Genomic DNA, 141,630 nt, shown 5'->3' with positions numbered 1-141,630 from the left:
TGCTTTCTTTTCTTTTTTAATGTTCAAAATAAACTTTCAAATCAAAATCAATCAAATGAATTAAACTTCCCGTCATGACTGGGCTGCATTTCTGTCAGCAGAGTCATTTTTTTCCAGATTCAACCCTGAACTTACCCTGCTCCGGAGCAGTGATCTACCCCGATAAGAACTGAACCGGCTTCGTGAGACCGAAAACCCAGGGTTAACCCTGAAGTTACCTCGCTAAGACATTAATCCTTCTTCGTGATACAGGCCGGCAAGCTCTAGACCACTGTAAAAGACCAACAAACAACGAAACTGGTTGTTTTTTGAGTCATTGTGTTTCCAGCAGCTTTTTAGGTACCAAACTTGGGTGTTTTTTAAGGGACCTGTGTCTGTATTTGTTTCAGCTTTTCGTCCTGAATGTCTGTGTTTTTATGGACCTGTCACCGTTTTCCTGCCACTTTTTCCTCCCAAACATGAGTGTTTTTTAATGAACCATCAAGGTGTTTCCAGCAGCTTTTTAGGCACCAAATGTCTGTTTTCAGGGACCTGTTGCTATTTTTCTTCCAGCTTTTTGACCCTCAAATGCGGGTGTTTTTAAAGACCTGTCATGGTTTTCCTGCTTTGTCCCTCAAACATGGATGTTTTTTAATGAATCATCGACGTGTTTCCAGCAGCTTTTTCGGCAGTAAATGTTGGTGTTTTTCAGGGACAAGTCACTGTTTTTCCTGCGGCTTTTTGTCCCCAAATGTAGGTGTTTTTTAGGACATGTCACTGTTTTATTGCCGCTTTCAAGGCACTAAAAATGTTGAGGTTTTTCAGGGACCTGTCCCTTTTTTTCACTTTTTTGTCCCTAAATGTGGGTGTTTTCAAGGACCTGTCACCATTTTTCTGCCACTTTCCCCCCTAAACATGGGTGTTTTTACTGAATCATCACTGTGTTTCCAGAGGCTTTGTAGGCACCAAATGTTGGTGTTTTTTAGTGACCCATCGCTGTTTATCCTTGTGGGGATAGTGCCACAAAAAGTGGAGGATATTTTTGTGTTTCCAGCCAGTATTCTACCAACAAAGCTGGATATTTTGTGCCAAAATATAATCTTTTCCTAATCATTACCACGTGGGTTTTGTGCCTAAACCTAACCATGTTTACCACAGAGATGCTGAAACATAAACAAACGTAAAGTTTTAACACATTGCATACTGTTGTCTGAAGAAAGATACAATGCAAGCATTTATTCTGGTGACTGGTTTGAAGACAAATACACTAACAAACGTGGATTACAAGTGATTTTAACTGTGCTGAAGTGCACCACATCAGCCAAGACCTAAGTGAAAACTACAATTACCTATTCAGGGTTTTTGCATTTCAATTTTAAGACTTCTTACAACCTTTGTTGTACCACATAATTCAATTTAATAGCCGTCAAAGCAAAAGTTCAATTAGAAAATCAACAGGGACAATGTGGCCCATAATAATTCATTATTACATCATGTTTTCTCAGTACTTTCCAGCAATATATAACAATAACCTCTAATGATAAAATTCTATATCTTCTAATAACATGCAAATGTAATGTATCTGTGGTTTGCAGAAATTTATAATGCCAACATTTTTACTGGCGACTAGGTCGAGTTTCTGACCGCTACTGATGCTATGGAGTAATGTTTTTACAAGAAGGTCATGCATGAAGATGCATGCCTCTGCTGCTTCCTTCATCCATAGTTGTTAGTGGTAACATATAGAAAGTAAATGTGGATGTAAACAATGCAGGGTTTATAATATAATAAAATAGACTTTGCTAATGATATATGAGGAACATAATAAATTCAAGACATTTGTTAGACCCCCAAGATACTCAGTCCAAATGTAAACATAACTTGATAATACCCCTTTGGGTGCACAATAAACTAACCATGATTTATGAACATTTCAAAAGTCTGACATCTCTTGCCAAGACAATGAAAACCAGTTTAACTGATTTTCTTTGGCATGCACAAAACATGATTGAGGAAAATAATGAAAATGGAGATATCTGTTTTTGCAAACAAACACTTGTTTTTTTACAAAAACACTCCTCATGGCAGTCATGGTTCAAAGACACCAATGTTGACCTTATTGGTTCCAACTCATGCTTAATGTCACTATTGATTAACCTAATGATCATTTTTTGATCAATTGTTTGACATTAAAAATGTCAGCCAATGTGATCGGTACAAATTTAAGGTGACAAATGCAGCACAGTGCCACATTTAAAGGTTTAGTGTGTAAGATTTAGGGGGATTTAGTGGCATGTAGCAGGGAGGATTGCAGATAGCAACTAGCAGAATCTTTTTCAGGAAGTATACTGGGAGCTGTATTATCAGCAGAGGCCTCTTCTTCTCCAAAACAAATGGACCAGGTGAGTAAAACCACTAAGAACACTGAAGAAAGCAGTTTCACATCACAAATCAGTGAGCACGTTTACATGCGGACAATAATCAGATAACTGGGAATAATCAGGTAATGGTAATAATCCAATCTGACGTGTTTACATGCACTTCAATAATCTGATAATCAGAAAAACCTAGTTTACATGATTCAGTCCTTCAGTTGGATTTCTCCCCAAGTACGTGACATAAAACTCAAACTTCTGTTACAGTAGTTACTCATATCCTTGAAAAACCTCAAAAAGCACGCAAGTCATATATTTGCAAAATAAAGCACTCATCATGCTGACAGCTTATATTCTTACAGTACTGTTTGTTTTTATCATTAACAAATACATGTGAGAGCATTCTAGTGTGTAGTTTATCAATGTGGAGCCAATTTTACATACTTTGGGTAGATTCAGAGTTAAAGTACTGCAAAGTGCAATATACAAGTGTATTGTATATAAACTTGTCACACAAAGTGCATAACATATAAGTAAGATAAAATAAAAGTGACAATTTAAACACTGAGAATATAAAAATATATTATTTTATGTAAAATCTTTATCTGAAAGGAAACAAAAGCTGTCAGATTAACGTAGTGGAGTAGAAAGTACAATATTTCCCTCTAAAATGTAGTGGAGTGGGAGTATAAAATAGCAAAACCCGAAAGAAACCAGATTAAAGGGTATACATGCACCGAATAATCTGACTATTGGGGAAAAAGCTAGGTGTGTTTATCTGATTTCTCATAATCAGATAATGGCTTTTATCTGATAAAGCCTATCGGATTATGCTGTTTACATGACCACTTGAATAATCAGGTAACTCCAGAAATTAGATAATGATCAGTTTATTAGTGTGCATGTAAATGCGCTCAATGTTCCTCCTATGCTGTGCGGCAGCTTGCCCACCATATGCTACAGTATAGCGTGCTCACCTTTTTTCTCTGATAACTTAAAATCCAAATGTTCAGGTGGTTTTGCCCGGAAGCCGAATTGTCTGCAGATTGGATAAAACACTGAATAAAGCAGTCACACATCACAAATCAGAGTTTCTCCTGCGCTCCTCATTGAAGATAGGTTTTTAACTATGGCAGCCGATGCAAAAACGCAAAGATACAAATGGCCCTATCTGAAGCCAGTGTTTGGTTTGTCTTTTCTGGGCTACTGTAGAAACATGGCAGTGAATATGGTGGACTCCATCTGCTCCCTTTGTAGATATAAATGTCTCATTCTAAGGTAACAAAAACACAACAATTATTATTTTAATGTGATTATACACTAAAGAAAACATACTTACTATGTTATGTTCCATTTCTGCTAATATATCCCCCTCAGTCCTACACACTACACCTTTAAGAGCCATAAAATGTGAAATTAATTGATCATCAAAACAGTTGCAGATTGTATTTCTGTTGAGTGACTAATCATTTCCACCCCAGTCATTAGTAGTGAAAAAGACTTTATTATTCCAACCCAGCTGCCAAACAAGAATCAATGGCGAACTCCTTCTGTCTACAATACCTGCATGTGGCAACTGTATGCTTAAAGTTTGAGTTTGACAGATGGTTTTTTAATAATGAAAAGGTCTGTGATGTGACGCGTGTTAATCGTGAGGTGTGAAATGAGATGTTCTGTGAAACCGTCCATTATGGATGTAAAGATAGTGGGCTGCACTGTTCGCTGTCACTTATCAGGAAAGCATTACCATGAGTTCAAATAAAAGGACCAATTATGACGTTTTTCTGGCGAGGGGCAGCCAGATAAAATAATAGGCCATGTCGTACTTATTATGCAGGTGATGCAGTGAAAAGCATGCATGTATTGTACACACTCACACAATGTTTCTCCCCTGCTCTCTCATGTCTCCATTTCCTTTCCTTTGATTTCAAATGTAACCTTGCCAACGGATGCACTCTTGCACCTCAGTGAGACATTAATTATTAATTAAACAAAATGAGTTAATTTAATGAAATTTGCTTTATAAAAAATGTAGCAGTGTTCATGAAAACTTGAGTGCAGGGCACATCTCCCTGAACTTTTGTCTCTCAAGGGACTATCCTCTCATTATTTCATTTATGTATTTGACATATAGCCAACAATCAGGTTTGTACAATATCATACAATTAATCTTTAATATTGTACTCTTTTTATGATCATGAGGAGTAAATTTATTGCAACAAATGAGTAGAAAATGAAGAAGCGAAAATCGGTGCCTGGAATTGGGCCAGAAGGCTCCCGACCTCGTCCTCTTCTTCTTCTTCAACTCGTCCACTCTGTGTCAGTTTAGTATCTTAGGTTCGACTGGCTGGTATTCAGAGAGACACTGGAGACCAATAGAATCTGGTGCAATCGAGTTTAATGTGTTCACAAGCTTCAACACATACAACTCATGAGTCAGGCTCCGGAGCAAGACTGAAGTTTCACTTTCTGCGCTCTCCCTTTTATGCTGGTGAAGATTCGAGAGAATCTCCACCATTTTCCTTTAGTCCTTCCTACCTGCGTTCGAACCTATTGGTGGCAGGTCTTTTCCTTTTTAGCCCTTTTTCATCTGGTTCAAATCTATTGGTGGCAGGCCCCTTGGGCCCTTGTCCAAACATGACCTAATGGTGTAATCCCTTGGCCTGGAAATCCCCAAATTCTCCCACCATTAGGTTCGAGCCTGGTTTCACTTTATTTTTTAAAAACATATGAAACCTAGGGACTTTCTCTATACAATCCCCTGTGCTTTCATGCAATGTGAACTTTAGAGTGTGTCATGCAATACAAACGTTAGAGTGTGTGTGTGTTATTATTAGACAGTACATGGTGTGGTATATGTGTGCTCTTCAATATGTGAATACATAACTTTGTGTTATAAATACATAGGCTTGTATAAAGGTGTTTTGTCACACATAGATGCATAACAAACAGTTTTATAGGAACTTATACATAATACATTGTTATATGAATTTTACTCTTAATCAACTTATGCAGTATAACACCTTTACCTGATTAAGGATTAAATCTTACACTACAAAAACCAGGGCTCGATATGGATATTTCACACTTTCTAGAGTCTGGAACATTTAAGAAGTTCTGACATAATGTCAGTAATTCAACAAAAGGCTGGTTGTTCTGATGTTCTTCAACGAAAATGACCAAAACATTTCATTTTTGAACTTTGATGACGTTTTGTTTTGAGCTTGAGTCAAAAGTCAGCCTGAGGGAAAAGAATATATAATGGAGGTCTAATCAAATCAAATCAAATCAAATCAAATCACTGATTCGTGTTGGTTAAGTTATCTCAGGACACAGTGCATCACTGAAAGCGCCACAGCAACAAAAGTAATCCAGAATTTAGAAAACATTTAATAGCTTTGTGACACGATACATATATCAAGTAGAAAACCCTCTGTTGATGAGAAAAAAGACGTTTGTGTGTGATGAGGAAACCCGTCAGCGTGACGTTTGTTGACATTCAAAGCAAATCATCAAAGCTCCAACCTCACAGTGTGACACCCAACCTCATTTCACCTCTAAACCTCACTTTTTTTTAAGCTCCTTCCACAAAGCGAAACCCTGACAATTCACAAATAAACTGAATCTCACCATTTCCTTTCTTTGAAACTCAAATATGGATTCATGGACACACACAAACAAATCATGCAGGAAAACATGAAGTGAAACAAGCAAATATTTTATGATCAGCTGCAGCCAGCTTGGTGCCACATTGAAGCTTGACACTGTCAGTGCTGGTGAAGCTATTTCAATCAGGAGAGACTCATTCTGAATGAAAATCATATTTATTTACATGTGTGCATAAGTTTGACAAATGTAAATAGTATTTAGGCGATTAGACACCATTGTGATGTCATCTTACTATATAATGACGAAAACTGTCTGTGTGTGTCTGTTCCATGTTTTTCTCCTCACTGACTTGGTCAATCCATGTGAAATTTGGCACAGTGGTAGAGGGTCATGGGAGGATGCGAATGAAGCAATATTACATCAATTGGCCAAAGGGGGGCGCTATAGCAACCGATTTAAATTGCAAACTTTGAATGGGCATATCTCATGCCCCGTATGTCGTAGAGACATGAAACTTTGCACAGAGATGCCTCTCCTCATGAGGAACACATTTGCCCCAAGAACCCATAACTTCCGGTCATATAGATTTTCCGCCATTTTGAATTTTTTGAAAGTCACTTAAAATTGATCTCTTCCTAGGAAGTTTGAGCGATCTGCATGAAACTCGGTGAACATAATCTAGGGACCAATATCTAAAGTTCCCTCTTGGCAAAAGTTGGAAAACTTACTAAAACTGAGCTTCTATAAGGCAATGAATATTGCGGAGGGCGTGGCTCATCACATAAAGGTGTATAACATCTCAAGTGTTTCACCAATCACCACGCAACTTTGTAGGCATATCTGAGGGGACCCCTCCATTATTGACCCCATCAAACAAAATGGGGGCGCTAGAGAGCTAATTTCTTATCTAGGCCTAACCGCCATATCAATTTGGTAGATAGATATGTAGAACAGGACGCCTCAAGGTGACTGGAGAAATTTAACTCTAATTGGCAACTGGGTGGCGCTATAACAACAGAAAAATGCTTACAAATGGCTAAAATGCTACTGATCGCTGTGGCTCCCCCTGTGGCCGAATGTCTTTTTTTTTTCCTAATTTTTGGTATGACTAAGTCATGGTATGGTATGCTGTACATAATCACGGAAACTGTCAGTCAGTCATTCTGTCTGTCCCACGTTTTTCTACTCACTGACGTGGTCAATCTATGTGAAACTGCACATAGGCATTGAGGATTGGCATAGGTAGAAGATGACAAAGCTACCAATGGGTATGGACTAATATTTAAAGTATAACTTTGCTGTTTTTCAACATTAACTTCACATATCAAAATTTGGTTTATAGTGTGACATAAAACAACATGTTTTTATAGGGCTCTCTGTGTCTCTGCGGGCTACTTCAAAATCTGCCATTCTGCCTCAAACCGGTGATGTCAGCGCTGCTCGGAAGAGCTTCAATCTATTCCGGCTTGTACTTTTCACCTTTGAGTATTCATTTCTTGTCTCACATTGCAAACTAGTTGTGTGGTCACCAAAATGGCATCATTTATTCTGAGTGTAGAGGATGTTATGTACAGGGCACCCAGTAGCTCAGCGAGTAGAGCAGAAATCCCATGAACAAAGGCGATTTCCATGCTGCAGCAGCTGCAGGGTTGATTCCACCCCACAGCCCTTTGCTGCATTTCCTCCCCTCTCTGTTATTTAAACTGTCCTGTTAATAAAAGGCAAAAAAACAAAAGAACAAATCTTAAAAAAGAGGATGTTATGGACGAGAATATTTTTTACAGCGACCCCACCTGAAGAAATGCAGCAGAAAGTGTTTGAGGCTGCAGCTGAGCCGTACAAGAGGGGACAGCCAGTGGGGGACCATCCAGAATCTGAGCTGCTGAGAGCCAACAGTGAGTTGTTGGATGCTGTCACCAACTACAAACCGTCATCTGCTGAAAGACGGTGGGAAAAACAGTGTGCAGAGCCAGAGTTTAGCATTTTGAAGCCATGGACTAACCAACCATGATGGTTTTAGTGAGTTTTATTCTGTTTCTATTGAGTTTAAATGAAGTGCTTGAATACATCGGCAATCGCCGGTTGTTGGGCCAAATGTGGCTTGTTGGAAAATCACTGGAGACCTTGTTTAGGATTGCCAAGATAAACTGAAACAAAAACAGCAGGGCTGAGAAGGCAGATGATCAGTTGGTGAGTATTTTTGTCACCTAATACTATGTTTTAGCCAACAAAGTAATAGCTTTTGGCGAGGACGGTGATACAAAGTTTTCCGGCACTACACAATAAGGCATGTTTGTTGTTGATAACACTATTGCATTTATGTTGTTTTTTTCTGGTGTTCTAGTTGAACTGTTGAGTAACTTATTTCAGGCTCCTTTATTTTTTATAAACAAATCCGCTTTTGAGACTCTCACCTGCACCTGCAGGGCAGGTTTGAAGACTATTTGGGGGTTAAGCATCATGTCGGTAGGGTGCAATGCATCCTAATGCACAGAGGCACTTCAATAACGGCTGTGCAAGAAAGACAACTCAGAAAAACTCAGCCTCTCTGTCAATGCAGCACGCACTGAGAAAAATTGACTGCTTTCACCAGTCAATCAACAGTGATTGGGTTTTCACTTAAAATGCGTTGAATTTCTCCTTAAAGGACGATGATAAAGCCATAGTAGAATAGGGAACCCCCTGTGGAGTCTATACACTGGTGATGGTAGTGGTAGTGATGAGATATAGAGGATCTTAAGAATCTGGATCTGAAGAAGGGTGGGCTTTTGATTGGCTTGTTCTGGGCTCTGGATACTGTGCCCTGGAGGTGAATTGGGTGGGGGAAGGCACAGCAACTTGCCTATAATGACAGCTGACTGCAGCAGAGAGGAGACCAGATTTAAAGTTTGACAGGAGCAATACTATTGGCTGATAGAGACTGTGGCAAAGTTTGATTGGTTACCTGGAAAAGTGAACGTCCAAAATCAGCCTTTTGGATGAAGCGGCAGGGGTGAGAAGCATCAGGAGAGAGAATTGCGAATGAATGAAGCATAAAGAAAGTCTGCCTGATTGAAGCTGCACTGAGCTTCATAACAACACAGCTGAAATCAAACTGATGCAGCCATCAAGCCCTCAGTCATCAGACTGGTGTCATTTTACTGGAAGCTGCAGAGATGATGCACCATGTTACTGGTTGGTGAAAGGGAAAGTGCATCAGTTACTGAGGAAGACTTGTTGCATTTTGTTGCACAATGTTATGTGTAATGTCAAAGGATGAGATAAATGAAGGGTACATTTCATGCATTGGTTGACTGACTGCTTGATTTGCACATTGGATGACTGATTAACTGACTTACAGGCTGATTGGATGACTGATTGATTTGTTGACAGACTGAGGGTTTGACTGATGGCTGACTAAAAGGTTAATTGAAAAGACATTCAACCTCTGGGGCTAAAAAATGAATCCAATAGACAAAGCACATTCAACTCCCGCCCCCTCCAGACGGAAAAACAATTCATTGCTTTCCACTGACTATGTATTGCTTGAAGTTGCCTCCTTGTCATTTATGTCTGCTAGCAAACAACACAAAAATGCTTAAAGGCTGCTTTGTTGGATGCACTGCCTAACATGGTAAAGAATCCACAACTACGTTTCTACAGGCTGTAGAACTGAAACACTGACCTTTTCAGCAATAAGTTGTGAGGCATCAGCAGGAACATAATGGGAAACTGGGATCCTGACACTCTGTGTGCAGCATTTGCTCATTTGGCCAGACAAACTGTAGCGTGGTACAACCACCCTGATGACGTAAGCTTATCATTCTGTTTCGCTCTCTGTAAGTCTGGCCCTGCTGCCGACCCAAACACTTTCAGTGGGTGGAAGTACTCACCTTGACAGGCAAACTCCTTCACCAATGAAGTCAGCTGATAAATCAAGCTTCTGCCAAATCCAGTTGGAAGAATGGCAAATACCATCTTTTCTTCTGAGAAACTTGTGACTGCAAACTCTTGCTCTTGTTTAATTGTTGTTAATTGTGGGGCAGCAGTAGTTTAGTGCATGGGGACTTGGGTTGGAACTGGAGGGTCACCAGCTCAAGCCCCCATCCAGACCAAATATGGAGTATGGACTGGTAGCTGAAGAGGTGGCAGGCTGCCTTTTGATCAAGGCACTGAACCCCCTGCCTGAGGTGCCGGTCAAAGACAGACCCCTTGCTTTGACGTCTCTCCATTTAATCAGTGCTGGGAGTAACGCGTTACAAAAGTAACGCAATTACAGTAATGTATTACTATTTGCTGTAACGCAGTAATAGAACTCATTACTAATACATTTTCGGTAATATTTTACCCATTACAATCTAAGTAACGCGCGTTACAACGCATTTTAACCCGATTAGCTGTTGTTTTTTTAAGAATTCACCAACACCGCGACTCGCGAGACATCCCGACAACAGAAAAAAAGCCGCGAGTAAGAGCGACATCCCGACAACAGAAAAAAAGCCGCGAGTAAGAGCTATTTCCTGTTGCTGAAATTCGCTGAGGCTGAGATGACAACAGACACGACGCTGGACTCTACATTTGCGCGATGGACATTTGCCCATTATTTTCAGTTCCTCAGAGAGAAGGAGAAAAACACAATTGTAAAATGCAATCTGTGTGCGACACCGAGGGAACTCTCGACGTCAAAAAATAGCACGAGTAACTTAAAGAAACACCTGGACCGGTGCCACGCTAACACTAAGCTGAGAGAGAGATGCACCTGCGGAGAAGAGAAAGAAAAAAGAGGACGAGCATACGGGACAGACAAAGCAACAAAAGTTAAGTTTCTCTCGGTCTGCCATGGTTCTTGAAGCCAGAGAAGTGAGGAGACTGGTGGCAGAATATATTGTGGAAGACATGCACTCCCTATCAACGGCAGAATCGCCAGTGTTCAGAAAGCTTGTCAGCAAAATCCCTGTGAACACCAGCAATGACAAGGTAAGCTAACGTTGTTATAGGGTTAGGGTTTTATTGATTAGCAGTTGTAGGCTATGTTTAAATTACATGTTAATTTTTGTTGGACTGAAATGACTGAGCCATGTTCCTTGAGGTCTAGTCCTCCAAAAGCACTTTTTGATTTTTCATAAAGCAGAAGTTATGTCCATTCAGTGCATGGCATCTATGTGCTGTTTGAATTAAAAGAGAATAAAACAATAGAAACTAAAAGAAAAAGAGATTGTGTGTTTGTCATATCATAAGACTATAGGTTATGTTATAGTGGGCTCTAGCTCTATTTTGTTTCATATGAATAGGCCAAGACTTTAAATATTTGCAGCATCTCTATCATAACTTACAGACTTTGATCCTTTGTCTGCTTGTATGATTCTAACAGTCATTGTTACTTATTGTATTGCGCCATGAGCCTTTACTGTGCCTATTATATTAAATTGTTAGTAGCTTTAGGGGCCTACACAGTCATTATGTTACATCACCCTCCACTGAATGTAAATAATCAGCTACAACAATCTGCATTTTAGCATTTTAAATGCTTAGTCATATGTTTCTGCGGCTATTTTGTTGAAAGTAACTCAAAAGCAATGCAAAAGTAGTGTAACACATTACAATTCAGAGATAGTAATATTGTAATGTAACTAATTACTTTCAAATGACAGTAACTAATAATATATAATGTATTATATTTTGGATGTAACTTGCCCAACACTGCATTTAATACATGTATAGGTCCTGTTTGTGCATGTGTGTGTATTTAGGGCCTGTGTGTATATGACAACAGAGTAAAAAAATTGAATTCTCCTCCTGGGAGAGTAGAGTAGAGAGTAAGTATTTCTTCTTCTTCTTCTTCTTCTTCTTCTTCTTCTTCTTCTTCTTCTTCTTCTTCTAGGGTGACCATATTTTGATTTCCAAAAAAGAGGACACTCGGCCAGCCATGACATAGCCTACTTAAATGATACTCGCAGTTTACTCAAAGATGCCTTATAATTTTAATATATTTAAAATTTATACGTATGGATAGAAAATTCAGTTATATTACAAAATAATATCTCTCAAAGACAGAAATTCAGATAGGCCCCAATAGGGGACACATACACACACTAGAGCGTGGCGATCCGAGCCCGACGGTACCCGACGGGTCGGGCCGGGTTTGGTCAAAAATGTAGCTATAAATTGTATTCGGGCTCGGGTCGGATTCGGTCAGCTTTCAGTGAAAATGTAGTGTAAAAATAAATAAAATCCTATTGTCTGTCCTGTTTATTGCTTGGGCACTGTTATTTACGTGACAACACCTGAACATAACACACACAGACACACATTGGCTGTTTGTTTCTACCTCTCCCCTCGCTGGAAGTCTCGGACCTCCAGCCGCCCGCCTCCGCCTTGATTAAACGCTGAAAATAAAATAAAAGAGGGAGACAGGTTTTTCCTATTTTATCTTATTTTGTTTTATTTCTCCCTCTCCTCTCGCTAGAAGCGTCGGACCTCCCGCCTCCCGCTCCCGTCTCAAACACGGAGGTCTCCCTCTCCGCAGCTGAGCACCCACGGCGCACGCCCGGCCTGTTAAATAGCCTGTAACCACTGTGTGACACAAACTCAGTGCTTTGGTCATTAAATAATGTCGGGCTCGGTTCGGGTTCGGACAGAAATATGCGGCCCGTGCCGCACTCTAACACACACACACACAAACACATGGAAAACCGGACATTATCATCAGTTTATAAAAACCCCCCAGACGCCCCGGACGGGACGTGAAAAGTGGACATGTCCGGGCAAAAGAGGACGTTTGGTCAGCCTATCTTCTTCTAATTGACCGTATTTCTGCAAGAACTTCACCTAATGCTGCCTTTACTAATGTTAGAGTTAGTGCTTGTTGCTTCAGGAGCCGTAATTACTGTTCTGCAAGCTACAGCCTGTATTTGACCTCATCAACTACAATGCAGTCCCTGACTAGCTGCTTACATTGTCAACTACAGTGCAGATCCCTGATTGTCCTTGACTGGCCTTGACTGGAAAGTGTTTGAAGCAGCACAGAGTACAGACTAAAACAGAGTGCAGAATGTTGAGCTCACGTCATCAGGATGATCTTACGAGGATAGACAAACTGTAGTGGGTGAAGCTAATTTAGCTATGTAGGCTAATATAGTAATGGAATTCATTGTGCTCTGTCTTTATTTGGAAGTACTAAAAACTGTAGTTCTTTAAATGGCCACTTGAAGCTGGCTTGGAAAGTGAGTCAATCCCTGTAAACCCCTAAGTTAAAATGCAGCCTGGTACAAAAAAAGGTTTTGGTCTCTATAGCTAATTTTCCCCGTCGTGACAACTGTAAAGGGGGTAAATTTTTATATAATCCACCCATCTAAATATTATTAAGGGTTGAAATTACGCATGATAAGAGTGTGGTCACTTTGAGCAATAGGCTATCTGTGGATAGGGTCCCTGGCTCTCAGGCAGATCCAACCTTCGCTCCTCCACATCTCCACCCTCTTGTCCAAATATGGTCACCTCTGGCTCCAAAAATCCAAGATGGCGATGGCCAAAACAGGAGTCCACAAACCAATGGGTGATGTCACGGTGGCTATTATTTTTATACAGACTATGATGACATTGCATTACACTCATATAGCTGACGCTTTTATCCAAAGCTATTTGTGGTGCTCTCTCTGGTCAAACCACTGGAGGGAGCTGCAGAAAGTGGCAGGACCAAGTAGGAAAACACTGTCAACTGGGGATTGTTGTTGAAAACAGGTAAATCAGCAATCAAGGTGCCTGACTCTAAGGAGGGAGAGGATTCACTCCAGAACTTACTGGTTAAATTGTTAATTTACTGACTCATTAAATGGTTAACTGACTGACAAATTAAATGGCTGACTGATTTACTGCTAAATTAACCCACTGACTGGTTGACAGATTAATTAGTTGACTGACTTGTTCACTGACAGTTAAAGTGGTTGACATTCGGGGGGGTCAACATATGTAACAGACCTTAGAGTCTCGTCTATTCCATCACAATTAGGTACGTTTGAGAATTCAGCTAAACTTTCAAATATACAGCAGACACATAAAAGCTCTCACACTGATTATAGCATCATATACCACCAAGTGTCGCGGGTATGTTAAGAACCCAATAGCAGCGCCACAAACAGAAGGACAGTTTGTAGTCTTAAATGAAACCACTTCTTAAATGAAACCACTTCAACACACAGAACAAACAGGCAGGTGAAACAGGATGCAAGATTAAAAAGCCTGAGGCTTCCGGGGCATAGGTTTGGTCCAGGAGGAGAGTCTCAGGTGTCCGCTGGAAGCACACAAACAGCAAACACTTTAGTAATGTGCAGCAATACTGTCTGGAGCCAGTAGCCAGAACCAGCGAGGAGTCGAGAAACCAGCGGTGATGATGAGTGGATCCTGTGGCACACACACAAAGGCAGAATGTGCAGCCATGTGGTGAGGTAATCCAAAGCACAGGAATTCACAGGTAGCAGGTAAACTCACAATATAGAGCTGACTGGCAGTCCGTGCACTCAGCCACAGGGAACATGCAAACAGAGACCAGGAACGTGAAAGTGGAGCTCTTGGTTGGAGACAGAAGGCTGAGTGGTTTACCGGGGAGCAGGTGAAGTCAGAGACAGGTAAGGTCAGGAATGAAAAAGCAGTCTGGGAAGACATGCTGGAAAGCCTTACATTGAATGACAAAGAACAATCAGGCAATGAGATCCTGTAAAGCAGGAGTCTTTATACTGGCAGGAGGTAATGATCCACAGGTGAGAACAGTTGGCTTGATGAGGTGGATGTGGTGGACCGGCAGGGCAGGAGATGTGTGGACAGGTGATAGACTGGCAAGTAGGTGTGGTGGAGAGGCGGGATGAGTGGAAATTTCCTGAGTTAACTGAGAGAGTGGCATGTGTGGCAGGTCAGAAGTACACACTGTGACAACAACAATCTGTGGGACTTCTCAAAAGGCTCTGGCTTAGAGGCCCCATAAGCCAATGGGTCCCTGGGCCCGGATCTAGTAGGCCCAATCAGTAATGAACTCATGCCTTTAGGCCTCAAGGATACAAACTATGTTTTGGTGAGTCAAAAAAATCCATAAGGTACTTTTTACCTATGACACTGAAATGAAACATAACTTTCCCATCTTCTGAGCCAATTTTCTATTAACAAGTGTGTATTACTTTGTACAAACATACCAATTCATTTACTTCCTGAGAGGGGGTTTGATGTTTACTTCCTGCTCTTTTGGCCCCAGGCCTCAAACAAAGACAAAAACACAACAAAATTGATTTACTGATTTTTTTTTAATTTTTTTTATTTTAAAAACAGAAATGGACTTGGTCTTGTTTTCAGTGCCATGGAGCGCAAAGGAGATGTAATGCAAACAGCATAGATGGAGATAAAAACGGGACTGCAGCCACGGGGGGCTCATCTGACATTTCTAGGTGAATTGGGGACACAATGATGTGAATTCATTAAATCTGATCTCCTGAATCACTTATCATATTTTACCTCAACATGTGGTCGAGCACGTCAAAGTAGTTCTGATGGCTGAAGGTTGTGAAATGGATTCAAACCTCTGCAACTTTCTGACAGATTTGAGCAAATTGCTTACAATACAGTAGATATACGGATGTATAATGGAGATATTGCATTTTTCTAAGATTCTACACATTCTGAATCATGTAGAAGTGCACACAATGTGGTGCAGAGTGATGATAATGTTTTTATTTTGCTATTTAGTGTGACACTAATTTGTCAGTTAATAGTTCCGATTAATTCCAGTGACATTTAGACATTTTGCCAATAATGGTCATTAGCAGTAGGAGCCGTGCCATTAAGGTGTATCGACTTCAGCTGAGAGACGGAGTTAGACAGGAAAGAGGCGAGGGGGCAACAAGTACGAGAACAAAAAAACACAGATTGCAGGATTCCCGATGGAGACTGAATAGAGGCCAACATGGCAACATGGGAGGGTGGCCTTGACAGTATTTGTCCATTCACCCCAGGTGTTAGTGTCTATTGTAAAAGCATATAATCTTAGTCTTTGCAAAGTGTTAATGGAGGTGAAAGGTGAAGACGGCCATGTGCCATAATGAGAGGGCTGCACTAGCCTTCTGAAAAGGTGTTGGCAGCTTGTCGTTTTCTATGGAATGTGGGAGCCATACATATTCTTGTTATTTGCCCTTTGGCATAAGTTACAGTGTGAAAGAGCTGCTTTATTTCACCGAACTAAAAATGACATGTTTAATAAATGTGTGTGTGGAGGAGAAAAAGAATGAGATGTGAGAAAAGAAAGTTATGTTGATTTACTGTAGTGTTCATAACTTTCAAATCAAAGCCTTAATATGCAACTTTTTCACATTAATAATATCCATATGTAGACTTTGTTATTAGACTGTCGTAGTAGTGCCACCAAAGGGGGGGCAGAGGGGACTAAGGCCACCCTGATACAATAGCTGCCCCCACCCACACTAAAATAATTGAAAATAATTGGAGGCCTCTGTGTGGTGTTTCTAAACTTGAGAAGGCCTGTTCTCAATAAATGTTTTGTTTCTTACAATATATGTACTCCTTCAAGCTGTGTATTTGTCTTATTAAGGAAAAGGACAACAAGCCTATCTGAATAATCATGTTACCACCACACTACTGAGAAATGTAGTTAGGCCAGTAACATTGCTACTTGTAGTGATGCTACTGACCAACACTGGTCAAACGCATTGTGTCTTTATGAGATACAGTTTTGTTTTCACAGAAAATGCACAGTTTCTGCTTGTTAAATGCAAACAGTCTCTTTCAAATCAAACTTCAAATCAAACATAGTTAAAAACTTTTAATTTATTGGGTTTATGCAACAAAACGGTTGGTTTATGGTTTACTACTAACGTCAAGTAATATACATCATATTACATACATCACGTGACATGAACTTTCCTAGCGTAGCATGCTACACGTATTAGCACACTACATTGTTATTTGAATAATTAAAATTGACTTTTGGTTGTACACATGAAACAAATAGCAAGCCCCCGGGTGAAAGTCCAAGGTTATCTTTATACTACGGTAGTTGCTAAGAGCATCATCATTTTGTCTCAAACATAGGGCCCTATTTAGATGGTCTAAAGCGGACGGCGGAGGGCGCATAATCCATGTTGCAAGTGTCATTGCTATTTAGTTGCTATTATGTCATTTTCACGCCCTGCGCCCTCGTCGTCTAACTAGCAAATGAACTTGCGCTTCTCTGGGTGTGTTGGTCTAAAAATGAGGAGTGGTCAGGCGCAGTCATGGCGCGTTGCTAGTTAGATGACGTAAAAAGCAAATGCGCCAATGACCTACAAAAACCTGGTCTAAAGTCAACAGCGCAGTATTTCGCTGTTAAACAAGTTAATAATATGCATCTCTAGGCGGTGCACAACGCACGTGCACTCTGCTCAGACACACGGAGCAGCCACACATATGCAGAACATAACAAATAAAAATATGATTACAATGTGAAAGGTTATTATTGTGCACATTAAAATATTTATCAGAAACACGTCTTAACGGTCAGTCATTAATTAGAATGATCTAATCACAGTAATAATGGTCATCATAATCCGGGAGGTCCAAGCTCGCAGTGTCCGAATATACGGAACTGCGAGCAGACCTCCACGGGCTGATGATGCATAGCCTGCAAAATGAACTTGTCTTTCCCAATTGAATTGTGATCATTTTGGCATGTAAATCACACTGATTGGCTTATTGAATGATACGCACAAAACACACCCATGACTAATTCACAGAGTAAGTCCAACCCTTTTAGACTCTCCGCCATGGCGCACAGTCTGAAAACGCGCTGTCTAACTAGCAAGTGACTGGGACACGCCCATGCGCTGCACGCCTGGCGCTTTGCGTTTTAGACCATCTAAATAGGGCCCATTGACTGTATATAAAGATGGACGACATCTCCACTTCCTCCCATTGTACAAAAATGAAGCTAAAATAACCTGGATACAGCTGCTGTCATCTTGCACTGATTATGTCATTTGGAGCCAAAGTCTGTGCAGTAGCGACCTTCGCAGGCGTCGAGTACCCGCCCATACGCCTGCTCAACCAATCATGAGCAACACCATTGATTGCGAGCAAACCGATTACCACGCACAGCTGTCAATCATATGTAAAATCTCCTTTTTATGGCATCAAATAACTACTGAAAACTAAATGAACACTTGAATATATAGTAGCATGACAAACACTACCTAAAATGACAGAAACCAAGTTTGGAAAAAAAATTAACGTGTACTTTGAGTTTTTAGATTGCTCATGTCCCACCTGCTAACATGGAGGGGGCAGGGTTTGTGACCTATAGTGCAGCCAGACACCAGGGGGCAGTTGAGATGTTTTGGCTTCACTTCTCCAACCAGTGAAGGCAAATCATCTGTCGTGAGCTGTCGTGTTGTACATTTTTGTTATACAGGTATGGTCTCAAACCACCACTAACAGTGCATCTGTATCTGACCCCAAGTGCCACTGACCAAGCGTTGGTATTTGACGAGTTGGGAGTGAGGCCAGGTTGCAGTACGTGATTCCCTAACGCTCATAATTAGGAAGTTTTCAACTAGCCTATATATTAAAGGGCCAGTGTGTAATATTTGGCATGGTTTATTGTCAAATCTGAATCTGAATCTGAATATTCTACCCATTAATATGTTTATATTAGTGTATAATCGCTATAAAATAAAATTCGTTTGGTTTTCATAGCCTTATAATTATGCTTTTACATATATATATATATATATATATATANAATGAACCAATGAAGACAGCGGAAGGAAGGAAGAAGGAGGAGGAAACAGCAGAGAGTGTTAGTAGTTCGTCGATAGAGAGTAGTGAAAAGTTTTTTTAGTTATAAAGTTTGCGAATGGACCACACTTACCATGCAACAGGAGAGAATGAACCCGAACCGTCATCTGCGAGGAAAATAAGACGCAACTTCACTCCTTGCGATGCACTCTCTGCGGCGCTTTTCCTCCTGATGATATATCTCCCCAACGATGGTAGCAGTAGCACCGAATCCCATTCTGTGCATTCACCCTCTCTTCTCGCCCACTCAGCATCAAACACATGGAGTTCCTCATCTGTATGCTCCGGCTCAAACAGGTATGGCTCTGGGTCTGTGTCCGCTACAAGAAACTCTTCAAAATCGCGTTCAAAGTCGTCCATTGCAGCTACTATAGTCCGGAGATATTGCTAGGCTAAATAAACAACTGAGCTCTGTTTACCGGCTACGCTGTCAGTCAGTGTGCGGGCTGGAGAGTGGTGGAGCAGGGAGGGGAGGGGGTCCCCACTCAGTATGGTAAAAGAGTATATGTGTAAAGTTATGAAGTGTGTCTGTTACGCTAGAAGAGTCAGAGTTTGGGACGGAGTCTTTTACCCCCTGGAGTGTTACTGGAGTTTTTGGAGTGCTCAAATAAACTGTCCTTTTTCCTGAACGCTCTTCTGGTCTCCTGCTTGTGAGGGATTCATTACAATATCGTAACATGGTTTAGATTTCTAAATAAATATTCACCTCGTCACTAGATAGACCTACTCCTGAAAAACTCGTGCGCAAGGCTTTTTGTCCCTACGAGGCCACCGTCATTTACCTGACGGGAGGGGTGAGTGAGTGAGCCCTGCAATCTAGAATTTGACCACTGATGTCACTGTTTTCAACCCATTTTACACACTAGCCCTTTAATACAGCATAGCGGATTTCCTGAAATTCAGTTATGGCTTTCGGTTTCGATGTGCCACGGGGTGGCCCCATCTCGCCACACCTATGATCAGTTTCACGGGCGTAATTTAAGCTTGTTACATACTTAGTGTCTTTTCAAAATAAACTTCTGTTTTCACAGGACATGTACAGTTACTGCTTTTTAGAGTCTTTTTTTCAAAAGAGATATTGATATTGATGTTTATTGTCCCTTAGGATTATTTTTCCCCTGCACTGTACAAACAGCAAATACACAACACAGTAACAACATGGACAATGACACACAGTAACATAGAGGACAGAATAACTGTAGCAACACGGACAGGAGAGCACACTCAGGCCTGTTTTGTGAGGCCAATTATTTAAGGCAGCTATGGCTATGAGCTTCAGAGTCTTCCCAAAGAGGGCCCCTCTGCACCTCAGTGCTTGGTACCTGCACCTGTAGGGGAGGGGGGTGAGATGGTGATTGAGTTGGTGTGTGATGTCCTGTCCTGTTGAGGTCGCAATGCGTGCAATATTCCCGATGTTAAACTCTGTGAGGTTAGGTGTGGGGAGACCAATTATCCTGGCAGCACTGTTAGTTATTTGTGTGAGTTTGCCTCTGTTAGCAACCGATAACATGTTAAAAAAGCAGGTGGAACATTACAGCAGGACGGGCTGAATGATGCTCAGGTACAACAATAGGAGGAGATGAGGGGCAACATAGAGTCATTAAAGGGATAGTGCACCCAAAATGAAAATTCAGCCAATATCTACTCACTCATATGCCGAGGGAGGCTCTGGTGAACTTTTAGGGGCCGTTTATATGACAACGATTTCAGTAAAAACGGAAAAGTCTGTCCTTTGCATTTTAAAAAACTTCTGCATTTATATGACGACGTTATTGAAACGATCTCCGTTCACACGGAGCCACAAAATCTACTGGAAACGCTGTAGTATGCACGCCAGGCCAATGGGTGGCAGTGTAAATTTGCAAAGCAACACCACGGCATGACGCCACACGCCTGCGCTGAAGCGCCTTCCTCTCCAACGCCGTGATTACAAACCAAAACAAAGGAGAGGTGTGTCCAACAACAGGAGAGGTGTGTCCTTAAAGGTGCCGGTCGCCACAAGACACAATGGCGAAAGCATCCACAGATAACTTTGTCTGGATGGACGACAAGGTGGAGTTGCTACAGTAACAGATCTACACTTCACTTCAAATCAACAGGGTGAGCAGCACATACAGAGCTCGGCATTGTTGTTGTGACGGTCGGCATGCCTAGTGACTGGAACTGTAATGCGCATGTGCGAAAAGTCTCCATTTTCAGAGGAACTGCATATTGCATGTTTACATGACAACAGAGACGCTGCTGTTTCCAAAACGTTGCACTCTGGAGCCCGTTTTCAAATCATTGCGTTTTCAGGCACCCAAAACGCCACTGTCGTGTAAACGATCGGCCAAAACACAACTTAATATTACTGTTTTCAGTTGAAATCGTTGTCGTATAAACAGGGCCTTAGAGTCCTCACATCACTTGCGGAGATCCAAGGGGTGAGGGGGTAGCAACAAAACTCAACCTAATGGAGGCTTACGATGCCCCAGATTCAAACGTCCAAAAACACATAACTGAAACCACAACATGTCTCCATACTGCTCGTCCGTAGTGATCCAAGTGTCCTGAAGCCCCAACATAAAAAGTTGTTTGGCAAAACGTCATTTGAACTCTGTTTTTAGCCTCATTGTAGCCTGTAGCTCTAACACCTCTCTGTAGGCTACTCCGCGCTCATGTGTGCGTGCTTGTGCAAGACAGTGCTACATGAGCACCATGTGTGTTCACGTGCTTTCGCTGGTCTCGCGCGCACACGTGAGCACAGTGCACAGAGAGGCAGTTATTAGGTGGAGTTGTGTTGCTACAGTACTGAGCTGTGGCAGCAGAGCGTGTGCCATCCTATAAGTAAACCTACAGCACCTTGTATTTTTGTTTATTTCCTCGAGCAACAAACGTATGTTTAGAAAAAAAGATGATGGTTTGGCTCAACATTCACACTGGAAGCAAACAGTGGGCTACAGGGTGAAAGTCCGGGGTTTGTTGGACCCATCTGCCTTCCCTCCCACCCACTTTATAGGGACTTTGCAGCTCCTTATATCACGTTGTTACTGGCAGTGTTTCAAATTGAGGCTGTCCACCCGGCAGTGTATCAAATCTATGTGAAAGGTGCCCTTTTGCGTCAGTGTCTGACACCGAAAGCCTTGACAAAGTGACGGTATTTAACGAGTTGGAAATGAGAACGGGCTGTCAATTCATGTAACATTTTCTCAGTTTTTGGATTCACCAGAGGCATGCAAGAAAAACAATGTTTTTTTCCATTCAGCAAAACATGGGGTAACTGATATACAAAAGTAATTCACAGGATGAAGTATTCCTTTAAGTACAGTTTATAAATAGATACACTTAATCACATTCCACCACTGCCTGGCGCCAAGAGATAATGTGTAAGTAAATGGAATACAGTGTGTTAGGTTATAGTTACATTAATGGCAGACAGCAGGAAGAACCGAAAAACCTTAACTGAATATGCCACAGACCTAATTAGAATCACACAGTGTTTGTACTGCAGATGTTGTGTTATTTTTCACCATCTGCTCCTCCTGCTTCTGCTGCTGCTGTGTGTCTTCATGGATGCTGATCACCTCAGCCTGGGGCAAGATGTCATCTTGAGCTATTCAAGATGATTGACAAGTGTTGTGGCAGGAAGGCGGAATTAACAATACTTCCTGCCTCGAGGCGAAAAAGGCTGATTTGATCAATCAGTGGACATGGGTGGAAAAAACTGACTATGACCAATCTTTACTTTATTACTTCTTTTCTTCTTCAACCCCAAAGCTGTGTTGAGTCAGATGTTCTTGCCACAAAATGACCAAAACCATTTATTAGTCTCATGGGGTTGTAGGCTGGCTCCAGTCAACTTTGCAGGGATGTGATTTTTCCTGATTAATCTCGATTTCCCAATTTTCTGACCTGAAAATGTGAGCCATGTGAATCATGTGCAAATACATACTAATGGGGGGGGGGGGATAATATCCAATTAATCATATTTCCACATGTATTCCGTATCTACTCTGTGTTAAGACCTTATTTTCACATTTTGAAAAACAGACCTAGCTAACATTTGCATGTGGGGCTCATATGGGTAGTAAATGGACTGAAAAATGGCTCCTATATGGGATTGTTAACGGGTTCCATATTGATCCCATGCCAGTTGCCGACATGGGTGGGTTTACCCAAGTGAGCCCCAGATAAGGTGCCCAGGTGGCCCTAGCCCAGGTGAGCAATTGGCACAGGGTCAATATGGATTCGTGGACAATACCATATTGGGCCCATTTTGCAGCCCATCTTGTGCCCACATTGGCCCCACTTACAAATGTTGGTGGGGGAGGTAGTTGTGTGTGTGCTTGACTGAAAAAATGCCCTTATTATTTGCATATCCAATATCACTTATAAATCCCTAGTGCTCAAATAGAAATAATTATCGAACAAAATGATTTCATTGGCACTTTAATGTGTTTACCAAACCTCCACCCATCTGAAAAAACTTTCTCTTACACTTCACTGATTTGGTCCCCGACACCAAATGTGAGGGGTCATCCTGTTGACACTGCGGCCGTCTAAAGACAGTGCAGCCGTGCATTGTTACATCCTTGAATCACATCAATACAAGGGTGTGTTTACATGCATTGAAATGGGTTGGTTATTCCCAGCTGTCTGTAGTAACCCAATTTAAAAAAAACAAAAAAAAAAAAACAAGAAACCTCAAAGACTGGCGAGAAAAGAAATTTGATTCCAACCCTGCTGCATGTCAATACATGTTTTCAAAGTAATCAGATTAATTTGGTGCATGTAAACACACTCCCTGCCCTAACCTGATTTCTCCCATTAACCAGAGGCTTATACTACAAAGCCAGATCAACTTACCCAGGATATTTTCTCGTTATCTGGTTTGACTAACCCTAACATAGGCCGCCTGGATAACAGTACTACGGAGCTGGTTATCAACCAGTTCAGTCAACTCTGGGTTGAGGCGGGGGTGTTAATTGCGAGCAACATCATCAGAACCATGAATGAAGGAGGCTGCTTCATATGTGATGATGAGGTATAGCAAAAGTGTCTGTGACTACAAGAAAGTAAAATGTGAGATGTAAAATGTGAGATGTATACGACAATCTGTAATCTTAAAACGGAAAATAAAGAAACACTGAAAACACTATTGAAAAATTCACCATCATCTGAGACTTAGATTATGCGCAGGTATCGCTGAGCTATGGGCCTATGTGACATTAGTATCGAGTATTTTTTGCTGTTTAGTTGGATGATGATAATACTACTCTGAATATGTCACAAAAAAACACTTTAAAGTGAGACCACACTGTTTCTGCTGCAGAAGTAAAGGGTGGAAAAGTAGTTAAAAATAAAAGCAATTTTAGGTTCAACGGAAATCAGGATTCTCCTCACTAATGTTCTGGGCAACATCTATTTTTTATTTTTGTGGAAGGAAGTTTATAAGCTTTTGGCCTCTGGGTGGGCATTCTCCACGGTTGCAGTTAAGTAACATCTGAGGACCGGCATCACTACAAAATCCTCTGTGAACTTCTGTCGTGACAGAGGCACAGCATGGCGCTGTACTGCCCACAGGTATAGGGCCTCATTCACAAACAGCCTGTACGCACAAATCTGTCGTGCATAGAAAAGTTTTAAAAGAAATTCATCAAAAGTATTTTCTGACCTGAATTTTTTTTATACTCTGCAAACAAATTTAGAAATGCCTCAAACCATGCGTACACACGAGCACGGAGCACAGAGAGGCAGTCAGAGCTACAAGCTACAGTGAGGCTAAAAACAGAGTTCAAATGACGTTTTTCGAAACAGCTTTTTATGTTGGGGCTTCAGGACACTTGGATCACTACGGATGGGCATGCTGGAGATATTTTGTGGTTTCAGTTTTGTGTTCTTGGACGTTAGTCTGGGGCGCCTTCAGCCATTAGGTGTGCTGGCCGCTCCCCCCGCCGATCTCCGCAAGGGATGTGAGGACTCTAAAACTTCACCAGGGCCTCCGTCAGCATATGGGTGAGTAGATAATGGCTGAATTTTCATTTTTGGGTGCACTATCCCTTTAAGAGAAAAATGTATTATCACACAATCCAAATACTGGAGAGAGTCTGCTTGGAAAGTGAATAAGAGATATTTTCTATTTCTGAATGAATGTGAGAAATGTTACCCATATGTGGAGAGCTAACAGCTAACTATACTCACCCTTTTTTCCTCTGCCCAGTGTCTCCACCTTTTTGGGACAAGGGTCAGACAGCAATCCAATTCTTATTTGATTTAAAAGAGCCCTTACAGATAGAAAACCTACTTGAAATTAAATTATGTGAACAGACACAACAGAACGTAGTGAACCTTTTTCACATACTGTGTGTGTCAGCCATGAAGCAAGTGTGGAGGACATGAAAAAATTCAATCATGCCCTAACTTAATGCATGGATAACAACAATAGAACAGAGAATGGAGAAATGGAGAAATTAACTTCCACAGTTAGAGACCAATTTGAGAAATGGAACAAATTATATGCCAACAGCAGCAACACAAAATGACATACTGTTTTGGACAGGTATGAATTACCGTCCCTCATCCCCACCACCACCCTCACCACCACTACCCACACCCAGCCACACACACACACACACACACACACACACACACACACACACACACTTTTTTTCCTTTTTGTTTTTTTCTCCATTTAATTTTAACTATTATTGTTGTTGGGTTTGCTATTAATAATAATAATAATACGATGTATTTGATATAGCACCTTTCACAGAAATGAAATTTACATTGTGCTTCTCAAAATACAATCAAGCCATCAAGCCAAACAATAAAACATGCAATCAATAAAAACAAAGCAACAAAAAGAAAGTGAAACATAGAGCAAATACAAGCTACTGGGGACCCCCACAAAGCACACACCAGGGAACAAGCACAAGACAATTTGAAAAGAAGGGTCCTCAGTTGTTTTTTAAAAGTCTGAGGAGACCGCAGACCGTCAACCTAATGGAAGAGAGTTCCTTTGTGTTGGAGCCACGACTTCAAGGGCACCATCACCTTTTGTCTTGAGCCTGGAGTGGGGCACAGCGAGTAGGTCCTGAAGACCTAAGGGACCTGCTGATAATATATGGATGGAGGAGAGGACTTTGTATTCTGATGCCTGACCGTGGAGGGCTCTATATGTAAGAATAAGTATCTTGAAGTGAATCCTAAACCTGATGGGAAGCCAGGGTAAAGAAACTAAAATGGGAGTGATGTGGGTTGACCTGTTGGACCTAGTTAACAGTCTAGCAGCAGCAATGAGAGTGATTACAAATGTTGTATTTTTGCCCAGTTTCTGATGAGGTGGACATGATAGCCCTTAATACACATAACGTTATTCATCCCTACAACAGTCAATACTTTTTCCCTAACCTGATACGAAGTGTGCGCTGCACATGTGAGTATTTAAATGATCGCCTCCGTCCAGTCCTTTCGTCTTATCGCATAACCATAGTTGTCTTTGTTTTTGTTGACGGGCAGTGCTGGCTGGTATGAGATAAAATGTAAGTTTTGAGCCATAACTCCTTCTATTCTGGCTCCCAATGAAACTACAAGACAACATTTTAAGACTCCTATGTAGCCTACAGCCCTGTGGTGGCAAATTGTGTTTTGCCTCCAGTGAATACAATGACGTCATTGCGACATCAGCCCTAAAAGGGTCTATGAGTGGGTACTGTATTGCTAAATGCCCTATTTTGGCAGAAAACAACTGAAATACATTGTTAGTAAACATTTTACTGATAAGTGAAATTTGTCATCAGTGAACTTTTGGCCGATATGTTCAGTATCAATATTTTTGTGACTTGCCACATAGGTTAATTTGCAACATTTCCTCTCTATGTTAATAGAAGATGTAATTTGCTCAGCATTACATTCCCCTCAAACACTGTCTATAAACATATCCACAAACAGTCAAATAACCACATCTACATACATGGTTATCAGGGGAAGGGATGAAAACTGCAATCTGAAAAGTTACTCAGGCACCAGAGCGAGAGTATATTTGTATAAAATAGAAAACTCAAGTAAAGTACAAGTACTTCAAATTTGTAATAGCCTACTTGAGTAAATGTAATCAGTTACATTCCTGCACACTAAATGCTGTGTTATGTCACAGACAGGAGAGGGTACAGCTTGCACTAGCTGTCTTGTGATGGCAAATGACCAAACTCAGAGCTCTGACAGAGCCTCTGACTTTAGCACATTACCCCGCAGTTAAAATCATATTATCTCCATTTATTATGTGCTATTGGACCAATCAAACTAAATGGAACCAAAGTGCAGCTGCTTGACTTTCATGTTTGTTTCCATATTAAAACACATTGAGATAAATAATGGAAAATCCAACAATCAAAATATATCCAAGGCACTTCCTTAGGGTATGGATTGTATCATCTCACTCACACGCTCCCAGCATCAATCTGAGGATGACCAAAGGCATTTTTCATCAAAGAGATCAAAGTGAAATGCTCTTGGTTTTCCATCTGAATGATTTTCTTGCTGTCAAGCCAATAAATTGATGATTGAACAGGAAAGCAAAGGAAGGGTATAGAGGAGAAAAGAGAGTAAGACGGAGACAAGAGTAAATAACCTTCAATCAAAAGGTTTTTTTTAAAACTAATTCTCCTTGAAGAAGATGAGTGAAATTAACAGAGGGAGATGAAAGGCGGTTGTGTTTATTTGTGCTTTCTTGTGCTCTGTCTCAGGTTCATTCGCTCACTCTGCCAGGGGACTTGCTTGGCCGAGAGTGAGTGGCTGAGTTGGGAAAAGCATCAGTATCCATTTATCCACACCATTACACACATCACCCACTAGCACACAGAGTTCGCTCTCCAATCTCCAGTCCACAAAATGACACTTTGACCTCTGGCAAGTGCTGGCATGTGATTACAGGAGACCAGAAGAGGAAACAGGAAGAGCTGCAGTCCAGTGTTGTTGGGGTGATACGTATTGACTTTAACCCAGTTACTAGAATGAAAGCTGGCATTTTATGTTTCTGCAAATCAAAGACATGTAACATTTGTACAATAGCAACATATGTTGAAACATTATATTTCAACAACACTGCTGTTAATATGCGGCTATGTTTAGACACAAAACTATTTGGTTAGGAAAAAGGGTTAGGAAAAGATAATTTTTTGGCATCAAGAGCTCAATTTTGGAACCATAATCATGGCTGGAAATAGTGCTGCTGACTTGCTAAAACACAACATGTTTTGTTGTTCGTTGGTCTTGAACAGGCGACACGGTGGTGTGCACCTCACAGCAAGAGGGTTACTGGTTCGATCCCGGATGTGGGAGCCCCTCTGTATGGAGTTTGCATACTATGGCTTCCTCCCACAGTCCAAAGGCATGCAGATTGGGGATAGGTTGATTGGTGACTCTAAATTGTCTGTGAATGGTTTTCTGTCGCCACATGTCAGCCCTGTGATAGTCTGGTGACCTGTCCAGGGTGTACCCTGCCTCTCGCCCAATGTCAGCTGGGATAGGCTCCAGCCCCCCGGCAACCCTCAAGAGGATAAGTGATTAGAAGATGGATGGTCTTGACAGTCGTCACCATCCCCTTCAGATGAAAGTCATTAAGTGAGAACTACATGAAAATGAGAACTACATCACTTTGGAAACGTTGATTTGATAGGTATGAAATGTACAAATGTTGCATGAAATGTACAAATGTGACTGGGCTGGTGACAAAGACAAACAGTGATGGATACTTCAGTTTCCAAGCAAAGCTATCAGAGAGACAGGTAGAAGTGTACTTGGCGTGGCATCTGGAAGGAAAGGAGATAAGGAGACCTGGTGGTGGAATGAGGAAGTACAGGAGTGTATACAGAGAAAAGAGGTTAGCTAAAAAGGAGACACTGAGAGGACTGAAGAGAGTAGACAGGAGTACAGGGAGATTCAACATAAGGTGAAAGTAGAGGTGGCAAAGGCCAAACAAAGGGCGCACAATGACTTGTATGACGGGTTGGACAGTAAGGAGGGAGAGATTGATTTATACAGGTTGGCGAGGCAGAGAGATAGAGATGGGAAGGACATGCAGCAGATTAGGGTGATTGAGAATATAAATGGAAATGTATTGACAGGTGCCACAAGTGTGATGGGAAGATGGAAAGAGTACTTTGAAGAGTTGATGAATGACGAAAATGAGAGAAAAAAACAAGTAGAAGAGGTGACCTTTGTGGAGCAGGAAGTAGCAGAGGCGTATTGCGGCCGTGTTGCCTGCTCTCTCCGGTTTTGCGCCAGGCTCGGCTCCTTTCAAAGACTCCTTGCGAAGCACTCCTCCGGGGTTTTTTCGGACCTAATTGTATTGCAGAGTTTTGCACAGCAGCAACCGGATCTTTGCTCTCAAACCGCAAAAAAATGTGATGGCACAACAGTCTCCTTCAGTACATTATTCTAAGCTTTCTTTTGATTTTCACATTGGCTAGTCATCCTGTTTAATTTGTCTTCTGATTAAATCGGAACCGTTGAAACAAGTTGTAGGAAGCCTCTGCAAGTAATTGGTTGCTGGCAGACACTGCAATAAAATGGTTAATCAGCAGTGCCGTGCACTGTAGAGCCGATGCGCTGCTGGTTCTGCCGGCCTGAATAGAATATAATGTCTACTGTTGTGTACAGCATTTATAGACTGAGCTGAGTAGTGATGCGCGGGTCGACCTGTAACCCGCGGGACCCGCAAATGGACCTGCGGGTCAGGCAGCAGTGATCATCTGTTAAACCGGTCTGTAAATGATATTTTGACATTATTCTTATAATCATTAGGCTATTACTGTCATGGCATCCGAAGGTACTGATGCGCAGGTGACAGTCCGCGGCCATTTTCAAAACACACATGTGTCACGCACTCCAAAAGAAACTTGTTGAAAGTTTAAACAATAATTTATTGTACAAAATGGGGGAAACAAACGTTGACAAAAACGGTTCCATAATTCATATTAAATTCAAAAGATAACGAAAAAACAGCTACAAGTTAGAGGGAATAGTGATAAAGTGGTAAAACTTGATCCACAGCATCAGACGGATGTGCTCAAGCCTGCCGTGCACAAGCTCCATTGGTAGGCGATACTATATTTTCACATTTTTAACAATACAATTTAAAAGTTTTGATTTTTATTGACAACAACAAAAAGACTACATTTAGCACCAAAAAATATGTAAAAAAAAAAAAAAATTAAAAAAATTAAAAAAAGTAAATAAAAAAACGAATATCGAATACCAAATTTTCATAACGAATACCTACCCATAGAAACGAATATTCGAATATCCGAATATTTGGGTACAGCCCTAATGGAGAGTGTGGAAAAGGGGTGAAGAAACGTGTGCAAGCAGGTTGGAGCAGGGGGAGGAAAGTGTCAGGTTTGATATGTGTGATAGAAGAGTACCAGCGAGACTAAAAGGAAAGGTGTACAAGACGGTGGTGAGACCAGCAATGTTGTTTGGTTTAGAGACAGTGACACTGAGGAAAAGACAGGAGGCAGAGCTGGAGGTAGCAGAGATGAAGATGCTGGGGTTCTCTTTGGGAGTGACGAGGATGGATAGGATCAGGAATGAGTACATCAGAGGGACAGCTAATGTTAGATGTTTTGGAGATAAAGTCAGAGAGGCCAGACTGTGATGGTTTGGACATGTTCAGAGGAGGGATAGTGAATATATCGGTAGAAGGATGCTGAGGTTGGAACTGCCAGGCAAGAGGCCTAGAGGAAGACCAAAGAGGAGATTTATGGATGCAGTGAAAGAGGACACAAAGCCAGTTGGTGTGAGAGAAGAGGATGCAGAGGATAGAGTAAGATGGAGGCAGATGATTTGTTTCGGTGACCCATAAAGGGAACTGCCGAAAGAAGAAGAAGTAGAAGAAGAAGAATACCAAGCTAAGTCAAACAATTTTGTATCATTATTCAGGCCGCCATCAGAACAACTTATGAAAATCCCAAAAATTACAGTTATGAATTCTTGCCATTTAAATCTGCTTTCAAATTTAAATTAACTTCAATATGGATCAAACATGGTTGTAATGCAGAATTTAAGCTTTATACATCAATCAATCAATCAATCAGTCAGTCAGTCATTCAGTTTTATTTATAAAGCTCAATATCACAAATCACAATTTGCCTCAGGGCTTTACAGCATACCATGCCCAATGGTTAGGTGTTTTCAGATGCAGCGAGAAAGTAATTGTTGCTTACTTTCCACATTTGAGTCTTTTTCTTTGGCTGAATTGATGTTCAATCCTTTAAAGGGATAGTTTGATTTTTTTTTTTTAATTGGGGTTGTATCAGGTACTTATCCATAGTCAGTGTATTACATACAGTCGATGGCCATCAGCACGCTCCCAGTCTGGAGAAGCAGACAGGAGTACCGCCACAGACATAAAACAATGATCTGCTGTGGAGGGTAGCAGCAGCAAAATGTATTCTGGCCACCTACAAAATATCACTATCAGTTTAAGTGTATGCTGTGTTTAGAATATTTTCACCGCTTTACTTTCTGACAGAGATCTGAAGTCATTATCTATGCTCTCTTGAAAGCACCAGACTCCACTGTAGTGCTGCACGATTAATCTAATCGCAATCGCGATGTCAGGCTGTGCGATTACATGACCGCATAAAAGGCTGCGATTTGCGATTTAATGTAGGCTAAATAAATGTTAACGTGTGTGCCTGTGAACGTGACTGCCTCTCCTGTAGTGTGTGGAGTTCGTTGACAACACGCCCACAAGCTATCCTAGTGCGTGCAGCCGATGTGCAGCAGTGACCAACACAGACGCTGAAGAAGAGCATGAGCTCGATCATGAACAGCCTGAGTTGGTGGCAAAAAAACGTCTGTTACATGGTGATATGGTTTGGATTCAGGTACGGCGATGTTGAACAGAAAGACGTGTTGTGTAAGTGTAAAAGTTAAAGTCACCACGTCCCGCGGCAACACGACCAATCTATAACAACACTTGAGACAACACAGCACAGGGAAGAGTAGGAAGAGTGCATGTGAGAGAAAGCCGAGCAGTTTAACGTTAAAGACAATGAGACAACTGAAAGCCGCCAGAGCCTCATAAAACAACATCCAAGCACAGTTACGCAAACATTTGTAAGTGTCACAGGGAAATCATGGACTCCATAACAAATGAAAAATTGAGCAATTTTGCTCGGGTTCGGCCCACTTGACATGCTGCTGTGTTGTGCTATGGCGTGCTGGAATTTGTCATTTACGTGACAACGCCTGAACGCAACACAGGCTCGCTCCGCTGTGTGTACAGTTCCATGCTGCGCTGCTGTGTGAGCAGCGTGTTTGACTGTGCTCAGTCTGTTGATGGTCATTGACACACTGTCTGTCCATAACAATAACTATGTCAGGTCAGTGCCCCCCTAATATAATGTAGGGGAAACACTGAATCAAGCAAAAGACTCATGATACTATTTATTTATTATATTTTATTGTAATTATATTGTAATCGCAATCGCAAATCGCGATATTGTCCACCATAATCGCAATCGCACATTTTTATCAAATCGTGCAGCACTACTCCATTGACAAAAACAGTGATTTTACCTTGCAGAACACAGGACTGTGAGAACTACCGCAGCCTCAATCCGTGATTGTGTCTGTGTTATTGTGTGACTATTGTGTTTTCAAGTCAAGTCAATAAATATTTGATAAATAACACAGTATAACTAAGTGATCAAGGCAGCGGTAGACCAGAAACTCCTGGTGATTTTGAAGAGAGTGCAGATAGTGGTTTCAGTCCCCCGTCTGAAAAGGTTTTCTGACAGCAGAGTAAAGCAGTAAAAATATTCCAAATGTAGCGTACATACCGTTTTTTTGTAAGGGGGCTAAAATATGTTTTGCTGCTGCCTCTGTCTACAGCAGTACACTGCGTAGCTTTCGTGGCGGCACTCCTGCCTGCACCTCCAAACTGAGGGCGCGCAAACTGCCTTCTACTGTAGGTAATACACTGACTATGGATAAATACCTCATACAACCCCACTTCAGAAAGTTTAAACTATAGTAATGATGTGGTATATATGGAAAAAGTTAAAAATCACATCGACTTTTCCGAGCAGAATCTGCAGGCTCTTCATCTCACAGCAAATTAAATTTTAGTAGGGGTTAACATCAGGGTCAGAAATTAATAAGGGCTTGGGGCGTTTTTTTGCCCCAGGCCCTGAAATTAATAATGAGCTGGGGAAATACATTTGGGCCTCTTGTTTTTTTTCTCCAATTTCTCCCTTTTCAGTTTTTTTTTCCGTCTGAGGAGTTGTGATATATTCATGCATGAATATGACCGTTTTTCCCTTGTGGGCCTTCAAAGGTGATCCATAGGGAGTTTGTGATTCTTTCCCCATTCTTCATGGGTGTATGTTTTAACGGAAAACAAGAGAAAACAGATTACTAGATGCTTCAACAATTAAAAAAAAATCTCAGAACTGTAAGTCAAAAAACATGTTATGTTCATACAGTTCGTATCACCCACCCACTGCTGTGAATCAAGCAAAGGACTCTATAGATGGCATGTTTGTGTACAAGTTGAGAAAGGTTGCAGGTGTCTGTGAGGACCTTGTGTGACCGACCATATAGTTTCCATTCCAAAAGACATGCAAAATAATGTATTGTCCCCCAGTATATGCGCTTTACCCACATTAGACCTTGTGGAATAAGCAGGTATTGACAATGGATTCAAGGTTGACGTTCTAACAATCAACGGCCTAATATCGAACAATGTTGACAGCCAACAGAGGTATGTGCTTACCACCTATTTGCACATCAGCTGAACAGTTGAAGTCTTTATATATGCCTGATGTGATGCAAAGATTTACATAATAATAGGACATTTTGCTGATGGAGGCACAGCAGGATCCAAAACATCTTAGTTGAACCTCCTGTACCCCCTTCATGGATGGATATCAAAACACAGAATATTTAAATTAGTCCAGGATTCTTGAAATCTGTTACAGGAAGTATGACCTTTCCAATAGGAACTCTCTTCTTTGTGATTTATTAAGAGAAACTGACAGTATGTGCTCTTGTGTCCACATCATTACACTATAGTTTCCAGCCACTTGTGGCAGCACTGAACATAATGCTACTGTATGTAGTAGATATGTAGAATAATATGTGGAATATATCTGAATAAAAATGAAAGAGCCGTGCTATTCTTATAGATGATAGTTGTAGAAAATGAAGAAAACTGAACCTAGCAGGGGTTCACAGTACAAAGTCCAAAAACAATGTGCAATGTAAAGAGCAAGACATTCTCACTCGGACCTTGCCACATATCGACGCTTGGTCATGGACTTTCCATGTCAACATATGACGTGCAAGGTACCCTGGATGCATTGGTTGTTGGCATGTCAACTTCAGCCTGTTACATGCATTGTCTCTTTTCAAAATACACTTCCGTTATCACAGGATATGTACAGTTTACATACAGTCTCTTTCAAAATAAATGTACTACGTTGGTACAACATCGCAAATGGACATTTTTTCCTTCAACAGCAAATGCAAGTGGTTACGTTTGGCGAACACAATACATGTGATTTAGTTTTAGGCAACAAAAGCATGTGTTTGTGTTTAGAAAAAAACACCAAGGTTTGGCTCTACATTCAAACGGAGAGCAGACACCGGCCTCCCAGGTGAAAGTCGGTGGTTGTTGTTTTTGGCAGTGGCAGCAGCATACAGATGTTAATGGAGGGGTGAGGGTGGGCTCAGTGATGGCACTGTAAAATTGCATCATCACTGTCTGACAAGATGAACTTCTTCAGCTGCCACAGGAAGTACAGTACATCCTGAGACCCTGGGTGATGATGGAGTCCAGGAAGCAGAAGGACTCCACAGATTTGACTGGGGAGTCACACAGGGTGATGGGGTGGATGGTAAATACATTTAGTTTAAAAATCATGTGCATTATGTAGTCATTTGTGTTTTAAAAGTAACTGTGTTAACAGAAACTGCCAGTTGTTGTGGCCTCTGCAGTCATTATGAAGTGTTTGCAGTGGTGTCTCATTTAATACATTCATTCATTTTCCGTAGCCACTTATCCTGTTGGGGGTTGCTGGGGGGCTGGAGCCTATCGCAGCTGACATTGGGTAAGAAGCAGGGTACACCCTGGACAGGAAGCCAGACTATCACAGGGCTGACACATAGAGACTAACAACCATTCACGCTTACATTCACAATTTAGAGTCACCAATTATCCTAACCCTAACCTGCATGTCTTTGGATTGAGACATGCAGGTTAGGGGAAGAGGAAGCTGGGGTACCCAGAGAAAACCAACGCTGACACAAGGAGAACATACAAACTCTGCACAGAAGGGCTCCCTTACCCTGGGTTCAAACCCCTCACCCTGGGTTCGGACCAGGAACCCTCTTGCTGTGAGGCAACAATGCTAACCACTGCAAAACTGTGCCACCTTTGGATTTTGCTTGTAAAACATTGTCTTTCACATCCCTTAAAAGTGTGTTAAAATGAAAACAATATTGTGTTGTGCATTATTGCCTGTTTATTCATGCTTATGGGTTATTAATTTGGCTTAATTACTAATTCATGCACAAGTTTGTGTGTTTTTTTTCACTCTGAGAGTCCACTGCACCCCAGCTGCTAATTGTAGAATAAATCATCTGCCATCTTTTATCCCCCTGTTCTATAAAGTTATGTTAACAGCAGCCTTACATTGATTTATCCTCAATTTTTTCCACTTGATGAGTCACTAGTAAGATTGCCCTTTCCTCAGTTAAGTTCATATATTCAATATAATTTTATGAACACCCAAGTCTTCCCTCTGAATATCAGTGAGCAGATCTGAATTCAGTTGGCCGCACTACGAACCACGTTCACTAAGATTACTCTCAGCAGAAATGGAGCTTTAACTAAGATGTCTCACTTGACCTGACTTCCATATTATCAGAGGATCATTACCGTCAATGTCTTTGAGCTGTGAGTGAATTACGTATCAGCAATCCTGCTGATCACTGACTGGGTCATCCTCGTGTAAATAAGCAAACAAAGGAGAGCATCAGATAAAGGCTTAACGGGGGGATGAATAAAGCTTGAGAGCTCCCTGAGGATGTCGAGGAGGCAGACGATTTCACTCTCCTCTTCCACCTGAAGGAAAGAACAGAACCTGGCAAACAGCATTAGCCAGATGCTCACTCTGCCAATCAATAACACCAAGCCTAAACTTATTTCTCTTTATAACTCAACCACTGCACTCTGAGGTTATTGCAGCAGGGAGAAGTGTCAAGAGACAACGCTCCATAAGTGAAAGGTCACAGGTTTGACCTCTGCAAATCCCAAAGGGCCTACATTATTATTTGTGTTGTGCCGGTTGGTTTCACCTTGAGTTAACAAAGAGTGTTTTTAGTCCTTTAACTGAGTTAACCTACATCTAAGTCGTCACAGGAGAAAACTAAAGTGGGCAACCAGCAAAAACGACACAAGAAATAACAGTTGTTAAAACAGAAGCCTGAACAGATGTGCTCAGCTCAGGAGGCTGTGGTGTGGTAAAGCACTTTTTATTTGTTGAGAAGAGCAGCCCAGTTGCCAGAGGAAAATGTTGGTATTGTACGTTTCTGTAAACCACGGACATGTAACGTGTATACATTTAATTCGTAGCATATGAACATTTCCACAGTGATGTAGTTCAGATTACATGTATACTGTATGAGCTGACTTTGTTTTGGCATTGCAGCACTTCCAAACCAGGGGGGTATTCCATCAAGCAGGCTAAAGGCAAATCCAGGCTTAAATGGCCAAGTCTGGCTAAAAGTCTGGCTAATGTGAGCCAGAGTTCTGTTCCATCAAAGTGGCTAAGATTAGCCTCACATCGGTGAGGCTCTGGTTCTGGCTAAGCCTGATACATTGAGCTAAACTCCGGTTTCTGTTCCATCAAACTGAGCCACAACTCCGTTCCATCAAGGTGGTTAACCTGAATCCCAGCCCAGTAACCATGGTAACTTATGCTGCCGGGCAATCCTGGTCACTTACGCATTAAGCCTGTTGGCAATATTCCGCCACGCCATCTCCCTTGCTTTATTAATTGCTGCAGTATTGCCTTTTTCTTAATCATGTCCTCATAGTCCTCATACACTTCCATAAGGAGCATTTGCTCCGCCGCAGAAAAAGTCTCCGCTCGATCCTTTCCTTTGCTTTTTGACATTTTGCAACATTTTCAGCACTCAACTAGTGTGGCTTGAATTAGCATCAATTGGAGCCAGCTGATTTCACTTGATGGAACGGGTTGGAGCTAGATTGGGAGTTGGCGTTTAGTCAAACTTCAAGATGACACCTTATGCTGCGTTCCAGGCAAGTTTCTGAGCCCTTAAGTCACCACTTCAAGTCACGACTCACAACTTCATAGTGTTCCAGGCAAGTTATGCCAAACTCTCAAAGCAACATGGCGGACTGTGCGGGGTTTATGTTTGTTTATGATCACTTCTGTCACCAAAGGTGCCGGTTCCTTCCTCATTTGAGCGAAACGGAGGAGGAGAAGTGGCGCATAAGGTCACAGATGGTATTATACTTTTTATTTTACGTTATCTGTGTGTTTGGAAACGTATTTTGTATTGATTTATTCTTGCACTGGAAACCAGCTGTTAGAGCGGCTGCCAATAATGCGTTAACATGAGGGTTATTTTTTGTCTATTTCTCACCGTGTATCACCTGCATCAGCACTGCATCCATGGAACTGCCATTGTTGTTTAGAGGAGTAATGTAATTGGTTTAGAGGGCTGTGTGACGTCAGAGAGCGTAACTGGGAGTACATAGATCTGGTACGAGTTCATGGGTGGTAAGTTACGGGTTTGACTGCCGTTCCAGTGCACTTTCACGGGTGGAAGGTTGTAAAAACACGAGTTACGGGTTGCCTGGAACGCGCCATTAGTCTGGATATTCTTAGCTACGTTGATGGAATACCCCCAGATGTTTTTTCGCAAGACATCAGGGCATTTCCAGCCATGATTGTGCCACCAAAACCAGGTATTTTCAGCCAAAACACTGATTTTTTCCAAACCATAACCAAGTGGGGGTATTTCTGTCTAAACATTGCCACAGTGATGTTAACACATAAAGAAATGTAAAGTTCTGTCATGTCAGCTAAATAATGATGTGCAAATGTAACATGTCCGTGGTTTGCAGAAATGCACAATGCCAACATTTATTCTGGCGATTGGGTTTGCCAGAAGCAATGTGAAGATAAACAAAGTTGGAGGTGAAAGTTAGAGGCAAATGTCAGAAAGCAGGCATCATCAAAATACGCAAGCGAAATATGAATATGTGTGGAAATCTGAGGAAACACAGACTCAAAAATCAGACTAACAAGATGCCAGTTTGTGTTGTTTGGACCGTTTGCATTCTGTTTGAACACTGGAACAGGCAGCTTAATCAATCAACATAAAATTAAGTTGAACCTGTTTTGATTTGTTTTTTAAAGTTATGTTTTAGCATTTTGAGTTGAGAATACTTCTCCGGTTCGAGCCTCCTCACTGTGAATGTATGCCACTTTCCTTTGTTTTCTATGCTTGTGGTCTGAATACCTGTTGATTCTGGACAAAACAAGGCAAGACAACAACAAACAAAGACATCATCTTTGATTTTTCATTATTTTATGACTTTTTTTTTTTTTTTTTTTTTAACCAAATGATTATTCAAGCAAGTAACCTGATTAAATGGCGCATGCCGCTCATGCACACTTGAACTGATGACTCTGCGTGGCAAGTAAACCACATATGCCACTGTAAAAAAAAAAAATTGATTAAAACATATATTTCAGATGGCTTTAGTGACTGGACCCAAATGGTTGTGCACTGTCAACACTTAAAAATTAATTTGAATTTTACAACAGCATCTTTGCCACCTGCTGCTGTTTGATGACAAGCTGAAAAAGATTCAGAGTCAGCACTGAACTGTATATGTACTCGAGCTAATAGTGAGCAGCTGAGCAGGCAGGTCATTCAGGAGTGGGACACTCATCAGTGGCAGATAGGGGACAGATGAGAGGGGTTAGATAGGATCAGAGGAAGGAAGACATTTCTGGTATGTGTTGAAATGTCAGTGCTCATATTGCACTGGTCAGCTCTTAAATGCATTTTTTTAATTATTTCAAACATCCTCATTTATCCCTAGGGCTGTATTCAGAAAGCTTCCTAGTTGCTCCTAGTGATGAAAATTTAAGACTAGGTCACTGGAAAGATAAAGTTATTCACAGAGCATCTTAGACCTCAAAAGAGCTCCTAAGGTGAAAAACTGTGAGGAGTAGAGAGGAGGACTTCTAAGAGTTTCGGAAGCAGAGGAGAAAATGGTGGAAAGACAGAGAGAAATATTCTCCAAATGCTGCTTGAGAGTGAGTAAATGAAATGCTACAGATTCGATCGTGCAGGGATAATATTTGCGGTCGATCTCATTAGATATACGCACACATTTCCCACCTAATGCTATAACACCAGAAATAAAATTATCACAGCACAGATATTTAAAAAACTGTAAAAACCCAACAGTGCAGCAGTGATGAGTTGAGTCTGTCTCAACCTTCCTTCAGCAGAGTGATCACACTAACAATGACAACACTTTCACAGTCAGCAGTTCATTTAATTTCCACAAAGGGGCATGTTTCTGACAACCAATCACATCTGCTAAAAAAATTACATCATACCTAGCAACAGGGTCAACCACACCTCCTCACTAAGATAAAAGTTTCTGTCCCTTCCTCGCTCAGAGTTGCTTTGAGAACTTTCCTAAATCACTCCTAAGTTAGGACTAATCACGAAAAGTTTTTAGGCTAAGTTAGGACCTCTCTGAGACTACTCTCAGAATGTTTCTGAATAGGGCTCCAGATTTTTAACGTTACAGTGCTGCAAATTGTGACACAACAAAGTTTGCATTATTGCAATTGAACATAAAGTGTGCAGAAAGGGCTCATTAAAATCCGTGAGAGAGAGCTCGTGTTGTTTGTGATTTCACAATGGGAACATCTTGTTTTCTTAAGCTTTTCTAGAGGAAAACATCAGGGGCCGTATTCACAAACATTCTTAGAAAACTGTCAGAGAGCTCCTAACGTAGCCTAAAATTTTTTAGTGAGGAGACTGAGCTTATAAGTGATTTAGGAAAGTTGTCAGAGTAACTATGAGCAGGAAGGGACAGAAACTTTTGCCTTAGTGAGGAGGTGTGGTTGCTAGGTATGATGCATTTTTTTTTATAACAGATGTGATTGGTTGTCAGAGACATGCCCTTTTGTGAGCCTGCAGGGTGTGGACACCCAGTGGAAATGAAATGAACTGCTGACTGTGAAAGCGTTGTCATTGTTAGTGTGATCACTCTGCTGATGGAAGGTTGAGACAGACCCAACTTAACACTGCTGCTCTGTTGCATTTTTCCAGTTTTTCAAATATCTTAGTGTTGTGATAATTTTATTTCTGGTGTTATAGCGTTATTGCGTTGGGTGTGATATGTGTGTGTATCCCTAATGAAATTAATCACAAATATTATCCCTGCATGACCATTTTCTCCTCTCACTACTCCTTACATATTTTCCATCTTTTAAGGACTAAGATGCTTTGTGAATATGTTTTATCTTTACAAGGACCTAGCCTTAACTTTAAGGGAAAATTCTAAGAAAAACATCACAATTCTAAGTATTTTCTTAGAATTTCATCACTAGGAGCAACTCTTAGCACTAGGAAGCTTTGTGAATACAGTTCCTGAGCTTGGCTAAGACAATAGGAACCAAAGCTAAAAGACAAATAGTTTAGTGGTTGTTACCCTGCCTGGCTGGTCCCTAAAAGACAAATGTAAAGTCATGTCTTAGCGTTTTGCACCGGTAGGTACCATGAAGGTTACCCCATCGCTCACAGTAAATGCATCGCATGCACATACATGCTTCATACCAGGGTGTTTCTGCACTTGTGTGTGTTTTTGTTTTGTTTTTGGGACAACTCTTAATCTATTTTCTTCTTCTTGCACCTCTTTCCTCTTCCTCTGTCTTACTCTCCTCAGGGAGAACACATTTTCCTCTCGGTTTGACACAGTCGATTTCAACCCAGTTCAAGGATGAGTCATTTTCACCCCGTCTCCGTTGGCCTCTCCTTTCTCTTTCTCTGTAAATATTTATAGAAGTATCCAATTACTTCCTTCCTTTGGTCAATCCAATCAGATCAAATGAAATCAAATTTCAGTGCACCGTACTTGTGTCCCACACACAGTCACTGACAGCACTGAAGACAAGGAGACACATCATGAGACAAATTAAAATGGCAGGAGTGACGCTGTTAACATCATGTTGCTGATAAGATTAAAGCGGAGCAGGTGGCAGAAAATCTTAGACACTGTAGCTCTTCTTCCCTGCGAGTCGAGTTTTCTCACACTAACATAACAACATCCTCTATTTCTCAGCTAATTTTAATTTATAAAGCCAAGAACCATACATTTTCCTCAGAGGGTTTTAAGATCTTTACAACAACACTTGCTGTCCTCAGACCAGCAGTGTAATATAATTGTGATTGGCCTGGTGCAAATATTTTTGTCACATACACATGCATGGACACATACAACCACTCCAGAAAATTGCAAAGCAGACCATGGAGAGGATCACTATGCAACTCCCATCCTGAGAACCAGCCTCTGATCGGCGCCACACACTGCAGTGAAAGCATTAAATTTATCAACACCAGTCTAGCAGCTTGCCCTGGACTCAAACCACCACAGCTTGATTTCTTCAGTTACAACTTCAACATCCAATACAGGTTTAGCCAGCCTACACAAACAAATCAACACAAAGGCTGCTTACACAATATGTCAATAAGCAGAGGTGGGGTTCTCAAGTCACATGTTTGACTCAAGTCAGACTTGAGTCATAAATTTAAGGACTTGAGACTTTTATGACTTACACTAATAAAAGACTTGACTTTGACTTGGTATTCATGACTTACGACTTGACTTAGACTTGAGGCAGATGACTCAAAAGGACTTTTTTCATTGAATGTTTGCATTTTCTAGATATTGAGATGTTCTATTTTGTTTTTTAAAATATGATTTGGTGATGTAATGCATGCAAACCTGGTAACCTATTGGACGTGGCAGACGAGTAGAGGCAAAAGCACGAAGCAGCTATCATGGAGGCTAGTCCAAAAATAAAATAGGGTTCAAGCATTATGTCATCTATGATGGTACTACAAAGAGAAGTATGCAAAGTCTGCAACCACCACAACATGCAACTTCATCTGTCACTTCAAAACCCACAAAGAAATTTACTTAAATGTGTATTTTTAGTGAACTTATCAGGTTATTGGCTGGTCAAATGTTAGCTTGAAAGCTAACAGATAATCAGAGTTTTTAATGACTTGTGACTTCCTTTACCTTAGTAAGTCTTGACTTGCTTCATTTTCAACAGAGTAACTTGGGACTTGCTTGAGACTTTAAGGTAAAAGGCCCAGATACACCAAACTGATGTCAGAGAAATAGCGGTAACGAGAACAGACTGTTGCGTCGCCTGTGTCTTGGCCAAAAGGTTGCACATGAACACACCACAAAGACTACAGCAATGACCAACCAGCATGTACATTCTGCGCCAGCATGAGAGGAAATAACTCTCCACACTGGCAGATGGCAGTGGTTTGTAATCGTAAGGGCAAACAGGAAGACCATCATGACACTAGTTAGCCAGATAGCACACTAACAACACAATATGGAGGTAAAAGAACAGAGCACATTTACTGTACGCCACTGAACAATAACACGAACCATCAGAGACATTTTTACTGAAGAGCTCTAATCTTACCTCATGTAACATGTTTTTTTCGATCTCACTCTCTCTTGACTTTAGTCATTTGTTTACTTTCCTCACTTCTGTTTCTCTTCATGCACTGAGCTGAACTGCCAGAGTGATTTCATTCACCGATGGGCTCTGCAGTCTCCACTGCCGATTGCATGATGAATCGGATGAAAAAAGCCGACATGGGCTTACGAGGGCCAGCGGTGTGGGACACACTGCAAAGACTAGGGCAACAGACAGCCTAACATTGAACTACGGCTGATCATCGGTTTGTAAGAGCCTTAACACTCGACACATGCACATGTATGACTTACTCCCACCTCTGCTAATAACCATAGAGCAAATAATTATTAAGAAAAGCAACTCATTACAGGCCTACTCAGTATGATAAATGTATGACGGCACCTGATCACATCATTTATTAAAGCATTTTTAAAATTTTTCATTCATCATCAATTGCACAGCAGCCAGTGTTATCACTGACACAGATTACTATGGGTGTGCATTTTACAAAATGTGAACGGTCACAACAGCATTGCTTTATATATACAGTACATTTTAATCCCTGATCCCACTGTATAACAACATGAAACCTGTACTCACCCATTAGATGTTCATCCTACAAGCTTTGCTCTCAGCAGACAACAATACATAAAAAAGCTATGACTCAAAACCATAAGTGCTGTACACAAGGTGGGAAGGTGGTTTATAAAGCTTTCACAATTCTAAGTAATTTTAGAGGTATCGCAGTAGCAGGTGCAATGGAGGGCCTGCCCACCTATAATAGTAAAGCACCAAAAAAAATCATCCCATGGGCGCCTGACAGCTTCTGGGCTTCAGACCTCAGAAAGAGTGACAGAGATATCTCCTCTGGGAACGAAAGTTTTACCTTCTGTTTGAGATGAGGCTGCCATCGGATGTCAACCCTGACATGTAGATCAAGACCAATCAAATGCAGATATTCCTGTAATTTCAAGGATGCATGCGCTAAAAAAAACATTGTTACTATATTTGAGCTCATTAATTCAACAGCAGAGTTTTGTTAAACATTTGTGATCCTCAGACAAAAGTTCCTTTTTATACCAATACAGATGCTTCCCTGCGTACACTCCTAATAATCCATTGTGCTCTGAGAGGCCTCTCCATATGGTGATTGCTTGAAATCACTCTGGCTTTTAGTGGGAAATGTTTGTGTGTTTTGATCAAGGCAAGGATACGAGGTGTCAGTCACCCCATGTTATGTTGAAAAGTGCCAGAAAAATTGCTATATTTATCTTCTTCACAGAGCATGGTGACCGTAGTGAAAAGCTGTCACTATTGGGGAATCAAATAAAAATACTTTGTAAAACATTTTACAAATCCAATTCCCTACTGCGCTGTTTGCTCGTGTTACCAAACAATTAGGAATAAAACACTCCTAACCTCTCACTGATAACCTATAACATATCATAATATGGTTTAGATCTTCACCTCATTGCTCGTTGCTTCGGATATGCTACCGGCAGAGACGCTGCTCTCTGTCGCGGACGACGCCATTTTTCCAAAGTGTTTTGGTCCTTGGAGGCCACCGTAACTTTGCCGACGGGAGGGGTGAGCACAGGCGAGCAAGTGAGCGCTGCAATCTAGAATCTAAACGCTACATGTCACTGTTTTCAACCCATTTTACACACTGGCCCTTTAAAGTAAGTGTGTTTGTTACATACAGGATGTTGGTGAAGATTCTTAGTCATCCAGGTCAGAGTAATCTCAAAGCTCCAGTAGGCAACATAGCATAAAGTAAATCAAGTGGTCTGAGACAAACAGTAGGTTTCTGCACCTCACCATGGCTCTGTGTTCAGCCTCTAAAGAATCAGTATCGTGCCGATGTGCATCAACCAATCAAAGGTCAGCTCAGACCACTGCATTCCTATTAACTATTCTACTGCATATGCGCGTTCCCATGCCGCCGGCAGAAGGGGAGAGCAAGCGGCAATGGCGAACAGTGCACCAGGTAAAATAGCTATTCCAGCATTGGCTACAACTGCCTACATGGCTAAACCCAAAAAAAGGAAGACAGAACTCGGTTCCTCGGAGCCCCGGAGGGAGGGGAAGGGTGAGGTGGGGCCGGGGCCGGCCGGAGGGTGCGAGGGTCGGCCATGGGAGTGGAGCCGAGGGCTCTCCGCGGAGAGGGAGAGCCGAGGCTTGGGAGTATGTGGGGGTCTGCGACAGAGAGATGGGGAGGGCTGCTGCGCGGTGAGGGAGAGCCGAGGCTCCCAGAGAGGGAGAAACAGAACCAAGTAGGATAAAATACTTGCATGCTCGTCTGGTAGGAGGGGCTCAGGGTAAAATACTTGCATGCTCGTCTGGTAGGAGGGGCTCAGGGCGGAGACGAACGAAAACTAACTCAGAAGAGACTCAAAAATCAACCGTTTTCAGGCTTTCTACCTATTGCAGCTTTAAGTGCTATATCATAGGCAACTGGACTTGCTTGAGTTTCTTGAAGACTTCTCCTTAGGTCAAGACTCTGCTGTCCATTTACATCTAAATGAAAAGGGACATTCTGTTGAGGACAGGAATGTTCACATCTTGGCCAGAGAAGACAGATGTTTCATCTGTATTAAATTGGAACAGCCATCACTGAATAGAGGAGATGGTCTATGACACCACTTATCACCCACCCAATGCAGTGTTGGGATCCCTCCCCAGACGACTTAACACCCATTCACACCTGAGCCCATCTAACCCTAACAACACACACGATGGCCGGGTGGGTCAACAACTCACATGTGACCTTAATGACTCTGCAAGGATTCACACCCACACAGAGTTTAAAGCATGTGACTCCACACCAGTCTATTAGAACTGAGGAAGCCTCTTGGATGAGAGGTGAAACGTCTTCAAGAAACTCAAGCAAATCCAGTTGCCTACAATATAGCACTTAAGATAACCTATGGGATGTAAGTAATGTCGTAATGTGATGTAACTACAGCATGTAACGTCACATGACTAGGTCATGTAACTTTGCGCAATTATATAAAGTACATAAGTACATAATGTTAAAATAAGGGGAAAGCAGGAAGTGGGTGCTCTGAAGATTGCAACACACACATACACAAGCATCTCCCATGGATTTATAAAGAAAACTGGATACAGCGTTGGAGGTGGCAACCCATTCATTCCTTTAAAAGTTGTTCAGTGGTTCATGAAGCCAAAAAAGCTTGACTTCCGTGGGGCCCATACAGCAGGTGCACTAAAGATTTCCAAACAGCTAACCTCCACTAACCTGAACAGGGATGTAAAAGGTTTAATCATGCGGCTCCTCCTTTAATGGTGATTTGTAAAACCTACAGTCGCCCATAGCACCTTTCTCTGAACCCATTTACGAGGATATTTACATGCATCTTTGCAGAACAATAAATGGAAGAAGTGCATTTTTGTAGTATTTTACTATATAGAATTCTGCCAAGGATACATGAGGTTGTTAAAAAACTTTTTACGTAGATTATTGTTTTTGCCTGTGCTCACCTTGACGGGGCGAACAAAGCCACCTGTCAGGCCTGCAGAGGGTACCTCATACTCAAAGGCTGATCACTTGGGAGTACTTGTTGTTGAGTATGCACTCTGGTGTGGTCTGTGTCACTTCCTAAAAATGTACAATTAGTGAGTTTGTAATTGAAGTTATGAGGATGTGTGTGTCTGTGTGTGTTTGTGTCTGGCTCACTCATTCTCCCTAAGATGTTGACCCTTTCAAGAACACTCATTAGAGCCCTAGTCAGGCATGGTTGCCAGGCTGTGTTTTGGTCAGCTTTGGCAGGAGCACAAACAGACTGGCAGCCCTGTTTGTCTCTAAGTTGTCTGCCCTCTAAGTCACAGCTCAAAAACAACAACAAAACAGAGGGATGACATGATTTCAGGCCCAGATCTGCATCACTGAAGCTTGTGATTTCGGCATAATGAGTTCGGTTTGTTTCTCTAAATCTCTCACATTTATGTGATTGACTGGAATAGACCCAAGAGCATATAACAGACGGCAGACAGGGTGTTCACATGGGAACACATGAACAGGACTTTTGAAGAACTAAAAGCCAAACAATTCACTGCAAAGATCTATCAAGTTAAGTTACACTTTATTGGTCTGTAGTGTATTATCATTTACTCTGAAGTTTTGGAACAGATGACCAGTAAGGGGCCCAGGGTCAAAAGCATGTATGGTCAGGGTCAAGAAGATATTTATGGCCCACAGAAACAGCGAGTCTATATAACGGGGGTAATTTGGGGCTGTTTTTTAGAGCAGTTCACATTGGCCTCGAACCTCTCCAAGCATCCTAGATGTTTGATAGATGCTGTACTTCTTGTAATAAACCTTTTCTTTATGCAAGCAAGACGGTGTCATCGGAGTCTCCTTCATCACCTTCACATCATCGCTATTTAAGAAACAACAGGTCCCCTTGAGGAAATTTGTCCTCTGCATGAGACTCATCCAAAGTATTTATGAGCAACGCATGTTCTGAGGCCAAAGGCAATTCAAGCAACATCGGTGAGTTTGTGTGTTGTTCATTTCAAAGCCGAAGAGATTGAAAATAGACAACAAATGTATTTAACTTTCAAGCCTTCCCTATTTTATAGCATTAGTGATAACTACTGCATTTTAACTTACCAAATTATGACTACTAACAGAGCAAATCATTCATGTGAATGAGGTCCATCCGACACACTGGACAGCTTTTATTTTGAAATGACACGCAGGAAGTTATCTGATGTATCGGCAGATGCGGAAAACTTGAATTCAGTTGACAGGAAGATGATGATACTGCTAGCTGACAGACGAGGTGAGTGAATGACAGTTTTTTTATTATTATTTTAGCGACGACCAAGCAGCCCACTGTAAGTTAAGGAAAAGTTAAGTTCTTGCTAAGTAACGTTAACCCATTTGTGCCCAAATTTTTCTCAATGTTTTTATGCATATAATCATATTAACTGAGTCCCATATGAACATGTTCTAAAGTTATTTCCTCCATTTTGTGCTCTCTGTTCTAGAAAATCTCATTTGAATGTTTGGCAACTATAGTTGCCGGAGGGCACATACCTTGTATCTACCCCTCTAATGGTGAAAAGTGAATTAGAGCACTAAAAACAACATGTAATTCAGCTGTCTTTATTGAGAAAGACTTTTATTATTTAAAACAAGTGTGAGAACAATTTAATTCATGAATTTTGTCATCAAAAAACTTGGAAATGCCAAAATTCGAATTAAGATCCCCAGATTTGCACAAACTAAAATACACTCGCTATAGCCGGGTTTTGGTTGATTCGAAAAAATGTTGATTCGCAAAACGGGGGATGGAAACAGTTAGGTTCGAATTAAGTCTGACGTAGCGCACTTTCACCCCAACTGCTTCCGGTGTTTCCGGTTCANCAAAGTATACCTCTCTAATCCTCCTGGTTTATCTCTGTGGAAAACACAAAAGAGTTTGCTCCCATGGCCACCGGGGGCCACCATTTTGTGAAATTAACGCAATTTGAAATGGATATTTTTTACCAAACAATTCCAACTCTATATCCCTGTTCATGTACAATAGTGTTAAAGATGTTCTCCCTGTATTTGACATCATTTAGTCCTAATCTACTACACAGTGCAACACAGTCAGTGCTAACATTGGCAGCGCTAATAGCTAGCTAGTTAGTTAGCTAGGTAGTTAGCTAGCGCTAGCTTCCAAACACTAGTAATGTTGGTTACCAAATGTTAAAGCTAACACTATCAAAAACTGTATTGTTACCAAATATTAGCCCTTTGTAATGTTGGTAATGTTAGCTAACATTATTATCTACTGACAAGGTATGTGCCCACTGGCAACAATAGTTGCCGCTTGGACAAATGATTGCATATAGAAAAAACTATACATCCAATGTAATATTTCTGTTGTTTGGATGATTCTAGAGACTTTCATGATTAAGTAGATATATATATGTCAACAAAAAAAATATTATTATAATATGAAAATCACCTTACTTGTGGGGGTTTGTGGTCGCCATGCCCTCAGTAAGATGGGTCAGGAACTCAACAACGCCATGTGACAGGAAGTATGTGGAAACTTAATTTTTTTTCTTAATATGATTTTCTAAGGTGTCGATTCACATATCATTGATATATAAAACATGTATAGAATTTAGAAATGTATTTTTAAGTGGAAAATGACAAGCATACACTTTGGCAACTATTGTTGCCGGTGGGCGTGTAACTGTAGCTGTGACACAATGGGTTGAAAGCTAGTGGCTAATCATGCATGATGTGAGCTCATTAAGTCAGTGCCATGCTCCCGAAGGTAACGTTATTTAACATTATGCAGGTGGCTGTTTCATGACCCAGTAAAGTTACAAGAGTTTAGGTTGTGTAGAAACTACATATATATATGACAAAAATACTGAAGTTATTATAATATTCTAGGTTATGGTGATGCACCTGTATGTTGTACACTAGATTTAATTGAGGTGGGTATTTGATATATAATGCACTGGGTAATAAGAGCACCCCTTAATCTATCTGAACACTATTCAGTGGCTTGAAGCCTTAAACCACATCAAATGTTGTTACATTATGCAGCGCTTTATTCACTTATTTGAAGAGTACATGACCTCACATGTTTGCGTCATCTACTATTTATTTGTTGTTGTTGCATTACTCTTGCTAGCCTAGAATTTGATAATGATCACATGCAATAATTCAAACCCTTCATTCCAAATTATCTTCAAGCATTATAATGTAATGTAATCAATAAGGTCTAATCAACCTTCTTGAGTCGAGTTGGGTAGTGTACTTGTGTTTGTAGGTATCATTTTGGTATGAATTTTGCTAAAACTGGTTAAAGGGGTCTCTTCACCTCTCACCTCAGTATGTCTCAGTGAAAATGGGCTTCTAGAGTCCTTACAATAGAAAATCTCTCTCCCTCCTCTCTCTCTCAAAAGACCATGTTGTACTAAACCTACTAGTACAAAGTAGCGTGCCATAGAAAACCTCACTGTATAGGATTATGTACAGCCTACTATAAAGTAGCTACTAGCTAGAGTGGTCCAAACTGATGTTAAAATGCATATATTTTGTTAGTCAAATAATGTGAACATTTCCTGCAGCTGGGCCAAATCCCCCCCCCCCCACAGTGTTTGAAAGCACTGAAACAGCACACGGGCTTTTGGAAGCTCTGCAGCTCTGGCTGAAGTCAGACTAAAGGAAAGAAATTGATTGTGAAAACTTATTTGTTGAAACTGCACAAGGTCGTCCAGATTTAATAGGTTAAATTTAATAGGTTAAAAATTGGGGTATGTTTGTTGAAAAGGGAACGTATATATGAAGTAAGTGAAATGTTTAAACAATGTAATCATCTAAAATAAAACTTCCAACCAAATATAGGTCAGTTTTATTGTCTTTTGAACTGCACACCAGCAGCTATGCTTCAAGCTGGGGTTGCCAGTTTTCCAAAAAAAAGTGGCAGAATTTGAAAATGCACCATTCTCCTGCAGCTCTTGGCTCTTTGTCCTAACCCCCTCCTGCCAGGCATATGCACCCGCTTTATAGAGTAACACAGTGTTCCTCATAAACTTATTTATGTAATCCTATTTTATTGTAGAGTTCTTTCTCTGTTTATCCAACCACAAATGAGACAAGAGCCCCTTTTACATTGCCTCATCAAGGCAGGAATTTCACGCTGTTATTTCGCCTCGCCATTCTGTATAAAAGGCACAATAGCAAAATGGGGGGACAGAGTGTTATCATGTGTGTCACGGGTGTGATGTTATGTGTGCAACCCATCACGGGAGCTTTTAAAAGTAGATGGTAGCAGTTAGCAGTTAACTCAAAGGAGAACAACATAGTCCTTAAATGTCCGCAAATTGGGAAAACAGTGAGGTCCAGGAGCTTAAAGTCAGCGGTCACAGCGGGCCGGTGGCCAACAGTAGTGCCAGGTCTAACCTGTGTAACAACAGCAACAGAAAGTTTACTTATCTGGTGGGGAGTCAGGGCTGTCCAGGGTTGCGCTGACTGTATTTTGGTTGCTGCTGCCGCTTACTTGGGGTCTGTCTCCAGAACTGCTTCCCATTTTCCTCCCATCAAGGTAGTGTGTAGCAGCACGGAGCGAGGTGGAGGACATGCTGTGTTTTGAGGCTCAAGCTAGCTTCATAAACATGAACTTGAATTAATACCACAGCCATGAGTCTTTGGTTCCAGTTAGCAGAAGGCTAAACTATGATCAGCATTTCCTCTCCATCTCTGAAATGCTTCACCGATACTGACACATTTGATTTTGTTTATGGTTAGACTCTCTTATTAATGAGTCCGTCTTCCTTTTACAGGTTACTTTGCAGTGTAGGCAGTTCTTGCCAATACTAAAACAGCAACTTTCTCGACAAGATTCTCTGCCATTGAATGAGGTATGTAATGAAGCAATGTGCACGCACATCTGTGTTTGTAGGAACACCCTCTCTCTGAAATGACCTGTGATTTTTTGCCAAATGACGCCAAAATGAACCTGCCTACCCCAGTTTTATCATGTGTATACACACACAGTCACACACATCGTCCACACAAAGCCTGGAGGATATTATATCTCATAAGTTTCAAAGGTTGCCTATTGGAAATCTATTTTAATTGTTCTGTAATTTCAACCTTGAGTCAATATATTGGCAGTTCAACAGTGGATGTACTTCCTGCAGCAACTGAAGAAGTTTCAACCTGCCAAAGACAGTCATGGTGCATGGAGTCCATCCTCACCTCCTCTATCACCATCTGGTATGCTGCTGTCCCTGCCAAAGACAAGGGCAGAGTGCAGCATATTATTTGCTCCACTGAGAAGGTGATTGGCTCCGATCTGCAAATCTGATTCTGTCAACAAGCAACCACAGAGGTTAGAAGATATAAAAAGGTGCTGCCATTTAGTTGTAGCAGGAGCAAAGATTAGTTGTTAATTATAAAATGATATTTGCTCCTCCTGATAATTGTTTCGTTCATGATCACACACATATTCTTTGAGCATGACTGGCAGCACAGATTTAAAGTAATTTTCCCAAGGTGTTTCTCACTGGTCGAGGATATGAGAACATCTTTATACTGGCAGACTTGCCAATAATGTCTTGAATGATGATGAAGTTCTTTTGTATGAGTCAAGGTCACATGCAAAGCAGTCGAAATGGAGAGGGAAAATAACATTTATGAAGCGGACCACAAAGACAGCGATGAAAATACATATCCCTGAAATCAGCTCTTTTGTCAGGTGTGTTTGTAGTCCCGGAGGCTTGTACAGGGACAATGAGCGTTATCAGTGGGTCAGCTGTCCAGTTAGTCAATCCATAGTATTGATTAACTTATTGATTCACAATCCCTTTTGATCATTGGCGAGTCCTGAGTAATCAATCTCCCACAAACACAGGTCCAATCTCCATTGGACACTTTTTAACTGTGTCTGATTGTCTACAGGCTGCACGAATATGAGCTGCAGGTCTGAAAGACCGAAGTTATCAATGCACACTCCAGCATCAACTCAAATATTTTGATGCATCTTCTATTTAACACAAACCTCGCTTGGCTAAAACTTCAGCCAGGCGAGAGCGGAAGAAATCTGGCATTATTGGGACTGGCACGGCAAGTGATAAACAAGCTGTGCAGACAAAGATGGTCAGTGTTTTTGCGACAAAGTTTGATCTCAACCTGGCTGCCGACACACTCGGTGTCTATTTGAAAGAGAAGCTGGGTATGGATGTCAATGTTCGGAAAATTGACTCTGTACAAAGTAGATTCAGCTCTTTTTGTGTCACTGCTGAATGTAACGATGTTGCGGAGATGTATGAGATGCTCTGGCCAGTTGGGTCATTTTTCTGACTACTATGAATCACGCCGCCCTAAAGTGGCTGACTTGGGTGGCCCCGATGGACATCCCTGCTATCAGAGCTCTGCGCCGCTGTCCAACTGTGATGCACAGGAACCCCGCGAGTCTGCTGCCTCTGAAGCTGGGCCAGCGATCTCATACTGTGCCTGAAATCTTGCGAGCTCTAGATAAAGCCCAGCTGGATACTACTCCAGGTGGAGGTGTCTCGTCCTCGGTCCACAAAGTCGAAGTCAGGCAAAAAGTCAGCCATTATTCTATAAATCTTTCATAAAATAAATGAATGAACTTTTCAGGCTACTGTCTGGTTCTGCCTTCCAGCTGTTGCTGCTTGTTCTCGCGAGATTTCAGGCACGGTATGAGATCACTGCTTGTTCTCGCAATATTTCGGCCATGCTTTGGAAAGCAGAGCTAAATGGTAAACAAACATGGCACCACACCGGTAAGGTAAGACAACACGTTTACATGTTGTTTTCTATATGTTCTCTGACATTTATCCTAACGATATGAGGCGGTCTTTGTGGAAAAAAAGCTTGTTTAGTGGACTAACTTTGCACTTGAAGTATGCCCTTTCACTTACGTTTTAACAGGTCTGACGCTACTATGCGCCCCGGCTGTATCTAGGCTAACGGCTAACATGCTAACTATTATTTTTATGTCACTAGTCACTTGAAACAAATTTAGGACGATAGGAGACAGATTGAAATAAACCGAAATTTCCCTTTAAGTATGCCAGCTCTAGGCTCTGCCCTCTGCTTGCATGTGTTTCACAGGCCTCATGGTCATCTCATCAAAACAGCTGAATGGGTGTAACACTGGCTGTCTTGTGGGTGACACTGTTGTCAATCATCTCATGTATGCAGATAACTTGGTAATATGTAGTCTGTACAGTGCTGGACTGCAACAATTATTGAAAATTTGCACACAGTATGGCAAAGATTTTGACATCAAATATAATGCAAAAAAAAGTAACATCATGATGGTAAGAAGTAAAGAAGACAGGAAATTATCTTTTCCTACTTTTCATCTGTGTGATAATCCTCTCGTGATATGCAAGGAAATTAAGCACCTTGGGCATGTCCTCACTGATGATCTGACGGACAACAGAGATATTTACAGACAATGTTGTAAAATTTCTGCACAGGCCAATATGCTGCTGTGGAAATTTAAAATGTGTTCTGTTGATGTTAAGTGTTCAATGTTCAGAGCCTATGTCACACCTCTGTATACAGCTCATTTCTGGCATTCGTACAGTGTGAGGAGTATGCAGAGGCTCAGAGTGGCATACAATGATGTTATGAGGCTGTTGCTTCACATTCCCAGATGGCATAGTGCCAGTGTACTGTTTGTGTCTGCTGTTGTGCCTACATTTGAGGCTCTTTTAAGACAATTAATGTACAATTTTATGTCTCGCCTTGATGTGTCTGAGAACAGTATCATAGAGGCTCTAACCAGCCCTATGAGAAGCAGTTATCGGTACACATCTAGGCTCAGAGAGCACTGGCATAAGATTTATATTATATATGTATATTGAAAGGGCAGACATTCATGTTCCTGAGCATTTCATTTTATTGTGCGTAAGTCAGATAGAAATCCCATAAGTCAAAGCAAAGGCAAGACAATGTTACTCATATAACACATTTGATTCTAGGTAAACTTAAGGAATTAAAAAACTGTTGATGTTGATACGCCTGTTGAACGTTCCATTCTTGGGCTGCTTGTAAAGTGCCAGATATTGATTAAGTGTTTTGACTACAAGAAAAGTCAATGGGGAGACGCATCAAGCAAAGTTTGGACAGACACGACAGGTACATTTGGATAGGTTGGCGGGAATTGAAACAAGGACTCGATGCACAAGTTGAAAATGTTTCAACTTTGTGCGTAACCTGGGACTTTAAGAATCTGCTTCTTAAACGTTCAGAGATAAGAGGGAACAGTAGAGACACGAAGGAACTAACAGAAAGAAAAGGAGCCTCTGGTGAGAGGCTGAGCCGAGCACAAACACACAGGCATACTCCATTGCAAGATAGCTTACAGCTAACTAAGCTGGTACGTTGGCTGTTTGCGGTCAGATTTGCAACTTGAGGCTCCCGTTTCTCATTCAAACCCCACTGAAACTGCAACAGCAAGAAAACAAACTGGCACTAGAAAACACACACCACAAAACTTCTGTGTAGGCAGCACACACACTTAAAATGTGTAATCATAATTATGAACATGAGTTTAAGGTGTCGATCTGGTCTGATTAAGCGTCTGGGATGTGCCAGTACCCCACCTCACAACCCACATGACTGAATCTGCCACTAACACCTGGTACCAGACACCACAGGACACCCCCCAGAGGTCCTGTGTCCATGCCTCCAAGGTCAGAGCCAAGATCAATCCAAGGAGGCTCCACCGTGGATCGGAGGTACCTCTGGGGTACCAGCACATCCAACAAATTCTGGATCAGATCTGGATCTAGGAAATTTTGAGGCCAGGTCGACGCTTTGAGCTCTTTCTCACATTCCTCGGGTCACTGCTGACCAGTTTTTGCAGTGTGGCATGGTGCATTGTCCTGCTGGGTGGGGAGCACTGCCATCAGGGAGTGCCATTGCCATGAGGTTGTGTACTTGTTCTGCAACAATATTTGGGTGGGTGGAGCGTGTCAAGTGGCATCCATATGAGTGCCAGGACTAAAGATTTCCTAGCAGGACATTGCACTGTAATAAGATGATCAATGTTCTTCACTTCATCGGTCAGTCGTTTTCATGTTTTGGCTGATCAGTGTATACACACAGAGCATTATGAGGCTATTTTAATAGTAAAAATAAAAATAAAGGCCAGAGCGTCTCAGTTGGCTATACTTAGTAGAGTACAGTATTTTGCGAGAAAAGACTTCAAACATAAACACAGCACGTATGACTGATTTTCAACAAAGGACTCTTGATACCCGTAAGCTTTAGAAACATATGCAAAATATAACTTTTTTCCCCATCAACATCACAAAAACATACATAATGACACATGTACACACACGAAACCACTTTGCACAACCAATATATGATTTTTGGAAGCAAGGACGTGGTGACACCTTGTGGTTACATTTGTGTGTGTGTGTGTGTGTGTGTGTGTGTGTTTGTGTGTGTCACAAAGGTGCCTATGTATGAGTGCACAGTATACAGTTGTGTGTGTGTGTGTGTGTGTGTTTGTCCCATGCACCATCAGTGAATGTGACAGAGTGCTTACTGCTGTAGCAAATAAGTGCAGAGCGAGCGTCCGGGGGAGTCCAGGGATCACACTGAGCAATCGAACCACAATGCACTGCAGCTGCGATCAATTTAGGAAGCAAGAGAGTGTGTGTGTGAGTGAGTGAGGGAGACAGGGGGGTGGCGGCCAGAAGGTCCCATAATGGAAAGGTCACAGGTTTGATCCCTGAGGAAGCAGAGACAAGACTTCCATTAGAGAAAGGACTCCTGCACTGTCTGAACCCATCACTCTGCTCACACGCAGTTTGGAGGATGTTCGGTGACTGACAGCGAGTTTTAGTAAACATGCTAAGACTTGAACTCTGGGACTTATGTCCTGTGTAAAACATTAAATACCAGTGAAAATTGCACTCCTCTGATCATTATAATAAAAACCTTTGAAGTGACATTAGAGGAGAGCAATCAAGAATAAATGTGTTTATTGGTCACAGCGATAAAACAAAATGCAGATATGAATATTTGGGTTTCCTTTTCCTTACAGAGGTCAAAAACTGACTTATTACAAGAATGATAAAGTTAATAATAACTGCAGCAACTGAAATAAACACAAATAGAAATTAATTCAAATAAATGTAAAACTGTTTATGCAATACAAATGTTACTAAAATTTAAGAATATATTAAAGTATAATATTATATATAATATTATTTTATGACCTATATATAAATGAAAATATGAAAAAGCAAAAGTCCACGTTACATTAACTTCAGATATGAACAACTTAACATCTTTACTGTTAACCTTGTTTATATTTTTTGGATTGTTTTGTATTTTTGATGTCTTACTCTTTTGCTACTTTGCACCGTAGCTGCTGCACAATTGCCCTCAATATTAATAAAGCTCAATCTTATCACCCCCTTTGAGTTTAATTAGCCCATTAAATAGCCATTATCAGTTGTTATCACTGCCATTACAATGCTTCATATGTGGCAAACTGAATCTACCAGTAGTCCAGAAGATGCATTTCCAACATTGTGATACAGTTACAGTTTGTTGGGTTTCACTTCACTGAAATTATGTAATTAGGTTTAGGAAAAGATGGTAGTTTGGGTTAAAATTAGTACACTTTTAATATGATCTGATGTAACGTTACATTATATAAGTTTACTTTAGGTATATCAGTCAACCTTGACTTTTGGTTTCACACAGAATAGGAACTGTCCTGGGTGAAAGTCCTGCATTTGTTTGACCCATCCATCCAACTAGCATCCTCTTCACGTAGACTTCGGTGTTCTCTATACATCACCCGACTTCCTCTTTTGTTCCCATCATAATTACTACAACCGCTAGAGGTCGCTTCCTAACAATGAACGTAAATTTAGCAAGTTCAGTAGGTTAGTATTACCTCAAATCTATGCTCTCCATGACAAGAGATAGCCATTTAATAGACATAACATTCAGAGCAGGTTATCTTATTCTATTTATTTATTTTATTTTTTTTTACATCCCCTCAGCAGAACTAATTTTCCTGTTGGAGGAAAAGCATTATTGATGTCACCAGCTGCAGTGTATTAAACCTTTAATACTGTGTGCAAACAAAAGCCTGGCCTGATTGTTTCTTTTTCCATTTCCTTATTTTCAGTTTATTTGACCATAGTATTTATTCATTATTTACCCTGTTTATTATAAGTCAGCTTTGGTCTTCCATCACCCTGTGGTGAGTTCAAAGACCTCAACTTTTACTTTTTGTTGTGATTTTTCAAAGACCTCAACTGCATTGCATCATCCATATGCTCATGTACGGAGCGGGCTTGAGAGGAGACTTTAATGTTGGCTTTGTTCAAGACCTTTATGAAATAAACAAAGAACAAAAAGGGTTTTTAAAAGAGAGACTCAAATTTTAATCTTTATTAAAAAACCTTAGAGGCCTTATATGCATTTTTCATTAATAAGCGGCTATAATATTACAGTATAATGCAGTCAGCAACACATACAGCAGAGTGACTACAAGAGCTTACAACTGAGCATAGAGGGAACGATATCTCACACATACACACACAGACATACAAAAACAAGTTTAACATTTTTGCCACAACTATGTCTGACTTTTCTAATTCAATTGTATGAATTGTATGGACAAAGTGAGCAACCTGTAACAAAGGTTACAATATTATAACCCTAGTTCTATTAACACAGGCAGAGCCCTCTACTGGACTCTATGGTAATACTTTCCTCCAGTAACAAGCATGGAGTTGCCCACTGGAATTTGCATAAACATAGCCTGCCAAGCAGGACATGCCGACCTGCATACATGAGAGACCCGAAGTATATAGGAGACGTATGAAGGCATCAGCATTCTACATCTTCACCAAGCAGCGCAGGAGTGATAGGGCCCCTAGATAGAGGGCTCTGCCTGTGCTAACAGAACTAGGGTTTCAATATCGTAACCTGCGTTCTCCCTAACACAGGCTCCGCCCCCTACTGGACTGTTTGGGTACAGTGGGTGGAACCCAATGATTGAACACCTTGTCGCGACGTAACATCAACCCAGCCACACCGATCCTAACCGGTTAAAGGTTAGTCGCCGTAGCCCTCCTACTTCTTTATAACCGAAACTGGCGCAGTGGACAAGCAGGGGCTCCAGCCAACCCAGGTAGTATGCCACAGAGCTGTGTGGGGCCATGGTCTAACTTTACAGGTGTCAAAAGCTGATCAGTGTGCAATTGCCACCCCGAAGAGAAAAAGGATGTTGTTGCCATAATACAGCTGCCATATATTCTGTGGGCTCCTGAAGTATTTGGGTAGGCATGTCCTGTTTGGTTGACTACATTTATGCAAATTACAGTGGGCAAATGCATACTTGTGATTGGAGGAAAGTATTACTCATAGAGTCCAGTAGGGGGCTCTGCTTGTGTGAAACAGAACTAATGTTCTCTTAGATGCAAATTAGCTGCAAGAATGGGCAACTTGTTATCCATTCCTATCTTGTTTAGCTGCTCATTATTAGATCACATATTATGATCAATAGCTGCGCACACACACTATAAAGTTGGACGTCAGCTGCTGTCACAACCTGCAGCACTAAGCACACATGCGCACACTCACACACAGCAGTTGCCTTTGACAGTTAAGCTCTCCCGCATGTGTTTGATTATCATGCAGCAGTCAGTTTGATAAGAAGAGATAAAAAACATCCACTTCAGGTTCTTTAAATATGTAACTTGTGGAGGTTCGACTTGGTGCCTCATACCCTGTATTCATAAGGAGATGGTAGATATCTTCACATTTCTGTTCTGGCGTCTTATTGCCTACAATAAGATCTAAAATTCCTGCCTTTGTAACGCCTAAAAAGCTTTGTTTACAACACAAATAATGCATTAATAGTACCTGACATGCTATCATTACACATCAGCATCTTATTCACTTCACTAACTAGATAAATCTGATTCTGACCAGCAGTTAATGTGTCCTCAAAAATATCCATGTGTGTGTCCACACACGCAGTAAAGTGCTATATACAATACAGCATCTTAGCAGTTCATAAAAACATACAACTATATCATTAGCTGACATTTCCCTGATTTATAATGCTTCATTAACAGCAGAAAGGCATGGGCATTTACAGTGTTTGTACATATATGTAAGCTTATGCGTGTACACACACACACACACCTGAACATGCACGCATTCACAGCAGACACAAACGCAGTACAAGTTTGCATTATAGCTACCAGCAGAAACTTGTCATTAACTCATGTAGTAAAACAACATAAATAGCAACTTTTCAAGTAAAAAGTGTGACTCATTCAACAAGCTGCTCTGTTCTGTTCTGTTAGGTAATAATGAGCATGCATGTGTATGACAGGTAAAGTAGGTGTTCACAGTACATTAAGTGAGGCACATGTACTGCTTTATGTTCCTCCTTTCATCAAAAAGCATCAGTGTGTCTTGAGTGCTCGGAACGGTGAGTCATCCGAGCAGTTCAGTATTGGCGTGTTGATCCGACTGACATCAGGAGCTCGTAAGTGGTTGATTACCGCTCAGTTATGTCTTCCTGTTGTCACTTCCTGTGAGACATACAAAGAGAGAGATGGCATCATGTGGAGAACAGGAAAATCTGTTATGTAATTATGGCTGTAGCCACCACTGGCACCACTGAAGTCCAGTCCTCGGTATTTTCTCCAAGGTGTATATAATACAAGTCATGAAATGATTGCATAAAAATAACTTTACTTTCTGAACGCCAAGATTACCATTTGATGTGCGTGTGGGTGGGTGGTGAAAAACTTTACTCAGCTCGGTGGTTCTTTAATTATGCCACCAACTTGAGGAAACCTAACAGGCAGCCGAATCCATCAAGGCATGATACATGTAACTTTATAGGTTTACTGGTGGACTGCATGTAGCACATTCATCCCCAGACATCATCTGACCATTAACACCTGTGTGGCCGCGCTACATTACAGAGGACTGACTACATTTTTAGGTTCATACTTCTATTTTGTGTTACTACCAGAACATGTTTACATACTTTAGTGTTAAAAAATATTAATTTTCCTCATACTGTCTGTGCTAAAACACCTGTATTCACCCTCTCTGAGACAGCAGCTGTTTCTTTAAGCTCCCCTCCTAAAGAGCCCAGTCAGCAACATTAATTATCAGATGTTTTGCGATATTGTTAGCCTGCTCTATATTTCCAGACTGTAATGTGGATTTTTAAATGCAACATTTAACCTGATTGTCCTGTATAACTGCTTGACTGATCAGATCTCTAATGACATATTTAAAAAAAAAAAAAAGTGACCAAATTCAGGATGTTGCATAGGAAACTCATTTACTCAACTCTGTAAGCCCCCTCAGCTCTAAAGAGTTTTTCTTTTTTTCTTTAAAAAAAAGGGGGGCTATCAGAAACTGGTATATTTTTGGAAATACTATTATCTACTCTCTTGTCAAGAGTTTAATGAGAAAATTATTATGATTCTCATGACTATACAAAAACCACAGCTAAATATTTGTGCTCAGTAAACGAGGCCATTTTTCAACTGTTAAATGATTTCTACAAAGTTAAGCAGACGTAAATAGACTAAAGGAAAACAAAACTCAGTGAAAGTTGAAATAAATAAAATGAAAACTAATTTAAAGTTAAAGCTATAGTGCGTAACTTCTGTCGCCTCCCAGCGGATAATGCGTTATTACAACTAATAAGCCGGCGGCACTTCCATGTACACAGAGTAACACTCGCCACACACTGTGTACACAGAGTAACACTTGCCAGTCGCCACACACCGTGTACACAGAGTAACACTTGCCAGTCGCCACACACCATACACAGAGTAACACTTGCCTTTGTGGTAGGATCCACTTCTGAACCGTGTCTCGGTCGCTTCTCCGCCATGTTGCTTTCTCTTTCTACCTGCGCTCTACCTCTTGCTATGACACTCTCCGCTCTTCCTCCCCCTCCCTTCTTGTTGTGAGGAAGCATTTCCTGTGTGCCAGCATGGGAATGTCGCCAGTCGACACGCAAACTAAAAATGATATATATTGAAAAATACCGCGAGATGTTAGAGGAGCCGATCGGCTTAATCAGCATTGTGTCATCTCCTCTAGTAGTGGCTTGGGTGAAACGGACATTTACAGACCTGTAGAAGTTACGCACTATAGCTTTAAATTATATCAAAAATAAAATTGAGCAATGGTGACTTGTCATTGGCATAACAGTGGTAAGAGATGCCATTTTCACAGATTATGACAGGAAATGCCTGTAAAAGGGATTAAAAGTGGTACCAAAATTGACCCCTGAGGCACACCATACCTGTTTTGTTCTACTCACTGTTTCTACCAACCTCCAGACTCTATAATTTGACAACCACTAAAACTGACAAAGACATTTTAGAATTAAAAGAATAAAACTCCTCAGAGAAGCGTTGACAGCATGTGTGCACTCAGACTGAGTTGTCTTATCAGTGGCAAGAACACCAAACAGACAATGCTACAAAGAGCAGATGGAGTGACATTATCATTCATATGTGGTTGTGTTGTCAGAGAAACTCGGGAAGGTTTTTGGAACCATTACCTTTTTCGATGTGGTCCATATGTGTCCAGCATGAGCGTGCTGGCCTGTTCCAGGTTCATCTGGCAGCGCTGCAGAAGCTCTTCACACTCGGCTCTAGATCGCAGGCCCAGACGAAACAACTGCTCCACCTACAACACAGACAGAAAGAAGAAGGATGTTAAGCAGGGAGGTAGGCAAGTTGTTCAGTGTAGACTGCTACGTGTTTTATTATTGAATGATTCTCTCACCTGCACTGAGTTACATGTGTTTATTGTCCTGATATAATTCCACTTCAATGTGCACTTTTAACATCTGAGAAGTGACAGGACTTCAAAAATTCAGCTTTATCATAGTTTAAGTATACATGACCATTTCTATATCAACTACTCACACCATGATACATTGAATTCGGGAAGGAAAAGGTTTTTTTCTTGCATACCACAGTAAACGAAGAACCTAAAAATCTATTCTTGCTAAATTGAAGTCATAGGGGTCCACGTTTATAGCAAAACTATACTAAAACACCTGTTTACAAACTCCCATACAACTTGTGTGGTATAATCCAAGTCTCATTTATCCAGTCGTAATACTTCCAAATGGGCCCTTTCCAATGGGAAACTGACCTTAAAGTAAAACTTATCTATGCCCTCTTCAAAGCCAGACTCCATTGACAAAAACAGTAATTTTACCTGACTGATCAGAGGAACTGCTGCTCATCTAACTGTGCCTCAAACGGCAGTTTGTTTGTGTTAATGTGTGACTTTGGTGTCTTAATAGGTTAGTTTAGATTCACCAAAGTCACACATTAACACACAAACTACCTACTGAGACAGTGGTAGATCAGCAGCGATCATTTTCAGCAAGGTAAAATTACTGTTTTTGTCAATGGAGTTTGGCTTTGAAGAGAGCAAAGATAAATTTAATTTTCAGGTCAGCTCCCCATCAGACAGGGCTGTCTGTTTGGGAAGTGCTGAGCATACGTCTGGATAAATGAGTCTTGGATTATACTGCAACAGTTGTGTGAGAGTTTGTAAATGTATGTTTTCATAGTTTTGCTGTTGTTAAATGCAGACGATTATAAAGTCAATTCATTAAATTGTTTTCCATTTTTGGATTCTTTGTTCACTGTTGAGACATGAAAAAAAAGTTTTCTTTCAAAATACAATGGTGTGAGTAACTGATATACAAATGGTCTTTGGGGGAGAGTAATTCTTAAAGGCGGGCTTGTGTTTCTCAGCCATTGTCAGGTGGGGCTGTGAGCTCAGGAACAGTCTGTGCGTCAAGCTTCCTCTGATTTGTCCAGACCAGCACATTATCAGGGCCACACCACCAAAACTAAATGCATATTAATGCAATTAATGATTATCATTGCCATTCCTGTCCGGTCTGACTTGCATAATAATTTCGTCTTCCTTGCACCACTCCCTCTATTTTCTTGTATCATCCAGTCTGATCTGCTTTTGGGGCCACTGAGGCATGGACATTGTTAATTAAGAATTGAGATCCCAGTCTCTTCTGGGAATTACTGCCAAAATCTACTCCTTTTCTGAGAAAAAACAAAACGTGCAAGAACCCAGAATTTGTGGGTTCTCGTGTGCATCTGTTTGTGTAAAAGAAAAACTCATAATAAACACGATTTCATGACTAATCATCCATAGTCATCTTCATCTTCTAACCGCTTCATCCTCTTGAGGGTCGCGGGGGGGCTGGAGCTTATCCCAGCTGACATCGGGCGAGAGGCAGGGTACACCCTGGACAGGTTGCCAGACTATCGCAGGGCTGACACATAGAGACAAACAACCATTCACGCTCACATTCACACCTACGGACAATTTAGAGTTATCAATTAACCTAGTCCCCAATCTGCATGTCTTTGGACTGTGGGAGGAAGCCGGAGTGCCCGGAGAGAACCCACGCTGACACGGGGAGAACATGCAAACTCCGCACAGAAGGGCTCCCACACCCGGGATCGAACCGGCAACCCTCTTGCTGTGAGGCGACAGTGCTAACCACCACACCACCGTGCCGCCCATCATCCATAGTCATGTATTTAAAAATTATTTATGGTTATCACAGCTTTCCCAGTGAAGCAGTGCTGGAAAATTAAAATCACAGGAGAAACTTCTGCTCACTTTTATCTGTTAAGTTTGTAGGAAATGTTATTTTACCACCTGGTGGTAACACCTACCCAAAGGCACAACGGACGGAGTCGAGCTTTCAAGGCAAACAAAGTCATATTCAATGAAAAGATGTTAATGTACCTTCAAATGATTAATGGCCTGAGGGATACTCCAGTTGTGACTCTGCAGAGCGGCCTGACATTCCTCCAGCGTGACACCGTGTACTGCTCCCTGGACCTGTCAATAATGCCATGAACTTATAAAAATGGAGGTTAAACTTTAAAGAAACACGACTGGATGGAGGGATTTTTTTGTATCTTAAAAAATGGTATATAAAGAAAATGATTTTTAAAAAAGTTGTCTAATCTGTAAACAACTGCAAAGTCTTGAAAAAGTACAACCCCAAATCCCCAAAAAATGTGACGTTGTGTAAAAATGTGAATAAAAACCAAACCTTTTTTGACCTATGTTCAATTGAATACAGTACAAAAGACATGATATTTAATATTCAAACGATGAATATTGTTTTTTGTAAAATATATACATTTTTTCTGAATTTGATGTCTGCAGCACATTCCGAAAAAGTTGGGACAGGAGCAACAAAAGACTGAGAAAGTTGTGAAAGGCTCAAAAAACACCCGCTTGCAACATTTAGCAGGTTAACAGGTTAATTGGTAACAGACTGAGATACCATGTTGGGTCTGAAAGGGGCTTTCTTGAAAGGCTCAGTCGTTGACAAGCAAGGATTGTCACTTTGTGAAAAACAGTGTGGGCAAACAGTCCGACAGTTTAAGAACAACCTTTCTCAATGCGCAGTTGCAAAGAATTTAGGCATTTTTAGGAGCGTTTTAGATGTACGCTTCCATTTCCACACTGACGCCCTCCCCCAAGTCTATTTTTTCTATAGTTCAGTGAAGTGTAATCTGCATAGACAGCTGTTTAAATCACACAACTAGGCTCTCAGTTTGTCTGTGTATCCGGTAAACAAACAGAAAAAAGTGCCCGAGTCCCAAACAGTCTGGCTCACTCTGGCTGGTGGGCAGTGAGGGGTCACTCCTATGTTCCCACAGTTCAATGTTCCTCAGCTCTATATGGCACATAATGGGAACCTGAAACAGCTCTGTATTTGCTTAATATGACAGTTGGTTAGGGGACTAAAATCATGACTCTGAGAGTGATGAAATTGTACTGGCACAGGTCTTTGTCTAAATATAGCTGCTGTTTGTGTTAGGGGGACAGCTCCAAAATGAACTGCAGCCCACGGATAAGAAGGAATTAATTAACAATTAACAGTTCAGGCATGAAAAAGGAGCTCACTAAGGGTTAGAAAAGGTTGCTGTAGCAAGAACATTGCCTTTGTACTGTATATGGGACACCCGCTCTACCCACTAAACCCACCAGGTGCCCCTTAATCTGACATTTTAATCTATGTATTGCTCTTCATCTGATGTGTTTATTATAGTGATACGCAGAGTAAACCAAAGCTATTTAACAGAGGGTGACAGTGGCATGGACTCAATGGGATTGTTGTAACTGAGGAGTATAAGATCGTGGGAACAACCTTGGGGATATAGGCTAGATATGCTCCCAGGGTTGTTTGGTTTTGGCTCTGCAGTTTTCAATATGGCAGCCGAGTCGCAAACTTTCTCATTTTACAGTGAAAATATGTTTCTGAAAACATTAAAGGTAAGAAATAGCCAGTGCAATGACAGAATCATGATTTGTATTTGATCAGCGCGGCCTAGTTTAAGAGTTTGATCAGAGTTTCACGCTACTGTGGATGGCCCTCATTTGCATGAGTCAAGATTATGCAAATTTCAATACATCAAATGGTCAATCAGCCTGCCGTGCTGTATCCATCATGCGATGTAAGGGCGAATTTCCTGCTCTACATAAAAAATAAATAGGATCCGTCAACTTCACATACGTCAACGGATCCAGTGTGTCTCGGCTATCACTTGCTATGGTGGGCGGAGAATAAAATCATGGCTCAATACATAAAAACACTGTTGATTTCTTCCCTTGGAGCAGGCATAAAAAAATTTCAGTTAAAAAAATTTCTGTTGTGAGCCTGGTGAAGGCAGACTAGCCTGCTGTTGTCCAGTCACTTCTTTAGGCACTGCAACTGACTACAGAGATGAAGATAGAGTGTGGATTGGATGACAGCACGCTGACAGGCCACTCATGCCTCGCTCTCATCTCACTTCCAGTGGGAATTCCCGGTAAGACCAGCAGGCAAACTGTTCAATCCTTTAAGTACATAAATACTGAATGCCATCTTGTCAGACTTTGAAAGTGCTCGAGGCACATGGAGGAGATTTCCACCTTGTGACTGGAGAGATGTGCAGGGGTTATACACTGACAGCTTGTCTGAGATGTACTGTAGAGACAGAGCATCATGTGCTCTGTAGCCGAAAGGATGGTTTTAAATTGTATTCTGAAAACAGGGTTCCCAGTGAAGGTTTCGGAGCACTGGAGTCATACAGCCTGATTTTTTTGTCCTGGTAAGGACTTGTGCAGCTCTGGATAAATTGTAATCTATGGATTGACACATTCATAGAAAAATTACCAAAATCCAGATCTATCTGACTCAGTTGAGGGAGAAAAAAAAGATACTGTGCATTTTATTTCTCTTTCTCTTACCTGTGTGACGCTCTGCTCGTGTTGCATGATGGGAGCTGCAGGTCCTCCGTTGTTGTTGTTGTAGGAGGAGTTTGGTTTGGCTCCGCCGGGATGCTGAATCATGGGTTTCACTGCCGCCATATTGGCTGCTCCGTATCTGATTCAAAATATGGTGACAGTTTTCATAATTAGGTATGAATAAATAGATAACAATGTGTGGCTGCACTTTAATTTATACTCTGAATCAAAGCGTGTATGACATGATAATGAGTCTGAAAAATATCCAAATATATCCACAACTATTACACATATTCCGACATATTAATTTACTGGCAAAGTTAATCTGCTAGTAAAGACAACAGCTACTTAAAGCAGTGGTTCCAACCTGGTCCAGCAACAGGGTCCAGGTTTCTCGTCATTAGTCAGTAGATCTGTGCCTGTATAAAAGTACTTTAAAATGAAGTGTGTTTTTTACAAACTTGACACATTCGGGAGTCACTTCAGAATGGACCAGCAACCCACTTTTGGACCACGACCCACCAGTTGGGAACCACTGCCTTAGAGAGTGATTGTTTTGTCAACTGTAAAGTATGAACTTTAAAACTATTAAAATTCGTTCTCTTGGTGAAAAGGATTCAAAACTGTTTTTAAAATGGCTGCAAATGACAATAAGGGGTCTATAAGTAAATAAGAATCAGACTTAAGTGGACTATAATATCAGTATTGAATTTTTTAAAAACAATTTCACGCAAAGACTGCAAAAGAAAAGAGTTAAGATTTGTATCAAACGACTTCAAACGTCACAATTTGAGTCCAGTCTTTTACATTGTAGCTACAAAATAAAAATATTTTTAATCATTATCTATCAAAGTGAGGACAATAGTTGGCTTTCTGCACAGAATTAAGAACTGTTTTCCTTTTGTACATAGAAAAAGAATTGTAGAATTTGTGTTTTTGTTTTGGATTATGGGGATGTTATGTACGGAAAAGCTGCTGCGTCTACACTGAGATGACTGGATGCTCTCTACCACTCAGCCCTAAGTTTCTTAACAGGTGATTCTTACAGCACCCATCACTGCCACCTTAACTAAAAGCTTGGTTGGCCATATTTGGCTGTGAGGCAGGAACAGCATTGGTATTTGTTCAGTTATAAAGCTTTAATGCAGATGCTTCCGGCCTATATTTCATCCCTTTTAATGCTGACCTCACATACTCTTGGTGCTCTTTCACAGAATAGGTTGTTGCTTCACATCCCCTTAATCAGAACTGAACCAGGAAGGGTGTCATTCTCTTACAGTGCACCTTATACATGGAGTAATCTGCAAAAAACCTTAAACTTGGACACTGTGCCACCCTTAAAATGCCTTGTTTCTGATCTTGTTTCAATTGAGAGTAAATGCTTTTAACTCTACATCTACATTATCACGCTGTATTTCTACTTGAAGCGATCATTTATTGCTATTGTTGTTTGTTGTTGTGTATGATTTCATATCTGTTTTAATTGATATGCACGATGGTTCTCTGTTTGCTTATTGATTGTTTTTAATGTCTTTGTTCATGCTCAGCATCACTGAAAAACGAAGGTCTCCCTCATTCGATTTCCCGAGTCTTAAAGGTTTTGATGAATGAATGAATTCATTTGTTTGTTTTTCCCTCATTGTTGCATTTCTGTTTTATTATTTTTGTTTTTCATCTATTTTTCTCTTTAATGTGCAAAAACCTGTTGTGAATTGTGTAATTTCATTGTGAGGATCAAAAGGAGAGTTGGACCTGTTGGAATCAAAATAAACCACATAACTATCTCCCCTGCAGACTGAAGACAGGAAACTAATGCACCAAAAACATCTTAAAGAGGCAACGTCACTGTCTGGAAAACAAATTAAATAATGGGTCTGGATTGAACCTTCTTTTTTTGCCTGAGTGAACAACACTTCACATGGAGACAAACCCAGCTCAGTCAGGCTGTCAGTCACACAGCACTTTCTCACTCTGTATCGAGTGTCGGCTGCTCTCTCTGGGTGTTACATGAGCTTTCGTTTCAAAACTGTGGTATTACGTCAACATTGTTTGGTGTTGTCAGTATTTTAGGAACAATGAGAGTGAGCTGCAAAAGCCGTTTTATTGTATGACATGCAAGAAACTGCTAACAAAACAATGTTTCATCTTGACTTAGACTGACTGACGCCAGTGGACGTATTCTAATGTGGCGAGTACTTCAAGGCTGTCTTTGTTTCAAGGCCTGTAATCACTGTCTCTATGAGACAGAAGTTATACTTAGAAACAAGGAAACTATGGTTAGACAGTAAAGGACAATTCACCCCCATTATGACCAATTATGTCACTATAAGATGTCAATTACACATCCTGTTTCACGTTGAATCGTGACAAAAACTTTGTTTTAGTCGCCACCGGTGAAAAAGAATCCACAAATTATATCAAAATATCCATTTACAAACTCTCACACAACTCATGCAGTATAATATAGTCTCATTTATCCAGTTGCATGCTCAGTACTTCTCAAACAGACAGCCCTTTCCAACAGGAAACTGAATAGAAAGTGAAACACCTCCATGCTCTCATCTTAGCCAGACTCCATTGACAAAAACAGTAATTTTACCTCTCTGAACACAGGAGCTGCTGGTCTAAGACTGCCTCAATCAGTTAGTTTGTTTGTGTTATTGTGTGACTTTGGCGTTTTAAAGCGTTAGCTTGTCTTAAGCAAAGTTGCACAATAACACAAACAAACTGCAAATAGAGGCAGTGTTAGACCAGCAGCTCCTGTGTTCAGTGAGGTAAAATTACTGTTTTTTCTAAATGGAGTCTAGCTTTGAAAAAGGCATAGATAGGTTTTACTTTCTGTAAAACTTTAATTAAAGGACTAGTCCATATTAAACACCCAGTCCCTTTTACTAGCCTGGTGTGGCTACACATTTTGACAAATAAAGGCCTGTCTCAATTAGACGCCTGGTCTGGTTGCCAAGCAGTTCAATTTTTTATAAAAGTTCTTAGGATGTATAAAAGTGGGACGTTGGCTACCTTAAATATGTGTCCATTCCTTGATAACCCTGTAAGTTGTCCATATTCCTTAAGTCTGTAAGGGTCCTCAAAGATCCAAAGGGTTTTTCATTAAATTTAATCTAAGTTGTGAGTATTGCTTTAACAGGATAAAGTGGTGTTGTGTCGATATGACGAGTGCCCTAATCCTCTCTGTGATGTGCTGTCTGTCGGAGCTAGATCAAATGAATGATTGATTTTTTTCATAAATTATCTGAAGCCAAATTTTTAAACAAGTGATATTTATACTTGTTTAAATAAATACTTTGATTTGATAATTTTGTGTGAAAGAAATTAAAGGCCTGTCCCAAATATAGGCCCGTTGATATTAGTGATTTAAGCAAATAGTAGCCTGCGCTTTTAATTTAAGTTTTACAGTACAGTAAGGTTTTAGCATAAATGCATGTGTTTACAAAGTACTGAGCATACGACAGGATAAATGAGACTTGGATTAAACTGCACAAATTATGTAAGAGTTTGTAAACAGATGTTTTGATATAGTTTTGCTGATGTTAAACATGGACTCCTATGACTGATCACGGTTTTTTTTGTCATTTTTGGATTCTCTGTTCACCATAGGCATGCTAGAAAAACAAAGTTTTCTTCACAAATTCAACGTAACACAGGGTGAGTAACTGATATACAAATGGTTATTTGGGAGATGAAGTATTCCTTTAAAGTAGTCATGCTACCTTCGCATATACAACTCCATTGTAGGGATTTAGGAAATGTGACATCCTGCAGATCAACTTGTAAAGGGTCAAGCAGAATGTGTCTCCAAATAAACACAGTGTTTGATATCAGAAGCACACCTTTCTAGAAAAGCTGGTCGCTCTGGCAGCGGTGCGGGAGCGGAGCTTGGGGAGCTGTCAATCAGTGAGGAAAGGGTACGCCCCTCACGAAAGGCGAGAGGATCCAGTAAGGAGCTGGATGCGTAGGATGAACCACGAGCTGAGAGCTGGGAGGATTGTGATGTGGCTTGAGCCGGGGAGGACAAAGATGTCGAGTTGGAGGACAGAAGGGGGCCCAGGAGTCCAGACGCTCGGCGTGGGGAGACAGAGAGCGGAGGAGGAGGCAGGACAACAGGGTAGGAGGATAGCGGCGGCACCAGTGGAAGGGGAGAGGAGGAGCGGGAGCCCGGCTGAGAGAAGGCGTGGTCTCTGGGTGGGATCTGAGGAGGTGTATCGTCCTCATCGCCCAGAGAGATGGAGCTGGAGCGGGCCTGTGGGTGGGTGGTGCGGGTGGAGAGGTTGCGCTTGGAGGGACGCAGCGGGGGGACGGGGCTGCGAGGAGGCAGCACCGGCCGGTCCTCGAAGCAGCAGGGGAAAGAGGAGGTAGAGGTGGAGGAGGGGGAGGGTGGAGGTAGGAGGATCTGTCTGTGGGGGCCCAGCGGAGCCAGGGGTATAGGGAGCGGGGAGGAGGGGAGGGAGCGGCCTGTTGCCATGGGAACCTGCAGCTTCACCATCACCTGCACCCACAAAGACAGACAGAAATATCAACATGTGTCTGTTTGTGAGAAGGAAGAAAAATCTGATAAACGGAAACTACACGTTCATCACTTTCTTTACCTCTCTCTGTAGTTCTTGGAAGAGGTCAGCTGACTGCGACTCGCTCCTGCCCGCCATAGCGCTGCTGGGCGTGGTTACAGCCTCTTCAGTGAATCCCTTGTTGATAGATCGCACCTCCAGGTCCTCTGATTGGTCCTCGAGCTCCGGTGCAACCTCGTCGTAAGATGGCTGAGGGAGAGGCCAGTCCAGGATGGATGGGGTGTCCTGTGGGGGAGAATGATGGAAGTTTGAGAAGCCCCTACAAGCCCTGTTGAGGGTTGTAGAGGGGCTCGACCCTTTTCCAACTGACATTGGGCAAGAGGTGGGGTACACCTTGGACAGGTCGCCAGACAACCATTCACACCTAGACTACAGCTCACATTTACACTTAAAGGCAATGTAGAGTCACCAATTAACCTGCATGTCTTCGGATTGTGGGAGGAAGCCAGAGTACCTAGAGAAAACTCATGCGGACACGGGGAGAACATACAGGCTCCGCACAGAGGGGCTCCCCCACCCCGGGTTCGTGCCCCCCACCCTGGTTTGAACCTGGAAACCTCTTGCTGTGAGGCGACAATACTTACCACTGTACCACTGTGATGCATATGGATGATACTGCAAATTCTAAAACATGGATACTTCACACTTATCGTCAGTCGGGCAGCACATAAGATCAAAAATAACCACAGATTCAAGGTGGGCACCCAAGATTAATGCCATTAATTCATTATCTGACATTATGTGTCCCTTTGCGTCTAGGTTATGGGGATGAATGTTGGCCAGTAAATTGTCTTTCAGAACATTATGATGTTGCAGCGAAGGTAACCCTTGAGCTTACTTGTCATTACTTTGTCCATCTGTGTGAAATTTTGTCACAGTTCGTGTATGAATTCCTGGCCAACAAAAGATAGTTGTGCAAGAACTGAGGAAATTCCCACAGGGCATTTTGAAGATATATATACTGTATGTACGAATGAACAGAAAGACAACTCAAAACCATTATGCCTCCAGCTTTGTCATCATAATAACTTGATTCATATGCTTAAATAACGACACAGTTTTCTTACATAACATAAGCCCTAGACCTTTTGCAGCTAAACAAAATATGTGAGTGAGTTGAAGGCTTATTTTGAATGTGATAATGGCAATTTATGCACTAATAACTTCAAAAGAAATCTTGCTAGGAACATTTCATATTCATAAAGATTAATTTCTTAATTCAACCCAAACTGGATGAACGAGATCCATGTCAGTAGCTAAAGTCTATTCACAGATGTTTGGTCACATAAATGATCCTTGTTTTTATTTTATTCTTTCAATTATTTTTTTTTCTTTCTTGCCAATTGATCTGGCATGACTAATTGTTTGTACTTTTTTATAAGAGTTGAGTGATCGGGTTGGTCCAGTTCATGTCTGTAATAACAGTGGAACAGAGAGGAGAGAACACTGTAGATGTTTTCAGACAACTGAGTACATTCCAGGACACCACCGCCAATATCACCAGTGACATCAGTGAATTCACAGTCTGTTACAGTGAAATCATTCTACAACCCGAAACCATGAATTACCAGAACTATCTGGAAACATGGAGAATTATAAAGTAGCAGCTAACATTATAAGAAGAGGCAAAATAAAATAGACAAGATTACAATGCACAGGTCGCATCAGTCTGCGCTGAGGTGCTGGACCAACCTTGCCACCCATGACAGCAAAAGTGCTCTACCAAAATATCTGTCCTCTAATATTATACACAATCATAATACAGTGCCACTAAGATATAGAATACATCTCCATATTTTTATGTTGTAAACATATGTAAACAACATTTGAAAACTTCAAAGCATTTAGCTACAGCTTAGTGGAGATGATCAAAAGGAAGACAAGAGGAGACACTACTGTGGAAAGTAAACCCGTAAGCATTTATGTACACATGATCAATCAATGAGCACAGATCCATTACACTGCGCCCGCCTCGGGCTCATACAGGGACAAAAGATGATTCAAGGCATTTCGTAGCCAAAGGCTGGACAGCTTCTTTTGAGGACATGGATGTGTGATAAAACAGTCTGAGATGGTGTTTGGTCTTTGACAGGACTTGAATAATGTGTAATGCTGGGGCACAATTGCTTTCTGTGTGTGCTGGCGTGGGACAGGAGAAAGGTAGCTAAATGCACCAGATGCAATAGATAATCATGTGTGAAAATTTAAAACCACCCGCTGTCCTATGACTGCGGCTCATTTGAAGAAATTTGTAAAAATAAATACTTTAGCAAAAGCGTGTCCTGCTGCAGAACATACACGTCATCCTTCCTATCAACCTCAGCTGGATAAATGATTCAAAACTGAGAACAGCTGTGAAAAAAAGGAATCAAGTGACCAACAGGGATGACCAAGCTAACACTACAGCTAGCAAACTAATCTGGTAGCATGTTTGCTACCAGCTACTGTCACAATGCTATTTTATACAGTGCACATAATGTTGTATTATGTGGAAGTATTTCAGCAGGAATATGTATTAGAAAAAGAAAAGACGTTTTCTGTCTGTCTTTTACGCACATTAGCATCAAGCTAATACTTTGGCATTATCAAATTTAATAATCTAGGAAAGAGGTCTGTGCATACAGAAAACAATAAGTAGGGATTTTTGAATCAAATTTTTCGCCCCAGATCCCGATCCGAGTCATTTACTATTGAATATCTGCCGATACCGAGCCAGATGCCAATTTTCCTACTTAACACAGCTGCACAGTGCACACTTTAAGTGCTTTAAAATGACTAAAATCAATCCGATGTATAGCCTTTGCTTGACAATTTAATAGCTCTGCAATGCATTGAGAAAAATATCCCCTGCATCCAAACTGTTTCTTAACCCCCCCTGACCTCGACCAAGACCGATTGCACACAGGACCAATAGATCAATTGATGACGCCATCTCCATCACCCTCACACACTTGGAAAACCCCAACAGTTATGTCCGGATACTGTTCATTGACTACAGCTTGGCATTCAACTCCATTGATCCAAATAAACTGATCAGCAAACTGCAAACACTCGGTCTGGGAGCCCTTCTCTGTCAGTGGATTAAAAGACTTTCTTACCAACATACCCCAACACATCAAGATCAGCCACCACATCTCCTACACCATCTTTCTCTACACCAGCATACCCCAAGGCTGCATCCTCAGTCAAGCCCTCTACTTGCACAAAACCAACTGCCTTATCAAATTCGCAGATGACACAACCGTAGTGGGACTCATATCAAACAATAATGAAACAGCTTACAGGAAAGGAGTCCAGACCCTGTGCGCATGGGGCAAGGACAACGACCTCATCCTCAATACAAAGGAAACAAAATAAATGATAATAGACTTAAAAAAAAAAAAAAAAAAAAAAAAACACTCATCACAGTGGACTGCACATTACATACAAGAGGTGGAAAGGACTGCAAGCTTTAAGTTCCTGGGGGTGCACATAGGTGAGGCCCTGAACTGGAGCCTGAACACCTCCAACATTATCAAAAGAGCCCAGCAAAGGACCCTGAAGCAAAACAGGCTCCTCAGGAACCTCTGATATGCTTTTACCACTGCACAATTGAGAGCATAATAACATACTGCTGCACTGTGTGGTACTCCGGCTGCACCACAGCTGAAAAGAAAGACCTGGAGCTGGTTGTTGACCCGGCTGAGAGGATCATCGGCTTCCCCCTACCACATCTTTGTGACATCCACTCAGGCCGTCTTCTCACACAGGCCACAAACATCAGGTTGGACCCCTCACACCCCGGAAACCCCCTCTTCATCACCCTTCCATCAGATCGGACTCTATATAGCCCAGTATAGCCAAACCCGATGCTCTAATAAGCCCTGATGCCGATCTCTGAGATTGGATCTGGACATCCCTGACAGAAAAGTTAGGGATAAAAAACATGATTGATCCCTCATGGGAAAGGGATGAGCAACTCAAGAGAAATGGACCAAGAAAAAAAACAAGAGAAAAATGCAAATAAAATAAAATGAAAGCTATATATACTCTAAAACATTTCACTTATACATAGGAATGACCCCTCATTGAATCCATAATCTTCTTCAACATAACAGCCTGCTTTGGTGCTTTGAACAACTTCCACCTCAATCCTCCCAACAACAGCATCAGAACGAGCAGCAAAATCATTGGACTGCACAAGGACCACTGAGTAGCATCTACAGCTGAAATGAAAGGACTTAAATAGCCTCAGGCACCACACACACACACACACACACACACACACACACTACACAACCACTGCAGCCACTTACCTTCAGGTCACCCACAGGTCACTCCTATTCAAGACCCAGTGGGCCAAGTCAGGCTTTGTGCCTTCTTCCAGCAGACTAATTAAAGGAATAGTATGGATTTTTTGAAGTGGGGTTATATGAGGTACTTATCCACTGTCAGTGTATTACCTACAGTAGGTGGTGGTCAGCATGCCCCCAATTTGGCGAAGCAGGCAGGAGTACAGACAAGGAAGCTAAGCAATGTACTGCTGTGAACAGGCAGCAGCAAAACGTATTTTTTATTTTAAATGTATGCTACATTAAGAATATTTTCACTACATTTACTTTCGTACAGCCCTTTCTGATGGGGGACTGCAGCCATTACATTGTGGTTTTCAAAGCCACCAGACTCCATTGGCAAAACTAATTTTACCTCGCTGAAAACAGGAGCTGCTGGTCTACCACTGCCTCAATCAGTTAGTTTGTCTGTGTTATTGTGTGACTTGGGTGAATCCAAACTAACCCTTTAAAACGCCAAAGTCACATATTAACAAACACTAACTCACAGAGCAGGGCAGCATGAGACCAGCAGCTCCTGTGTTCTGCGAGGTAAAATGACTGTTTTAGTTGATGGAGTTTGGCTTTGAAGAGAGCATAGATAAGTTTCAGTTCAGTTTCCCATTGGAAAATATTCTAAATATAGCGTACACTTAAACTGATATTTCTTTTTTTAGGTGGCTGAAATGGGTTTTGCTGCTGCCCCTGTCCACAGCAGTATACGGTTTGGTTTCCGTGGCGGTACTCCTGCCATTTCTCCAAACTGGGAGTATACCAACTGACATCTACTGTGTGTAATACACTGACTATGGATAAGTCTCTTGTATACCCCCTATTTAAAAAAATTCCGTACTCTCCCTTTAATGCCTACATTAACTTGGGTGCTTAACCCTATTTATTGTCTATTTATGGACATTTGTAAGGACACTGAATCCCACTAGTGGATACATCTTAAATTGCACTTGTATGCTGTCTACTCTTGTTTTGTGTATGCACTCATGTTTTTACACAAATGAAATGGATTAAGTTATTCTGATACATGCAGCTGCTTATTCTGTATTTATAATCTCATTTTTGCTATTACTGTACTTATACCTGCACTATACAGCATATTGTGCCCACTGCACATGTTAATACTGTTGGTACTCTATACATCATAGCATATTCCACCTCAGAAGTTCCCAACTGGTCCAGCCACAGGGTCCAGATGTCTCTTTAGTCATTAGTTCAAGGTCTGCACAGTTTAATACACTCAGGGCCGAATTCACGTCTCGGTGCTCCGGTGTTATTTGCACGTATTGAAATGAGGTAATATGCATATATTTGGCGCAAAAATTGCCCCTTTCTATGCAAATGAGCCTCATTGATAAACAAGGTCTAATTCACTAACACCAGCGCTTATTCAGTACTTTGCCAAACAAAGTCTGCCATTGTTCTGCCACGGTGTTCTTGGCGTAAAGCCAGCGTTTATACTTTGCCATGTGACTAATTGCAATCAGGGGCAAATCAGGGGCAAACTGCACTCAGCTGCCAAACTTTGTGGGCGTGTTTGCGCTGGTATGTCATTAGCGCAATATCCTTTGTGAATAGGACGTTAAGACGGAGCAAACTGCGGGTGCAAGTGAAGTGCAATTCAAGGTGCTATCAGCGGCCGCAGTTCATTCTTTGTGAATTCGGCCCTCAGCGTCATACTTGTGTTTGGCTATGTCTTCAAGCTAGTTTGCTGTCTCTGTTATGTAGCTGTCCCTTAGTCACTTAAAGCCCAGTTCAGACCAAAGATTTGCGATGAGACGAGTTGAAACGTGCAACTACTTGCAATGCGCAGTTCTGCAATGTTCTTAAAACTTGACGGTTCACTCCAATGCAACTAGATGAGACAGTCTATCATCTCTATGCAACAACTCTCTGTACCTCCGCTCTGTTTGCAGCTTTTCAGGCTTATTTTGTGGCTGAATATAATAAGTAGCGTCTATACATATGATGAGGATAGTGATAGTGAGATGCTGGCTACAGGTGCATTTGTAGTAGGGATGAAACAGCGGAAAACATAAGCTAAACGAGCATCGGATGGACTGTGTTCATAATAAATACACCACCTTAATATAAGTAAGCAGCGGCAATTAGTTAGTCAGTGAGAATGTGTGTGTGTGTGTGTGTGTTTGTGTGTGTGTGTGTCCGGCACTTGCGCAGGCGCATGTGAGGAAGTTGTTTTAATTGCTTACACATGCCCATCTATCATCATCATAAGTAGCTTTTACCCATCTTTAGTTTTAAATGGTATAGCAACGTATATCATATCCAACCACTCTCACTCTCTAACTCTACCTTCAGTGTGTCCTCATCCGGCTGCCGCGTCTCAGTGAGCGGCGAGGGCGTGGTCGAGCTGAAGCTGTCGTCAGTGAAGTCAATGAGCGACACCTCGCTTTTGGCTGAGCGCACGCCGGACCCTTCCCACGGTCGCAGCTTCAGCCCCAGCGACACTCCCAGCCTCTTCAGCCCTGACGAGGCGCTGGTGTCGTCATCGTCGTCGTAATCGTCCATCACAGAGTCGTAGAACGGCTCTGGACACACACAGGCAAACACCAGAGTGAGAAAGCAACAAAGGTGTGTATTCTAAGGACAGATGGAGTATAGACAGAACAGGGGAAGAAGAAGCACTTACTCTTCAGCAGAATGGCAGGTTGGGGTGGACGAGGCGGTGGTTGCTCTGATGAAGAGAGTTTTAGACATTAATCAAAATGAACACATGTGCAAAAAGACACATGGAGTAGTGGTGGAAGAAGTTTTCAAATCCTTTACTTTAGTAAAGGTACAAATACCAGACAGTGAAACTACTCCACTAAAAGTTATGTAAAAATACTGCGATCGAAGAAGGTTTTTAAAGAGTTCATTAATCTTAAGAAGTAGGAGAATTTTCTCAACATATAAAGGGAAACTTCCAGGAACACCTCACATCCTTCAGTTTATCACAAATACTCATGATCATAATCACCAAATCCGAAGACACATGGTTTTCACTGGACAGGTAGAGGAATAAAAAGTACATTTTGAAGGGATAGTTCGTACCATTTAATGTGGGGTTGTATGAGGTACTTAAGGTCCCATCTAAAATATGTTTTGCTGCTGCCCCCGTCCAAACCAGTACATTGCTTAGCTTCCACAGCAGTACTCCTGTATGGGGGCATGCCACTTATCATCAACAGTATACAATATACTGATTATGAATAACTACCTCATACAACCTCACTTCAAAAAATCCGAACTGCACCTTTAACTAGAATACCCGAGTAAGTGTACTTCCACCACTGAGTGTATGTATTTAAATGTTCGGACAAACTTACTCTTGGAACGGTTGGGGAGTTTGGTCGGTCTTGCAGTGCCCGAGTCCATCCCTAGGACATCAGGAGGGTCCATGGGGTTCCCCAAATACAGACTGAAAGAACGCAGACAAGTCAGTCAGATTTAGTGACAGTAAGTTGGAGCTATTAAGTCATTTAGCATTAGTTTGTATGAAGAATATGTTTAGATAAAGTCTACAAAATGGGCCAGGTAACGGCTGAATGTATCATTTCTTTACCAGCTTAACAAGTACATCTGTGAACTGATGCACTGCTGCACTCTAGTGGACAGGGATGGAAGTACAGGTAGCCATACCACTAAAATACTTTATGACAAGTTTTCAAGCTCTTGAGTATAAAGCACTGGCTCCAAAATATACAGTAAAGACCTCATTATGCAGAATCAATGGAATATAAATGTGTATAAGCATCACTTAATGTTGGTTTTGGTAATTCTAATTTTACGTTTAATTTCTCTTGTATAGTTTTTATTTCTATTTTATATACTTTATATACTTATTTATGTTCTTATTTCTGTCCTTATGGTGACACAACACCTGAAACTCCCCTCTGGAGACGAATAAAAGTTGACCTTATCTCAAAATGAATCCCAGAGTAACACCTTCCATTAATTTCACATTGTATAAATAAAGCTAAACTGAATTGGTGAGAATTATTGACCTGTCTATGCGGTCTGCGTGTCCCCAGCTCCTGTGAGGGTCCGTGTCTCCGTGTCCAGTGTGGATGAAAGAGTGTTTGAGGGGCCGGCTGATGTCCTGGGCAGATAGACCGGCGACAGACGTCACCACGTGTCGAGGAAACTGACCGACACGCAGCGTCCCCCTGTTCTGACCTCGCCACCAGTAGTGCTCTGCCCTGAAAACACACATACAGAGATTTACAAACACAAAGGACCTACCCTCTACTCTGTTTATCACGTGACATGCTCTTCTGATTTGAATTATCTGTGTCCTGATATTCGACATAACTAAACAATAATGGGACTTTCCTGAGTGCAAGAAACTGTTTCTGTCACATTAATATACTTATATAAATCAAATAATATTGTGTTAACTTGTTAACATCACCAGATGCCACAGTATTTATGTAATGAGCCGGTAACAGGACAGTAATTGCAGTAATTTCCCCCAATGCAAGGAATCCAGCGTCAACAAAAGATTCATTTGTTGTCTCGTAGGAGCGATCATCATTTTGCCCTGACACACACAGGCATGACTGTCATGCTAGTAATCCTGTTAAGATACTGCTTTGTGATTAAACACCATTTTTCGAGGGAACCTGCATGTGACAAACTGACCTTCCCTCTATGATGGTGATGACGTCGTTCATTTTAATCTGCAGCTTGTCTTCCTCCTCAAAGTCCTGCAGCGCTCTCATGTCTGTCGGCATGGTCTGCAGAACACATACACACTTAAGAGTTGGAGCAAAAAGCCACAATGACTTATCACTGTCATCAGTGGGATCCAAGAGGCAAACATTTCAGGACATTTTGTGTAATAGTGATGTATTTGTTTCCATTTGCTTCCTCTTCATTGTCCTTTATTTGCCTGTTGCATCACCCTGGTGACTACTTTTGGATACATTTGTGTTTAAATAATGATACACACCCCTCTGCTTCCACCAGTACGTCACCAGAAGAAATATCATCCCCTAAAGGTTGTTGTGTGTTGTCATGTAATTGATTATACGCTACCATATAGAAAGGTCATGTGGGTTATAATGTCCAGTGTGTTTCCATTCATATACCTACAACCTATCCCTTTCTGCTTCTGCATTCTAAGACTGCCTAAAAGTAGCGGGGATAAGAGTTTTTTCCTTGTCACTGTGATCAACATGTAAGGATGATGTTAGTGTGTTGGGCGTTTCCATTCACATCTCCTACGACTGCAGAGCTTAAATGCCGGCACACAGTCCTGTTCTTATGCATAACTCTCTGTCTGGTGCTGCTGTAGCTGAAAGACACACCTGTAACTGTGTTTCATCTCATAGGCCCAAAAATATTTATCTATTCCTCATAATTATCCCTCTGTCTGACCCTCCCTGTGTCCAAGGCCATTTATTTTGAAGGGTCTAGGCTATTTGATTGTTCTCTATCATCAGGCTATCATTAATATAAGCAGGAGATTTTAATACAAAGAGGTAACCATTGTATGCTCATTTTGTGAGCTCATTTTGGTGAAAGTAACACAAAATTAATGTAATTAGTAAGTTATTACTCACCACAGTAATTTTGTAAAGTAACTTATTACTTTTAAATGCAGGTAACTAGTAATATGTAATACTTAACATTTTGAGAGTAGCTTGCCCAACACTGGAAATTATTCATGTTATTTATCTACATTCATAATTTCATACAAATCTCTCAGTCCAACTAAAAGTAAACACAGAAATTAGCTCCTGATATTAGCCATTATAGCTAGCTAACTACTTCCAGGGCAACCTTCTGGCTACCCAGATATTTGAAATGATTTACATAAAATTGAGTTTAAAAGCATTATACTTAAGTGCATTTTTGATGTACTTTAGTAGGAACACTTCACCCCCCAAATGACCATTTCTATATTAATTTCTCACCCTTATTTTTTAAGATAACCAGCACGTTGTCCTGGAGCTAGCTCCCTATTAGATACAATCGCTAATCCAGGGGGCTACTTTCTAAATTTGCTTTCATTTACACTTAAAGAGACAAGTTCTTGCCTCTTTATTTAAAAATATAAGTTTATTTGGAGGCCCATGCTGCTTGCCCCTTTATAAGTTGTTCTGCAGGATGTCAGGTTTTTTAGATCCCTACAATGGAGTTGCAAGTGCAAAGTTAGTATGACCCCATTAAAGGAATACTTTATCCCCCAAATGACAGTTTGTATATCAGTTACTCAACCTGTGTTACATTGAATTCGGGAAGAAAACTTTGTTTTTCTAGCATGCCTCTAGTACACGAAGAATCCAAAAACAAAAAAATTCTTGATGAATTTACGTCATAGGGGTCCAGGTTTAACAACAGCAAACTCAGTACTTAGTAAACACATGCATTTTTGCCAAAAGCTTACCATTTCAAAATGAACTGAAAGTGAAACTAATCTATGCTCTCTTCAAAGCCAGACTCCATTAACAAAACAGCAATTTTAACTCGCTGAACACAGGAGTTGCTGGTCTACAGCTGCCTCTGTATCTGTAGTTCGTCTGTGTTATTGTGCGACTTTGCTTAACTCAAACTAACCCTTTAAAAACACCAAAGTCATACTATTACACAAACTAACTAACTGATTGTGGCAGTCTTAGACCAGCAGCTCCGGTGTTCAGAGAGGTAAAATTACTGTTTCTGTTAATGGAGTTTGGCTTTGAAGAGAGCATAGATAAATTTTACTTTTAGTTTAACTCCCCAACTATGACTGGACACATGACACTTGGATTATACTGCACAAGCTGTGTGAGAGTTTGTGAACAGATATTTTGTTATGGTGTTGTTGTTAAACGCGGACCCCAATGACTTCAATTCATCAAGGATTTTCTCCGTTTTTGGATTCTTCGTTCACTGCAGAGGGATGCAAGCAAAACAATTCTTCATGAATTTAACATAACACTGGATGAGACATTATTATACAAATGGTAATTTTGTGGGTGAAGTATTCCTTTAAAACTTTTCCAAGAAAACTTACACATTTCTAAAATTATATATCATTAAGCAACAATTTGCCAGGCAATAGCATGTATAAAGTAGGTTGATTAATATTAGCTCCATATTGACTGACTACAACATTAATAGTGGTGTTATAGTAATAATAATCTAATCATGTGTAGCTGATATGATCTATTATTGCAAAAGGTTTATGAATCTCATTTTGACTATAGTGCTACCTCAAGCAGGAAGTCTCTAAGGGCGATGAAGGTGGGTCTGTCCTCAGGTTTGGGGCTCCAGCACTGCAGCATGACGTTGTAAATATCCTGAGGACAGTCGTCTGGTTTACACAGCCTCTCAGCCTCCACGTCCACCTTGTGCAGGATCTGCAGAGAGACACATATATATAACAGAATGCTGAAGAATCATTATTATCTGGTGAATTTTTAAAATTGCACAAAGCTGCAATCATTTTGTGGGTTGAGCTTTTTCAGAAAACATTATATGCAATAATAGATTTTTATCCAAAAAAGATGTGAGTGTGCATATGCATGCACCTGGCTCCCATTAAGGCCCAGCCACGGCTCCTGTCCGTGGGTGAACATCTCCCACAGAGTGACCCCAAACATCCAGGTATCGGATGCATGTGAGAAAGTACGAGACTTCAGAGACTCCGGAGCACACCTGGAGAGAGACAAGATGGAAAGAAAAACTTCGCAGAGCAACACTCGAACTTTTGAATCACTGGACCCTGGCAACAAAACAACAAAATGACACATGATTTAGTGCGACCAGGACGTTCTTCTCACCATGGGAAAGGGATTTTATGTCCCTCCTCCATGATGTATTGGTCAGTGTGCGTTGGCAGCGCCCTCATTAGGCCAAAGTCTCCAATCTTCACCGTGTCATTGGTGGACAGCAGAACGTTGCGGGCGGCCAGGTCCCTGTGGAGGAAACGTCTCTGCTCCAGGTAGGCCATGCCACATGCCACCTACACACCCACAGAGTCACACAGAGACAGAACCAATTACATTTGATTAACAAATGTACTTTAGTATAACCTTAAGGTACTTGTACTTGAGTATTTGCTTTTTATGTAACTTTATACTTCGACATCTCAGAGGCACATATTGTACTTTTTATTCCACTACATTTGTCTGACAGCTTTAGTTACTTTTTTAAATTATTTTTTTTACCCCCCTTCCTGTCCAGTGAAAACCTGCTCCATGTTTTTTTCTTCTGCACACAACAGCCATACTACACTGTCGTACTTTTGCCATTTGCTGCATAATTCTTCTTATCATTATTATTATCATCATCATTATTATTATTAGTTTACAGAAATGATAAAGATCCACAGTGTGAAAAACTCCTCTGATTGTTGGGACTGAACCAGCCATGCATCTGTAGGCACTTATTGGTGTTGCACTGACCTGCACAGCGTAGTTACACAAAAAGGAGATGAGGATGTGACCCTGACGCTTTCTCAGACGATCCAACAGGGAGCCCAGAGGTGCCAACTCAGTCACCTACACACAAGCACACACAATATGGAAATAAAACACTCCACTCATTATTATTTACATATCTAACATGTGACTTGGGTGTGTACTTTTGCTTCAACATGTTTGAGGATGGCTGAGTGTGTTTACCATCTTCATGGGCTGTGTTAGGACGACGCCGTACAGCCGGATGAGGTTCTGGTGGCTCAGTGAGTGCATGGCGTTCACCTCTCTGATGAAATCATCCAGACCGTCGGATTCCAACACGGCAGCCTTCAGACACTTCACTGCCACTGACAACTAAGAGGAATGAGAGGGAGAGATGATATAAGCTTAACGACCGACAGAATAAACTGCTGTAATTCAAAATGGTGCCTCTGAGATCCAACCTGAGCTTACATGTCATACATTTTGCACACTCCACAGCGTTTTATACATTTCCTTGTTAGCTACTACCCTCTACTGTGTCTCTGCATCTCACCACTCTGCCGTTGGGTCCGGTCCACTCTCCTCTCCGCACCACCCCGAACGTGCCATCTCCCAGACGCTCAAACAGCTGCAGCTCCGTCTCTCTGATAAGGCAGGTGAGCGAGGCTCCCGGCTCGCTGTTGGCTGGTGCTGAGCTGGACGACGCCCCCTGAGGGAGAGGCTGCTGGGAGTCGGCATCGGGTCGTTTAACCGGAAACACCTACAGGGCACAGAAGCAGAAACCAGAGACAGGTTTTCATACAGCCTTTATAATAGCAGATTCTGCACATGAAAAGACCGATTTCCCCCTGCTGCAAGCAAAAACTAGACAATTAGGTATTTTTAAATCTTCTATTCTAAGCTGCAGGATTTTTGATTTGATTTTTTGGGGATCTACACCAGTCCAAAATGGTGTGTAGATTTCAGTAACAACCTCTCACAGAGGAAGACTAGTTTATTGTTTGAGACAGTACCTGGGAGAGCAGCCAGGTTATTGTTTCATTAAAATATGAAACTCCCACATTCTTTACTGATCACGTTGAGGAAATATGTGGAAAACCGTCTTTGCAACATAGAGCAAAATATCTGTGTGTGTGTGTGTGTGTGTGTGTGTGTGCGTGTGTGTGTGTGTGTGTGTGTGTGCAGGACAGTGTTACTCCACCTTGCTCATCCAGGACTTGCGTTTATAAAGGGCTCTCCTCCTCTTGACGGCCTCCCAAAGCCTCCTCTGACCTGAGCCAACACAATCACAAACACTTTATATGTAAACTTCACACCAAAGCACAAATAAACTTGAATGTATTATTTGTAAATGGGAACAGAGGTAGTAACAGGACGTACCCGGGCGTCCCATGCCGATCTTCTCCAGGTCTTCATTCTTGACGTAGTCGAAGTGGGAGAGCCGCGTGACGTTGAGATCATCACGGATCCGCAGGAAGTACTGCTGCAGCTGCACATCTGTCAGCAGCTCCAGCAGCCACTCTGTCCCCTCCTCACACTGCATCTGCACACACAGTTACCTCCTCTTACTATACATGTGAAGACACACACATTGACACGACAAAATCACTGACGAAGGTGCATGTTAGAATCTACCTCTAAATGGGTGTTAAGTGTGTGGTATGTTAGTGCTAGAGGAATTATGAAAACAAGCAGGCTTTAAGAACTGTGTTCAGTTATTGAGTGTGATGTTAATGGACTCTTAATGAACACACTGCAATGTGCAGTGGAAATGGAAGAGCTACTCTCAACTACAAAATCAATATTTAAAAAATCATTTTTACTCTCTACAACCCGCATAAAGACAGATATAACATGTTAATGAGTAAGCTTTAGAGGTGCTGATAGGCAGATATTTTACATTTGGACAGAGCTAGGCTAGCTGTTTCCCCCTGTTTACAGTCTTTATGCTAAGCTACGCTAACCAACTGCAAACAAAAAAAGCAAATTAGCATTTTTTCTATAATGTCAAACTACTGCTTTAAGTTGGATTCTTCTTAACTTTTCCACCCGACTGAAATTACATCATGTATTTTAAACCAGTTTTGAGTTGGAATAAGAAGAATCGACCAGGAAACAACAAAAAAGCAAAGAAATTCACATTATATAAAGCTATAAATGTTATTTATTGGCGGGAGTATTCTCACTTTTGAGGATTTTGCTTTTCCTTCTGTCTCTGCAAATACATTATTTTAGACAAATACTGCTGTAAACATTAAACAGCTGAAGTCTTTTTTTTACATGACCACATAACATTAACAGTGCTGGGTATCAGTACTCAGTTCCTTTAAAGTATTGACAGAAATAACCCAGTACCAAGTAGAATTGAAACTTCTACAGTCAAACGTTACCCACGTTTGATTATTTTGTTTCTCTCTAACCATTGACAATTCCAAAGTCTGTCCATCCCCTCAGGTTAAGAGTCTGGGTGTCATCCTAGACAGTACACTGTCCTTTGAGGCCCACATCGGTAATGTTACTCTGTCTGCACACTAGGGTTGGGTACCGAAACTCGGTACTTTTTGTACTTGGTACCGATTCACGTCGGTACTTTGGTACCGATTCACGTCGGTACTACCGAGTACCGATTCACTTAAAATGAATCGATGCTAAATTTCAGTACCTGAGGTGGAGGCGGAGCGAGAGCGCATGACTCGCACCTCAGATTCAGCAACAATGGCAACAAACAAAATGTGCAGACAAAAGTTAACGTGCAGCACTGTTCCTAAATGTTCTCAATAAAATGTTGAAACTGAGAAGTTTAGACTTTAAAAAGTACCAAAATATAATAAAAATTCCAGATACTGGTACCAGTACCGTATCGGTTCAATTATGAACGGTACCCAACCCTACTGCACACTCTCATCTACAAAATATTAATCGGCTTCGAGCATGACTCGCACCTCAGAGTGCTGCTATCCTCGTTCACTCTTTGGTTACATCTCGTACTGTTTATTGCAATCCTGTCCTCTTTGGTCTTCCTCTCAAGTGTCTTCATAGACTCCAGTTGGTCCAGAATTCAGCCGCCCCTATCATTACCAGAACCCCCTCCATAGACCATATCACTCCTGTTCTCCAGCAACTTGACCAGCTTCCTGTCAGTTTCAAGATTCTGCTTCTCACCTTCAAGGCCCTTCATAATCAAGCCCCTACCTTCTAGTCTGAACTCCTTCATAATCACACACACCCTCCCATACTCTTAGATCCTGTTCTGCACTCCAACTCACATCACCATCTGCCCACTTGACCACCATGGGTTCTAGAGCATTCAGCTGTCCGCTATACCTAATATTTATATGTACGATTTTTGTCATTTGTCGTTTTGTTAACTTTTATTGTATATTATGGAATCATTTGGTTTTATGATCTATGGATACATTGCTGCTTGTTTTTTAACTGTTTCTTGTAAGGTGTCCTTGAGTGCTTTGAAAGGTGCCTACAAATAAAATGCATCATTATTGTTATTATTATTGTTGTTGTTGTACCCAGATGTAGAAAAAGGCTATTTGTATGGTTTTGCATGCACCCAATAGCTGCAAGCGTTCTTTAATTTAAGTGACGTTGTGATTGGCCTACTGCCACAGCAGCTAGAGCCCATTCAGTCTGTGGTATATTTGTATATAAATAAAATAACTAAAGTAGTTAACTGAACGCTTCAATTTTCATGATGGGTATCGAATGAAGTAGAAAAAGAAGTGTCAAATTAGCTACTCAATGGTGTTAGTATCACTTTAAGGGTACATAAAGGTACATAACATACACAATTATTAAGGGTCTCTTAATGGTTTTTTGTCAAATAAAGGTATGTACATAGCCTGACATTTTACAATAGAAAAAGCCCTCGAGGACTTCAGTCCTATGTACTGTGACGTATTCACTGTCATCACGTTAAGTCTGAGAGGGCACAAGACTGCAAGCCGCTGATACACGGGCCTCAAGTCTGTTTCACTTGTTGCCATGGAAACACTCTGGCAACAGCTACAATGTACACTGCTACACATGTCCACTGCTGTCATGCTCCTCATGCAAATGGATGATGTCTGCTCATCTGTCCCTGCAGATAACAAGATATAAATCCATGTAAAGGTTTTATTTTTAAGTGAACAAAATTATATTCATACATTTCGTTACACCACGAAGACTATACACATTTAAATACAGAAATGCTTTAAATAAGGACAAAACTATGACTGAATTAACTAAGTATTGCTTACACTAGAAGACTTTTATTCTTTTTTTTCAACAAAGTTTCTTAGCCTTTATATTTGGCTGTACACAGCTTTTAGCCTATAAGGTAGGCTGCAATAATACAATGCATTTTGATGACCTCTACAGCCTATACTTCTACATATCTGAATATTATTTCTGGTCTACACAATTAAAGTAACCTTTTAATACAGTAATTGTTCTATACTATCATAATAAGTTTGTTTTGTTTTTTTAGTCGGCATTTGGAAAAACTACAACGCCATGTTGGTATTGCGATGAATTGTGGGTAATTAAATCAATGACGTCTTGTGAATCTGCACCCCAAGCAGACTATTGTGAAGTCTGCAGAAAGGACAAGACGTCCGGACATTTGGACTTTGCAACATAAAATATGTCTTACACTCACTGACCACTTTATCAGGTACACCTGTTCAACTGCTCATTAACGCAAATAGCTAATCGGCCAATCAAGTGGCAGCAACTCAATGCATAGGCATGTAGACATGGTCAAGACGACCTGCTGAAGTTCAAACCAAGCATCAGAATGAGGAAAAGCAGTGATTGAAGTGACTTTGAACGTGGCATGGCTGTTGGTGCCAGACTGGCTGGTCTGAGTATTTCAGAAACTGCTGATCTACTGGGATTTTCACACACAGCCATCTCTAGGGTTTACAGAGGATGGTCTGAAAAAGAGAAAACATCCACTGACCAGCAGTTCTCTGATGCCAGAGGTCAGAGGAGAATGGCCAGACTGGTTCAAGATGATAGAAAGGCAACAGTAACTCCAATAACCACTGGTTACAACCAAGGTCTGCAGAAGACCATCTCTGAACCAACAACACGTCCAACCTTGAAGCAGATGGGCTACAGCAGCAGAAGACCACTCCAGGTGCCACTCCTGTCAGCTAACAACAGGAAACTGAGGCTACAGTTCACACAGGCTCACCAAAACTGGACAATAGAAGATTGGAAAAACGTTGCCTGGTCTAATGAGTCTTGATTTCTGCTGCCACATTCAGATGGTAGGGTCAGAATCTGGTGTAAACAGCATGAAAGCATGGATCCATCCTGCCTTGTATCAACGGTTCAGGCTGGTGGTGGTGGTGTAATGGTGTGGGGGATATTTTCTTGGCACACTTTGGGCCCCTTAGTACCAACTGAGCATGGTTTAAACACCACAGCCTACCTGAGTACTGTTGCTGACCGTGTCCATCCCTTTATGACCACAGTGTACCCATCTTCTGATGGCTACTTCCAGCAGGATAACGCACCATGTCACAAAGCTCAAATCATCTCCAACTGGTTTCTTGAACATGACAATGAGTTCACTGTACTCCAATGGCCTCCACAGTCACCAGATCTCATTATAACAGAGCACCTTTGGGATGTGGTGGAACGAGAGATTTGCGTCATGGATGTGCAGCCGACGCCAAATTTAAAGAACGGGACCCAGCAGGTTTGGAACAACTGGACTACACCATTAACTTAAAATCAAATGGACGGTAGTCTGTACTGGCAGTGCTGCAATCATTATCAATGCACACACCACCACAAACATACTTACATCCTCTCTCTCACACACACACACACACACACACACACACACACACACACTCTTCACCTCATAAGCACACTCACACAGTGAGAGGAGAAGACGAATCATTTGATTTCCACACACAACTTCACATATTACCATTTGTGCCCCGACACCTTCTCTGATCCTCCCGTCTCTCTCCTCTTCGTCCTCCTCCTCCCCCTCCTCCCCTCCTCTGGTGTAGGGGAGTCGCCGGTACATATAGCTCTCCCCCATGCTGTAGCAGCTCCTCTCGTCCTTTGCCTTCTCTGTCTCTCCCTGTCTCTATTTTCTTTTGGCTCTTCTCTTTATGTCTAGCTGCTATTCAGAGGAGGCGTTAGCTCTGCCGCTGTGCTCCGAGTCTAGTTTGCTAATCTCCTCTCAGCTCCATGACCTTCTCTGCTCAATCGATAAGCGCGTGCACACGCACGTTCACGAACACACCGGGAGGCATTTGACGCCAGTCTCTCCAGTCGTATCACCCAAAGCTATCTATAAACTCTCTCTGTCTTCCCTCCCACTGGGTCTTTCTCTCCCTGCTGACTCACGGCTTCCTGCAGCGTCGGACACCTCCATACTTCCCTTTCTCTCTCCATCTCTTCCTCGCTCTAGCTCTCCATCTCCTCCTGGCTCTGCAGCCGAGCCCACTGTCTGTCTGATGATAAATAATTCAGCAGCTCTAACATGAGGATGAGGGAGAGGGAGATCGCGCAGGAGAGGAGGGGAGAAAACGTAGAAAGAAAAAGGCAGACAGATGGATGGGTAAATGGATGAATGGTCAGACCAAAGAGAAATAACAGGGAGACAGTTCCCAGCATGCATCTGATAGATGCAGACATGCAGATGGTACAACAGCTAAGCTTGACACCAATCCAAAGAAGAAGAGCATTTCTAGATAGATGGAAAGATGTTTTGGTGAATCTGAGAAATTAGCTTTGGAAGCTGTGAGCTGATTTCAGGAGCATTTTTTTGGAAAAATGGTTGCATTGAAAATACATTGATTGTTTATCTACTGACTGGGATCAACCTCTTGGTTGAACTCTGCAGCTCAACCAAGAGGTTGGTTTCCTGTTACATTTACATTGATTTTAAGCTCCTCCTCCTTGTATACAAAATCCTAAAAATGGCCTAAGACCGAGCTACATCGCTAACTCCCTTGTTAAGTATTTGCCTCCAAGAACACTGCCATCATCTACTGCTGGTTTATTGGAGATTCCCAGCAACAGCCTGAAGAAGATCAGGGATGTAGCCTTTGTCAATTACGCACCAAAGCTATGGAACACACTACCTACTGATATCAGGGAAGCTAGCTCGCTAAATATTTTTTTAAAAAGACTTAAAAACATATCTCCTCACTCTAGCCTTTAACTAGCTCTGACTTTCCTGATACAGGTCTGAAATTGTTTCTTTTTACGCTGCTGCAATTCTTTTAAAATGTTGTATCTTACTTGATTTTATGATTTATGGTTTTACCTTTGATTTTATGATGTCATGATTTATGACTTTTTAATGATTTATTTCATTGTGTGATTTCTTTTGTATGATCTTAAGTCTTTTGCGCTGCATTTCTTGTAGGAAAGGTGCTTTATAAGTAAAGTTTATTATTATTATCAATATGATTATTAATACTATTATTATTATTATTATTATTATTATTATTGTTTGGGTTTTGGGCTGAAGAAAATTATGACTGGCATTTCAACTCCCAAGCCTAGTTTAGAATAAAAAGTCTATCAATTAATTTAAAAAAAAAAAAAAAAACAATAATTGATATATTAGGCAATAATGTAACTTTAGGTTAGTTTTAACCCTAGAGCCATTGTTTAAGACATTGTTTATTACATTTATTACTTCTATGACAGCGTATTAGGACATTGCAGGTAAAAAAAAAAAAAAAATGACAGGGCTGGGGGGGGGGTTGTCAATATTCCCAATAAAACTCTGATTTTCTAACTTTTAAGTTGTAAATTTACAAGAAAGAAACTTGTAAATTACCTGAAATAAATACAAATCACACACAAAAAAAGTTAGTAAAAATGATTTGTTTTTTTCTGTCAAGGAAACACATCACTTCACTTTGCAAGCTTGGATCAATCTTATCAAACCACAGATGCCACCCGGAAAAAAGGAAATCCCAGCAATCACTGAGATGCTGAATGAACTTTGTTTGATTGTCAAATCAAGACGTCCCATGGTGGTTAAAAATAGTTACAGAATAAAAGTTGTACTGGACATTACCTGGCTATTAGCCAGCGTCCTGGCAACATCCCAATATGATGTTAAGAGGAATTGGCCTGTTCAGCTGTTTTGCTTAAGTATACGCTGTGTGCATTCTGAGCTTTGTACATCCTATACACATAAAACAATAAGCAAAAAGGCGGATGTAGTTCGGTAGAAAAAAAATAGTTCCAACATGAAACTGCTCACAACAAGGTCTGTGGATTATCTTGAGTTACCAGGTCATGATTTCTGGAAAGAGACATTGCTGTTGAGTTTTTCAAATGTACTTCTTTGATACATTGAGCACCACAAGCCAAGCACCATCTAGTTCCATTACTGTATATCCCAGAGAAGATACACATCATACAGCAGAAATCTCCAACACTCAGCAACTCACAACAAAACAATCCAGACTGGTAAATAGCACTACAGGTAAGAGGAAAAATATGTATTTTTAATTTTGGGGTGAACTGTCCCTTTTTTTTTTTTAAAGATTTTTTTGGGGCATTTTTAGCCTTTAATGGATAGGACAGACAAGTGTGAAAGGGGGAGAGAGAGACAGAGTGACATGCAGCAAAGGGCCACAGGCTGGAGTCGAACCCGGGCTGCTGCGGCAACAACAGCCTTGTACATGGGGCGCCTGCTCTACCACTAAGCCACCGACGTCCCTGAACTGTCCCTTTAACACAAAGATGCCATTTTCAAACAGATTTCAGCATTAATTCAGTTCTTGTCAGTGTGTTTGATAAAAGCTTATTCACTGCTTGCACTGAGCTCTTGACAAAGACTAAAATACACACAAAAATGATCCTGTGAGCTTCATTCAAAATATAATTGGCTCAATGAGCTTAGAGTTGGAAGTAATATGAACGTGGCTCTCATGGAAATTAAAGATGTAAGGCATTAATCTTTAGCTTCCGCTGAGCATTTAGACAAGAGAGAAAGGAAAAAGAGAATAAAACAAAGAATTCAATGCTGTAGAATTAGAAGGAGGAAGAAACAATGACAAAAGTGAGATCCTGAGCCATCACCATGGGCAACACGCGATGGCAAAGACAGGCCAACTGTCGCCTGTGCATTTCACATGCGTGTTTCTGTATGTGTGCATCTGTGGCCTAAATGAGCACAAAATCAGAGCTTTCATCTCTCTGCCTGCACGAGTTTTTATCGAGGGCGATGCTCTAAATATAGGAAAGCTAAATTTAGCTTACATTCAGTGGCTTGGAGAGTGGAGCAGGGCTGCTTTATTTTACTCTCAGCATCAGATACCTGAGACTCAGTCAGATAGATACGCTGATGTTTCCCTGGTGAGGGAGATGATTTATTGTGCATGTGCATTCCCGGTTTTCTCGATTCACTGTCCACATGTTTTGACCACTGAGTAATTACAGACACCAGGATTCAGCTTTCCTGTAATTTTGTACATTTATAGTGGAATCAGAGACAGAACATGATGCAGAGAGGGAACATTCAGAGGAATAGAAAAGGAAGAACTTGTTAAAATATGGAGTTGTTACGTTTACTGAGGCTATTTCTGGCTTTTAACCTTTCCTGCACAACATTCAGACTTTTTAAATTCTTGCTGTCTTTTAATACACGTGTGCAAATAAAAATAAAAGTGTAAAGCTATTAGATATTCATTTTGCTGTCATGTACAACAGGGAAATACAGCAATTTCAGAAGCTTTAACCAGAGAAAGTTTGTTGTTTTTGCTTGAAAAATGACAAAGAACATTTAGCGATTATGGAAAAAAAGGTCAGTTAATTTTCTTCATTGCAGCTCTAATGTTTCCCCAATGTATCAGTCACTAAAGTAAAATATTAACATAGAAAATACAGATCAAGAAAAGGAAGTTTGGTGTGTATTCTTTGGTCGGTAGTCAGACACCGATCAGTCAAAACATTAAAACCACTGACAGGTGACGTGAACATTAATCATCTTGTTACAATGCAATGTTCTGTTGGGAAACCTTGGGTTCTGACATTCATGTGGTCGCCACCAGACACGCTCCACCCACCTAAACACCAGTGCAGACCAGGTACCCCCCCCTCATGGCAGCGGCACTCCCCAGCAGGACAATGCACCGTGCCACACCACAAAAATTGCTCAGGAGTGGCTCAATGAACATGACAGGGACCTCAAGACATTGACCTGGCCTCCAAAATCCCCAAATTCCAGTCTGATCAAACAAGATCTGAAGCCAGTGTGTTGGTGCCAGACACTATAGGAAATCCTCCAGAGGTCCTGTGTCCATGCCTTGACAGGTCAGATAGTCTGGTCTAAGGAGGACCCTCCGTGGATCGGGAGTACCTCAGGGGTACCAGCACGTCCTTCAAATGTTTGATCAGGTTGGGATCTGGGGTATTTGGAGGTCGGGTCGACACCTTGAGCATTTTGTCCCATTCCTCGGGTCATGCCTGAGCAGTTTTTGTGGTGTGGCATGTGCATTGTCCTGCTGGGGACAAGTGCCATTGCCATAAGGGGGTTTACAAGGTCTGCAAAGGTGTTCGGGTGGGTGGAGCGCATCAGGTAGCATTTACATGAATGCCAGGACCCAAGGTTTCCCAATGGAATATTGCATTGTAACAAGGTGATCAATGTTGTTCACTGCACCCGCCAGTGGTTTTAATGTTTTGGCCAATCTGTGTATATTAGTGCAGTCATAACACAGGGAACATTTCTAGCCACTTTTTAAAACATGCAAAGCTCATCTTTTATTCAAGAGATTTAGTTAATGTTTCTTTTTATAAGAAAATTCAAATTTGCTGGTAAGAAAAAAATATATATTTTTGAATACACTTCTGGGGCTGCTGAAATGTTTCCTCTTTTTTGCTGCAGCTATTCTTCACCAAAATAATCTCATACAGGATGTGTGTCAAACTTGTCTCACCCTGCAGAAGTCTTCTGGTGGATCAGGAGTTAACGCTGCAGTCAGGAGTGACTGAGGTCGCTGGAGGTCACCTGGAGGAGGCCATGGATGAAGAGACCCCACATCTGCACGAACATATAAAGAAAGAAAGTTACTTCCAGAAACATACAAAAAAAATGAGTAAAATTATATAAACTGACATGAAGACAAGAAAGAAAACTTGAGCTTCATCCGTCTGTAAACAGCAGAGTAAATTATGACACTCAAGCAGTCAAGTCTCAAGTCCTTGAGTCGAGACAAGTCCTCATAACCATTTGCAGGTCTGAATGTTGACCACAAAAATGGCACAGTATCTAAATATTTCACTTTTGAGTGAGTCTTTAAAGTGTGGCAATGCAAGGCCTGCAAGATGTCTGTTTTATTTATATTTTTTGTTTGAATGTTTCCGCTTATACAGCTGAAGTCAAGACAAAAGTCTGAGCTATGTGAGTCAGGTCCAAGTTAAGTCTCAATCGGCATCTGCAGCTACAGCTGTGGGCAGTGAGGTCATGTCTTCTGTTTCTTTTCAAGGAATTTATTCTGCAGTTTTTTAAGTTTGTTTGTTTGTTGTTCGGGTCAGAAGAACCCAATCCCGCTGCACTTTACTGGAAAATGCACACACGATCCCTTTTTTTCTCACCGACATTTCATCAAGACTGCTTTTAGGGCCAAAAAAATATACAACAAATGAAGCATTCAACAGAGACCTTGAAGCCATTTTTATCTCGTGCACACATCTTTTTATGATTTGCTTGCAAGATAAAAATATATCCCTCAGAATACCAGGGGCTTTCTGGCACTGCCACCACAATGTCTTTCCTAGTTGTAAGCAAATGACCTGAAACAAATCTAAATGCTTCAGATCTTCATGCTTGAACATTAAAACTGTGTATAATAATTTAATTTAAAAGTTAACTGGATGAATAAAATATGGCAGCTTCAAGACAAACTTTATTTTGTGTGTTTGTGTTGGTTAAATCTTCTGGGGGTGAAGCAAGGACTCTAAAATGACTCAAATTGGCTGTAATCTGATATAAAACCATAAATATTAGGACATAAATCTGACTCCAGGTCAGCTCTGCGTACTGACTATATATTTATATTAGAGAAACAAACATAATACATGATTTAATATTTTTAAAAAAGTCAATATCAGCACATTGCAATAAAACTAATGTATGTATAGTATGCATCTGCAGGGATTTGGATATTTAATAATCTCTATTATAATTGCTCAGGCTGCTTCAGTCAGTCTGTCCTCCAAAGCTGATTAGCCTCAGTCACGTTAAGTGTCTACCTGTCTGTCTGTCTGTCTGTCTGTAAACATCTCACCGTTACTGACAACAAGAACTTTATTTCCTTTTTTTTTATTAATGTATTGTATTTTGTTTTGGTGCAACATGTCGCATCTCCCTCACAGAGAGTAACAAGCTGCTGGAAGGAAAAACAACCCCCGGAGTACCGACCTGTGAAGACGGGCTCTGCGGGAGACCAGTGTTCTATCTCCGGTCAGTGCTCGCTCCGTCCGCCGCTCTCAGCCGCCGCAGCCCGGCGGGAATCCGGAGCTGTTTACCGGGGTGACGGTTAAATACAACGGGTCCGTTATCGCTCTCCTTTCTCTCCTCCGGTAATTCCGGGACGCTTCTCAATGCGCCTGTGGAGATTTATGAGCGTCACCGTGCGTAACATCAACGCACAGATGATGATTCCTGGCCCGGATTCACCAAAATAATTGCACTTCCTGTTTGGTGAATCAGGCTTCAAAATAAAAGCGCGAATTAACAGTGAGAAAAAGTATCATTTTAAATTTCAGTTACTCAAGTTTTAATAATTATAAATAGCCTACTATAATTAAACATTGTTTTATTTCACATGTATTAATTTAATAATATAAATAATAAATAAAATTATACTTAATATAATACAGTTAAAAGTACTGTACTGTTTCATATTTAATACAGATTCAAACCCTAACACATTACACTGCAAAACGGTTACATGCAATACACAGGAAATTAAATTAAACTAACAGACTATTAGTCTTTAGTTGCTTCTAAAATATGTAATGATAGGACCTCAAAATATTAAAAACTAGTAGGGGAGAACAGGGTTGGTTGTCACATTCCTTAGATCTCGCTCCTGAGATTGTGCTGTTAAAAAATGTAAAAATGTTGGCGACAAAATTTCCAGCACTGGGGTCAGAGGTCACATACTCTGTGATTACAGAAGGAAGACACTTGACACTGAGCAGAGAGGAGTTTTAGTGTTTTCCATGTCAAAATGTAAACACCCCCCTCTTCCGCGTTTCTCATCTAGACTTTTATATGATGCATTTATGATACAATAGTTATAACTGTTAAAAGGATTGAAGGGAGAGCTGTAGTTTTTTTCTTCACTAAGTTACATGTGATTGTTAGCATAGTCACTATCATAAAACAAAAAAAGGAAATCAGTTGGTGATGCTTGTCACATTCTTTTCAGGGTTGGTTCTCACATGTAGCCTACTGTTCTTTATTTTGTATTTTACAATGTTAAATACACAGGGTTTTTGATATCCTACATGCAGCAGGTGATTAAGCCCAGTACTTGTGGACCAAAGCAGAGCTATAACTGATCCACTGAAAATCTACAAATTTCTGTATCTGGAATTGATGAGTGCAAATTGTGCTTTTATTTTGAAAAGCACAGCACCAGAACCATAAAATATGTTGCTTAAGTGAATAATGGCATGCTCATGATTTGGCACCGTTGAAACATCTGCTTAAAGGTTCCGGCTGAATCAGTTTCTCATGAGTTTCCTGATTTTCTGAGCATTTAAAAGAGGAAGGATGCAGCTGTTGATTTTGCCTTTGAGATTTGCTGTAAGACAAAAGTAAAAAAAACAATAGAACTCACACACAACAATGATGAGAATCCTCTGCAGTGTCTGTAATTCACCATGACAGAAACTACCATCAGACAGATTTACTGGATGCTAAGCCAAAAGGGTTTATTACACTTTTCTGCTGGACATGAAGATCACAGAAATATGATTTCAGTAACAGGTTTTGAAACACTACAGTGAAGGTTAAACAGTGTGAGCGGAAAAGCCGTTTCCTAACCACCAAGCTTCCCCCCTCAGGAAGAAGTAACCGTTCTTTTAATTCTTGTAACTGCTCGTGGGAAAAGAAAAATGGGCTACAACAGTTTAAAGCTCAACAGAAATGACACCAAGAAACAAAAAAATGATTCAAACATGTAATAATCTGAACTATTGCTCCAGTGCATGTTAAGATAAACAAAGGATTTCAATGTAGTTGTACATATAAATGGGTTTGAGTGGCTGATAATGTTCTTTTAACATGTTTGTACTTACTAATAAGTGTATTCAGATTCAACACGTTCCAGCTGCTTCTGTGAAATTCCTCTTATTGCCGTTACAGAGGCCTGACAATATTCTTTGAAACCCACTGACAAACTTTTGTAGGAAGAAAACAGTAAACTTAATATCTATCAGCAGCTCTGACAACAAACAAAATCTGGTTTTGAATCTAAAATAAAACAGAAAATATTGGCTGAACCCTAATAATATGAAAGGTTTGTAGTATGGTCCGTGTCTGCTGAGCTACACCTCATGAAAGCAATACAGTACGGTGCAGTTAAGAGGAAATATGTCACTGATATATGATATATGTCACTGATACACATGCAAAGAGAGCTGTGGCTTGTGGCGTGGAATCATACAAAAGGTGCAGCATCTGTTGCAGCTTTTAGGTCACTAGCACAAACAAACACATTAGGTTTCCAGGCCGACAGACCAGGTTTGTTACCAACTACAAAGAATACAGTGCATTTCAATATTCAGTGTTTGTGTATTGACCTGCTTGTTTGGTTGCAAAGCAAATCAAACATCTAACACAACTCTGCTGCAAGACAGTTGTAACGTGACGCAGAACTGCGAGCAAAAATGAACCGAAAAAAAAAAGCACACTCGCACATAATCCAAAATTAAAAGACAACACAAATAAATACATAAAGTATAAAACTCTGGGAAACACTGTCCCCGATAAGTTGTTCCACCCTTCAGTGAAATATGAGAGACACTGCTCTCGATAAATACACATGTAAAACTCACACACGATCACACACGCTGGTAGGCAAAATCTACCGTCACTGTTTTTCATTATGGGAGACACTGCTCCCGATAATGGGTTTTAAGTATGGAAGGCACTGCTCCCGATAACTTTATCGTATTAATAAGTGCTCCAAAGTTGACTGTGCAACATAAATGGCTTTCTTGCAAATTATAGAACCAATCAGCTCAGTTGTTGCAGTAAAAAAAAAGGGGGAGGTTGATAATGTTTTGGCTTTCGTGCAATCTTTTTTTTTTTTTTTTAATTTAGCATTAATCAACAAGAATAAATACAGTCTTAATTTATCTCTGGGCTTGTTGATACATAAATAATAATAATAATGACATCAAAATAATCCAGAGTAGAGCTGCAAACAATTAGTCAAATAGTCAATCAACACCTATTTTGCTAACGGATTAATCGTTTAAGTAAATTTTCATGCAAGAATAGCAGGAAATGCTGTTTTCAGCCTTTAAAATATGGAGATTATTTTGCTTTTTTAATCATATTAAACTGTATATCTTTGGGTTTTGGACTGACTGAATAAAACATTCAAAGACATCACATTGGACTTTGAGCAACTGGGATGGATGTGTTTTTTTAAAACAATATTTTGACATTTTATAGACCAAACGATTCACTGATTAACAGGGTTCCCACACATTTTGCCAATGAAAGGTCAATACTTTTTAAATAATATTTTACCCCATTTCCATGACTTTATTTCAGTAGTTTAAATGGGCAGGCCTATAGCAATACAGCCATTCATTATCAAACATGCATTTCCCGGGCATTTGCAGATGCGCAACAGCTAGCGCGAACAAACTTTACTTGCTCATTAGACGTTCCCATTAGACCAGACCAGTACTTACGGGTTCTTCGCAAACATCAAGGCTGCGCTGCTTTTGGGGGATAGAAAACTGAAGACTCTGATGATTAAGAAATTTAATGTGTGTTTGGATATACTTTTGACATGACTATATGCTTTTATTTATTGCTAAAAAAATGTTTTATGGACATGTCCGATAATTATTTTACAACTTTGCCTGAACCTGAGCGTTTGGGGTACCTTAACATTGAAGTTGATTGCCATCATGTCCCGTCAGGCTTCCTCCGTCCAAGTGGATCAATGACCCAACACAGTGTGACACGATACCTATGATATCTGATTGACTCAACAGGTATCTTAGGGCCAATTGCTGTCTGTAAATAACGTGTTAACAGCCAACTGTTTCACCTCAACAGACAGTTAGTTGGAGATGACATGCTGACGCCGCTGTAATGCAGCAGCCTCCCACTCAGGCTAATGTTAGCTATCCATCAGTAGTAACAGTTACATGCATCATTTAGAGATTTACCACACTGACAGTGAGTATTTACAGATTTTAGGTGCTTCAGATCTCAGTGTGAAAGCTTCGGACTACACAACAGCTTTCCGACATTTTCTTGTTTCTCTCCTGATGTGACAGCACGTTTCTTTCCCCCAAAAGGGGGTGTGGCCTTAGTGATGACGCAGTGTTGGTCTGACGTATGTGTATCACGTGATACGAGTGACGTGTCAGTGGTCACACAGTGCAGAACTAGCTATTTAAATTAGTAATGCAAGAAACGTATTTGGAACGACGTTGGACATGTTTTGGGATTTTTATGAGCATATTTATAACAATACAAAACAATGTGTATTCAGACTTTTTCAAAACAGTTTTTCTATTTACATAACTTCTCCTGGAATTCAATGACCATGGGAACCCTGGATTGATCTAGAAAATAATCTGCTGATTAACTGATAATGAAAATAAATGTTGGTTGCAGCCCTAATCCAGAGAGTGTCATTTTCTCCCTGCTCTTAGCCAGATAAAGTCAAATACATCTGATGCTGTATCATCAGGAAAAACTCTTTTCTATCCTTTATTTCTCCTTTTTAATGCATTTTAAATAACCATTTTTATGGCTATGTGAATAACCACTGATGTACACCACTTTCTCATGAAATCATTTTAGAAAAACCTCCACAGAAAGACGAAGAAATGAAGGCCATAATAACTAAATGTAACTTTATCAGGGGCTCCATTTTGTCAGCAACAGTTGAGGAGACATTTGTGTAGCAGATGCTGCCGGAGGATTCGACAGTATAACCGTCATAATTATGGAAGGCACTGCTTCCGATAACGTCGTATAAAAAGACAAACAATATATTTATAGTGGGCACTGCCACTGATAAAAAAACTTAAGTACAAATAAGGTTTCTCAGTGTTTTGATGGCGAGAGGTAACAGCAAAGATTTTGACTGGTTCTATGTGGAGCCAGGAGGAGAGGAGGCAGGTCTGTCAGTAGCTTTAATATTTCTTCAAGTATCTGATGATGGTTCACAGCTTTTAAGAATGTGATCTGTACTTTTCTGTCTCCTCCTGGACATTTGTGATGTTTGTAAGACTCTAATCCCCCCCATAAAACTGATAAGGATCCTGTTTTTAAAGGGTGAGGCTTAAACTTCTGATTGACAGCTTGTGCTTAAGTGCTGATATTGGAGCTCCTCCCTCTGCTCTACCTCAGATTTCATCTTGAACAACACACACACTCAACACCTCACAACTCTCGGCCCTCCTTCTTTAGATCGCTTCATCGATGTCCCAGATGTTTCCCACCATGGCGTGGGCACAGCCCTGCAGGTTCCAGGTGGCCAGGGCCAGCTGAGTGTGGAGATGATCCGGATCGGTGGCTGTGGCGATGGATGCCAAAGTGTGGGAGCCCCGACCCAGCAGGAGGTGGCGGAAGGGAGTCTCAACGGGGGACACGTATGGAGAGAGGAGGCCGTGCTCAACCTGGAACAACATAAAAACGACTATAACACACCTTGCACTTCCATTTTTACTGATGTCTGACTGAGCTCAGGATCATACATGACACAAACAAAGAAATGTTTTAGGATGTTTTAATTTCATAAACCAATCAGAATCATTGAGGGCGGACTTTGATCATGCTAAACCAGCATTCTTTAAAGGGCACCTATTATGCCTTTCCTAGTATTCTGTCATATATACAATGTTAAAATGTCAGATGTTCATATCAAACATGGCCCAATTTTTAGACAATGAGGTAAATGTATGTAAAAAATAATCCTTGTGAGCAAAAACCTCAGGCTTCAGAGTGTTCTGAACACTGTTTCAAATGTTTTTTCTACTTTTGTTTGTGTCTACTTGTGTTTTTGCAGAACATTATATGCTGTCACAATGAAGTTGACCTTAATTTGGCTAAACAATGTCATCACTTCATCATTTGTAGAAATTTTGTCATAATTAATGTATGAATTCTTGAGTTCTGGCAAAAAAAACATGTTTTGTGAGGTCACAGTGAGCTTTGACCAACACATTTTTATCAGTTCATCATTAAGTCAAAGTGGACGTTTGTGCCAAAATTTGAGGAAACTTGCAATATTGCGTTTAAGAGAATGGGACTGACTAACAAACAAACCACCAAAATACAAAATGCCACGGGTGATGGCTTCGTTGATCTGACTTCTGATTTAAATTGCAAATGTTGCCAATTTTGTTATATGCTAATAAATTCTGCCTTTAAAGATTGAATTCAATTAACATTTTAGATACAGCAGAGGTGTCACAGTGTGTGTCTTACACTCATGATCCTGTCGTTGAGGATCCGACAGGCCTCCTTGTCATTCAAGTCGGTGTTGATGATGTCATTCTTGATGCCGCTTGCAGCACGTTGGAAGGAGCCGCGTGCACGGTTCAGCCAGTTGGGATCAACTTCCTTCAGCTGACCAGACTGCAATACAAAAAGACCAATTAACATCAACATAAAGACAATACTATGAACAAACATTCTGGTCTTCACAGCTAGATTTCAACATAATTCATAGCCTCCTTCAGGAAAGGAACCAAACAACAGCATAAAAAGGTGTGAGACAGTCAGAGAGGCTGACCTGTGAGAGCTGATTGACGTGTTTGTAGACCTGGAACACAGCCTTGGTGAGGATGCCACTGTATCGACCTATATCCAGGTTGAGCAGGTGGTCGTGGACTAGCCGCATAGCCATCTGGCCGGCAAACTGTGCCGCCACGGCCACCATTTCACTGGTGCGCTGGTTTGTTTTGTAATTGAGGTGATCCATGTTGTCCAGGTTGGTGCCATAGTAATCATAGGTCAAATCCTTTGGACACATACACAAACACGATTAACATTAAAAAAAAAAAGCAAATGTCAGTGAACTGCAATCATACAACACAATTTTGTTTATTAGCCGGCTTTTCTGTGATCAGAAGGGCTTCAACTAACGATTATTTTCATTGTCAACTGATCTGTTAATTATTTTCTCCATTAATCAATTTGTCTTGTCTAAACATTGCCAGAAAATGAAAAAAAAATCAGATTTCTAAAATCCAAGATGACGCCTTCAAATGTCTTGTTTTGTCCACAACCCACAGGTATTCACTTTACTGCTACAGAGGAGTACAGACAGCAGAATATATTCACATTGAAGAAGCTGGAATCAAAATTAATATTAAAAAAAATATATGAAATTAGTTGGCAATTTAAGCTGAGTAACAGAAACAGTGGCATTATGTTTGTTTAAAAATGACCACCATTTAAAATCTCTACTACACCTACCATGTGATTATCTCTACTAACAGAAGGGTTGTGTACATGTAAACATTCCCATTAATATTTGTTGTGGGTAAATGTGAACACAGATTATTGTCAACAGTAAATATCTGCCTTGTTTATTTAATATCAAGACTCACGTTGGGAGAGATGAAGTGGAAAGAGATGGAGGGAATTCCAGAGAAGGCCAGGAAGGGATAGGCGGGGTCGTCTATTGACATCGGCCTCAGTCTGCAAACACCATAATGTTAAGTTATTGTACTAGCAACAAAAGGTCTAGCAGCTGCTCATTTCTACAGCAAAATATTGTAGGCTGTAGTGCTGGGGATAAAACCTCAATATTTTTTTCTTTCTACCTAAACGTGACTGTTGAACTGAGTGTGGCAAACTAGCAGAGAATGCCAGGTAAAATGTGTGACCCTGTTTACTTTCTCTTATATCAGATTGTTCTGATTTAAATCAATGTGCCAGTTTTAGATTTCATTTTATTTAAGCAAAGCTCTTGTCTTTGTCAAATTAACATTTGATTGTTTTGGGGGGGTTTTCTGTTAAATAGAACAAAGGCTTTTACATATTGGAAAAAAAAAAAAGTATTTAAATTTTTCAAATTAAAAGGCATCTGTATTAGCGTTTTCAAACAATATCCAAACGTACATTTCTGTGGCTTTCAAATTTATGTTGCTGTTAATAACAGTATTTGATGAGTTTCATTTCAAAAGAACATTAAAACTGTTCTGACAAAATTAGTGAAATAGTTACCAGGCCTGGATGACATCACAATATACCAGGGTACTCAGGAATCCCGACAGTATGATTTTCAATATGGTCACAAATACAGAATCTCCTCTTTCTATTAAACGGATATGGAAATGCTTTATTGAGGTGCTGCATTGTAGTGCACAGTAAGTGCCACCAGGGGTCAGTCTCTACTGGTGGAACAGATCGCAGAGCCAACAGACCTGATGACTGTGACTGGTGGGGATAAGTGAAGAACTAGTAAAAGACCGCCAGCAATGGCAGAGAGAGACAGATGGGAAAAACATGTAAAGCCAGCATATTGTCACATCTAACGTAGTAACTTTAGGGTTATTTCAACCAAACCAGACCTGGTGATTGTTGACACAGTGACTAAACAAGACGCTCTTGGCGAATGAAGTATAATTTAAGTATGAAGAACTAAGTATGAAGTATGATTTTATGAGTGAATTTTTTCATTTCTCAGACCAAAAATGCTCAGATAGCTTGTAGAGCAAAGCAAACTTGCCGCTTGAGCACATCTCCCAGTTAAAACCACTGGTGAAATACCATTATATGCCGTATACCCTGGTGAAATATCAGGAAGGCATGCAAAAAGAAACAGCCCAAGCCTAATAGTTACAGTAGTCTACTTTATCTTCTGGCTGGCCGACAGACTGAAAACCTGTCCTTACATACTGATTATCTACTTACGTTTTGGTCCAGCTGGTTTTTCCCACCATATCGTACACAGTGCCAGTACCAACTGGACTCTTCACCTGCATGGACAAAGCTTAGTTAATACAGACACGACGGGTTTGACTGGTTTGTATAGAACTGGATCAGCATTGGGTGGGATGTTGTTACCTCTTTCATCGTGCTCTCAATGAGACTGTAGAGCAGCGGACTTGCTGAAGCCATAAAGCTTCCTCGACCTTGTGAAGAGATACACTCAGTCAGCTTACAATCACTAAAAAAAAAAAACTTCAAGTTGAAGATGTACTACGGGTGTGTGCTGTACTTACCCAGGACCAATCCATCCAGGTTTATGTAGGTGATAACACGTTTGTCAATACTAGACATATAACCCTAAAAACAAACACGGACATACTGAAGAACATTACATACAGCTCTCTTTTTAATACGTCTAGATCAAAGTAATTTAGTTCTTACCTCCAACCACTCGGTGGCGCCAACACTTCCATACTCTCCAGCGCTCCAGCTTGCAAACACCAGGCTTCTCCTGGGCCTGAACCCATCTGAGGAAAGAGAAAACACACAAATGAGAACACTGTATGATGAAGCTTCATTTATACTTCTGCACTGAGCAGTTACAACATGGCTCTGAGGTTAAACTGTAGCTGATGTGTTCCTCTTTCAAAACGTTACTACTCGTCAGAGCTACGGCAGCTACTAAGATACCACCAGAATTGTCATTGGTCAGCATTTGTTGTTTTGGGTTTTTTTCTCCTGCAAGTTTCTGATATCGGTGGAGATTGTTGAGTGAAAAAAACTTGCAAGTATTTACAATATTTCAAGGTCAGGTGAACATATGAAGACTAAATATTCCTTTTAATACAGGCTATTAAAATCCTACGATCCTTTTCTAACATGCTTCAAGTGTAAGTGATGGTATTAAAAATATCTATCCAAGGTTAGTCAGCTCGTTATAAAACTCCCTCTTTTGTTTTCCTAGACAGAGTTTCGGCACTGCGGTGGGGGGATAGTAACAGAGAGAGGAAGTTTTGTACTAAAAAGGCAATCATTTGAAAGATATCAACTTGATTTGACTGATTCAGACTGCTAAAGACTTAATCAATCATAAATCAAATACAATAATACAATAGCTTTTCCCTGGACAGTTGCTACAAACTACAACGGTGAAGAACACACAATGTCTTTGGTTTTAGCTCTTAACGAAGGAAAAATGGAGTCACGTCCCTGTTAATCACTGCTTATCTTTTTTTGTATTGTGTCTTGTAAACAATGTGTTGTACTTGTCACCTTTCTCCACCATCTCGTGAAAAGCCCTGGCCAGCTCAATCAGCACGGAGGTCCCAACGGTGGCTTTGGCGTAACCTTTACCCCAAGCGTCTCTCTGAGCTCCCAGTACAAGGTAGCGATCTGCAGATTCACAAACAGACACAAAACTTTCTTAGATGTACAGTGATATTAAACAAATAATCCCACTGTGGATGATTAGAGGGGAGAGAAAGGTACCAGGATCAGTGAATCCTTTGATGACTCCAAACACATTGTGGATCTCCGTGTTGACCAGCACGTTGTTCACCTCAACAGAGATGTTCTTGCTGCCTCCCAATCTGTAATCCACTGACAGGAGGGCGCCTTTAAATTTGTCACCAGCTACAGGACCTCCGATGTTCCTAGAGAAGATGGAGAGTTCAATGCAGTTTCAACCATCATTTAGCAACTTTATTTATACAAATTTATTTAAGACGGAAAAGGAAAACCACCAGAAAAACAGACATTGCTGTGCCCACAGTTGAGTCTTTGGAGTGAAAAATATTACAAAGGAAAACTTTACCAAAACAAATGTGTATAATCACGTGGAAATTAGAATCCTCATGTTTTCGTCACCTTAGAATGAGCCGTTTATGTCTAAATAGGGAGTATGTTTTTTACCAGTTTAATCACCTGGTCCATTTATTTTGAAAAGGATGACACCTCTGTGGATAAATCGGCTCTAGGTTAAGGTTAAAACCTGCTAAACAATGAACACTGACAGACTTCTAACTAGGAAAAGTTTTAGCAGGTTGCAATCTGCAATCCTCACCACTAGATGGCAATAAATCCCCCTGAATCTCACATTCCGTTCATTTAAGAGATAAATTACAACTGATACACTCACATTTCTTTTTAAAAACACTGACTACTAGGGCTGCACGATATTGGAAAAAACTTTTTTTTTGCAATATATATTGCAATATTAAAAAATACAAGAATTTTCACCAGATGACTTAAACTAAGAAAATTTTAAAAATAGTGGCTTTTACTCACCAACTGCAGAGGCTACCAGCTTCATTTGAAACAGACTACATTATAAAAGAACTGTTATTTATTAATCCCTCTGTATCTTTATATTTTTACTTTTTATCCGCTCCCGTTGCCTTGATAAAGTTAATGCATGGCGCCGTCATTTCAAACTCAACACTTCCTGAACTTGTTTCAAATTAAAAGCCCCTTATAACCTCTGCTGAGAGAATCCCTCCATTTTCTAAATAGGCTTTTATTGTGAAACATTTGTAGGAACTTGTTGTGGAGGATTCAGTGGCTTGTATGTTTGTGTATGGTACTTCAAATGTAGCTCCTGCCATCTGCTGACGCTTTTTAGGTGATTAGGTGAGTGGAGCAAAGAGCATCTTCAGAGCTGCTTTTCTGAAGCAAAACAAAAGTTTACATGTTCTAAAAAAAGAGAAAACATCGCATGTCCTGCAATCGCATTCGTGATGGCAATGTTCAAACGATATATCGTGCAGCCCTACTGACTACCGTACATCTTCAACCAATCTCCAGATTCCTATGTTCTAGACGTCCTGTGTTTAACCAACTCGTGAAATGCTGTTCCAACTTACACCAGCCCTATACCAAACAACTTTTAAAATGATTTCACTATGTTGGAATAAAATCACAAGAGTTTAGCTACAGTTGGTGCACGCTCCCATGATCTCAATAATTTGGTGTAAGATGATCATAAAACTCAGTAGTCTGAGCAGTGTTTTTCTCGTCTTGATGTTTCAATAAAATCAAACAGGATTCACTTTGTTGTAAACTTTTAGTCCTGGCTCATCCAAACACTGAAGATCAATGACATAAATTGTCAACAATCGATAGGTGAGCCTCCTCTAGCATCAAACAAGAAGCAGCACACCGGGTAAAGAGTAAACATGGAAGGGACTCTGGGGATGAGCTAGAACGTGAACAGGTTCTACATCCTCCGGAAAAAAAAAAACAAGAAACTGGTGGAGTTGTGGACCAACCAGCAATCATTTTAGTGAGAAGTCTTTAATTTTTGAAATGGTTCACCTCTCATTCTCATGGTCTCCTCCCACTTAAATAACACAGCTAACCAATGGAGGGTGGTGGCCAAGTAAGGGGACAAAATCCAAAATGTAAAGTTTGCACACAAATATGTAGGGAATTGTTAATATGTCATATTTCTTAAAGGGAGTTTGGCATAACATTTTCCACCCGGAGCAGGATGGGAAATAATCTCCAAAGAAATCTAGATGTTTTCTTGCAAATAGTGACCCTGCAAGATCCCCAGTCTTCACAAGAGGGTATCAAACTTAAGTCTTTTACAGTATTTTCAGAGTCCTCTAGTTTATGGCAGACATTAGTGTGTCTGTCTGTGTATTTGTGTCCTCACTTTAGAAGAGCGGAAGCCATGTTGGCAGTGATAGTCTGTGCTGGGATTTTTGGGAGTCCGGACGATTTCGTTGGAGGGAACTGGGTGTGGTTGAAGGAGGGGAATCCAGGGGTGTAGGGGTCGCCTGAACCCAGATGGACCTGAATGTGGACACACACGAAATCAAGACACATTATGATGCTGTAATAAGTGGTTTCAAAGTGAGACTTCACCGGCTACTTGATTCATCGGCGTTTAACAACACGCTACAAAAGTAATATAAATATAACATAAACTTACATGCCCATAGAGTGCTGTGTCTGTAACATAGTCGAAATCTTGACGGTCAGGGTAGATTAAAACAGCAGCAGCGCCCTTCTTGGCAGCATTATTCACCTGGAGAGACACAATCAAAGACAAGACAAGCTCTTAGTGAAATTCCTGAAAAACTCAAGTGCTGCATATGAGGCACATGAAGGCGTCAAATCAGTCGTCACCTGCTCTGAAAAAGTGATGTTTCCAGCTCGGAGCAGCAACACACTATCTTTCATCTCAATGTCCATCTTTTGCAGATCATCCAGATCCTCCTGACGGCCGTAGTTGCCATACACCAGCTTACCCTACGAACATAAGTCAGACAGGCCGCTACATTAAACAGCTGAAAGCAACAAATCTCAGTTTACTGGGCTTTAAAGACTTTGAATTAAAGTAAACTTAAACAAACTTTTTAGTCATGAAAGTGTGACTGTATCAACTCACCTCAACTTTCCCAGTAGCACTGTAGGCCAGATACCCTTTAGGCGCAAAGTTATCTGAACCAAAAACGACCCGGTTTGGACGCTTGCTGCAGGTAAAGACAAAAACTTGTTATAGTTTCATTTGTTTTTGGTGTTTTTTGCAACACTTTATTTTGCAGGGCTCTGTTCTTTGATAATCATCGATCTTAAAAGTTTTCTGAGATAGTTGCTATGAAAGCTCTGAAATACATTTCCTGAAGCAGAACTTCAGAGCGAGTGCAAGCGCACACTATTGGAAGCTTCTTGACAAAAGTAACTCAAATTAATTTAGTTTACATATTAAAGCGTCTGTAATTTGTGCTTTAGATTATATATTAAATACATGCATCACAAAGCATCAATGTTTTATGACAAAAAATGTTTTATACATAAAAGATTCATGTGTAGAGGGAAGCCTTTGATATTTCATGTTCCTGGGTTTAAGCAAGACTAAAAAGGTAAATTTAATTTAGCTGCAGTCGAGACAAACATAAATAAAAAGAAAAGAAAATACAGAGCCTAAAAATAAAAAAATCAGGAAATCATTTATAAAATTAAACTTAAAATTGTACAAAATCCCCCAAACAATTGTAGGTTCAAGAGCTTAAGATGCTCTTCTTCCTCCTACATGCGGGCAGAAGATACTCATTAATCAACCATCAATTCTTAAATCGTCTTGAGTTATGATGCTTTTAAGAAACACCTGTCATACATCAGCCCCTCCAGGATGTTGCGATGGCAACAACTAATACTAATTCAACCTTTCCCCATAAATTCTGCATGAGCAGTCCCCTGCACAACATCACTAAACTTACTTATTTGTATCTGGTCATGACGATGCAGACATGTACGATATGAACATCTCTTATTTACAAAAAAAAAAAATTACTGCTAAAGATCATACAAAGCAAAGACAATGGCCTGATTTTTCGGGAAAAAAAAAAAAAAAAAAAAAAAAAACTGCTTTTGCACCATGTTCAGCCTTGTGGTGAAGCACCAACGACACAAGCTGATAAACTCTTTTCTACCGCAAGACGCACCCAGAGAATGGCTAAAATATGTGGACAACAAACAAGATAAATCACCATGACATAGACTGTTGTGTCAAGATCTAATGCACACGCTGAAAGAGCCATGGTGAGTTATATTAAATACTGGTAAGTAGTAACATAAGTGTAGCATAAATCATGAACCAAACAGTGTAGTTTTATTCTCACTGGAGCAAACTGCCTTTGATTTTGAATAAATAAAAGTGCCAGCTATTTTTTGCAATTTCTGTGCAAAAGACACCTAAAAATATTGCAACGTGTATTTCATTTTTTTTTTAAAAAAGCTGCCGAGAAATCACACATTTTAGGCCTCAATAGTCCGAAAAAAAAATTAAAAAAATAAAAGCTCACGAAAAAAGAAAAATTTGCAAGATGGATTTTAAGATCATGTTAGCCTTCAAATGCTTTTGGTAAACGAGGTCCTGGTCCATAAATTCCCAATATTCTTCTAATTATTTCCTAGGAAATATCCTGGAAAGAATTATCTGGTTCACTTACAGTCAGGTAAATATTTGTTTACTATTTAGTGGAAACTTTATTCTGGTTTCTTGATGTTGATTGATTGGTTTGTTCTCATTTGTTATTTATACTTTACGCTAATGTCTCTGTGTCTATAGTTATGCCTATCCTTGCGTCTATAGTTATGCCTATTCTTGCAATCAATAGCAAATTAAATAGTAATTTTATAGAAAATGTCTGAGGAAATTGTTAGAAAATGACAGACTTGTAAAATAACTCATTGTAGATCCTGTCTTTTACAATCAGAGGATAACAGGACAGCACCATCAACAACAGTCATACAGACTAATAAACTCAGGGCCAAAACCTACTGGAAACAGTGTGACAAAAGCTCACGTGACTGTGCGATTATTAATCGAGATATGAGAAATGAAACTGAAAAAAAAAAAATTATTCCACCGATGAACAAATAAACCACCTAATCAGCAAATCATGAATATGCATAAACCCTCCCATTGACTTTGAATTACAGCGCCTCCAACAGGCCAAAAAAAAAAAAATTAATCTTAGAACTTAGGATGGTGATTTATATTTCATATCCAAATGCCAAATCTTGACAGTTTTAAAGACGTATTCCTCAAATAAAATAATCAAGCCTAGTTCATGTATCATAGCAATAGAGATAATGTGTTGCATCAACCTGTCTGGTGTCTGCAGCTGAACGTAGTGGATGTCAGTCCAGGGATCCATCTCCAGTTTCTGGAATTCATCAAAGACGCGGTTTCCCAGACTCGTATCTCCATCACTTCCTGCAAAACGGCTGGGACGATCAAAGTCACTGCAGGAAGAAACAAAATGTCCATTTAGTTGTCTGAAATGACTCACTCATGCACACGTCAAACACTTTTGAGGAAAAACACAGCGGAATCATAACGCATGCAGGGCTTTTTTATTTTAAAGGTCAGTATGTTTATGTATATGCATGTTATGAGAAACTCCATTTCAAAATGACACACACCTCCCACACTGCTGAACTAATTTACAGGAAATTTTAGGTGTTTTTGGACCAAACCGTTCTGGGGACTTCCTGAGAGAAACTTCTCACTGGAGAGCTCCTCCAAAAACAACATACTGTCCTTCCTTCAATGGCTTTTTTATCATTTGCTTTTGCACCACCAGCAAAATTGCAGTGTATTTTCCCAGTCTTATATGTGCTCAGTAAAGCCTGGACTTCACTGTCGGGCCTTTAGTCCGTTTTATTTCATTCATTTTTTTCATTACGAGCTGTTGTTTGTGTTTTGTGTTGTCTGTTGTTTACACAGCTAACAGCTTTGTAAAAATGGTGGTAGCTGGTGCTCCACTGGATCGTGTGTTTGACCAATCATTGGACATCTAATCACTCAAGTCTCCTGTTTTGCTGAGAGAGTACCTACATGTATTCTGAAATGAAAGTGAAATGAAAGGAGCTGAAAAGTCCCTGAAAACAGCCCTCGCAGAGCTGTGAGTGTTCTTAGCTCTTAGTTCTTGCAAAAATGGGGGTTTTCAAAACTCTGCTTTTGGAAGTAAAAAAAAGTTCCTGCTGTACAAAATTGTCTATTGTTACTTTCCAACTTGAATGTGCAGAACCATAGACAACCTTTCCTGTGATCCATCTGCAGACTGCTTGGTGGCAAAGCATGTTTTAAAAAGTCTTATGAGCCTGAGAGGAAACACACTTCTAATTGTTTTTTCTATCAAACAGTGACAGTGTGTGACTTCCCATTTGTGGTGGCACACAAGGCTCAGGCAATAATACAAGATTATCATACAACACGATATTGGTTGGCCACGATAATGGTCCTCACGTGTCTACGATAACAGAATATGATGATGCAACGTCTGTTGTGAATTTGGCACTATATTCAGTCCCTTTCAGGTTTCACTTGTTTTCTCCAAGCTTCACAGCACTGTTCAAGTGTATCAAGAAAAAGTACCAAGCTAGCACACATCCGACGGTGTATGAATTACCCACGTAGCCCTAACTCAAGCAGGAAAGACGTCTGTTCTCTTTGGCAAAAAGAATACAAGTGCGTGTATTTGTTGACTCTCCAAATACACGCACTTGTATTTGACTCTCCAAATACAAGTGCGTGTATTTAGAGAGTCAACAATGAACAATGTAATTTCTATGCTGTGCATTTAACAAGTCAGGACTAAGGATGGAAACACCACAAATCTCCACTCCCATCTTAAAACTCACTATCCAACAAAATACACAAGTCTGCCACCAACTCCAGCCACAATCAGGAGCTGGTTAATTACTTCTAATCAACCCTTAATCAAGAGGGCTTCTGCAAAGGCAACAAAATATAAACATAACAGTCACAGTGGCAAGACTGTACGAGGGTAGTTATGCTTGTTATTGAAAACCTATCTGAGCTCAGCTCAAGGCTGGCCAAGACCTGGATGGTACTATTTTCCAAGACAAGGAGCCTGTACTTATTTTGATATATATATAAATTTGTATTAAGGCAGGGCGGGTAGGCACACCAACATTTACAGACATTTGGCTGGCGCTACACCACCGTGCAAGTTTAAGAAACAGTCTCATGCCATCAGTATAGGCCACATTAAGTCTCTGCATGTTGCGCTAAAAAGAGCAATCTTCATATCAACTGAACACATGCAGAATTTGCGCGTACAACTTTTAACACTGTCTGTGGACATCATTAACATCAGATAAATCATTGACACTTCTTCGTTACTTCTGACAATCATGATGTTGCTCTTATTGGCATTATATTTGATGTCAAAATCAGCACCGTAGTTTAAGCAAATCTTCAAAAGCTGTTGTGGGCCAGATTACCAAATCATCTGCATACATAAGATGATTTATTAAAATATTGCAGACCACACACCCTGCATTACATGCACTTAACTGCTGTGACAAGTCATCCATGTATACATTAAAAAGAAAAGGAGACAAAATGGCGCCTGCGTCTCCAGTCCACAGATATTTAAATTTAAGTGTGTGTCTCTCAAGCAATATTGTCTGTAAGGGAACTTACTGTCACCTAAACCTATTGCATAAATAAAGAGACCAATTAAATGTCATAAAAACACAAACACCCAGAAGAGATAAATTACTGAGCAGACATTTCTTCTCTCTGTGCTGAAACTGATTATTAAAGTGGGTATGAGTGCTCTTCTCAGCCAGAACATCCTGTACTGACAGTTTTGGGGGTTTTTTTTGTAAATGTGAAACGATGGTGGTGTACTCTTGCTAACCACCTTTAAACATGGTGACCTAATTTAAGATGTTTCACTCATGTATGAGCTTTGCTGCATTTTGCAGAGAGAGATATTCACATCATAAATCGTCTTGAAGCCTCCAAGTCTAAGATTTTACCTATGTGACCATTCAGCCCTGGCTTAAAGCTGAAATTATAGAGAGATAAATAAATATCTGCTACTGTAAGTCTGAACCATGCAATTTAATTTCAAACATGTCTGATATTTGAGAGACCTCTCGCTCGGCTGTGGGTGCTTCTTTGGGTCAGAATCTGCGTCATCCATTAGTCATAAAACTTGGTGAATATTATCCTTACATAATCACACTCTTTGTAACCTTCCTCTGTCTCGTTTGTATTCTCTGGCTGTCTGCAGCGTAGTACTCTAAAAATAAAATGTTCTCTGATCCCTCTCACCCAGTTCATTCAGATAACATTAGATTTACTTTGGGAGGACTATTCTTATTCTTTCACACTGGGATTATTTACACATTAATGGACTGGCAGGAGGTTTATTAGGTTGCTGGGTGTTTGTATGGTAAGGTGTATTACCTTATGGCTTCACCTTCTGTATGACAATATAAAATTGAGTGCGGTTTAAAAAGGTGTGCACATGAACAGTGTACCTCAGAGTTTTTTTGAAGGCCTTGCTGGTGAGTTTCTGAGCGAGGAGCTGGGTGACATCCTTCCAGTCCATCTGTGCGTCTGGAGCTGGTGCAACAACAGCTGACATCGTGTCCTGCGGATCTTCTGTTTCCAGCTCTGTGTCACACGTTACCTGCTCCACCCGAGTCCCGTGATGGCTGAGGTAACCGAGCACGTAGCCTGGAGGACAAACAACACGAAGACACAGAAACTGGTAAAAAAAAAAAAAAAGGTATAAAATAAAAGTTTTCGAGCAGCGTGCTAGCTGTACTGGTAAACACATTAAGACTAGATATTAGACTAGATAGTGGACCGCATCACCCAAGGTCTTAGACCTTTGCACTGGTTTCCTTAGAAACAATCCGAGAATACTCTCAGAGCTCATACCTTTACCTAAATATTCCTAGTAAGGAGTCCTAGGTGTGATTGACCCTGTTGCTAAGTATCTTTTAAAAGGTGTGATTGGTTGACCAATTTGTGAGCCTACAAGGTGTGCACCCCCAGTGGATATGAAATGAATTGCATCCCTATGAGACTAAATACGTGTCGCCAATGTTAGCGTGATCACTCTGCTGATGGACAGTTGAGACAGACCCAAATCATCACTGCTGCACTGTTGCATTTTTTCAGCCATCCAGCGTTTGGAGAATATATCTCCTACCTCTTTGTCTCTTTGACATTTTCTCATCTGCTTAAGACACTCTTAAGTCCTTTAAAGTCCTCCTCCCATGTCCTAACAGTTTTCCACCTTAGGAGCTCTCTTAAGGGCTAAGATGCTGTGTGAATAACTTTCAACCTTTATCAAGTGTTTATTTTGGTGTTTATCTTTATCTAGCGTTTACTGGGAGGGGAAATCTTCTGGAAACATCATAATTCTAAGAATTTTCTTAGACTTTCGAAACTAGCAGGAACTCTTTGTACTAGATATCTTTGTGAATACAGCCCCAGGGTTCCGCAGAGTACCCAGAAATTATTATACTTAACTTAAAACCATGGTTCTCAAACTATTCTGGTTGTGACAACATTATCCGTCAGGACATGTTATTGTGTTATTGGTCCAGTAGAGTGATGACAAGCTTTAATTGAGGCACAAGCCCCTTTTACACTACCAGATTTTCCACGAATGTTGGGCCATTTTGCCAGCAAGCTGCAAGCGTTTAGACAGAGGCGGAATGGTGAGTTGATCCGAGGCGCCCAATTTTCCGCCTCGTAGGGTAGTCATATTGGCGGAACCCTTTCAGTTTAAACAGACCGAGGCGGCCTTCTGCAACAGGAGGGGCTGTTGATGACTTGTGGGAGGAGCTGTTGATGACGCCGCACGTGCAAGCCACTGGCGGTGGATAAACAGGAAACAGCTGATAGCAGGAATTAGCAAGCAGCTAGTAGCAAGAGGGAAACGCAAACCTGACAGACACTACAGTAAAGATGAGCAACTGAGGAGACAAGGAATTGCGCGCCCTCCTTGTCCTCGCAAACGAAGAGGCCATTAACCGTCAAATGACGGGGACGGTGAAGAACGGGCTGACTTATGAGAGAATCACCGAAGGACTGACTAGCCGCGGCTTCCCTCCCATGTCACTGTTTACGTCACACACTGAGCTACACGTTTTGTTACTTGCTCACGCCCCCCATTGCCCCGAAAAAGGCGCATTCTGTATAAACAAAAGTAGGTAGGCGGCATTTTGCTGCAATCCCCAATTTTGGCTTTATACTGCCAATGCTGAAAAAAGACTGATTGGGCTTTCCTGCAAATTTGCACAATTCCTATCTAAAAAGGGCTATAGACACAGAGGCATTCAAATTATCTTACACTTTGTCTCTAAATTTACAGCTAAATAAGGTGCAACTTCCTCTTTGTCATGTTCATGGAATAAATCTTTTATGAGCATTATTGGTCTAAAATTGATTCCAGTTACCAAGACTGGTTTTAAATGATGATTTGTTCGCATTAATTCCTCCAAGGTTTCTCATTTGTTTGGTAAAACCTGTAGTCATTGTGATAATAGTTTTTTTTGTTTTTTGTTTTTTTTTAAAGCAAACATTAAAATGTTCTGTCTTCTATAATAGTAAACTAAATATTTTTGGGTTTGGATGGTCGGGGGAAACAAGACATTTGTAAACAGCAACTTGGAACCAGAAAAACTGTTAAGGGCATTTTCAGCTATATTCTGATAGATCATAGATTTAACACATCCAAAATATAAAATGGCAGATTAGTCAAAAGAGATGATCCTTAGTTTCAGCTCAAATATTGAAGCATTTAGGAAACAGCCAAAAAAAGATAAGCATGTTGACATAAAAACAACTTCAGAGATACAGGGTTACCACACCTTGGTAAATAACAAATTCAGTGACTTTTCAAGGACCTGCACAGCATGGGTCATGGTTATTTACTGTGGAAACACTCAGTGTCCTTTAAAATGACAACAAGCAGGCTTTACACAAGCTCACTGCCAATTAAAAAGACCGTATGTATTAATGTTAAGCTAAAAAAAGCATCAAACAAACTTTCTATTCTTGCACAAAATATACAAATTCAAGCATTTTCATGACACATTTCTACTTATGTCTACTTTCAGAAACTCAAATTCAGAAACTTTCCAGGATTTCAAGGATCCTTGGATGACAAGGACAAGGGTGGCATACCGGTGACAAATATCAGCACGGTCCCCAGGGCCAGGTAACAAACTATCTTCCGGCTGTTACGCAGAGGTGCTGGCCTGAAGCTGGGAGATCCCCCTGCCTGGTCCTCCACCTCTGTGGCATCATCTGACAGTTTGACTTCAACGTGTCTTTCTCCATCCTCCGCCGGCTGTAGAGTAAACCTGCTGTAGCGCTCACTTTTAGTCTAGAAAGGGAGATAAGATAAAAGAGAAAACTATGAGCGCAATGTGTTCCTGATCCCGCAGCTGCACAGGAGGACGGGTGGCCAAGTGGTAACAAAGGTCTAATTATTAAAAACTGGTTGACAATTGCTGTGTTATGGACAATGCATTGCATTTTGGGTCCTCAGTAGCCTGTATTTACTCTGTGTTTTATGGTCTTTTCTTTGATTTTCTTTTTATGCTTTTTTTTAATTGTTATATTGCCTTTGTTTTTACTGATTTACATGTTTTATCGATTGATTATTTTATTGTATTTTGTGGAGCACTTTGTGAATTTTTTTGTCTGTTTAAGGTGCTATATAAAAAAACAACATTCATTGTTATTATTATCTATTATATTATCATCTATGTAACCGGTTTACTTTAGATACAAAAATAATACAAACATTCAACAAAAAAAACTTTATATAAGTAACACACACTCACCACGCTGTTAAACGCAGCCCTCACTCGATCCATTGTTGCTGTTGTTCCAAAGACAGACAGTGGGAGAAGCTGAGTGTGTGAGTGGCAAATTAGGAACACAGATGCAGAGACAAAAGGAAAAAGGGAGGGAGGGGCAGGGAAAGAAGGGGATGTGAGGTGAGGCAGATTCCAAGTCAGATGAACATTGAAGGTTACAGCAGGTCATGGACAGTGTTTTCCCTGTAAACAGGCTGACTGTTGTTCACAGACACATCCCGAGGACACACAGCATCACAAATATGATTTTATACACAGTATTAAGTCTGTTTCTTGCCTATTATTTTCTGTCACAGCTATATAAGATATATTATGTTGCTGCAGGTCAACATCATTTCAGGCTCTTGTTAACTGATCTGGATCTTTGTCATTTGTCTAATGAATAGTTGGGGAATCAGATGAACACTGTATTGATTGTCCTTTCTGTCTCAATGCAAAATTGTTAATGTCACAACATCCGAGAACTGGTTTGACCTTCACTTTACACACATACTTGCAAAACACGAGACAGATACTACACAGAAAACAGACCTCCAGGAATTGTTTCCACATCACTACAGCGATACCTTTGTTTCTCTTACAAACATGTCAGACACAGACTACACCGAGGCGTCGGTCAGCGCTTAAGTGTTATTCAAACTGACACTTCCTCCTGTGCTTTCAGGTAGGTCTTCTTCCTTCCTTACACGAGGGAACTGTCGCAACATGAACCAAGCTTACCGGTTAAATCACACCACATCCTCATTACTGAGTTGAAGCAGGAAATGGCTACTGCTATTGTGAAGATAACATTCAGTCTATGCATGTTTCATGTAATCATTTACTGATGGAAACATAAAAATGGCAGAAGGGGCTCGGGCTGCACATATGGCCAAGTGCAATACCCAAATTGCAGGAGCTGCAGTTTTTTAATAAAAAGGTTAAATGTGTCACAGCATACCACTGATAAAGTATTGTGGTGCTATAGAGGTGTCCCTGTCTATAAATCATATTTCAGATGTAAGGGAAGGGAGGCATTATTAGCATCATTTTTTCATATTTCTCCCAGAGTAAATAATTTGCAAAAAATTACCACTCTCACTTAAAACGCAGCTCATGTCACAATATCTGTCAAAATAATTGCAATTATTTATTTTTGCGTACGTGCAGCCCTTCATGGGCTTGTGTCCATATTGACACAGACACGAAAACCACAACTGAAAGGACATCACCAGAGCCAGATAAGCTCAGTAATGGCTTTAACAAGACTCAAGGGAATGTTTTTGGGCGGCCTGCTCCACAGGATCTGAGCACTTCCTTGTCGATGTTATCTGTACGGCAGCCTACAAATGTATTCAATTGATCATATCCTCAAAAAATGTCAGGAAATAGTTTAAAATGTCCATAACAATTTCCAAGAGCCCAAAGAGACATCTTCAAACATCTAATTTTGTCCTGTCCTGAGTATGTTCTCTTCAGAATGATATAAGACACAAAAAAGCAGCAAATTATCAGATTCTGAGAAGTGAGAATGTGCAAATATTTTTGACTTATGATTGCTCAATTGATCATGAATCAAAACCTGTTAATTCTTTGTCTAATTATTTAATGCTCATCTTGTTAAAGCCGTGTTCAAGTTTCCCTTTCAACTGTGGAATGTCCCACTCGGTGCATGTCTTAACACAACTAAAATAAAAGTTTTCAAATCTGATTAATCTTTGTCCAGATAAATTGGTCAGTCATTTCTTTTACTAAAACAGAACATGGTGGAAAATACCTGTACTAAATTGATATAGCCAAATATGGCAATAGATCAAAAACTGGAAAAAAAAAAAAAAGTTTACTGTCAAATAAGAAAAAGAAAATCAGCAAAACATCACATTTCAGATGCAGCAAATATGTCCTTGATAGTTAATTAAATATCTGCCAATAAATCAGCTCATCCTGTCAGCTCTGGACACATCAGTTCAATAAGCATATTTGAGAAATCCGCATTAAAACATTCATATTGCATGGTTTTTAAATATATATTATCAATACTATAACTCTCAATTATAACTAGTGAACACCTACTCACTCATTTGCTCATGAACATGACCTACTAGTATTCAAATCAGATGAAAATACAGTGTACTAGTGCAAACAGACTGTACAGAAACCGTTGAGGAGTGGCCACATAAGGTTGCATCATGCCATGTCTCCACATGTCAGCTCTTCCTCTATAAGAAAGGTTTTCATCTGGACACATTTAGACATTTTTCCATGTCTCACCGCATCTTAATTTTTATTTTACAGGAGATAATTTAGTGTTATTTGGTGTTGCAAGAATACTCCTCCATACTTCCTTGTCACGCTTGCACAACAAAGAAAAACAAAAACAAGGCTTTCATATTAAAGACAATACATTTTTCTGAATTATTAACTGTAGCCTGACATGAATTTACAAAAGAAACATTAAGTAACATGTAGAGAGCACAGGTGACATTTGTAGCATCATTTGTGAGTAAGCTAGTTAGCTGCATGTTTCGTGTCCTCCCTATCTTGTCAGTTGAGGGGAAGCGTCGCGTAAAAGGCACTGCAGGTCAACAACTAGCTTACTATATGTGTAATAAATGAATAAAATGTCTGTTAATGTCAGTAATCTCACCTTATCACCGCTGAGACTAGCCGCGTCTTCTTGCCAGAGCGCTGCTCAGCCGTGTCATTATAGGGTCGTGCCACTTCCGCGTTACGTCATCTCGCAAAGAGTCACGTACACATCCTTAAAGGTGAAAGAACAGTGACTCAAGCACTTCAGTATTGATGCTCTTGTACATTACCTACATTTAATGACACTTTTTAAGTCCACTCTACATGATTCAGAGATAAATGTTGTGCTTTTTACTTCACTACATTCATTTTAGACCTGAAGATTATTTGCAGAATAAGATTTTACATTTAAATGTTATGGTATTTTATTAAATATGAAGTATTGTTCAGTGCACAAACCTGCTTACCCCCTTGTCCATAAAGTCTCATTTTTGCTCCAAATGTTTGCTGGTGCATGTAAGAATATTCCAGAATGTTTTTAATTAAGTTTAATTTTCCATCATTTTAGTGCAACAGCTTGGAAGACAGATGCTTATTTCCAGAGCACTTTTCACTACTTGATTTAAACAACAAACAAAACACCCTTATTGCTATTTTTTTTTTTTTTTTAGAAAATTAGACTTGTGTATGTAATAGCCTATAAAACACCATCAAATACGCCTTTTTTCTTTTTCTTTTTTCTTTTTTTTTTTTTAGTAAGCCTCCTTTTACTTCAATATTTGAAGTATATTTTCCCATAAGTAGGATTTTAAATGCAGGACTTTTACTTATAATAAAGTGTTTTTATAATGTGGTATTACTACACATACATTCCTTCCTAGAGCATTTTTAACTGCTTGATATAACAACAAAAAATAGAAAATTAGGCTCATGTATATAATATAAAACAGCATCAAATACACAATAATAATAATATTGATCATAATAATAATGCATTAGATTTATATAGCGCTTTTCAGGATACTCACAGACGCTTTACAGAGAGCAACAACAGCAGTAAAAATATTTAAAAAATCCAAATTTAAAAACTTAAAAAACTTTAAAAAAAACTAGGCGTTTTACTTTGAAACTTTAAGTATATTTTCCTGATACTTTCAGTTATGTATGCAAGATTTTAAATGCAGGACTTTTACTTGCAATGAAGTGTTTTATCTTGTGGTATTACTGCGTTTACTTGCTCTGAATACTCCTCCACCACTGCTTATTCCTTATTAACTGGACCAGCAGTGCTGGAAAGTCACATACATTTATTTAAATAGTGTTTTTTAAGAGCAACTTAAAACCAGCCTGAGAATCTGTTTTTTATTGCCAAGTATTTTTCAATGTTGTACTATATGTTTTATTATTTACTTGCAATGTAAAATGTAATAGTACAAGATGTGTTTCTTCTCGCTGCTTTCATGTGGTGAGGGGAATACATGGATTACTCCTGTAAACCAACGCATATGAATGACACAACAAAGACACTTCAGTGGCACCACCGCTGCACAGAGATTACTCTGTGGTTTTAAACAGATATGACGTTGACATATTTTTAAGGGCGTGATTCATTTTTGCTGCTCCACTGACACGGAACCGCCTAAACAGGGGATTTAGTACTACTAGGAAAAACACACCTTAAAGCTGACAACACTGAATGTGTTTTTTAAGTCTCTCCAAAATAATCCCTGCTACTTAGGGAGGGTTGGCAAGTTTATAATAAAAAATACGTTAATTTAATGTAAAATCATCAAAAAACCAAAACAAAAATAAAACACATGGAAATAATCTACAAACTGTTACCTAAAACAAAATGTCTATATAATGCATGGCAAGCTCCAATAAACTTTTTAATCCTGACATCGCAGTTTATTCAGTTGTAGATAATAATCACGTGAGCTGTTGATGCCTTGATAGCTTAAATTCCTCGGTATGTGTCTCAGGTACACAGTGTTAAATCCTTTTTGGCTGATGATATCATTCACTCTTACTCTTGCATCTTTTTACCTGCACTCCCAGCCCAGTTGCCAGAATAAAACTTGCTTGACTTGTGCATTTCTGTGGGCGTTTCTACCATGGTTAACCAGCAACGTACGCAGTCACTCCACTTTAGCTGTGTTTAGAGGAAAGTCCTAGTGCAGGGGCCAACTAAATTATTTTGCGCCTTTCGTGGATGTGAAGTACCTCAGAGAGCTTCCACAGTTTTTTATACAAAGTTCAGTCTTTCAACTGATATATTTAGCCACTTTTAATGTAGTTATAGCATTAAAGCTACTCTTCAATTCCAGCCACCCTCCAAAGTCCCATCCTCCTCCTCCTCCTCCTGCAACTCCACCTCCCTCCAAAGGCCTACTCCCCCCTCCTCCATTACGTCCTCATTACGTCTATAGACGTAGGCGTTGGCAAGGTAACGTTAGATAGATAGAGGAGTGCCAGTGTAACATTACAAATGCAACCCCGGAGTTTTAAAACTCAACCTAAGTCAGTGATGACTGATGAGTTTTAGAATAAGGTTACAGTGCTAATGTTAGATAGTAGCGTTAATGTTACTAGTAAGTGGAAACACACAAGGAAGATAACATTAATGTTTCAGAGGCTACGCTACAGTAGGCTAACATTAGCCATTAGCAACTGGATGCTGTGTTGTCATATAACGTTATATGTTACATTAGAAGCAAACTAAACATAACGTTACCTGTCCTGCACAGTCAAACGCAATCGCGGAGTTTTGAAATCCGGGGTCGGTGATGACTGATGAGTTTTATAATATAATGTAAACGCTAACGTTAGCTAGTACTGGTGACTGGCAACAAACAAGGAAGATAATAGGCTCAGGCAACGTTAGGCTACAGTAGGCTAACCGTTAGCAATGTTGCATTAGAGGCAAACTAAAAATACCTGTCCAGCAGAAACTCTGCGACCATCTCGTCCCTTTTTAGCTCAGAATGAAGCTGCATCAGTCTTCGCCATCGCTCGAAATTTTCGGTCCAAATGCAATGATTGGTTGGAGTTTCCTGAGAACCATATGGTATAATTATGAGTTTTTAATCTCTCTTTTATTTTAACCTAAACAAAGAAAAGCATAAAATTTCCAGAAAGTAAGTGTCTCTTTAATTGCTTAGAAATTAAAAAAAGAAAGTGCAAAATAAAACCAAAGTTTTCATTCCAAGCTTTTCAAGGGCCCCAATCCCAGTGGGGGCCTGGGTTATCAGTCCCACCTTTCCGCCACTGCAATGCCCCTGCCTAGGTGACCACTATTCAAGACCAACAAAAGCAGGTATTTTAACAACATTTTTGGAGATTTCCAGACCTTTTTTTTGTTGTTTTTATTTGCAACAAAACTGGGTATTTATTGGTGACACATTTCCAGCTGTGTTTGTGGCAACAACTCTGGTATTTCAAGCCAAAACATGATCTTTTCCTGAGCCTTACCAAGTGGTTTTTGTGCTCAAACCTGACCACATAGTGAGAAAAGCAACTTGTTCAATGTTCAAATGCAACATATCCAAGGTTTGCAGGAACTTACAATGCCAACATTTATCCTGGTGATTGACTATAGTCCACTCCTCTTTGACAAACAAGCAAGAACAAACTGCTGACATCAGTCCCATCAAGAGTTACATTGATTCAAGTATAATGTGTGTGACTTTGCTACAGCACAGCTACAGCCTGAATATATCAATAATCCCCACAGATGGGAAATGATACCCCTGTAACTGCAGAGGAAGAGACTTACAGTAACATGATCTCACTCTGCAGTGTCATCACAGATGGTTCATTACCAGTCATCTGTTGAGCAGAGCATGACTTCAATGCAACACTTTAAAATGTGAGAAATGAGGGCATTTGAGCCAGTCACTGTAACTAAGGGACCGTATGGAAATTATCAGTCTGGGATTATGTATTTTTTTCTGTACTGAGGGAGAGCCAGGTGTTTAAAAAAAATATTGCATCATTACCACATGCCTTTTATGTTTGTGTTATGGATCATACAGGTGCATATGCATGTGCAAAACAACAATCTGTAAACAAATGTGACAGTTTTGAGTAGCAGCGAATCCAGAGTCAGTTCAGGTCATGACCAGTCTTAAAGGTCCAGTTTGTAGGATTTAGGGAGACATGTTGTCAGAAATGGAAATATATTCATAACTATGTTTTCACCAGTGCACCTGAAGTTAAGAATTGTTGTGTTTTCATTACCTTAGAATGAGCTGTTTATATCTACATACGGATTGGGTCCTCTTCTACAGAGTCTGCCATGTTGTCTCTCCAGTAATCCACAAGGGACAAACCAAACTCTGGCTCTAGATGGGGCCATTTGCATTTTTGCTTTGGCCACCATAGTTCTTCAACACGCTTGGCACAGGGGAGAAGTTTCATATGCTTGCAATCTGCATTTTCACCACTAGATGACACTAAATCCTACACACGAGACCAGATGTCAGCAACCTTTACCATCAAAAGAATTTTTTTGGCAGAAAAACAAAACAAAACATCTGCCTAGGGCTGCAATATGTATATTTGCCTTAAACTAGCCTAAAAACATTCCTAATTGGTCAAAATGAGCATTCTCTATTTTCCTCTGAGACCTTTTCTGTTTTTTGGGATTTGGAATCAATAGCTATCCTCACTAAGGAGGCTCAAGACTAGCCATCGCTATTGAGATTAAGCAAATTTTAGGAAAAGAAGCCAGGCTGTAGATGTGTGATGCACATAGTTAACAAGATCTTAAAACTTTTTTTTTTTTTTTATTCAGTGGCTACACATTTATAGCACTGGAAATTGTAAGAATTACTTTAGGGCTATAACAGTGATAAATGGAATTTATGCATAGGCGGCACGGTGGTGTGGTGGTTAGCACTGTTGCCTCACAGCAAGAGGGTTCCTGGTTTGATCCCGGGTGTGGAAGCCCTTCTGTGCGGAGTTTGCATGTTCTCCCTGTGTCACCAAGGGTTTTCTCTGGGTACTCCGGCTTCCTCCCACAGTCCAAAGACATGCAGATTGGGGATAGGTTAATTGGTGACTCTAAATTGTCCGTAGGTGTGAATGTGAGTGTGAATGGTTGTCTGTCTCAACATGTCAGTCCTACGATAGTCTGGCAACCTGTCCAGGGTGTACCTCGCCTCTCGCCCAGTGTCAGCTGGGATAGGCTCCAGCCCCCCCGCGACCCTCAAGAGGTTCAAAGTTTTGCAAGAATGGAATAGTTGCAAGAAGTAAACACTGTCACTACTGCTCACTAAAGAAGCTATAGAAGCTTATCTTCTCAAAGCGGGCGTGTGTTGATTCGAGCAAAAAGTAGTTAATCCAGCCATCCATTGTCTGTCACTTCTCCTGGTCCATGTTTGCATAAGTCCAATTAATTATAACATTAGAAATCATTGTTATACACTGCTGGTAATTACTGAAAAGTGTAGTATAATCATAATTCCATGTCATATCGTCCCTACTGGTTTCCCATCATAATAATGGCCAGTATGACCATGATATTAAAGACGTTCCCTTACTATAGACATCCCTTACTATAAACAAGGCCTCTGCAGAAGCCATGTTTATAGTAAGGGAGTTAACATTATCTCTCACTTTATATATATATATATACATATATATTCATGGCGAGGGTGTTTTTTCTAAGTCACGGGAGAGTCTAAACTGAATATCTAGATATTTAGAAAAATGAAGAAAAGTGCTAAAACCCTAGCAATTTTCATACAGTCCCTAAAATTGCTTAAATGCAACATTTCAGATGCTGTCAAACAACAACTATGTCCAAGGGAGGGATGGAGGTGCTAGAAATGGTGTCAACACTGCTGAGAGTGTGTGGTCCTGTGTCTCCACATGTACAGTAGGTGGCGAGAATTAATTGGGGCCTCAGCACATCATGCAATAACAGCACTGTCCCAGATGGTGTCACCTTAGTGCTTTGTGTTAAAATTACCTCCTGTCTCTGGAGACATTAACCTCCATCTCTGGATGAGGAAACAATTAGGCTCTCTGAAGGCAAGCTGCTCACACAGCAGCACAGATGGCATCTAGAATATTTGTCACACCGGATACCATCACGCCACATCTTTTGCATTTTAGATATTCTTTTAACATTTCACAGTGTGTTCTTGTGACTGAATACGTGGTGTATTATACTGAGGAGCCTGGCTGGTAAATAGATGGCTGTTGTGGGATCAAACCTGTGACGTTTTGGAGTTTTAAAGTTGTCACTTTAACCAAATGGTGCAACAATAAAAGACAAGCAACCTGAACTACACAAGCAGCTAACAGTAATATCTTTTATGATAATTCTCAGCTGCTAAAACCTACTACAGAACAACAGTTGCACAAGTGGAGAAGAAACAAAGAATCAGCAACCGCAGTAATATATAATACACAGTACAGGAAATTCATGTCAAGTTTGCTAACATTAGTCACTATACGCCCACAGGTCATATACCAGATTGAGTAAAGACTACAGTGAGTATATCAAACTGAACAATGTCGAGACAAGATGGCAACCACAGAATTGCAAAACTCTCGTGAGCCGCTTCAAAATATTCATGTTTCGGTGATTTATGATGTCAGAACACTGTGGTTAAGGTTATTTGGGGTCTGACACAAAAAGCACTTGGTTAGGGTTAGACGCGACCTTGAACCTTGAACAATGGTGGGTTTTTTTGTTTTGTTTTTGTAAAGTGCCACCTGCTAACAGCAGGAAAAATTGTGGTTTTAGTGATACTCAACTGTATAGAGCAGTGCAGGGATGATATATATTCCAAAAAGCCAATGGGATTATTGCATTAGGGTTTTGGGTTGTTGCAGAAAATGGGATCTGTGGCAAAGAAGAGTTTATGATACTTAAATGTTTTGTTCAGCAAGAGATAACCCTCACAAATGAACACCACTTTTAAGGATTTTTGAATCATAAATGCAATCACCACAAGTAAAAGTTAATGTTGCGCTTTAAACAAATTACACCATGGTGCATGGCTTCAAAGCTGCCACCACAACAAAGCTGTAAAGCTGAGTACTGCACGGTTCAGAGTAATGATGTCCTGTAGTCTCATTTAGCCACTTTAAGACACCTAAAAGCTTCAGAATTCACAGGTGGGGTATTTCAACCCGAAATCTTTCCATTTTGTTTGATACCGCTGCTTTGTCAGTGGACCTAAATGTCAAAATACAACGCACAGGGCACCCTCTTGCATCAGTTTTGGAGGTCCTGGGAATGTGTGACAATGTACACCTGTTACATGCATCGTGTCTTTTCAAAATACACTTCTGTTTTTACAGGAAATGTGCAGTTTCTGCTGGTTACATGCATGCGGTCTTTTTCAAAATGAACTTACAATGTATGTAAAACACCTCTGTTCTACGTTTATTTCCATAGGTTTGGGCAACAAAAGCCCTTTGTTAGATTTAGAAAAAAAACATAGCTAATGATTTGTCTTTAAATAAGGACGCTTGTTACTGACTTCATGTAACATCACATGACGTTCGTCACTACCGTAATATGCTACACATACTAACCCTAGACTGATCATAAAGATGGACAACATGGCAGCTCCTAAAAAGTAAAGCTGAAACATCTTGATCACCCCCTGGTGGCTGGCTGCAGTACAGGTCATAAAGCCCACCCTCTCTATGTTAGCGGATGGGACGTGAGCCAAACTAACAACTTGTTATCACTCTGCTGTATGCTCAAGTGTTCCTTTTTCAGATTTTGGTTTTAATTAGTTATCAAATGCCATAAATTGGGTATTTACATCATGGTTGACAACTGTGTGAGCCAATCAGTGGACTCACATTCAGTGGCTGCTCACAATTGGTCGCACAGGTAGGGCCGTGCAGACTTTGGCTCTGAATTGCGTCACCAGAGCAAGATGGTCTTATCCAGGATATTTTTGCCTTAACACACACACTGTTGTTATTAAAACTCTTTTTATGGACTTTTGGTTTCACATGGGAAACAAACGGCAGGGTCCTGAGTGAAAGTCCAGACTTTGTTTGACACATCCACCTCCCCTCCCACCAGCCATATAGGGACTTTCTTGCTCTTTAAAATATGGCAGATGCCAGTGGCTGGTGCATTTCATGATGGCCAAAAGCATCTCTTTTGATAGTAAAGGTTGCTGACCCCTGTGGTAGTTGTTAGATGTTAGCATAGTAACCTGTCACCATGAACAACATGGATTATTTTCGACAGAACACACTTAAAAGTCTGTCTTTGAAGAACACCAAGGCCTGTTAAGTACAACAAAGAAAAAAAAAGGCTAACTGCTAATGTTAGGTTGTCAGAGAATACACTCTTTTTTTGCTTTCGGTGTGTGTTATTGATGATTGTACTTGGTCAAGAAGAGACCTTATGGATTGTAAGCATCTTTCTGAGAGGATTACCAAACAGCAGCAGCAGGACACCCCAGGAAGCATGTGTGAAGCATACTGAAACCTCACTTTGGGGACACGACAGCTCATGTTTGAGATGCTGTTACATATGGCACTGAAAATGATGGTAAATTTGAGGGCTTTCACACACTTTGACACCCACAGCAGAGCTAGTTTCTACTTACATAATACATGAATACTGGTAGATGCAGTGGACTTTATCTTGCAGCACTGTCCACAAAATCAAGGTCAGCCAAGTATCATCTGTCTTGCGTCACAGATACCTGAGATGCATTCACTAAAATAGACTATCTGCGGTTATATGAGAGCCATTTCTGAAGTGTGCTGTGTGTTATCATATCAGATCTCCTTTGTTGTCTGTACAGCAGCGTGTTCTGTCACTGCACTCCACCCAAATGACATCTGATTGTGAAAAATAATCAAAATTCCTCATCTCTTTCTCTCTCAACTCTCGCTGCATTATTTCATTGCACTGTTTCTGCTGCTGCCAGCACATTCTCCCCCCCTGCATGTAGTCAGATCCAGAGGACAATAACACTGCAGAGCTTAGTATGGTGTGTGTGAGTGTGTGTGAGAGTGTGTATCGGTACTGTATGTTTGATAAGGTGTCGGTTTAGTAAAACTTTTAATGAGATCAACATGAAATAATTAAATTACTCTGACAATAAAACGTCTGATAGCCAATTTGAGTTCACCATCTGAGCTGGAATCCCTGCACAGTGGGGTGGATGTCAGTACGCAATTATCGCGAGATTTGGGCTACACAGGTGCGAGGCTTTGAGTTTAGAATGGTGCTACCTTCAAAGGCTGTTGGAAATACTGACATTCATACTGAAACGCACATGAACAAGCCTGAAAAAGTAACAGAAGTTACTGATACTGAATTTACTCGTTTATTTCAACCATAGAAACCAATATATATGCTTTACACTTTTGAAAAGATTTATCTGTCAGAGCCAGTGGAATTCTTACAATCCCTGAGGAGAAATTTTTTAAACCTTTTGATAAGGTGTATTATTATTGCCTGGTATAACTATAATAATCTGATATCTTGTCTGATATAATGATCTTTATGGTTGCGTAAGACCTAATTTTTCTGGACATACATGTAGGTATAGTGTACATACATATACACATATCATATACATACAGTATTAGTATACATATCTGTATCTATGTGATGCAAACCTGTACATGTGTATAGATTAATTCTTGTGTGTTATGATCAGTCAATCTATCAATAAGTTGACTGATAGAAAATTAATCTACAACTTTTTTTTAATAATTATATTATAATAGTTTGGGGGTTTTTTTTTCAAGGAAAAATAAAGCTGGTTTCAGCTGCTTCAACTTTTAGATAGATTTGATGTTTTTTTTTTATCAAACATTAAAGTAAACTGGATATCTTTGGGTTTGTATTTGACATTTGTATTCAATATTTTCTAACATTTTATAGACAAAACAATTAATGGATTAATCTGGAAAATTAACAGCAGATTACTTATTAGATGGAGCTGTATTCCAATTTAACGTGTTGCCATACTAATACAAAAGATTAATACACAGTTTTTACTTGCACTACAGATGTTCAACATATTCAGCTGAGTCAACTGAAGAAATTGTTGGCATTGTATGTTTACATATGACCTGACTTTATCATCATGAGTGGTAGGGGATGGTGGATAGTGTGTTACCTAGGCAAGATGCCTGCCAAGCTTCAGACCACAACACCAGTTTTTTAATCACTGCGTTTCCACTGGCTTTTTAGCCAACTATCATGAGCATTTTTGAGCAACCTGGCGCTATTTTTCCCATGCTGTGGGATAGTGCCACAAAAAGTAATTGGTTTTCACAGAGACATCACTGCATTTCCAGCTGGAACTGTACTATGAAAAGCAGGTATTTTAATCCAAAACATGATCTTTTACTAACCATAACCACAATGTGTGTGTGCCTAAACCTAACCACACGTTAAAGGTCTAGTGTGTAGGGTTTTGTGATGTCAAGTAGCAACCGGCTGAAACTTCTCCCGTGTGCCAAGTTTGTATCAGAATGGTGGCCAATGTGAGCATGCAAATAGCCAGTGTTTGGTTTGTACATACTGGATTACTGTAGAAACAAAATAGCAGACTCTGTGGAGGAGGACCTGCTCAGTATGAAGATAACTGACTCACTCAAAGTCAATAAAAATACTACAATTCATTCTCAGTTTCAGGTGTTTGTACACTAATAGAATTATTATTATTACATTTAATTTCTGACAGTATATCCTCCTGAATCCTACACACACTGGACCTTTAATCACAGCGGGTTTTTTTTAAACATAAAGAAACATGGGACGCACCCTGTACAAAGGGCTCTGACCATTCCACAGCAGCTGTGGGTTCGATTTGACCAGTGGCCCTTTGCTGTAGTCGTCCCTTCTCGTTCCCCCTTTCACCCTCAACCTGTCCTATCTAATAAATATTCTTTAAAGAAACATGTATCTGCTACATTATAACATACAGATGTAACATATCTGTAGTTTGCAGAAATGTACAATGCCAACATTTATACTGGTGATTGGGTTGACATATTACTAGGCAATGTCATTTGTCATAAGATAGCCATGTGGGCCCAAGACAAGAAGTGAAATTGACATGCAAAAACCATCAAATAATTTGTTTATTATATTTATATAATCAAGGAAGCAAAATAAGTGTTAAATTAGTTTGTGAGTTGTAGCAGTGAGTAACATTGGTGAGGATGTGTGTGAGTAATGAAGGTGTTGAGAAGGCGTAAAAAACAAACAAACAAAACCAAAGAGTTTGTTTTAATATGTGGGCTGTCCCCACCCCCTCAAAAGTGATTTGAGTCTACATGACAGAATTAACAAAAAGGTGGAGTTTATACAGGATGGATATGTTTCAAAATCAAATATGGAAATCTTAAAAGTAATCTAATTATATGATCATGTAATAGGATGTTGAGTTTTTCTTATAAAACAGCTCATTGTGAGTAAACAGATCTGCGAGGACTTGTGTCACCACCATCTGTTCCGCGTGCATCATGCATGGTGCAACAAATTGCGTCACGATGCTCCCGTTATCAAGCTGTGATGCGAAACGCAAATTGGGAAGTCGGAATTTACGCGGTGCACTTGAAGGCAGCAAGAGAGAGAGGGAGAGAGAGATTTGTTCATCAGCGCTTTTCCGTTTTCTGGGTCCTCGCTCTGCCTCCTCTGCCGTGTCACCGGAGAGAAAAAAAGAGGAAGGAATATGGTTTCATCAGACGCTCCTCCCGTTTCAGCGCGGCGGTAGCGGATCTATAGTACGAGCAGGAGGCTGGGGCTCGGTCCGGCACAAACCTCACACAGCCACCTTTCCCGTTACCAACTAACCTACAGGAGCACTACCAGCACACCGGGACACATAAATGGGTGAGATGCAACGCCTTTTTCTGCTTCTAATTTACAGAATGCCCAAAAATAGCCTCCAGCGCCTCTGCGCATCTGGATGGGCAGGAATAAACGCCCGGTCCAGATGCGCGCAGGGTTCAGCCTCTCTCCTTCCTCCCCCTCTCCTCTCTCCTCTCCTCTCCTCCCCACCTCACCTCCACTGACGTCGCTTCATACATAGCCGAGCTGTTTGTAAGTGACCGTACGGGCTCTGGCGTTTCTCAGCGTTTCCGTTGCTTTATTCATGATTAGAAAGCTGCGACGCGTGGGTGTGCGGCAGCGCGGCCGTGCGGGTGCGTTTTCAGGAAAAGCAGCGGGTCACATTGATGAGTTGCAGATGTTGACACGTTTACATTCACTCTCTGTCTGTCTGCCCATTGTGTTGCACAGTGTTTGACTCTCTCCGGCTCCCCGTCTCCGTGCATGAAACAGGCCTGGCTGTGACATTCCTCTCATCATCGCCATCATTTCCCACAGCACTGCGCTGTTGCACACAATGCATTGAAATTAATCGATTGCAGCAGGTTTGATGGAGGAGTTAGCAGTTATGAGCATACAGAGGAGTCATGCAGGGCTGGAAGTGGCACTTCCTTTTTTTTTTCATGCTACTTTTCAGTGTATGTGCTGCATCTACAAGACATTCCTGTGGTTAACCTGGCACTGTGCTGCAAAGGAGCACTTGGCACTTTGTAAACAAAAGCCTGATTGATCAAGTGAATGTTGAAGATAGTCATTAGTTGCAGCCCATATCCAAAAATACTTCTTCTCTATTCTGCTTGCATGCTTTCTAATGAACCTCTGTCTCTGCTTCATGTAAACAAACAATGCACAGCTATCCCCAAGGGAAACACTCACAGACACGTTTAGATTCAACCGTCAAGGCTGGATGACCAACTGGGAAATGTGGGCAATTCCCCTAAGGGCTGAGACCATATTCACTGTGTGTGAGTGTGTGTGTGTGTGTGTGCGCTGTGGTCGTTTAATTAATTGCAAAATTGGCTGTAATATGCGCCACTAATTACAGTATCAGCCAAAATGGAAATTACAAGGGCCTTCAAACAGTTCCTGCATATAAGCTGAACCTAAAAGTAGTTTTTATATCTTCATATGCCACGGTGCATATCCCTGTATGAATTATGAATCTAAAAGGTTACAGGATGCATGCACAGTGCCCAGAAGGATGGTGGTGGTGGTGGTTGTGGGGGTGTCCATGGGGGCCCCCAAGTGGGTTAATCTGTCCATGACATTTGTACAAGAGGGATAAGTTGCCAAGTCCTACTACTGTCCTTTTTTTTTAAAGGGATAGTTCACCTCCAAATCAGAAATATATATTTTTTCTCTTACCTGTAGTGCTGTTTGTCAGTAGTGATTGTTTTGGTGTGAGGTACCGAGTGATGGAGATATTGGCTGTAGAGATGTCTGCCTTCTCTCCAGTATAATGGACCTAGATGGCACTCAAACAAATTTCTCAAAAACTCTCGGCAGCAATGTCTCTTTCCAGAAATCATGACCTGGTTACGCGAGATAATCAACACAGCGTATTGTCATCAGTTTAATGTAGGAACTATTTTCTTTCTACCAAATACCCACCAACAGTGTCACTATACAGAAGGAAGGGTGCATCTACTCATGGACGAGAGGCTCGTGCTCATGACAGAGACATTGCTGTGGAGTTTTTCTAATTTATTTTTTTGGCACTTTGAGCATCACAAGCTGAGTGCCATATACAGTACTTCCAATATATTGGAGAGAAAGCAGACATCTCTATGGCTGATATCTCCAACACTCGACAACTCACACCAAAACAGTCTAGATTCATAAAAAGCACTACAGATAAGAGGAATGATATGTATTTTTGGTTTTGGGGTGAACTGTCCCTTTAACTTATTATTCAAGCTCTCCCCCTAGTGGCTACTTTATGAGGTACACCTGTACAATCTGTTGTAATTAAACAAAACAGCTTCAGCACAAGTTCCTTTGCAAAGTTTATAATGTTTGGTTGTTGGCATTCTCGGAACCCATCGGCTGTATTCGNAGTAAATATGCTGAACCATTGCGATGGATTCAGAGTTTGCAGTGACGCCAATTATGTTCCGCCTCGTTAGTTCACCGCACGGACTGTTTAACCTGGCAACAACTACAGCCGGCTTAAACATGATTGGTCAATATCACGCAGACTACAAACAGCCTACAACCGGAAACCAGGGCTCTTCCGCTCTTCTTCAGAAAATTCAAAGATGTCCTTTTTTAATGCTTTTTTACATCACACCGCCCTGAAAAGTCATTATTATAAGCAGCTTGTGGAGATCCATCTCGCATCCTTGGGTGCCTTTTTGTTATTTTGGTTATTTCTTTGCTTGTTCCTATAGATAACATACAAAATGAAGACAAAACCTACTGTTGCCGCAGTTTTCAAGGAGAAAGAAGTGTCAGCTTTGTCTATAACTGTGACCTTGAGTTATTCAGAGTTGAAGATTTAACAGTTATACAGATAGACACAATGTTAAAGCAGCTTGTTCTCGCTACTGTAATAAGTCGTAATAGAAAGGAATACACTGTGACCAAAAGACGAGTTTCAGTTTCCTCAGCCAGAACTGAAAACTCTTACTGTCTTTCTTGCTTTTGCTGTGCTGTTGCTTTCGCTGTCGCTGTGTCTCCCTCCACTTACATTCAAAACACAAAGATGAATGCACAGAGGTCTTATCTGGGGGTTGTCAAAAGGCATTCTGGGAAATGGGAGTGCTGAGGATTAGAAATATTCAATGCAGGTTGATGGAGTGCAAACACTTTGTCACAAAACAGCTTCCTGCAATGCAACAGAATGATGAGTTTAGCAGAGAATAGTTGGAATTTTCCTTTTAATGTGGGAGAATTTGCTGAAGTCTGTGATCTGATCCACAGTTGGAGTGGGTGGCTTTGACTCCCAGTGGGCCTCAGTCCAGCGTGAATGTTTTACAGACTGAAAACACGCAGCTGCTCTTGACATCATCAGCGTCAGCAGTGAAACATACCCACAACTAAACACAGGTCTGCTGTGAACCAGTGAAATGTCAGCATGGCTTTGGAGAGTTCAGTGTGTTTGTATGTGCAGTTTCTTCTTATCTAAACTGACTGCAGCTGTTCAGAGGACACCACAGGCCTATCTCGGTTCCTGAATGTGAGTGCGTTGCTTGACCACTTGAGTGGGAGTTTTGTTTTGTCTGCTGGCTTTCAGAAATTCGGTCTCATGTCCTCTCAAGGCCTCCTCTCTGTCATTTTTAGCCTTTCACACACAAACGATGTATCATCCCCAACACAAGTGTTTAGATGTGTGCAAGTGGCGCTGCAATTAAATCATTTTCCCTATTAATCATTTAGTCAATAAAAAGACATTAAGTACTGAAAAAATGCGAATAACACCTACCCAAAAGCCAAAGTAATGTGCTTTAAAGGGGGGCTATTATGCTCACGTTCATAGGTACTTTTGGTTTTGAATAGAACATGTTTACATACTTTAATGTTCAAAACACTCAGTATTAGTGCCTGTCTCTTTAAGCCCCTCCCTGAAAAAGCCCAGTCTGCTCTGATTGGTCAGCATTTCCGGGCCTTCTTTATCTCATTGTGTCTGCACCATCATTGCAGATGGGGAATGACTTTAATGGAGTGTAGCGGCATTATCTACTGTGTAAAATCACCAATAAAAGTTTCTGAACCAAAACCCTCACAACTGGACATGTACCAACAGGAATATGATTAGAAAACTGGGAGAAACTGACAACATCGGCAACCAAGACTGCATGCTTCCCTGGTGTTAGCATGTAGCTACATGTAGCAGTGTACTTGCAGTTGGAGGAATGGCTGTAAAAGAGCATAGCAGCACTTTCTACCATGAAGACCAAAATCTCCACAGCTGGACATGCTCCAGCAGGAATATGATCTGAAATCAGGGAGAAATGAACAACATCGGCAGCCAAGATTATGTGTTTTCCTGATGTTAGCATGTAGCTACATGTAGCACTGTGGAGTAGAGTGCCTGAAATGTAAGTAGGGGTTAGGGTTAGCCTAGCTTCCTGAGCTGCACAGAATACCTTTGATATGCAAGTGTAACGTTATTGCCTGGTCACCACTCTGCTTAAAATATTAGATTGAGTGATGTCAGACTGACAATGTTGAACGTTATCTGTAGCTGTGCAGATTTATAATTCTTGCTACATGCCTCAGTGCAGATATTCATAGACAGCAGTTACATCACTGCTTCATCCGCCCCAAAAAAGGAAACTTTGATATGGAGATGGGTCTGTTTATGTTTTGACGTGTTTTCTTTTGGGTTGACATGGTAGTTCAGTGGTTAGCGGAGGGTTCTGGGTTTGAACCCACCAGCTGGCAGGGCCCTGCTGTGTGGAGTTGACATGTTTTCACCGTGTCAGTGTGTGTTTTTTTTGGGTTCTCTAGCTTCCTCCAACAGTCCAAAGACATATGTGCAAAGGAGCGTGAATGGTTTCCTGTACATATGTGTCAGCCCTGTGACAGTCTGGCGACCGGTTCAGGGTGAACCCCGCCTCTCACCCAATGTCAGCTGGGAAAGGTTTCAGCTCCTCTGTGACCCTGAAAAGGATAGGCGGCGACAGATAATGGAGGGATGTTTTCTTTTACAAAGCAAAAGAAAAAAAGTGATTACTCTATGCATTGAATAAATACTGACGTCCAAATTGAGTACTCGTGCCCATCCCTACTCATATCATACAGTCTGTATGTGGACATGCTCTCTGATCATGGCCCTCTGCTAGCATTATTGTTGTCTTTATTCTGCATGCAGTGTAGTGCTTGTTCGTCCAAGGACAACACTGCTACTGTATGGGCTCTACTAAGTATCCTTTGCTAAAGACGCATGTTTACACCAGGTGCAAATGAGGTCTACATGTATGAGTGACCCGCTTTTTTGGAAAACGTTACTCACACAGGAGTTAATAATGTATGTTGTTGGAGGCTAATTTCAGCTGCGTATGTGGTGCTCGAGTGTGTATTTAAAGCAGCAGGACAGTGCATATGGGATTGAGTCAAAATAAACTACAGTGCATGTGTGTGTGTGTGTGTGTGTGTGTGTGTGTGTTTGTGTGCGAGTGCGTGTGTGTTTGTGTGTGTTCATGATAATGAAGGAGCATGTCACACAGTGCAACAGGACAAAGTGGCTCATTTAAGTGTTTTCTTTAATAGTTTTTGGACAATAATGGAGGTGTCAGGGTTTGGAAACCCTTGTTTCATGGGATTTATCGACAATAATGAAAATATAGAATTCACCACTTTTATCGTTGAATATTAATTGCTTGATTATCATTTAATTTATGCAACATTTCTGTTTTTTGTTGGAATGACTTTGCTTGGCTGTGGCTGTCATATTGCTTTGCAGAGCATTACGTTACCTTAAAATGTCCTTGGTGCATTTGTGGGTTTGCAGCTATTCCATCATGCTGTGTTGTACATCATATCAGTAAATAAAGGCTGTTTGCTTTGTAAAATCATACCCAGTGAGCATCCATTGCACGGCTCAGTTTCCACTCTTTCTGCATTGCCTCACACCAGACTTAGCTCCTCTGCAGAGCCTGTTTGGCGTTAACTTTGTGTCACTTTAAACTTGCACCCGTCTTTGCACTCGGTGATGTGCGTTCTGTGCAGAGCCACAAGCTGTCGGCTCCTTCAGTAGTGTATGTGCTTCTGACTGACGTGGATGGGTGGGTGGACTGCAGTGTGTTGTCCTGTTCTGCCACTCAGATGTACTGTAATGCGGTTTGCAAGACAACTGCCACAAACTATCAATTCACTGTACATACTTCTCCTTACTGAAGAACCTGCCACTTCCACTCTGGTGATGTGTGACACTTCCTCAGAAACATCACAACTAAGAGCTAAAAAAAAAAAATGGCATTTGTGCCACGTCGCTGTCTCATCTGCGGCTAATCTCTTGTAGTTATCTCAAGCCAGAATCATATCCTCCTTCCCATCTGAGCACCAGACCGACTTGGACTACAGTCGTCTGCTTTGTCTGCTCACTACTGATGTCTTGCAGAAGTTCTCCTCCTGTTGTAAATGCACAGTGACGCCCTGACCTTCCACTTTAACACAATGACTTACGCAAGAAGTGTGGTTGGTTGTGGTCGGTGTCATCATTTTGGGTGTTTGCCCGTTGGTGCGTTAGTGTTTTAAAACCTGTGACTGTATGTGCATGTTACGCTATACATATATGTGTGTAAGGGAGAGATCATTTTGGGGAGGAAGCCAATGTGTCTGAGTCATAGCTACCCCTTTATACTGTTGTTCCCATGGTTACCCCACCCCTGAAACTCCCCCGCCTCACACCCCCTTTAGCAACCCATGCAGTTTAGACAAGGATAAGGCCTCTGTGGCCAGTGTGTGTGTGTGTGTGTGTGTGTGTGTGTGTGTGTGTGTGTGTGTGAAGGGTTAAAGTGTTAGAGTTAAGAAAGCTATATGTGATATGACACATTCAGTACATTTTTACAAGTATTAGCAGCTGCACAAGTAGTCACAAGGTGCTTTCATGTGTGTGTGAGTGTATGAGTTGTTATTTATGACATTTTGAGATAGTTTTTATATTTTACCAAATTTCAGGGAGGCATACTGTATAGCCTACTTGTTTTCTGTTTACCTGTTGTCTTTATAGTAAATACAGCATAATGTACATTTTCACAACAGAGAAAACTGTTTTTTCAATCTATCTCTTAATTCTACATCATAAAATCACATTTACTTTGCCATCTTTTAAACAGTGTTGAGCTACTGTTAATGAAACTCAACACTTCCTGCACATATATTTTAAACTCTTCCTTCCTGCTCAAACGACTTGATTCCTATATTTTCTGGTAGATCCAGTATGCACCTTGAGATCCAGTTGAGATCTGATCTCTCTGTCCAGCTAAAAGAACCCAACCTCACTCCTATCGTTAGGACTGGTTGTAGCCTTTCTCTACCATTTGTTAGGCCATTTCTTCATTCATGCCAAGACTTTGCTTGTATACTTTCGTCGGACCAAAATTAGAGCAGACACCTGGTCTCGTCTTTACTCCATGCATGACTGTCCATATCCATAAGCTGTCTTGCCACTATCTTGCTTGTAGCTTAGCTCGCTAACCGTCCATCCATCCATCCATCCATCCATCCATCCATCCATTTTCATCCACTTAAGGCTCATTTATGCTCCTTACGTACGAAAATGTATACGTCTGTTTCAAACAATGTTACCGTCACTGCCCACATACTTCCATGCGCCCTTTACGTTGGCATGGATGTTAACCAATATATCCACCAGGGAGCAGCCCAGCGTCAAAAGTATATGACAACAACAAACTCAAAAACAAACATGGCGACTGTGGAGGAGATATTGATAATGTACCTCTTGCATAAAAGACAAAAACAGAGGCAGCGTTGTAGGAGGCGGTGGTCGGTGAGGCTGTTAAATACATCACGACTGGAGGACGGAGAATTATTTTCTCTAGTACTGCCGATGAGAGAAATTGAATTGTTATTTCTTCTTCGTGTCTCACTAGAGCTACGTATCGGGTAGTGACCGTACTGCTCCGTTTGGCCCGTATCCGTAAGCTTTATGGAAACGTGCAGAAATACGGACGAAATGAACGCAGCGCACGGACAGAAGACTCCGTCCATATCTGGATCCGTATTTAACGTTGAGCATAAATGAGTCCTTATCGGGCATCAGATCTTGAGGGCAGCAGGCCAAGCAAAGCACCCCAGACATCCCTCTCCCCAGCAACACTGTCAGCTCCCACTCTCAACCCCAAGGCGTTCCCAGGCCAGATGAGATATGTAATCCCTCCAGCATGTTCTGGGTCTGCCCCGGGGCCTCCTACTAGTGGGACTTGCCCAGAACACCTCCAACGGGAGGCACCCAGTAGGCATCCTGATCAGATACCCAAATCACCTCGACTGACCCCTTTCGAAGCCAAGGAGCAGCGACTCTGTTTCAGATGTCCGAGCTCCTTACCCAGTCTCAAAGGCTGAGGCCAGGCTACCCCACGGAGGAAACTCATTTTGCCGCCTGTATCCATGACCTCATTCTTTCGGGCTGGCTGCTACCTTGCTGGTTTGGAACAAACTTACGTGTTTAGTTATTTCCGCCCACATAGTTGTTGTATTTGGATTAAAAATGCAAGTGCATTTACAGTTGTGTTCAATTTGATCACAATGCATCCCTGGCCACCTCCACAGGTGGTTTGGCCAATCCGATCACAAGCCGTCCAAAGCTGCGTTTTGGGTGCATTAACACCTTTACAGTCATGTGGTCAAGCACTATCTGATTGCAGTCTGATCACAGTAAGGTGTAAAGGGGGTCTATGTTACTTTTAACTGAGATGGTTCAACTTGTGTACAGCCTTGTGCAGCAACCATGTACTCTTTATCACTATTTTCTCTTCATTGTCTACTTTATATGACTCTGAAGCCTTTCTGAAGCTTAACAGTTTCATCATTTCATTGCACTGGAATGTGTAGCAATAAAAAAAAAAAAAACATGACCTTGTATGCAAGGTGAGTTTGATTGACAGTAGGTTGAAAGAACAGCAAAGCAAAAGTAACTGTAATGAAAGGTATTCTTATAGAGCTTTTGACCACTAGTAGCACAATGTAGCTTTGTGCACATTTGCTTTTGTATTGTGCATGCTCTCAAGGATGAACTTGCACGGGATACGCACAACACGATTCACAGTCATGAGGCCAGAAGTTTCACACAAATCGACAGTTTGTTGTGGTAGCATTTTGCTAACAAAAGCAAGGAAAAATGAGACTGAAGGTTAAACGTGGATGCAAACAGTGCAGAATTTTATACTTTACAAAATCTGGTTTTATGCAACAGGTCTTCACAAATGACAAATGACAAAATACGTCATTGTGCAGAACGTTACATAGGATAGTTTCTGATCTGATGCCCCATCATCAGGACATTTATAAGTTCCTTCCATATGCGCTACAAATCACTGTTGAACTATGGTTAATGTTTGGTTAGGGTGAAGGGAAACATGTGGCCTGGAAATCCAGACCCAAATCTAGAAAGATTTAGGGTCTGGCCATGAGTAATGAAAATGGCCTAACTCAAGGGGCGGCACCAAGCATGCATTTGAAAATATCACTGCACACAATTGGATAACACTACGACCAATCAGAACAATACACGGGGTGACGTATACCCTTAGCTACCAGCGGATCTAACTGGTAGATTAGACTCTTGCCGTATCCGG

At 40.7% G+C, this 141,630-nt stretch overlaps 2 protein-coding genes across 3 annotated transcripts; both read right to left on the bottom strand.

Moving 5' to 3' along the window:
* Window positions 1–57,468: 57,468 nt before the first annotated feature.
* On the bottom strand, window positions 57,469–90,120 carry tnk2a (tyrosine kinase, non-receptor, 2a). Its single transcript, XM_050056616.1, has 20 exons — window positions 89,629–90,120; window positions 85,068–85,230; window positions 84,889–84,959; window positions 84,241–84,447; window positions 83,910–84,059; window positions 83,691–83,786; window positions 83,067–83,248; window positions 82,815–82,941; window positions 82,497–82,643; window positions 79,939–80,033; window positions 79,302–79,496; window positions 78,624–78,715; window positions 77,945–77,989; window positions 77,608–77,843; window positions 70,994–71,197; window positions 70,238–70,893; window positions 66,393–66,528; window positions 63,891–63,986; window positions 61,651–61,778; window positions 57,469–59,644 (listed from the first exon to the last, which is right to left on the bottom strand). Exons 1-20 carry the CDS (start codon window positions 89,743–89,745, stop codon window positions 59,638–59,640), a joined length of 3,150 nt encoding a protein of 1,049 aa, XP_049912573.1. The 5' UTR covers window positions 89,746–90,120; the 3' UTR covers window positions 57,469–59,637.
* Window positions 90,121–97,599: 7,479 nt separating this feature from the next.
* On the bottom strand, window positions 97,600–120,723 carry tfr1b (transferrin receptor 1b). Of its 2 annotated transcripts, none has more exons than XM_050056620.1 (19): window positions 120,641–120,723; window positions 117,979–118,047; window positions 117,314–117,515; window positions 114,649–114,847; window positions 111,454–111,591; window positions 109,229–109,313; window positions 108,967–109,089; window positions 108,770–108,865; window positions 108,491–108,630; window positions 106,324–106,487; window positions 106,108–106,227; window positions 105,277–105,362; window positions 105,129–105,192; window positions 104,971–105,038; window positions 104,818–104,882; window positions 103,509–103,599; window positions 102,689–102,916; window positions 102,382–102,531; window positions 97,600–101,570 (listed from the first exon to the last, which is right to left on the bottom strand). In XM_050056620.1, exons 2-19 carry the CDS (start codon window positions 118,009–118,011, stop codon window positions 101,358–101,360), a joined length of 2,265 nt encoding a protein of 754 aa, XP_049912577.1. In that variant the 5' UTR covers window positions 118,012–118,047; window positions 120,641–120,723; the 3' UTR covers window positions 97,600–101,357. The 2 variants fall into 2 exon arrangements, with proteins under 2 accessions (XP_049912577.1, XP_049912578.1); XM_050056621.1 differs by having other exon boundaries at window positions 117,979–118,016; window positions 120,641–120,718.
* Window positions 120,724–141,630: the final 20,907 nt, after the last annotated feature.

This window comes from Epinephelus moara, chromosome 11 (genome assembly GCF_006386435.1).
Source record: "Epinephelus moara isolate mb chromosome 11, YSFRI_EMoa_1.0, whole genome shotgun sequence".
NCBI lineage: Eukaryota > Metazoa > Chordata > Actinopteri > Perciformes > Serranidae > Epinephelus > Epinephelus moara.
The sequence above is the reverse complement of the archived record's forward strand: the minus strand, read 5'-3'. Positions and strand labels throughout refer to the sequence as shown.

Excerpts from the sequence above, each read along its gene's own strand:
- tnk2a (XM_050056616.1), bottom strand. The coding sequence starts at position 89,745 with ATGGGGGAGAGCTATATGTACCGGCGACTCCCCTACACCAGAGGAGGG. Across the intron at positions 82,644-82,814 it reads TGGGCCTTAATGGGAGCCAG|ATCCTGCACAAGGTGGACGT; the intron begins GTGCATGCATAT and ends GTCTCTCTGCAG. Across the intron at positions 79,497-79,938 it reads ATCACCATCATAGAGGGAAG|GGCAGAGCACTACTGGTGGC; the intron begins GTCAGTTTGTCA and ends GTGTGTTTTCAG.
- tfr1b (XM_050056620.1), bottom strand. The coding sequence starts at position 118,011 with ATGGATCGAGTGAGGGCTGCGTTTAACAGCGTG. Across the intron at positions 109,090-109,228 it reads GTGCTACTGGGAAAGTTGAG|GGTAAGCTGGTGTATGGCAA; the intron begins GTGAGTTGATAC and ends TTATGTTCGTAG. Across the intron at positions 108,866-108,966 it reads ACATCACTTTTTCAGAGCAG|GTGAATAATGCTGCCAAGAA; the intron begins GTGACGACTGAT and ends GTGTCTCTCCAG.